The sequence below is a fragment of the Zea mays genome, chromosome 5, assembly GCF_902167145.1.
Source record: "Zea mays cultivar B73 chromosome 5, Zm-B73-REFERENCE-NAM-5.0, whole genome shotgun sequence".
Lineage (NCBI taxonomy): Eukaryota > Viridiplantae > Streptophyta > Magnoliopsida > Poales > Poaceae > Zea > Zea mays.
Window position 1 is genome coordinate 176,493,778 of NC_050100.1, and position 137,697 is coordinate 176,631,474.

Genomic DNA, 137,697 nt, shown 5'->3' on the forward strand with positions numbered 1-137,697 from the left:
GTGTTGGCCGGTGATGGCGCAGCGCGGGTTGGGCGTCGTCGCCGCGTTTGCGCTCAGGTTGGGGGCGATGTCGCTGGGTTGTTGGATGGCCAGCGGACGGCGGTGATCATAACATAGGATACCCCTTCACTTGATTAAATCATAGCCGTCGAAATCCGATCTGGTGGTCGCGAGGTGAGTTGCGCGCATTAAACCGAGGCCCTTGGATTCGGATCCGATGGCCTAGATCGGGTACCGGTTCGATGTATTATATGGATCTAATCTAGGTCGTAGAATTCCGATCAGACGGCCAGAGTCAGCCAATACCCTTTCACTGCATTGTTTTGCATATGAGTCCCTGAGCTTTAGGGAAAACAACCCGCCGTCCAGGGGGCATTGTTCACTGAGTCTAGGATAATTTACCCGCTAGTCCCAGCACTTCTCCGTATTTGATGCCCAATCCAGAGAATATTGAAAATCAGAAATTAATAGCGAAAATTAATTTTTAATGTATACATAAAATGTTAGAACTTGTTTAATTTGTAGAAAATTCATGCTAAGTCCAAATTAATCCATTCCACTTTATATAATTTTATAATATTATTGTTTATCACCTAGAGTCTCTGTTTTGACATGAAAACAGTAGTAAAATTTTGTTCTCCTTTAATCAAATATCAAGCACATTAAACCTTTGAAAATTCATAACTTAAAATCCACAATTCCAAAATTAATTATTCTTGTTCCTAGGATCTTATTTTAATGTGTACATTATTATCATGTATTTTGTTTACATGTTGGTGTGATGTTAATTTTCCCTTTATACTATGTATGTTTGTACTGATGTGAGTAGACGAGCAAGTCACTGAGGATCCTGGTGCCCAACAGATAGAAGTTGTTGAGCGGAGCTCGTTGAAGGCAAGTTATGTCCTTGATCACTTCCTTTTTACCCAGTCATGTTCTTATTAATCGTAATGATCTGCATAGGTTAATTTTGATGGGACCCAATAGGTTACCCTAGATTTTGACTATCTTTATACCTTGTTTCACCACTGGTTTTACTACTGAATTTTTGGGTAGTACATGCTATTGCTTTATGTGGTTTTGGGTATAGAGATATTTATTACTCATGATTACACTTTTATTATCTATTTATTATTTACTATTCATGATAAGATCATTATTGAAAGGAAAATAGGGTCAAACCTTTTCCTAAATGATTTTGGTGGTTGAATTGCCCAATATAAATAATTGGACTAACTAGTTTGCTCTAGATTATAAGTTCTATAGGTGCCAAAGGTTCAACACAAACCAATAAAAAGTCCAAGAAAGGGTTCAAATGAAAAGAGCAAAAGACAACCGAAGGCAGCCCTAGTCTGGCGCACCGGACTGTTTGGTGTGCCACTGGACAGTGTCCGGTGCACCACCGAACAGTGTCCGGTGCACCAGGGAGATCAACTCCGAACTTGCCACCTTCGGGAATTTGGGAAGCCACTTCGCTATAATTCACCGGACTGTCCGGTGTGCCAAGCAGAGTAACGGCTACAGCGCCAACGGTCGTCTGCAAAAGGTGAACAGTGAGCTACAGTGCGCGGACAGCGCGCGCAGAAGTCAGAGCAGGCGCAGATCGCGCACCGGACACTGAACAGTGACTGTCCGATGCACCACTGGACTGTCCGGTGGCCCAACTTGTCAGAGCTCCAACGGTCGAACCCTAACGGTTGGGTGACGTGGCTGGCGCACCGGACTCTCCGGTGCGCCCTTCGACAGCAGCCTTCCCAACGACCACTTTGGTGGTTGGGGCTATAAATACCCCCAACCACCAACACTTCAAGGCATCCAAGTTTTTCAGACATCCCACTCAATACAAGAGCTAGTGCATTCAATACAAGACACAAAAAAGTGAATCAAAATCTCTCCAAGTCCCAATTCCACTCAAAGCAATAGTGACTAGAAGAGAGAGTTTTGTCGTGTTCTTTTGAGCTCTTGCGCTTGGATCGCTTTTCTTCTTCCCCATCTCTTGTTCCTAAGATCCTTGTAATCAAAGCAAGAGACACCAATTGTGTGGTGGTCCTTGTGGGGACTAAGTGTCCCAATTGATTGAGAAGAGAAGCTCACTCGGTCTAAGTGACCGTTTGAGAGAGGGAAAGGGTTGAAAGAGACCCGATCTTTGTGACCACTTCAACGGGGAGTAGGTTTGCAAGCACCGAACCTCGGTAAAACAAATCACCATGTCATCCGCCTTAGTTGCTTGTGATTTGTTTTTTGCCCTCTCTTTCGGTCTCGATTATATTTCTAACGCTAACCCCGGCTTGTAGTTGTGCTTAAACTTTATAAATTTCAGATTTGCCTATTCACCCCCCTCTAGGCGACTTTCAATTATGTTAATGGGAACACGGAGAACCACCCGGGAAAACAGTGCTACCACAAGGGTTTAATGGGACGCCCTTGGCTGATTAACTAGAAAAGCTAGTGGATGACTATCTTACCTGAAAGGGGCAAGAGCAGTAGGGGAGTGGTCAGTGTAGGGAGGTCCTTGGGTTGATTTTGCTGCGATGGCGGTCAGGCGAGGGATTCCTGCACTGAAGCTTCCTATAAACTATAGCTGGTTTTCTGAAGCTAGTGGAACTTTATAAAGGCCTCGTAGTGGTACCCTGCCTCGCTTCCTAGGTAGAGGTGTATGGGGTCTGATCAACTCCGTGACAAATGGGTAACACGACTTGTGGGTAAAGATGTGCAACCTCTGCAGAGTGTAAAACTGGTATACTAGTTGTGCTCACGGTCATGAGCGGCTCGGACACTCACATGATTAATTTATGGAACTTAAACTCAATTTTGTCATTTCATTGCATTGGGATTATTTTATTATTACTTTTACTTACAATTACTACGGCTTGGTGTTTACTTACACTTAGTAACTGCTAATAAAATTTTGACCAACTTATAAAAGCAATGCTCAGCTTCAACCTTTATTTTATTGATCAGCCTTACACTTCATATGAACTCCCACCTTTGGTGAGTTCATGCACATTATTCCCCACAACTTGTTGAGCGATGAACATGTGTGAGCTCACCCTTGCTGTCTCACACCCCCACAGGAGAAGAACAGGTGGTAGAAGAGGAGTCGCACCACGTGGAGTTCGATTCGATCTAGGTGGCGTCTCCCAGTTGACTTTCTGGCGCCAAGGATAGATTTTAGATCCTTTTATATTTATCTTTTATTTTGTAAGACTTCCGCTATGTAACAAGTACTCTGATTTTATTGTGACATTTATCTCTATACACTCTGTTATTATATGTGTTATCTTCTTAGGTGCATGTATGAGATGCACTCGGCTTTGTTCCTTAAAGCCCGGGTGTACACCCCACCACTCGCGCTGCCACTGTTTCTGCCATCAACCGTGTTGTCACCGTCTCCATCGATCCCTCCCCTCCTAGGATCGTAGCGTTAGCACTACTTATCGACTTTTATGGAGGTTGTAATTTTTAAGCATCCAATGTTACTTGTAGATACTGTGACTGGCGATGAAGTGGTTTGTGACATTTTGAAACGTTGAGTTGGTAAGCACTTTCTGTGTATATGGAGTTGGCAGAAATCATTGAGGAGTAACCATATTGGTTGGAATGCTTCTACCTGATGTAGATGTGGATATACTCAGGATTAATATCATATCCACATTTGACTTATTGGCATTTGATCTATTCTCGGGGACGCCTATGAATATGATCCATTGGCCTAGTCAAAGCATATGTTCTAATTGCAGATTCATGTGTTCTGTAATAACTCTCCTCCGATGAACTCGCCCTGCTCGTGATTTGCCTCACGAAGAGGTTCATCTTAATGATGAAATTCCTAACAATGTGTGCAATATCATTGTGCTAGGAATACGGAACAATGAATCTTTCATTTCTGGGAAATGACGAAGATCATTATTAAATGTGGGAGACAAATATGTGGACACCTATCTTGCCTCTCTAGATCGCAAAGGGATCCAAAACAAAGTCCTAGGCATGAGTGCTTGAAGCTATCTTATCGGGTCATTGATAAATGCAATCGAGGCTGAACCAATAATCACAAAATGAAAGTCATGAGCTTGAAGTTCGAACAATTATAGGTACTATTGAAATAATGTGTGGTGACTACGATGGTTCAAGTGGTTTTGTGAGAGACTCATCCCACATATGTGTTGAATAACCATTGTCCTGCTATGTAATATATATGGAAAATGGCATGAATTAAAATATGCAGTTAATAGGATTATGCAGATCCATCAAGAGATCCTAGGAGGACTCATATCTTTGAATTATAAATACGCAACATATAAATCTCGTACTTGATAATAAATTTCTAATGAATGATCACTCTCCTGTGTAGAGAAAATATCTCCTAGTTGAGATTATAGTTCCTAAATGGAACCTTTCCAGAAGAAACAAAGTCTATGTTGAACACAAAAGTTTGATAACCCATATAAAGGGATAAAGACCCATACAAACCCGAAAAGGAATAAGATGAGGTACCAAAGCACTCGAAGTTCACCGAATAAGCACATGTGCATTCCATGAGTTTTACTCATGGTATTTTCCACTAGATGTGGAATTACGGTATCCTTTAAAGCCTTGATGGCAGAAACCTATAAGGTTTAGGTGTCACTGGCAAAATATCCCATTGTGCCAGAATGACAGACTATAACGATGTATCTGATCGATGAAAAATCCCTGATGGATTACGATCTTTGATGGACTTTTGTTACACCATCATAGATGTTGTAATGGATGAACGTCTGGAGCGATGTGTCATATTTAGAACATGTACTATTGCAACTATATTATCCCCTAAGTCCTATATAAGGACATGTTACTTGATTTGCACAACTGTTGGGGACTTGTTCTCAAATGCTATGAGTTAAGAACAAGGCAACACAAAATGTTAAATGTTAATGCCCTTCATCCTTCGAAGAGTTATTTCCCTTAGGATATAACGATCTTCGAATGAAGGTCATGAAGGACATACCTTCATCATCACAGTATACATTAATGAAAGACGAAGCATATGAAACATGAAAGATAACATGAATAATCATATAACATCATTAATATAACTTTATTATATTATCATGGAAAGATAGAAATAATATTGAATTACAAATGTACCTTTGGCTTGGCAGAAGGTAAAAGTACAAGCGTGACGCACGAGCAAGTACAAGTCAGCGTGAACAGTACGTGGTACTGTTCATCTATTTATAGGCACAGGACAGCCTGTGAGAAATTACATTCATGCCCTTTACATTTATTATTAACTTATATACAATTCTATGAGGACTAGATAACCTTTTCCCCTTTAAGTCGGTTCCTTTTTCCGCTATCTAGCCGAAGCTTTCTTGCGCATAGCTTCGGGATTGACTCGACCTTCGTCAGGACTGACCTTCGTCCCGATCATGCTTTCCATATTATATATGCTTTTGACCCGAGTCCGAAGGTACCTGTTTACATATCACACTTGGAAAATATTGTTAAATCACATCTTTGAGGACCTTCGGAGGACGAAGGCCCCCAACAGTAGCCCCTCGCAATATTAATTTGTTAGAATAACGAATTTAGATTGCGACATGGACGAAGGCCCTAAGACGAAGGTCCGAAAAAACACCTTCCCGTTGCTAGAATAGCAACAGTCAATGACAGATGGGGCCCTCCAACTTGGAGTGCGTTGGGCGTATAAATAGGATCTCACACCGACTGCATTTGATACACTGCTTGTGCCATTTGCCTTATTTTCTCAATTTGTTAACTTGCTGCTTACTAGCGCTTGATAGCTCTCAAGCTTTTTAACTTCGGTTTGAAGGACATGTTTTCATCATTTCCGAAGAGAAGATGTCTCAAGACAAGAAGACAGTTGTTGAGACGAAGCTAACCGAAGAGGAGAAGCTTCTTGAGGAGAAGACCGCTGGATTTGTTGAGTCAATAGCGAAAACAAATACAGAGAAGATTACTAAAGAAATTTTGGAGGGCTTGTCTGAAGATACTGATGATAGTGACAACTATGATGTGGAGAGGAGGCAAAGACTCGGAAGATCGACCCTGGCGACCAAGTCATGCAGTCTTCGGGAAATCAACTATCAAACAGAGTCATCTTGATAATATGAGAGGAAGGTATTTTCGAGATATGTCTATTGTGAGGGCTGACGTAGACAGGGTTGTTCCTGCTCCTGAAGAAAACAAAGTTGTGATCTTCCGAAGCTTCTTCAAAGCTGGGCTTCGGTTCCCGTTGAGCAGGTTTGTAGTTGAAGTTTTGAAGACATACCAGATTTTCCTTCACCAGATCACTCCTGAAGCAGTTATTAGAATGGGGATTTTTGTTTGGGCTGTGAGAAGTCAAGGTCTAGAGCCAAGTGCCAGATGCTTTTGCAGTATGCATGAACTTTCGTATGAGACGAAGCCCTGGGGTAAAGAACAATATCATAACAATTTTGGTTGCTACAGCTTCGTTGCTCGCTCTGGCGCAAGCTATCCAGTGCCAACGTTTCGGAAGAGATGGCCCGGGGCCTGGATGGAGGAGTGGTTTTATGTAAAAAATGATTTGAAGGCGAGAGAAGACATTAAAGAGGTCATCATGAGCCCCATCTGGTCCCGCTTCGGCCTCCGAAAATTGAAGGTAGAAATTGATGAGGCAGCCGAAGCATGTCGAAGAGCCTTCAGCACAGTTTGCTCTTTTATTGGAACAAGAGACTTAGTTCAGGAACATGTAGCCTACAGGATATGGCCACTGATAGACAGCTGAGAAATGCCAAAAGAAAACATCACTAACCCTAGCGAAGGCGGCCTGGTTCGATTGAAATACACCTTCAGGTTCGGAGACCAGTTTGTCGAACCAGATGATGACTGGCTGAAGTGTGTTGAAAATACTAGCGATGAGTAACTTGGAGCATATTCCAAGTCCGAAGATAATGCACTATCTGCGGCCTTTGGGAGCCGAAAGAAGAAAAGATTAAACAGGGTTTTTGATGCTATTGGATCTGTGTACCCTGACTACCGCTACCTGCCACGGGGGCAGAAGAGAAAAGGCGCGACCTCTGGAAAGGTTGCCGCTTCGGCTGCTTCGAGCGAGCCTGCGCCGAAGAGTAAAAAGTTGAAAGTCCTCACCCACCGGCCCCGCTATATTGAACCGGCCACAGTGCCCGAGTTTAGCGGGGAAACTTCTTCAGCTATTGAAGCAAAAGGACCTGCTCCTCCTACGCAGAAGATTGAAGAGCCAGCTGCAATACCGAAGGCACCTTCGGCCAAGTTAGCTGAGTCGAAGACTGATAAAATTGAGGAGCCAAGAATCGAAGGGACAGAAACATTAGAATTTTTAAGCCCTTCGGCAAAAGTGGCGGTGCCGAAGGCACAATAAGGTCTTACGGCGACTCCCAAAAGAAAAAGAATGGCAAGTGTACTAGATGTAATAGAGTCAGTAAAAGCTTCAAGTTCTATTCCTTCAGGGAAATTTTCCGAGGTTGAAACAAAACCGGCCGAAGTTGAGGCTGCAGTGAACCAGGGTAGCGCCGAAGCTAGGCCTTCAGAGCCTGTTGATAAACAACCTTCGGAAATTGAGAAAAAGGCAGCAAAGGAAAAGGCTACAGAGCAGAGTTTGCCTGAGAAATCTGTCACTCCTACTCCCGAAGTTTTAAAGGAAAATATTGAATATATCATCCGTCATGCTTCGGGAAAGAAACTCTCTAAAGAAGAAGAACGAGAAGCTCAACACTATGCCCAGAAACTAAAATATCCAAAAGGGGCATTAGTGTTCAACGGCAGCAGAGAAGAGGATTTCTTGTACTGTCTCCCAGACAGCAAGGAGATATCTGTCTGCTGAGAGATGAGCAGAAGCTTCGGATTCCCAACATTAGAAGATGGGCTTTGAGTACTGTCTAAGGATGAATTGGCCGACAGTTTAGCATATAATAGTATAAAGGTGTGAAAATCAATTTTTATACTTAAAAACAAATTTTTTTTCATTTGTTTTTGCTTAATATTATGCTCCTTCTGCAGGGCTTGATCCTTAGCAATGCCCTCAGGGCACAGAAAAATATCGAAGACGAAGGATGCACTATAGCTCTGAACAACCTTCGTTCAGAAGTAATTGAACTAAGGAACGAAGGTCTTAAAAAAGATAAAATATTAATTTCATTGGTGAGCAAAATAAAAGAAGACGAGACTATTTCCAAAGCCCAAGCTGAAGCCCAGAAAAGTGAAATTGAAGACCTTCGGAAACAGCTGGCTGAAGCCAAATTAAAATGCGCAGTTGCCGAAGCTGATCGAGATGCCAATGAGTACTGGAAAAATTATTTTAAAAAGACAGTTGCAGAACTCCGCGCATCAAAAGAAAAATGTTTTGAGAAATCTGTGGAATGCGTTAAAAAGATAAAAACTAGTTTCGCCAACGTGGGCGCGTACTCGAGTGAAGACAATTTCATAAGGGGCGATCCTGAGGGCGTAATCGAGTGGATCAGTGGTGAGGCCGAAGCCTTTGAAGAGATTTTGAGTGATCGCGGGGACGTCTGTGCCTTCTCTGGCGCGAAAGGAGTTGCAGCTATTTTGGAGAAGGCAGAGTGCGAACATGTTAAAACTTTGGCCCAGGCCGAAGCTGCCTTCTCTATTGATGATACGAAGGACCCCTCGACCGAAGCAAGCTCAATAGGCGGAATTTTTTTTACTGATATCTGGGAAAATGGTGGCCGAGGGATGGCCCATGAAATAATGAAAAAGAGCGAAAAAGACATTCATGACACTCGAGAAGCAGCGAAAGCAGCTGAAAAAACTGCAGAACTTGAAAGACGAATAGGTATTACTCAATGTCTTTTAACTTTATTGCTGTTTATTTTTGCGACTTCGAACTAATTCATGTCTTCTACCGCAGCTGAACTATCTCCTCCCCAGAGCCATTCGACCCAATGGCTGACCCAGAGACAAAGAAAACAATAGAGAATATTAATATGGCCAAAGCTATTGTAGACGAAGTCATTACCAAACTGCTGACCGAAGCTGCAGATAAAGTTTTGAAGGAGGAAGAGTAGTTATTGTAAAAACATTTCTAGAATATTAATGTAACATTTGCTGAACTATGCTTGTAATATTTGGTGCTTGAATGTAATATATAAATTGTTTGTAATTCAGTTCTTTGCGATGCATGAAACTTTATGTACATACCATTTTTTAGCCTTCGGCGAAAAAACACCTTCCCTTCTTTTCATGCTTCGTAAAGAAGAGCTTTTATGCTTCGTAAAAATCATCCATACTTTGTAAAACATCAATGCTTCGTAAACAATAAATCCTTGTCTCCACATCAGAACTGATGAAGTTGTGATTGTCAGCTTACTTTGTGCCTTGGCATTTTTGTAAAGCATTGCCCGAAGGTCGGCCTCGTTTTCAATTGACGTCATTGATGTGATATGATGTATGATGTGATGCTATGCGATATGATGCGATGATATGATGCGAAGAATGATGCTAATGTATCGTGCAAATGAACGCCCAAACACACACATCCGAACCTTCATCCACAACCTTCATTCCCTAAAGAATGACTAAAATCTCTTTGCCATTTATTTTTCGGCTGCACCGTTTATTTTTCAGTGTAAGTTCTGTATTCCCTAAGGAACGTCTTTTGAACTTCTTCGCCTTCTATTTCGGCGGTATTCGCGTTTCGCCTTATATTTCGACGGTATTTGGCTCTGCATTCCCTTAGGAACGACTTTTGAGCAGAAAACTTACACTGCGCTCCCTTAGGAACGACTTTTTGTAGCTTCGGCAAACTTACGCTGCATTCCTTAGGAACGACTTTTTGTAGCTTCGGTGATCCTTGCAATGTGATTTTTAGCCCCGCATTCCCTTAGGAACGATTTTTGAGCTTCAACAGTTTTTGGACTTCGTGAGTCTGTGGAGAAGATATATTTTACTATGGCAAGAACGAAGCTATTACAAGAAATTGAAAATGGCAAGAAAACTAGGTTTACAGTAATTGTTCCTTATTAAAAAAGAAAATGACAATGAATGTAAAAACTGTTTCAGGGGTAGGATATCTCTCAATAGATATGTTTCGATTCTGGCACAATACTGTTGACTGTGCGAGCTTCAGACTCCTCCATGAAATCTCGCTGCTGATGGGTCTGTTGGCTCACTTCTGGCTGCTGGCCTCGTGAATATGCAGGTTGTAGTGGTGGCGGAGGTGGAGGCTGTGGCCAAGATGCATGTGGCTGGCTAGCCGAAGCAACAGAAGCTGCAGGATGGTTACCCACATACTCTGGTATGTAGGGTGAGTGATACGAAGCAGTGTGCATGACCTGCTTCGGCTGGTTCTGCTGAGCTGCGGTTTCTGCTATTTCCTTTTGTTTCTGAATAGTGACATGACACATCCTTGTAGTATGACCCTTGTCCTCACCACAGAATAAGCAATAAAATTTTATAGGCTGATCCCCAAACCTTCCTCCGAAGCCCCTGGCGCCTCTGCCTCTTGGAGCTGACGGCCGAAAAGAGCTTTGTTGTTGCCCGAAGCTTGCGTGGAATACTGTGGCCTCTGTTGTTGGCTTCCTCTGTCATCACTCTGAGTAGAGTTGTGAATTGACCTGACGTGCCTCGGGTGGATTCTTCCTCCGAAGCCCCTGGTCATTTCAGAGAACCTGTATGCTTCCTCCCTTCTTTAGAGGAAGTCATTGTCAGCTCGGATGTACTCATCTATCTTCTGGAGCAGCTTCTCCATAGTCTATGGGGGCTTTCTAGCAAAATACTGGGCAGTTGGTCCTGGACAAAGCCCCATGATCATGGCCTCAATGACAATTTCATTGGGCATTGTAGGCGCTTGTGCTCTAAGACACAAGAACCTTCGGACATATGCCTGGAGGTACTCCTCATGATCTTCCGTACATTGAAACAAGGCCTGAGCTATGACTGGCTTCGTCTGTAAGCCTTGAAAACTTGTTACAAGCATATCCTTAAGCTTCTGCCACGAAGTAATAGTCCCTGGCCGAAGAGATGAATACCATGTTTGGGCCACATTCCGAACTGCCATAACGAAGGACTTGGCCATGACAGCTGTTGGGACTATGCTTCGTCGCCGAAGGTCTTGTAGGAAGAAGCAGTTTTCGGCTGAAGCTGTTCGTATGAGATGACCGAAGGTTCCTCTTAGTGAAGCTTCGAAATTTACAAACCGACATAAAAGTATAATGACCTTTTAGTCCATATATGTTTGAGTCACCGTTGTAATCCCTTATGAGGGGCATAATTGTAATTCCTCACAGGCCACCCCCTATGCCTATAAATAGGTGAACAGTACCTCTGTACTGTTCACGCAATCTTGTAATCATTGGCACATTACGCTGGAATTATTGCTTTCTGCCAAGACGAAGGTATAAATGTACCTAAATGTTATGTTTCAATATTTAAGTTCACATAATAAAATATATACAAATATCGTTATTCATTTTCGGTATGTCTTTCTATAATGTCTTATGTTGCACATTTTACTTCATATTGTTTTTCAAGTTTGATCACGAAAGTATAACTTTCGTGATATTTTGTCTGTGACCTTCGTCCGAAGCTCATTAAATCCTTGGGGAGATAATGCTTCCGCGGACGAAGGACATTAATATTTAACATTTTATGTTGCCTTGTTCTTAATTCATAGCATTTGAGAACAAGTCCCCAACATTGGCGCCCACCTCCGGTGAACTCACTTCCACTTTTTTCGAGCTGATGGCTTCGTTCAACGATCGAGCTGGAGCTGCTTCGGCTCCGAAGCTGGTGCTCCCGATAACAGGTGGTTCGTGCTCAGAACCAGCTAACAAAAAGCAAAAGAAAGAGGCGCAGAGAAGGGTACAACATGTTGGAGTGCAGGGACCCTTCATCAAGTCAAGGTGGTCCCAATTCCAATCACCTTTTCCCAGGAGGACCTTCAGCTCAAGGATTTTCCTCATAACGATGCTATGGTTATTTCTTGCATTATCAAAGGGTTTCTGGTCCACAATGTCTTGGTTGATACAGGCAGTGCAGCTGATATCATATTTGCTAAGGCCTTCAGGCAAATGCAAGAGCCAGAAGATAAGATTCATGATGCTACACACCCTCTCTGTGGCTTCGGAGGAAGACAGATTGTAGCACTAGGCAAGATCACCATGCCAGTGACCTTCGGATTCATCAACAACACCAGAACTGAGCAAGTTGTGTTTGACATTGTTGACATGGAATACCCTTACAATGCAATTATTGGTCGTGGTACCCTCAATGCTTTCGAAGCAATTCTTCATCCTGCTTACCTCTGCATGAAGATACCTTCGGATCAAGGACCCATTGCTATTCATGGGAGTCAGGAAGCTGCCAGAAGGGTTGAGGGAAACTGGACTGACTCAAAAGCAATCCATAACATAGATGGAGCTGAAGCTTGTGAACAGTATAAATTTAGGAGGGAGAAAGCAGCTTCAGCAGATCAGCCGAAGCCCATGCTCTTATGTGAGGACATAGCAGAGCAGAGGGTGCTGTTGGGCTCTCAATTATCCGAAGAACAGGAGAAAACCTTGATAAGGTTTTTGTTCAACAATAAAGATGTTTTTGCATGGTCAGCCAATGATCTTTGCGGGGTTAACAGGGATGTTATTGAACACTCGCTCAATGTTGACCCATCCTTCAGACCCAGAAAGCAGAGGCTTCGGAAAATGTCTGATGACAAGGCCGAAGGTGCTCGTAATGAAGTCAAAAGACTCCTCAGTGCAGGAGTTATCAGAGAAGTAAAGTACCCAGAATGGCTAGCTAATACTGTTATGGTAAAAAAGGCCAATGGCAAATGGCGAATGTGTATCGATTTTACAGATCTCAACAAGGCCTGTCCGAAGGACGAATTCCCTTTACCAAGAATAGACTCTTTAGTTGATGCAGCAGCTTCTTCAGAGCTCATGAGTCTACTAGACTGTTACTCAGGCTACCACCAAATATGGATGAAGAAGGAAGATGAGCCGAAGACTAGCTTCATAACCCCAAGTGGCACATATTGCTATCTTCGGATGCCTGAGGGGCTCAAAAACGCTGGAGGAAGTTTCAGCAGAATGACTGCGAAGGTTCTCCAGTCTCAGATAGGCAGAAATGTGCTAACTTATGTTGATGACATCATTGTAAAAAGCACGAAACAGGAAAATCACATTGCTGATTTGCAGGAGACCTTCGCCAGTTTCAGACAAGCTGGCCTAAAATTGAATCCAGAAAAATGTGTCTTCGGAGTAAAGAAGGGGAAATTTCTTGGATGCTTGGTTTCAACAAAGGGAATTGAAGCTAATCCAAGTAAAATTGAAGCTATACTTCGGATGGAGCCACCAACTACAAAAAAAGGGGGCCCAAAGATTGACAGGGAGGTTGGCATCTCTTAATAGATTTATATCCAGATCAGCAGAAAGAAATTTACCATTCTTCGAAGTGCTGAAATCAGCCGAAGTCTTTCAATGGGGACCAAGCCAACAAAAGGCCTTTGAGGAACTGAAGCAATATCTGATAGATTTAACAACATTAACTCCACCAACGTCAGGGGCTCCTTTGTTATTATATGTGGCAGCTTCGCACTCAGCGGTAAGTGCAGCGCTTGTTCAGGAGAAGCTTGATGGCCAAGTCAAGAAGCAGGTCCCAGTGTATTTTGTATCTGAAGTTCTTAGTATATCAAAGAAAAACTATACAGAATTGGAGAAGGTGTTATATGCTGTTTTGATGGCATCCAGGAAGCTTCGGCATTACTTTCAAGCATACAATATTGTTGTTCCTTCTTCGCAGCCGTTGAAGGATATTATGAGAAATAGAGAAGCTACTGGGCGGATTGGAAAATGGGCTGCAGAGCTCAATGAATTTTGCATTGATTATGTGCATAGATCTTCGATCCAGTCTCAAGCGTTGGCAGATTTTATCGCCGATTGGACGCCAGGGGCTCAGGATGAAGAAACAAATAAAGATGCCGAAGTATGGACAGTGTTTTGCGATGGGTCTTGGGGAACCTTCGGAGCAGGAGCAGCCGCTGTGTTGGTCTCACCATCCAAAGTTAAAACTTGTTATGCGGCAAGACTCGATTTTAGTTGTACAAACAATATTACTGAGTACGAAGCCCTGCTTTTGGGTCTTCGGAAGTTAAAAGCAATGGGAGTCAGAAGGGCCATTCTTAAAACTGATTCCCAGATTGTTTCGGGTCATATCGACAAGAGTTGCAAGGCTAAAGATCCGAAACTTGAAAAATATCTAGACACGGTCCGAAGAGTCGAAGCTTCCTTCGAAGGATTTTCTGTCAAAAATATTCCTCGAGGACAAAATGAGCATGCTGATTTGCTAGCTAAGTCAGCAGCACAGGGGCTGCCCTTACCTTCGGATGTGTTCTTCGAAACAATAAAAGCACCTTCAGTGGAACTTCTTGAAAGAGCAGTCCTCAATATATCTCCTGTTTATAGCAAAGATTGGAGAACTGAGATCATCTCTTACCTTCAGGGTAAATTCCTTTCAGATGATGAAACTTATAACAGGAGGATAGAGGCAAGAGCTCGTCCATATGTCATGATAGAAGGGGAGTTGTACAAGCATGGAGTTTGTGCTCCACTACTCAAGTGTTTATCTAGAACCGAAGGCATAGAATTGATGAAAGAAATACATGCAGGCCTGTGCGGATCTCACATTGGATCTAGGCCGTTACTTGGAAAAGTTTTCCGTCAAGGGTTTTATTGGCCGAAGGTAGCTTCGGATGCAGCGGAATTAGTTCAAAAGTGCGAAGGTTGTCAGAAATGTGCAAGAGATCAAAAACAACCTTCGTCCTTAACCCAGCTCATACAACCCATCTGGCCATTGCAAAGGTGGGGCCTTGACTTGTTAGGTCCGTTACCACCGGCCCAAGGAAACTTAAGATATGTTGTAGTGGCTGTGGAATATTTTTCTAAATGGATTGAGGCAAAGCCTTTAGCCACAATAACTTCGGCCACCATACAAAAGTTTTTCTGGCAGAATATTGTTTGTCGTTTCGGGGTACCAAAGGCCATCACTGTAGATAATGGAACACGGTTCGACTCCGAAGCTTTCAAAGATTTCTGTGATCAAATTGGTACGAAGATCCATTTTGCATCAGTCAGGCATCCGGAGTCAAACGGACTCGTTGAAAGAGCCAATGGCATTATAATGACAGGAATAATGAAGTTAATCTTCAATCAACCTAGGGGAAAGTGGCCAGATCAATTAATCAAAGTGGTATGGAGCCACAACACAACAATATCAAGGTCAACAGGCTTTACTCCATTCAAATTATTGTTTGGCGACGAAGCAATAACTCCGGAGGAAGCCAAAACTGGATCAATAAGAGTAGTAGCTTCGGCAGAGTCAGATTCTGAAGCTGTTTATTCTGTGGAAAAAGATGCTATAGAAGGGATCAGGCTTCAAGCTGTGGAGAACATCAATAAGTATCAAGCCGAAACAATCAAATGGCGTGATAGAAAGGTTCGGCTAAAGAATATTGAGCCAGGACATTTGGTGCTTCGGCGAGTGGCTAACCCAGATACAGTGGGCAAGTTGCAGTTGAAATGGGAGGGACCTTTTTTGGTAGCATCTTCGTCAAGACCCGGTTCATACAGATTGAAGGATATGGACGACAACGACATTCCTAGATCTTGGAATGCGGATGAGCTTCGGCGATATTATGTGTAACTTGATGTAATTTTTTATGTTTTTTTTTCTTTTTCATGGCACCCTTTTCCTTTCTGAAGGGGGAGAAAGGTTTTTAATGGGGCCATCATATGTAATTTCCTCTCTTAGATCTAATAAGAGCAAAATCCCCCAAGGAATGTAAATGTAAAAGCTGAGAACGCACCATCGAGTGCCGAAAAGTAAAAAGCGAAGAAGCTCCAAAGTCGTTCCTAAGGGAATGCAGAGCTTACAGCGAAAAGTCAACGCTGATTCCGCCAAAAGTAAAAGGCGAAGAAGCTCCAAAGTCGTTCCTAAGGGAATGCAGAGCTTACAGCGAAAAGTCAACGCTGATTCCGCCGAAAGTAAAAGGCGAAGAAGCTCCAAAGTCGTTCCTAAGGGAATGCAGAGCTTGATTATTTCTAAGGAAATAACGGCTGTGATTATGGCTTCGGATATGTGTTCGGACATTCATTTGCACATCACATTACATCATAACATTTGCATTCATAAACATTCATCCAGGCATATGTAGGATAACCATCATCATAGCATAAGTGATTGCTTCGGCAAAAAGAAAAAAATTGTCTTTTGTACTTCTTCGTGTACGAAAAGAAGAGCTTCGGAAGAAAGGGAAATGTTGTTTTTTATGCTTCGCTGTGTACGAAAAGAAGGGAAGGTGTTTTTTCGCTTTTGGCTCAAAAAGATAATTTCGTCCACATCAAAGCACTTCTCATGCATTAATGAAAGGGTAAGAACATATTACAAGGTATGAACAGAATTCATTAAGAACAAGTTTAGTCACATTTACAAAAGTTATCTCAAAAGTTTCTTGAGTCTGTCTACAGTCTACTCCTACTTAATCTTCAAGGGACCCCAGCTTCGGCGTCATTCTCTTTACGCATCGGCCTCGGCTTCGTCATCCTGCATGAATTAAGTTGTTGTAAGTCAAAATCGAGCTTGAAGGAAGAGGTAAGCACAAGGTATGATTTCTTACTGGTTCAAGATGACTCCGAGCTTCGTCTCCAGCCTTTTCTCGCCCGCCTTTTGTCCATATCATCTTTACAAATCTATTAGAAATGCTTCGGGCGAGATCAGGAATGTCATCTAGAATTGATGGTGATAAAGTGAAATTGGGTCTATTGACAATTTTTCCATGATCGCAGCCAGCTTTTAGGAAAGCTGCAGCAGTGCCCCGAGAAGCTACCTAGGCGCAGAAGTCACCATGCCCGGCTATAACTTCGTCAAGCTCATCAATTTCACCCTCAATATGTTCGAAGGTCTTTGGTAAATCTTCAGCTGACGGGGTGAATTTCTCACTGCTAGCTCCGACTGAATGGAAAATTTTTCTCAGTCGTTGAATACATTTCTTGCCAAATTCTAAACATTTGTCTTGAAGGCCCGCCAATAGTTCTTTCAAAACTGAATTTTGTTGGACTTCGGCTTCAAGTTTTGCATTAAGTTCTTGCTTTTCTTGTTCAAACTGTTCAGATTGGCAGAGAAGCTTCGTGTTCAGTTCTGTTATTTTAGCTTCGGCTTCCGCCAATAAGCCTTCAGTCGCTCGAAGCTCGAAGTTCTTCTTTTCAATAGCAGCTGATTGCTCTTTTATTTTGCCTTCTAAATTTTCAATTATAACTTCGTGTTTCTTGTCTTCCAGATCTTGCTGCATTTTCAAAGCTTTGCTCAACAGCATACTCTGCACGAAAACAACCTTCGTCAGACATGTCTTCATTATCCAAAACAATAAAAGTCAGGGGAAAAGTGGTTCACCTTGAAATTGGAATAAAATAAACTACCAACGATATGTTGTCGTCGGTAGCGGCTAATGTCCGTTTCTAGCTTCGGAAAACCGATACTCTTTGACAGAGTACCGATAACCTTAGCTCCAGTTTGATTCCGGATACAGTCCAATTTTTCATCATCAATACCTCCGAAGAGGAGTGCTCCTGGTTTATATCCGCAAGATTTGGCATACTCTTTAAGTTCTTCTATTTCGGTTTTTGACAATTTTTCTCCAACTAAATTTTGAAATATGAAGGCCTCGTCCTCTGAAGCTTCGTCAGCAATTTCCTTTTCTTTCCCCGATGCTGCGGCCACGGCCTCTTCGGCGGCAGTAGTAGCTTCTTCTGCGGCCATGTCTAGCAGCATTTTGTCGATGTGTTCAATTGTGCTTTCCAAGTTCAAATCTTCAATTGAGGTAGCTTCGGCAGCCGCGACCTCCGAAGGTGTGATTTCAATATTTGTCATTTCCTCAGCCGCTGGTATCTTCTGAGCTGAAGCTCTTGGTGGTGTCTTGTCAATGACCTCTGTCACACCGATGATTCTTTGTCTCTTTGCTTTAGTCGTCTTCTTCATTTTTTCGGGCTCCTTTTCCTTCTGAAAAAACTTTGTCAGTTGAGGCCCCAATGGACTTAGCTTCGCAGGCAGGGATTCAGTCATTACCTTCAAAATTTCCTCCACGTCAGTGGCAGAGTGTGATGCGGGGGTTTCTTCTTCGTCGGATACTTTTTGCTTCGGAGAAGACGCTTTCCTCTCCTTCGGAATTTTCTTCTTTGATGGTTCTTTCTCATCTTCATTTAAAGCTTTGGTTATCCTTTTCCTTTTCCGGCCTCCGACACCTTTATTCAGATTTTCGTAGTCAGGGTATTCAAAACCCAACGCGTCCAGCACTCGATTTAGTCTTTGTTGGGGGCCTTCGGCTTACGAAGGTCCTCAAAAACAGGATTTAACAGTATTTCTGGAGCATAATGTGTGAACAGGTATCTTCGGACTCGAGTCGGAATCACATTAGGAGAAGCCTAAAATAATACGAAGGTTGATACAGCGCCGAAGATGTGAGCGGGAAAGCTTCGGCGTGCTAGCTGAAAATGAAACCGACTTAAAGATGAAAAGGCTATTCAGACCTCGGTGGATTACTATAGAATTATTACCAAATGTAGAGGGCATGAATGTAATTTTGTATGGGCTGTGTCCCGTGTCTATAAATAGGTGAACAGTACCCCCGTACTGTTCACGCTGATTTGGCATTTGCTTTTGCGTCACACCTGTACTTTCATCTCCTTCCAAGCTGAAGGTACATTTGTAATTCGATGTTATTTCTGTTTCTTCACAATAATAATAAGGTGATAATAATATATAATTGTCTATGTTATCCTTCATATTCCTTATGATTCATTCTTCGTCATCGTATGATGTGTTTATGAAGGTACGTCCTTCATAACCTTCGTCCGAAAATCATTATATCCTAAGGGAAATAATGCTTCGAAGGACGAAGGACTTTATAGATTAACATTTTCTGTGTTGCCTTGTTCTTAACTCATAGCATTTGAGAACAAGTCTCCAACATTGGCGCCCACCTCCGGTGAACTCACTTCCACTCTTTGAGTTTTTGAACACCTTCGGCGATCATAAACCTTCGCTATGGCGCTGAAGAAGGCTTCAGCAACTGGGGCTGCAGCTCTGCAACCACTGGACCACAATCAGGAGACTGTCTCCCTTCGGGAGGCCCGAAGCCAGAAAAGGAAGGCCGTTAGCCCGACACCGCCAGAGGATGAGATAGACCAAGAAATCAGAGACATGGAGATGCTTCATCAACAGGTGCAGAGGAAGAAGGAAAAGATGGCCAGGCTAGCTGAATTGCAAAGGCAGATAGACGAAGCCTCTGAAGAAGTTCGTCATCTTACTCAGGATGAGCAACACCGAAGGCCTCAGCACCAAGACCTTCATCAGGAGGGTTTCCTCAACGAAGATGACTGGTATGACAATTTCCATCATGGGAATTTTGTTTTTGATGATGCTTCTCCTCTGTCCGCTGAGCTACAGGCTACACCTTGGCCTCCGTCTTACAAGCCGCCTCAGCTTCCCATATTCGATGGCCACTCAGACCCGAAGCAGTTTTTGATGAGCTACGAAGCAACAGTATCTTCGTATGGTGGCAATGCTGCAGTCATGGCCAAATCTTTTGTTATGGCTGTCAGGAGTGTTGCTCAAACCTGGTACTCCTCCCTTCGACCAGGAACGATCACTTCATGGCAAAAGCTGAAGGACTTGTTGTTAACCAGCTTCCAAGGGTTTCAGACGAAGCCGGTCACTGCTCAAGCTCTATTCCAGTGCACCCAGGATCACGAAGAGTACCTTCAGGCATACGTCCGGAGGTTCTTGCGTTTGAGGGCACAGGCACCAACAGTGCCCAACGAAATTGTCATTGAGGCCATGATCAAGGGGCTTCGGCCAGGACCTTCAGCTCAGTACTTCGCTAGGAAGCCTCCTCAAACTTTGGAGAAGCTGCTCCAGAAGATGGACGAGTACATTCGGGCCGATAATGATTTTCGCCAAAGAAGGGAGGAGGCTTTCAGGTTTTCTGAAATGACCAGGGGCTTCGGAGGAAGATTCTATCCGAGGCACGTTAGGTCAATCCATAACTCTACTCAACATGATGATAGGGGAAGCCAGCAGCAAAGGCCACAGTGCTCCTCACAAGCTTCGGGGCAACAACAAGGCTCCTTCCGACCACCAGCTCCAAGAGGCAGAGGCGCCAGGGGCTTCAGCGGAAGATTTGGAGATCAACCAAGAAGAATTTTTTGCTTATTCTGTGGTGAGAACAAGGGCCATACCACCAGGATGTGCCATGTTACCATCCAAAAGCAAAAGGAAATAGCCGAAGCTGCAGCACAACAGGCTCAGCTGAAGCAGGTCATGCACACTGCTTCGTATCATTCGCCTTACATCCCAGAATATGTAGGCAACCACCCTGCAGTTTCTGTTGCTTCGGCGAGTCAACCTCAAGCTTCTTGGCAACAGCCTCCGCCTCCACCACCGCTGCAACAAGGCCAACAGCCAGAAGGGAGCCAATATGGCCCACACCAAAGGGACTTCAGAGAACAGTCCGAAGCTCGCACAGTCAACAGCACTGTGCCAGAGTCCAAGCACATCTATTGACAAATATCCTACCTTGATAGCAGTCTTTTTCATTCAGTTTTATTTTCCGTGTAATAAAGGACATTTTTCAAATTTCATGTAATAGTTTCGTTCTTTGCCATAAGGAAAATACATTTTCTTCACAGGCTTAAGTCGTTGAAGCTTAAAGATTTGCGATAACAAGGAGGACCTTCGAATTATCAAAAAATTCTTCGAAGCAACAAAAAGTCGTTCTAAGGAACGCAGAGTAAGTTTGCCGAAGTCACAAAAAGCCGTTCCAAAGGGAGCGCAGTGTAAGTTTTTTGCTCCAAAGTCGTTCCCAAGGGAATGCAGAGCTTACAGCGAAAAGTCAACGCTGATACCGCCTAAGTAAAAGGCGAAGCGCGAAAAGTCAACGCGAATACCGCTGAAAGTAAAAGGCGAAGAAGCTCCTAAGGGAGGCTTACAGCGAAAAATAAACGCTGATTCCGCTGAAGTAAAAGGCGAAGAAGCTCCTAAGGGAGGCTTATAGCAAAAAGTCAACGCTGATTCAAAAAGATTATGTGTTTTATCGCAGGGATGTGTGTGTATCTTCGGAATAAACACCACCTTACATAACATAACATCATCGCATCATTTCGCATAGCATAAGCATCATACATCATGCTGCATATGGCACAAGAGGCGGACACAATATCGATCTTCAGAAGAATGTTTTGAAAAAGGGGAAAAATCATGCTAAGTCACAAGGAGATACACTATTGATCTTCGGAAGTGTAGCTTCGGAAAATATCTTCACGAAGCTTGGATATTATTCATCAGAACACTACGGATACTGTTGTGACAAATAAAAATTCTTCTTCACGAAGCATGAAAAGAAGGGAAGGTGTTTTTTCGTCAAGGACTCAAAAACGGTACGTGTGTAAAATTTCATGCATCGTAAAGAATTGAACAATAAAAACAGGTATATTACATTCGGGGTTACAAAATGTTACACATATTACATTTCAGAAGTTTTTACAATAGTACTTAATCTTCTCTCAAAACAACTTCTGCAGCCTCGTTCAGGAGCCGATTAACAACTTCATCCATGATAGCTTCAGCCATCTTTTTAATTTCGTCGTCTCCTTTCGGGTGAGGGCCCGGAGACGCTTTAGTAGGATCTGAAGGAGGACAGGACACGGCTACATTGCTATTACAAATTGCGAACGAAGTTTAAAATCGAAAATTACAACACAATAAAAACCATTAGTTAATACCTATTTGCCCTTCGGGCTCTGTGCTTTTTTCAGCAGCCTCAGCTACTTCTCTAGCATCGTGAATGCCCTTTTCACTTTTTCGAATAATTTCTCGGGCCATTTCTCGGCCACCATTATCCCAGACATCGGTGAAAAATTTTCCACCAACCATGCTAGCTTCGGCCGAAGGATCTCTTGCATCTTCGAAGGACAAGGCAGCTTCGGATTGCGCTAAAATTTTTACATGCTCGCAGCCCTTTTTCTCCAAAATGGTGGCCATTCCCCTGGCACCCGAGAAGGCACATATGTCTCCGCGGCTATTTAAAATTTCCTCGAAGGCCTCAGCTTCGTGATCGATCCATTCAATGGGACCTTCGGGGTTGCCTCTTGTAAAGTTTTCTTCGCTCGAGAATGCGCCGACGCTGGCGAAGCTAGCTTTCAACTTCTTGACACACTCCATAGATTTGTTGTAGCATCTTTTCTTGGACGAACGAAGCTCTTCAACAGTTCCCTCTAAATGATTTGCCCATTGGTCACTAAGTTCTCGCTTCGTTTCTTCAAGTATGCGTTCCTCTTTGGTTCTGGCCAGTTGTTTTCGAAGATCTTCAATTTCGCGCTTCTGGGCCTCAGCTTGACCTTTAAAAGTAGCCTCATCTTCTTTTATTCTATTTATCAATGAATGTAATATTTTATCTTTTTCGAGACCTTCGTTCCTTAGTTCGATTACTTCGGAACGAAGGTTGCTCAGGGCAATAGCGCACCCTTCGTCTTCGGCATCTTTTTGGGCTCTGAGGGCATTGCTAAGTATAAGGCCCTGCAAGGAAGAATGTGTGTGCGTCAATAGATTTAAGCAAACGAAAAATTTTGGTCTCAAGAAAAAGTACAAAAATCTCGTTTTTTGTACCTTTAAGCTATTGTATGCCAGGCTGTCGGCCAGATCGTTTTTCGACAGCACCGAGAGCCCGTCTTCTAGTGTTGGGAATCCGAAGCTCTTGCTCATCTCCCGACAGACAGAAATCTCCTTGCTGTCAGGGAGACAATACAAAAAGTCCTCTTCTCCACTGCCGTTGAATATTAACGCCCCCTTTGGATACTTCAGTTTTTGGGCGTAAAGCTGGGCCTCTTGCTTTTCTTTTTCCGATAATTTTTTCCCCGAAGCATGACGAACAATATAATCAAGGATTTTGGGGGATGCTTCGGGGGCAACAGCACTGATTTCTTCAGCAAGAATTGGCTCCGTTATTCTTTCTTCCTCGGTTTCCAAGGATTTTACTTTCGTGGGCTCTGAGGGCCCACCTTCAGCTTCAGCTTCAGTTTCTTGCTCTAGAGCCTTAGTATCAGAAATTTCAGATTTCGCTTCGGAAGTTGCAACAGTCTTCTTCGGAGTTGTGCTTGAAGATTTAATTGTTTCCAGAACATCTAACACATTAACCATTCTCTTCCTTTTCGGAGTCACCGCTGGCCCCTTTTGGATTTTTGTTGTCTCAACATTTGCTGAAGGACTTAAAACTTCTGATATTTTTGATCCTTCAGCTGATCCTTTTGCTTCTTCCATTTTTTCTGACGATGGCGCTTCGGCCATCTCTTTGGTTTCTGATAACAAAATCTTTGGTTTTTCCAATTCTGTTTTTGTTGGCGCTTCGGCCATTTCTGCGACTTCTGGCAGCAAGGTTGGCTTGATTGGCTTTTCAGCTTCGGTGGCCGAAGAGGTCTCTCCGACGAACTCAGGCACCGAGGCTGGTTCAATATAGCGTGGCCGATGTGTGAGGACCTTTATCCTTTTCCTTTTCGGTGCTGGCTCACTAGAAGCAGTTGCAGATTCTTCTTTCGCAGAGGTTGTGCTTTTTCTTTTCTGCCCTCGAATGGGATAACGATAATCAGGGTAGACAAACCCGATTGCGTCAAACACCCGGTTCAGTCTTTTCTTTTTTCGGCCTCCGAAGGCTGCTGACAATGCAGTATCTTCGGCCTTCGAGTAAGCCCCAAGCAGTTCATCACTTAAATTTTCAATGCTTTTTAGCCAGTCATCATCTGGCTCAATGAATTTATCTCCGAACTTGAAAGTATATTTCAGCCTGATAAGTCCACCTTCGTCAGCCTCCTTTATGGTTTCTTGCGGCATTTCCCATTTCTCCGCGAGCGGCCATACTCTGAAGGCAATATGCTCTTGTACCAAATCTCTTGTTCCAATAAAAGAACAAATAACACCGAAGGCTCTCTGGCATTCTTCGGCAGCTTCATTCATTTCAACCTTCAGCCTCCGTAGGCCGAAGCTTTGCCAAATAAGGCGCATAATTATACCTTTGATAACTTCTCGTACTGTCAGGTCATTCTTCACATAAAACCATTCTGTCATCCAGTCGCCGGGCCATCTTTTCCGAAAGGTTGGCACGGGACAGCTTGACCCAGACCGAGAAACGAAACTGTAGCAGCCAAAATTATTGTGATACTGTTCCTTACCCCAAGGTTTTGTCTCGTATGATAACTCGTGTATATTGCAGAAACTTTTTGCATCAGGCTCCAGACCTTGGCTTCTCACGGCCCACACGAAGATATTAGCCATATGATTGCTTCGGGGGTAAGTTGGTGAAGATAGACTTCGAATATTTTCAGCACCTCTACGACAAAGTTGCTCAGGGGAAATCTAAGTCCAGCCTTCAAAAAGCTTCGGTACACTACGACTTCATTTTCTTCAGGGTTCGGACAAGTCTTTTCTCCTTCGTCGGCCCTAACAACGGACAAGTCCCGGAAATACCTTCCTCTCATGTTGACAAGATGATTTTCCTTGATACTTGATTTGCCGAAAACCGCATGGCTTGGTCGCCAAGGGCGATCTTCGGAGTCTTCACCACCACTATCCACATCATAACTGTCGCTGTCATCAGTATCTTCAGACAAACCTTCTAAAATCTCTTTGGTGATTTTTTCTGTATTGGTCTTCGACATTGCTATAAGAAACCCCAGATTCTTCTCTTCATCGAGACTCAGCTTCATCTCGGCAGCAGCCTTCTTATCTTCAGACATCTTCGGAAACACTAAAAAACTGTTTTCAATGCCGAAGCTTCAAAACTTAAAAAGCTAAGCAAATCTTGGTGCGCAAGAGCTAAAAATTGAGTGAGCGGGAGCAGATGGCAAGAGAGCGTGCCAAATGAGCTTGTGGTATGATCTTATTTATACGCCCAGTGCGTTGAAAATTGAAAGACCCCGCCTGTCAGTGAATGTTGCTATTCTAGCAAAGGGAAGGTGTTTTTTCGGACCTTCGGCTTAAAGCCTTCGTCCATGTCGCAATCTAAATTTATTATTTTAAAACAAATTAATATTGCGAGGGGCTACTGTTGGGGGCCTTCGGCTTACGAAGGTCCTCAAAAACAGGATTTAACAGTATTTCTGGAGCATAATGTGTGAACAGGTATCTTCGGACTCGAGTCAGAATCACAGTAGGAGAAGCCTAAAATAATACGAAGGTTGATACAGCGCCGAAGATGTGAGCGGAAAAGCTTCGGCGTGCTAGCTGAAAATGAAACCGACTTAAAGATGAAAAGGCTATTCAGACCTCGGTGGATTACTATAGAATTATTACCAAATGTAGTGTGGCGGAATTGCCCGAATTATTCCAACTTAAGTGCCCAAGTCCCGCCTTAGAGGCTAGACCACACTTAAATGGGAATAACCCGTCAATCCCTCGGATCTAGTCCGACACGGCCACTGACAGGATCAAGTACCACAATCTCACTCGAAGGTGAGTCACAGAGCAAATACAATAAAGCATAAAACCATACATGTCACAATGTTAAATTATTACATCACCAGCATCGTCGTCGGAGTTTTTGCAAAAGTAACCATCATTGTTCGAAGTGCAGCGGAATAAAACTAGCGGTAATTAAACAGAGAGATGGGGAAGCCTGTCCCATCACTCCTCATGCTCCTCCTCGGCCGAGGCAGGGTCCCACTCAACAGTCCAACCCGGTGGCAAGGTGGACGGCCAAGTTATCCCAGCAACCATCTCCTCCAGAGAACCTGTAAAAATTTATGCCACAAGCAAGGCTGAGTATACTAATACTCAGCTAGACTTACCCGGTGTGAGGAGTCTACTCCTCTACCTCTAGACATGCAGCTGTTTGGCTGTGGGGTTTGGTTGCCAAAAGCACTAGCTGAGTTTCTAAATCAAGATTTTAACTTAGTCAAGGTTAAGTGTGACTCTCTTAAGGCTAAAAGTGAACTATCTACTCATACATGGTAGCAAGCATTATTAACAATCAACATCTTATCTCAACTCATCATACTTCCACTTATTACTCAATGTAGCAGCATGGATCAAGCAGTCTCATTAACTGCGAGAAGCAGACGATTCGAATCGAGTTTTTATCCTTGCAAGGTAAACCTAAACACACGACATGCAGGGGCACTCTGTCCCCACACATATCAACCGTCCCCATCGATTCCCCGTCAGCAGAACAGGGCTCACCGCCTTGGCGTACAATGCCTCACTGACCCCGACTGGCCGTCGTGCAGTGACCGCACTTGTACCCACCATAACCGGAATGGGAGACCTCGTCTCAGGACGCGTGAGGGGCAAAGTCTACTGCCAGGTTCAATCAGGTACTAGGCTTACCGATTTACCATATTTCTCGGTATGTGTTTAGTACGTTCAAACGCTTGACACACGGTACCACACCTTAATCCTTATTCAAATTTCATCTCGTAGACAACCAATCCCCATGGATTGTTGTCCATCCACTAGTATCATGATAATGTGAAAGGGGGTACAATCAATTTCCTGATCTCGCGCGAGTGCTAGAAAAATCACTCGTCTTCTACCGAGATCCTAATTAAATAAAGCAACTACTCGACCTATCATACTAGTATTCATCTCAATGGGATTCCTGAGATCATGCAACTAGGGTTTCAAACAATTCCTACACCTGAGTGCACAATCAATCCTACAATCATTAAGTGAAGTAAAGTAGCATAAATAACAGGTTATGCATAAAACCGGGGCTTGCCTTCCAAAGCAGTGGCAGGCAGGTCCTCTGGTGCAGGCTCGGGTGCTGGATCTGGGGCTACCTCCTGAGCAGCTCCTTGCTCCGGCACGAGGATGTACTCTCCGTCAGCAAGATTACAGTCTATCGAAATGCAATGAACATGTATGTCATGATTATGCAGGATTTAAGAATAACAAGCTAAAGAAACTAAGTTAAGAAGTAACTTAGGGTTTTCTTAGTCATGCTGGGCTGCTAGTGGTATATAGATATAGAGACATAGACTTATGACCTTTTAAGTTTAGGTTTTCTTTTAGGATAACATAGTGGGTTGGTATTGTCTTTATAGATTTCAGTGGACAAATTAACAAAGGTCTTAGGATGACATTAATTTCCATTATTCATTTTCCTTTCCTTAATTTTCATTTAGGGTTTCTAGGGTAGGTTTGAACTACAACAGGGTTTTAATAATTTCCAAAAATTCTGCAAAAATTCCAGTGGGTCATCACTGGCTATTCTAGCTTGTTTTAAGAATTTGAGGCTTAAAGTATAAAAGTTAGGCTTTAAACAAAAATAACAAAAGTTAGGCAAAATGGGCCACTTCTCACTACACCTCTTAGTTAGGGGTGGGTTCTGTCCTAATGGTTATTTTTGTTGGCATCCTATGGTAATAATAGGTTTCTGTGCTAAAAACCACAGAAAACTAAGGGGTGGTTATTTAGTTATGCTTTTCTTAAGTTTAATGCCAAAAAGGCACTTTCTACTACATTATTATTTGAAAAATGTCAAACAGCAGATTTCATATTTTTCCTAAGTTCTCTCTAATAAAACAATAGTCATCCCAATGGTGGGGGTGTTTTTACCTTGGGGTCATTTTTGTAGGGTTTTTCTAAGTTATCCTTGTTTTAATAAAATAAAAGATATCCTACTTAATTTGTACTAAACCAAGGTATGATATATTTTTCCAGTGAACTATATTGAATAAGTAACCTAACAAAAATAGAAGTACTCTCTGGTTCATTAATTAAGTTGCATTTTCTATTTTCCTTATCCTTAAGCATATTATAGAATAAAGGGTAAAACTAACTTAAATGGAGTGGGCAGAGGGGTTTAACATTTTTACTTGGTCTAGTAGGTAGATATAAGCTTCTCAAAATTTTTCTAACCCTGGTCAAACAATATTCCTATTTTTCCTCCTAATATTGGGTTTTGAGTGGTTTTCTTATTTAATTCTAAACTTCAGAAAGAAATACAGAAGCTAGGGATTCTATTATTTTTCTCTGATAGCTCATAAATTTCTGAATCTAGCAAAATTGGTTTGAACATTTTTGGATGATTATTCTGCAAGTTATGCATTTACTTAGCTATCTGTTATAATAAAAGAAAAGAAATTCGAAAATAGAAAAAGAAAAACGTGTTTACGCCGAGGCCCCTGGGGTTTTTCCCTTTTCTTTTCTCACAGAACAGCCCTTGGTCCACTATTGGCTTGAGTCACTGACATTGCGCAAAGCCCCCTGGACTTAACTAAAATCTAACCCGCGCTCCCTGACCGGCTTAAACAGTGTCCGCGGTACAGTTTACGGCGGTGGGGCTTACCGGCGGCAGTAGAGCTCCGGCGGGGTGGTCAGTGACGTCCGGGAGGTCGCAACGGTCACGCCGATGTGCGGGTCGGTGTCGGAGGTGGTCGGAGCTACCCTGGCCACGAGCACAGGCGGCGGGGGTCGTCGGCGGCTCCTGCTCCGGCCAAACCACGGCGGCATAGATCAATTAGGGTGCACGAGGAGCTTCACGGGGTGACACAGAGGCCATACGCGCAAGAAATTGGAAAACGGTGCAGGGGCTTACCCGGTCCACGTGCGCCGACGGGTTCTTGAACTCCGGTGAGCACGATTGGGCTATTCCGGTGACGCGGGTCCCTGGGTCAAGCTTGAGCAAGACTCACGGCTTCACCAGGAAGCTCTCTGAGGGCTTGGATCGAACGGAGGAGGACGGGAGAGGGGCTAGCCACGGTGGTTGCTCTCGGGCGGCACTGGCGGGTCGCGGGGAGGTCGCCGGAGTTAATGGCTGGCTCGGGCGAGTCCGGCGAGGTACGGAGGAGGTAACGGGGAAGGCAGCCAAGTCACTGGGGCGGGCTTTATAGCCGTGGCGCGGGCGTGGTCACGGGCGGCCGCGGGTGCGCGGGGGTTCGCGCACGGGCGTGCTCTGAGCGCGCCCCCGGATGCCAGCTCGCGTCGAACACATGGAAGCTTGCTTCTGCCATGGTTCAACGGCCGATTAGAGCGCCATAGCGTGCGTATCTTGGCAAAGTCACTGTGTACGGTCGCTTCTCTGCTCCAAATCCTATCTTTTCGCTGTGAGTTCCAAGTCGAGATATGGTCGGGGTAGGGAGATAGAGAGGGGAGAAGTTTGCTGTGTCAGCCAAGCCCGAACCGAGACAAAAGGGGTGTCAAGTCGTGTCTAGCGCCCTAGGGTAGGTGTCATCTCTTTCCAGGGTGTTCTAGGGTTAATTTGGCGCCATTTTGTCAATTGGGTCGAAGGGTTTTGAAAAGGGGATTAAGGTGAACATGTGGAGTCTTTGTGCAAGGGTTAGTTTTTGTACTTAGGCAAAAACTGAATTTTCCCTTGTGCTAAATCTTAGGTGAACTGTTTAAGGCTTTTCTGAAAACTTTTTGGGGGTACTTCCTTACTATTAATTGTAGGTTATTAAGTGTACTATAACTTTTATATTTGGCCCAAACCATGATCATAAGGTTTACATGATCTTTTGATCATGGCTTCAATTAGGGTTCCCATTGCCTATGGGGGTTTTGCTTTAGGGTTTTGGGAGATCCCCACTTAGATGTGCATGATAAGCTAGGGCATGACATCCAAGGTGGATTATACTTGCTTAGGACCTAGAATTCCAAGTTTGGTATACTTTGCCCAAATCAGTCTTCATGTGATAATGGGTAAAAGGGAGTAACCCTAGGATGGACACCCTGAGTAACACCTGGGGTGTCACAGCCCTCCCCCCTTAAAGGAATCTCGTCCCGAGATTTAGGTAGAGTCCCTTGGAGGGGTGCTTGAAGGTGTGATGGTGGTGTTTTTCCTTCACACTTAAGTTTCTCTTGTTAACTGCTCTTCGAATGTCATCCTCTTTGCAACTTCAGAAGGAAGCCCTTCTTAAGTTAAATCCACAACTTAGACTATCCTTGTTATCTAAGTTTTTCTTATAATTGGATTCAAAGGGCAGGTGGGGGGTTCTGGGGTTACGTACTGACTCCTTTGGGCAGAAAGTCGGGGAAGCGAGAGCACAGAAAATCCTCAGTCTCCCATGTAGCTTCTTCTGCTGAATGGTGACTCCACTGAACCTTGTACATTCTGACCGACCTTGCCCGAGTTGATCTTTCCTTTTGATCTAATACCTTGACGGGGTACTCTTGGTAGGACAAGTCTGGTTCTATCTCAATGTCTGGTTCTGGCAGTACTTCAGTGGGTAGGCGAACACATTTCCGCAATTGAGATACATGGAACACATTGTGGACTGCTGACATGTGAGGTGGCAATTCCACTTGATAGGCTACGGTTCCGCAAGCCTCCTTGATCTTGTAGGGTCCAATATAGCGAGGAGCTAACTTGCCCTTGATCCCGAATCTCTGAACACCTTTGGTGGGTGACACCTTAAGATAGACATGATCTCCCACTTCAAACTGTAGAGGCTTCCGCCTCTTATCATGATAGCTCCTTTGTCTAGCCTGAGCAGCTTCCAAGTTTTTGGTAATCACCCTGACCTTTGCCTCTGCCTCGAGTACCAAGTCTGGCCCAAATATTTCCCTTTCTCCTGCTTGAGACCAATTCAGTGGGGTCCTACACCTTCTCCCATATAACGCCTCAAAAGGTGCCATCTTCAGACTGGATTGATAACTGTTATTGTAAGAAAACTCCGCCAAAGACAGACACTTATCCCAATCCTTCCCATAATGTAGTGCACATGCTCGCAACATGTCTTCCAAAATCTGATTCACCCTTTCTGTTTGGCCATCTGTTTGAGGATGATATGCTGAGCTTCGGATGACATGGGTCCCAAGTGACTCTTGCAATTGCTCCCAAAATCGTGCCACAAATGGTGCTCCTCTGTCAGATACAATGGTCTTGGGAATACCATGCAACCTTACTATCTGATCAACATAAATTTCAGCGTACTTCTCTGCCCTGTGGGTGGTATGCACTGGCAAGAAATGAGCAGTCTTGGTCAACCTGTCCACGATAACCCAAATTGAATCATGATGCCTGGAGGTATTGGGTAATCCCACTATGAAGTCCATGCAAATGTCCTCCCATTTCCAAGATGGTATGGAAAGGGGCTGCAAAGGGCCTGCTGCCTTCAAGTGACTGGCCTTTATCCTCTGGCAAGTATCACACTCGGATATGTACTTGGCAATTTCCCTTTTCATTCTAGTCCACCAATATAGAGATCTGAGATCATGGTACATCTTGTTGCTACCAGGGTGCATGGAGAATTTGGAAAGGTGAGCTTCATCCAGTATCTTCTTTCTGAGCTCAGGGTCCTTAGGAACAACCAATCGATCTCCAAACCATAGAATTCCCTTGTTGTCCTGTCGGAAACACTTGTATTTCTCTGCCTTTTGCTTGATCATATCTTTGATGACCTGAACACCCTTATCCTCAACCTGTGCCCTTATGATCTGCTCTTGCAACGTGGGCTCCACCGAGATATAGCTTAGGTCACCCGAAGAAACAACCTCCAGGTTCAATCTGCACAACTCATCACACAGGGTGGTAACTCCCACATCCATGCTCATGCAATTGCATTGGGCCTTTCTGCTTAAGGCATCTGCCACAACATTGGCCTTCCCTGGGTGGTAATGCACCTCCAAATCATAGTCCTTGATTAACTCCAACCATCTCCTTTGCCTCATGTTCAAATCTGCCTGAGTGAAGATGTATTTGAGACTCTTGTGATCAGTGTAGATGTTACAGTGAGCTCCCATCAGGTAGTGTCTCCATATCTTTAGAGCATGAACCACAGCTGCCAATTCCAGATCATGAGTGGGGTAGTTCTGCTCATGGGGCCTGAGTGCCCGAGAAGCATAAGCAATCACTCTGCTCTCTTGCATCAAGACACATCCCAAACCGGTACCAGAAGCATCACAATAAACTTCAAATGGCTTGGTGTTGTCAGGTTGGGCCAGCACTGGGGCTGTTGTCAAATGCTGCCTCAAGGTGTGGAAGGCATCTTCACACTTTTGGCTCCACTCAAATTTGACTCCCTTCTTCAACAGCTCAGTCATTGGCTTGGCAATTCTGGAGAAATCCGGAATAAATCGTCGATAATACCCTGCCAATCCCAGAAAACTCCGAATCTGCTTCACTGTAGTCGGGGGTTTCCAATCCATTACCTCTTGCACCTTCTCAGGATCAACTGATATCCCATCCTGAGAAATTGTGTGACCCAAGAATTTAATCTCCTTCAGCCAGAACTCACACTTAGACAACTTAGCATAAAGATGATGATCGCGCAGTCGTTGAAGCACAATGTGCAGGTGCTCAGCATGTTCGTCTTCATTTTTGGAATAAACCAGAATATCATCAATGAAGACAACCACGAACTTATCCAATTCTGGCATAAACACTGAATTCATCAGGTACATGAAATAAGTCGGGGCATTGGTCAGCCCAAAAGACATCACCAGAAACTCATACAGTCCATATCTGGTAGAGAAAGCCGTCTTGGGAATATCGCTAGCGCGGATCTTGATCTGATGGTATCCTGAGCGAAGGTCTATCTTGGAGAATACCTTGGCTCCAACCAACTGATCAAACAGAACATCAATGCGAGGCAACGGGTATTTGTTCTTTATGGTCACCGCATTGAGAGGGCGGTAGTCAACACACATCCTCAAACTCTCATCCTTTTTCTTCACAAATAAAGCTGGACATCCCCATGGTGAAGTGCTTGGACGAATAAACCCCTTGTCCAACAACTCTTGCAATTGTTTCTTCAATTCTGCCAATTCCGCGGGAGGCATCCTATAGGGTCTCTTGGAGATAGGAGCGGTCCCGGGTTGCAATTCGATGGCAAACTCAATATCTCGGTCAGGTGGCATTCCTGGCAATTCATCCGGAAAAACATCCGGATAGTCACAGACCACTGGGATCTTTTCCACTGGGGATTCTATCATAACAAAGGCACAAGAACGGGTGCATCCCTGGTCGGGTAGATATAAGGTAATCTCACCATCCAAAGGGGAGCGGAGTTCTATGGCTCTAGCTGCAACATCAATCACTGCGTGGTGTCGTGACAACCAATCAGTCCCTAAGATGATATCCACACTATCCAAACCCATTATCATTAGGGTAGTTTTGAAAATGAGACTACCTAGCTTAATTGGTACGTGCCTACAGATCTGATAGGAGGCAACCCTGCCTCCTGGTGTTGAGATTGTGATACCCCCATTGGTGTGGTGAAAAGGCAATTGGCACTTGGCACTAAATTTGGTACTGATAAAACTGTGTGATGCACCGGAATCAAAAAGAACAATAGCAGGACAATTCAAAACTGTAAAAATACCAGTCAAGACGGGTGCTCCCTCTGGGATATCAGCCATGGTGGTGAAGTTCAGCCTGCCCTGCCTCACTTGCACCTTCTGTCTCTTGCCTTGGTTCTGATTGACATTCTGCCCCTGCCTCTGCTGGTTCCTGGGGCAATTCTTGGCATAATGCCCAGTGTTGCCACAAGTGAAGCACCTGTTGTCATTGGCTTGGCGGTACTGCTGCTACTGTTGATTGCCCCTCTGAGCTGGAAATTGGGTGCGGTTGGGTGCCTGCTGCTGCTGCTGCTGAGGTCGGATTACCCATCGCCCTTGCTGCTGCTGGGGCCCCCTGCCCTGGGTGTCGGACACAATCCTGAAGCGCTGTGGCTGAGCTGAGGGTCCTGCCACAGGGGTCTTCCTCTTCTTCTCTGCTTGTCTAGCTGTAATACAGTCCTCCTGGGAGATAGCCATGTTTACCAACTCATTGTAGCTGTTGGCCCTGACGGTGTTGAGACGATCCCGGAGCTTAGTGCTGAGCCCCCTTCTGAATCTGTCCCTCTTCTTCTCATCTGTATCTGCATGATATCCCGCGTACTGGCACAAGTCATTAAAGGCCTGGGCATACTGCAACACTGTCCTGTTGCCCTGAGTGAGTGCCAAGAACTCATTGAGTTTCCTGTCCATGATCCCGGCGGGTATATGGTGTCCTCTAAAAGCTGCCTTAAACTCCCTCCACTCCACCTCTCGGTCCTCTGGCTGCATAGCAAGAAAATGATCCCACCAAGTCCTTGCAGGTCCGCGAAGCTGCTGGGTGGCGAACCTGACTTTGGTGACCTCTGAGCAAACTCCATGGAGTAGTGGGAATTTGGATTCCACCACTCGCAGCCATACATCTGCGTCAAGTGGGTCCTCCGCCCTTGTGAACAGTGGAGGCTGGGTGCTGAGGAATTCCTGATAGGTGGCCGCCGCGGGGTGACGTTGGTGGTCCCCACCACCATAATGCTGAGGTGGTGGCTGACGTTGAGCCAGCTGCCTCAGGATCTCATTCTGCTGAGCCATGAGCTCCTGCAGAGTGGGAGGTGGTGGTGGCGGTGGAGGAACGCGCTCGTTCTGGCCACGACGCTGCCTTCCGGCCATCTGAAAAACCACATACTTACTTAACACCACAGTTCCAATTTCAAGATTTCATCACGGGGAAAAAGTTAAAACAGCATGATAGGCTCTAACTTCAACAAAAGGGAGTTTAAAGAGGCATAAATTTTTTTTCCTTCCAAATTTAACTGATAATAGCATCCATCAAACAAGCTCCCAAGAGAGTTTAACACGGTTACATCAAATTGTTCCAAAATGACTCAACTCTACCTAGCCTAGTACCCCAAGGGTGCAAAAGCTAAGCTAGTTGCGAGGAGTCCGTCTGTCCAACTTCTAAGCCTACCCTGGACACCTAGTGAGCGAACGAAGCAACACTTGACTCGGGGGAAGGTGGTCTTCCCGAGCCAGCGGTGTCCACACTGGAGGCAGGCTCATCTCCTCCCTCAATGTCGACGTCCTCGTTGGCCTCCTGGTCCTGGATCTCCTGGTGATGCATGTCCAGGTGCTCGTTAGCCTCAGCAAGCTGCTGCTGAGTGTTAATGAGCTGATCCTCGAGAACCTCGATGGTGTTCTCCCTGGTGCCTACCAGCTCCTCCAACTCCTGAATATCAGTGGATAGCTGCTCCACCTGCAAGTCCTTTTCCACCATTTCTTGAGATAGATCAACCACGAGCTCCTCTCTGTTATCCAACGTGATCTTTGTTGCCTCCAGTAGTGCCATCAGGTGGGACATGGCCTCACCGCGCATCGCCTGCAGACGGTACAGAGCATTCATGCACCGTACTGTCAAATGCGTAGTCTGACCTGGGTAGATGGCCCAGATGTCCTTGGCATGCTCCACCCGATCCTTCCACATTGGGTCGTCCTCCTTCTCAGCAGGGAACAAGCCAATGGGGTGGGTAGCCAGCTCCAAGGGATGGAATCCGCAGAAGGTAGTCAATCCATGCAGAGCGATCGCCTCGATCGTGTCCTCTGCCCGGTACCCGAAAGACTCGGAGTCCAAGGAGCGCCAGCCTGGCTGCAGGGGATGAGGCTCCAAAGTCATCCTCACCCTACAGCGAGGCACTCGGTGCTTCTCGAACTGCTGCACCGCGTACTGAGGGGGTGTCATGTATCCAGCCCCCTGAAGTACCTCCCACAAAATGCGGGGAAACCCCTCTCGTGCAAGCCCGTCAGTGTGGGTCAGTGCATTTCCGTCATCGGAGGATCCATGGGAAGTCATCTGTGTACGGTTAAGCGTAAGTAAAAGAAAAAGAATTATAAAAGAACAAGGAAAAAAAATAAAACTCAGCCCTTCTTTAGTTAATGAAAAGGCACTGGAGACCTAGTTGGTTGTTATCTTGTTTTTAAGTCCTTTACTCAGTTATTCATTTGCTTAATCATGAATGCATGCATGCTCGTCCTGAATGACCTCACCACAAGATAAAAGGAATAGGGAGGAACTCCCATCCTGCAAAAGTGGCCTGTAGGGCCTAGTTTCTTAGCCACCTAGCTACCCTTCTATTATCCTAAGGCTTCACGTCCTAGGTCTATCCTACTCGTCCTACTATCTATCCAACCTTGTTTCTATCAAGTTTTATTTAGAAAATTTATGGTATTTACATTTTATTGATTCCTCTGTGGTGGTACAAGCTCCGATACCAGCTGTGGCGGAACTGCCCGAATTATTCCAACTTAAGTGCCCAAGTCCCGCCTTAGAGGCTAAACCACACTTAAATGGGAATAACCCGTCAATCCCTCGGATCTAGTCCGACACGGCCACTGACAGGATCAAGTACCACAATCTCACTCGAAGGTGAGTCACAGAGCAAATACAATAAAGCATAAAACCATACATGTCATAATGTTAAATTATTACATCACCAGCATCGTCGTCGGAGTTTTTGCAAAAGTAACCATCATTGTTCGAAGTGCAGCGGAATAAAACTAGCGGTAATTAAACAGAGAGATGGGGAAGCCTGTCCCATCACTCCTCATGCTCCTCCTTGGCCGAGGCAGGGTCCCACTCAACAGTCCAACCCGGTGGCAAGGTGGACGGCCAAGTTATCCCAGCAACCATCTCCTCCAGAGAACCTGTAAAAATTTATGCCACAAGCAAGGCTGAGTATACTAATACTCAGCTAGACTTACCCGGTGTGAGGAGTCTACTCCTCTACCTCTAGACATGCAGCTGTTTGGCTGTGGGGTTTGGTTGCCAAAAGCACTAGCTGAGTTTCTAAATCAAGATTTTAACTTAGTCAAGGTTAAGTGTGACTCTCTTAAGGCTAAAAGTGAACTATCTACTCATACATGGTAGCAAGCATTATTAACAATCAACATCTTATCTCAACTCATCATACTTCCACTTATTACTCAATGTAGCAGCATGGATCAAGCAGTCTCATTAACTGCGAGAAGCAGACGATTCGAATCGAGTTTTTATCCTTGCAAGGTAAACCTAAACACACGACATGCAGGGGCACTCTGTCCCCACACATATCAACCGTCCCCATCGATTCCCCGTCAGCAGAACAGGGCTCACCGCCTTGGCGTACAATGCCTCACTGACCCCGACTGGCCGTCGTGCAGTGACCGCACTTGTACCCACCATAACCGGAATGGGAGACCTCGTCTCAGGACGTGTGAGGGGCAAAGTCTACTGCCAGGTTCAATCAGGTACTAGGCTTACCGATTTACCATATTTCTCGGTATGTGTTTAGTACGTTCAAACGCTTGACACACGGTACCACACCTTAATCCTTATTCAAATTTCATCTCGTAGACAACCAATCCCCATGGATTGTTGTCCATCCACTAGTATCATGATAATGTGAAAGGGGGTACAATCAATTTCCTGATCTCGCGCGAGTGCTAGAAAAATCACTCGTCTTCTACCGAGATCCTAATTAAATAAAGCAACTACTCGACCTATCATACTAGTATTCATCTCAATGGGATTCCTGAGATCATGCAACTAGGGTTTCAAACAATTCCTACACCTGAGTGCACAATCAATCCTACAATCATTAAGTGAAGTAAAGTAGCATAAATAACAGGTTATGCATAAAACCGGGGCTTGCCTTCCAAAGCAGTGGCAGGCAGGTCCTCTGGTGCAGGCTCGGGTGCTGGATCTGGGGCTACCTCCTGAGCAGCTCCTTGCTCCGGCACGAGGATGTACTCTCCGTCAGCAAGATTACAGTCTATCGAAATGCAATGAACATGTATGTCATGATTATGCAGGATTTAAGAATAACAAGCTAAAGAAACTAAGTTAAGAAGTAACTTAGGGTTTTCTTAGTCATGCTGGGCTGCTAGTGGTATATAGATATAGAGACATAGACTTATGACCTTTTAAGTTTAGGTTTTCTTTTAGGATAACATAGTGGGTTGGTATTGTCTTTATAGATTTCAGTGGACAAATTAACAAAGGTCTTAGGATGACATTAATTTCCATTATTCATTTTCCTTTCCTTAATTTTCATTTAGGGTTTCTAGGGTAGGTTTGAACTACAACAGGGTTTTAATAATTTCCAAAAATTCTGCAAAAATTCCAGTGGGTCATCACTGGCTATTCTAGCTTGTTTTAAGAATTTGAGGCTTAAAGTATAAAAGTTAGGCTTTAAACAAAAATAACAAAAGTTAGGCAAAATGGGCCACTTCTCACTACACCTCTTAGTTAGGGGTGGGTTCTGTCCTAATGGTTATTTTTGTTGGCATCCTATGGTAATAATAGGTTTCTGTGCTAAAAACCACAGAAAACTAAGGGGTGGTTATTTAGTTATGCTTTTCTTAAGTTTAATGCCAAAAAGGCACTTTCTACTACATTATTATTTGAAAAATGTCAAACAGCAGATTTCATATTTTTCCTAAGTTCTCTCTAATAAAACAATAGTCATCCCAATGGTGGGGGTGTTTTTACCTTGGGGTCATTTTTGTAGGGTTTTTCTAAGTTATCCTTGTTTTAATAAAATAAAAGATATCCTACTTAATTTGTACTAAACCAAGGTATGATATATTTTTCCAGTGAACTATATTGAATAAGTAACCTAACAAAAATAGAAGTACTCTCTGGTTCATTAATTAAGTTGCATTTTCTATTTTCCTTATCCTTAAGCATATTATAGAATAAAGGGTAAAACTAACTTAAATGGAGTGGGCAGAGGGGTTTAACATTTTTACTTGGTCTAGTAGGTAGATATAAGCTTCTCAAAATTTTTCTAACCCTGGTCAAACAATATTCCTATTTTTCCTCCTAATATTGGGTTTTGAGTGGTTTTCTTATTTAATTCTAAACTTCAGAAAGAAATACAGAAGCTAGGGGTTCTATTATTTTTCTCTGATAGCTCATAAATTTCTGAATCTAGCAAAATTGGTTTGAACATTTTTGGATGATTATTCTGCAAGTTATGCATTTACTTAGCTATCTGTTATAATAAAAGAAAAGAAATTCGAAAATAGAAAAAGAAAACGTGTTTACGCCGAGGCCCCTGGGGTTTTTCCCTTTTCTTTTCTCACAGAACAGCCCTTGGTCCACTATTGGCTTGAGTCACTGACATTGCGCAAAGCCCCCTGGACTTAACTAAAATCTAACTCGCGCTCCCTGACCGGCTTAAACAGTGTCCGCGGTACAGTTTACGGCGGTGGGGCTTACCGGCGGCAGTAGAGCTCCGGCGGGGTGGTCAGTGACGTCCGGGAGGTCGCAACGGTCACGCCGATGTGCGGGTCGGTGTCGGAGGTGGTCGGAGCTACCCTGGCCACGAGCACAGGCGGCGGGGGTCGTCGGCGGCTCCTGCTCCGGCCAAACCACGGCGGCATAGATCAATTAGGGTGCACGAGGAGCTTCACGGGGTGACACAGAGGCCATACGCGCAAGAAATTGGAAAACGGTGCAGGGGCTTACCCGGTCCACGTGCGCCGGCGGGTTCTTGAACTCCGGTGAGCACGATTGGGCTATTCCGGTGACGCGGGTCCCTGGGTCAAGCTTGAGCAAGACTCACAGCTTCACCAGGAAGCTCTCTGAGGGCTTGGATCGAACGGAGGAGGACGGGAGAGGGGCTGGCCACGGTGGTTGCTCTCGGGCGGCACTGGCGGGTCGCGGGGAGGTCGCCGGAGTTAATGGCTGGCTCGGGCGAGTCCGGCGAGGTACGGAGGAGGTAACGGGGAAGGCAGCCAAGTCACTGGGGCGGGCTTTATAGCCGTGGCGCGGGCGTGGTCACGGGCGGCCGCGGGTGCGCGGGGGTTCGCGCACGGGCGTGCTCTGAGCGCGCCCCCGGATGCCAGCTCGCGTCGAACACGTGGAAGCTTGCTTCTGCCATGGTTCAACGGCCGATTAGAGCGCCATAGCGTGCGTATCTTGGCAAAGTCACTGTGTACGGTCGCTTCTCTGCTCCAAATCCTATCTTTTCACTCTGAGTTCCAAGTCGAGATATGGTCGGGGTAGGGAGATAGAGAGGGGAGAAGTTTGCTGTGTCAGCCAAGCCCGAACCGAGACAAAAGGGGTGTCAAGTCGTGTCTAGCGCCCTAGGGTAGGTGTCATCTCTTTCCAGGGTGTTCTAGGGTTAATTTGGCGCCATTTTGTCAATTGGGTCGAAGGGTTTTGAAAAGGGGATTAAGGTGAACATGTGGAGTCTTTGTGCAAGGGTTAGTTTTTGTACTTAGGCAAAAACTGAATTTTCCCTTGTGCTAAATCTTAGGTGAACTGTTTAAGGCTTTTCTGAAAACTTTTTGGGGGTACTTCCTTACTATTAATTGTAGGTTATTAAGTGTACTATAACTTTTATATTTGGCCCAAACCATGATCATAAGGTTTACATGATCTTTTGATCATGGCTTCAATTAGGGTTCCCATTGCCTATGGGGGTTTTGCTTTAGGGTTTTGGGAGATCCCCACTTAGATGTGCATGATAAGCTAGGGCATGACATCCAAGGTGGATTATACTTGCTTAGGACCTAGAATTCCAAGTTTGGTATACTTTGCCCAAATCAGTCTTCATGTGATAATGGGTAAAAGGGAGTAACCCTAGGATGGACACCCTGAGTAACACCTGGGGTGTCACATATAGAGGGCATGAATGTAATTTTGTATGGGCTGTGTCCCGTGTCTATAAATAGGTGAACAGTACCCCCGTACTGTTCACGCTGATTTGGCATTTGCTTTTGCGTCACACCTGTACTTTCATCTCCTTCCAAGCTGAAGGTACATTTGTAATTCGATGTTATTTCTGTTTCTTCACAATAATAATAAGGTGATAATAATATATAATTGTCTATGTTATCCTTCATATTCCTTATGATTCATTCTTCGTCATCGTATGCTGTGTTTATGAAGGTACGTCCTTCATAACCTTCGTCCGAAAATCATTATATCCTAAGGGAAATAATGCTTCGAAGGACGAAGGACTTTATAGATTAACATTTTCTGTGTTGCCTTGTTCTTAACTCATAGCATTTGAGAACAAGTCTCCAACAGTCTTCGCTTCGGACGGGTGCCGAAGGCCGCGGTCATCAACTGATCTTCTTTTTTGGAATAATTGCCGAGTATTTCATTGCACATTACTTCAATTGTATCCAGCCACTCTTGGCAAGGTGTTTTAAAGTATTTCTTAAACTTGAAATAGTAAGGTAACCGCACAAGTTCTCCTTCTTTTTTCTCCCCCTCTAGCTTCGGCATTTCCCATTCTTTTAAGCTAGGAAAAACCCTGAAAGCCAAAAACTCCTGAACCAGGTCTCTTGTACTGATATGCTCTGAAATAATTCTGAATTCATCCAACGCTTGTTGGGTTGGACCTTCTGGTGTCATGTTGCAACGAGGTCGGGTTTCTCCGAAGATTAGTTCAAGTGGACTTTGCACAAGCTTCTCCTTGTCATCATCAACCTTGACATAGTACCACTCTGACTTCCAGCCTGCTGCCCATTTGCTTCGGTAGCTGATTACAGGAAACTTTGTGGTTTTCCGATAAGCAAAATTATAGCAACCAAAATTGTCATGCAATCCATCTTTTCTAGCCTTCGTCTGATAGTGCAGCTCGTGAACTCGACAAAAGCTGTCCGCAAACGGCTCCACCGCTTGGCTTCGGAGGGCCCAGATATAAACACTAAGCCTAACGATAGCGTTAGGAGTCAACTGATGAAAGTAGATACCAAACCTCTTCAGTACCTCTGCAATAATCCCATGTAGGGGGAATCTTAATCCAGCCTTTAGAAAGCTCTTGAAAATGACTATTTCATCCTTCTCCGGTTTTGGGGTAGTTTCTTCCCCCCCGAAGCATAATAGCTTCTTCTGATTTTCACTGAAAAAACCCGACTTTACCATCTTGGAGAGATCAGCCTTCGAAACAGTAGACTTTCCGAAGTCCAAGTGGCTGGGTTTACTTGGCATAGCAATACGATAATCATCTTCAGGATCAGTTTCCTCAATGTTCTCTTCTTCTACTTCGGCAGTTGCTTGTTCTGCATCGGCACTGGGGATTTTTTCCGAAGCTACCAGCCCGGATCGTTGCATTGCTTCGGAGATGGGAATAGTCTCCGAACCTTCAGCTTCGCCTCCCTCACGCTCAACCCTAGCGGTAGAACGCACTCTGGCCATTTAATTCTGAATTTTTGGGAATTAAATACTTTTTCTCCCGAAGTTTTTTCTTCTGACGAAGCAGGCTTCAAGCTGGAGCTTCGTTCGATTCCGAGAGTCAAGCTTCGGCTATGGTTAAAAATTTTGGCAGCAAAATAGTGCAAATAGCAATGAATGCTGTGGTAACTTCACACCTACTCGTCTGTTTATATAGTACTGCAGGTAAGAAGGCGAAGCGCCAGGATTTTTACACCAGGCGGACAGCCGCTTGCACTCGCTGCGCGGTGGACCGCAGAGACCAAACAGTAACTCTGCAAGGTGGGACCGCTATGCGCTGGGAAACTGAATCGTTTCTCGATAACGAGCTCAGGGAAGGTGTTTTTTGGACCTTCGGCTTCCTGAAGCTTAGGAGACTTTTTTCACGGATCAAGCTCGTTACGAAAAACGATCTAGCGCCGCGAAAGGGGCTACTGTTGGGACTATGCTTCGTCGCCGAAGGTCTTGTAGGAAGAAGCAGTTTTCGGCTGAAGCTGTTCGTATGAGATGACCGAAGGTTCCTCTTAGTGAAGCTTCGGAATTTACAAACCGACATAAAAGTATAATGACCTTTTAGTCCATATATGTTTGAGTCACCGTTGTAATCCCTTATGAGGGGCATAATTGTAATTCCTCACAGGCCACCCCCTGTGCCTATAAATAGGTGAACAGTACCTCTGTACTGTTCACGCAATCTTGTAATCATTGGCACATTACGCTGGAATTATTGCTTTCTGCCAAGACGAAGGTATAAATGTACCTAAATGTTATGTTTCAATATTTAAGTTCACATAATAAAATATATACAAATATCGTTATTCATTTTCGGTATGTCTTTCTATAATGTCTTATGTTGCACATTTTACTTCATATTGTTTTTCAAGTTTGATCACGAAAGTATAACTTTCGTGATATTTTGTCTGTGACCTTCGTCCGAAGCTCATTAAATCCTTGGGGAGATAATGCTTCCGCGGACGAAGGACATTAATATTTAACATTTTATGTTGCCTTGTTCTTAATTCATAGCATTTGAGAACAAGTCCCCAACAACAGCTGCATTGCCTCCATATGAAGATATAGTTGCTTCATAACTCATCAAAAACTGCTTCGGGTCTGAATGCCCATCATATAGGAAGCTAAGGTGGTTTGTATGATGGGGGCCATGGGATAGCCTGCAGTTCTGCTGCCAAGGGAGAAGCATCATCAAAAGTAAAGGTACCATGATTAAAATCATCATACCATCCATCGTCGTTGAACAAGCCTTCTTGATGAAGCACCCTGTGCTGGGCCTTCGTTCTTGTTCATCTTGAGCAAGATGGCGTACTTCTTCAGTGGCTTCGTCGATCTGCCTTTGAAGATCAGCTAGCCAGGCCATCTTCTCCTTCTTCCTTTGTACTTGCTGATGGATTATCTCCATGTTTCTGATTTCTTGGTCCAACTCCTCCTCCTGGAGTGTTGGACTAGTGGCCTTCCTCTTCAGGCTTCGGGCCTCTCGAAGAGAAAGGGTTTCCTGAATTGGGTCTAGTGGCTGTAGTGCAGCAGCCCCTGGCGCTGAAGCTTTCTTCGGTGGCATGACGAAGGTCAGTGCTTGCCGAAGGTGGTCGAAAAAGGGTTCACCGGAGGTGGGCGCCAATGTTGGGGACTTGTTCTCAAATGCTATGAGTTAAGAACAAGGCAACACAAAATGTTAAATGTTAATGCCCTTCGTCCTTCAAAGTGTTATTTCCCTTAGGATATAACGATCTTCGAACGAAGGTCATGAAGGACATACCTTCATCATCACAGTATACATTAATGAAAGACGAAGCATATGAAACATGAAAGATAACATGAATAATCATATAACATCATTAATACAACTTTATTATATTATCATGGAAAGATAGAAATAATATTGAATTACAAATGTACCTTTGGCTTGACAGAAGGTAAAAGTACAAGCGTGATGCACGGGCAAGTACAAGTCAGCGTGAACAGTACAGGGTACTGTTCATCTATTTATAGGCACTGAACACAGCCTGTGAAAAATTATATTCATGCCCTTTACATTTATTATTAACTTATATACAATTATATGAGGACTAGATAGCCTTTTCCACTTTAAGTCGGTTCCTTTTTCCGCCATCTAGTCGAAGCTTTCTTGCGCATAGCTTCGGGATTGACTCGACCTTCGTCAGGACTGACCTTCGTCCCGATCATGCTTTCCATATTATATATGCTTTTGACCCGAGTCCGAAGGTACCTGTTTACATATCACATTTGGAAAATATTGTTAAATCACATTTTTGAGGACCTTCGGAGGACGAAGGCCCCCAACAACAACTATGTTAAATTGCGGTGTAAGATAAAAAATGGTAGCACCCCAGCCTCATCCATTCTCGTTATTCCAGATGTACAATGAGACATATATTTTGAAGAATATGCTTGAGTTATGAGGGATAACGACTTTGACATATGTCATCATCAGGGGGAGCGAATGCTTATATTGATCACAATCGTGAGACAATAAATGCCATATTCTATGCCCTAAAGGCGTTAGCTTGATGGTTAATATGTGAACCTTTATGGAAGTTTCTATCAAATATATAGATCCAGTCGATCGAACACCATCAATCAAAGTTGCTTATTTATGTTGATACATGTACTTACCTCATTTATCCTAGAAGTGAGTAGAGCTAAAGTTTCTGAAATAGTTCTTGCAAGGATATGCAATCCGTTTGCTAAATCTTTATGTGCATATACTTCCAGAAGAAGGTGTTTTGCCTTATTGATACCGTTTTGTAAGGATCATGGGGAGCACATTTCTAAATTTAGCCCTTGTAGAATATTCGATAGAATCCAGATCTAGAAGATCGAAATTTGTCCTAATGTCAGCTGTTGTACTCTTTTTCCTTGATGAGTTTTTTTTGAAGTTTACCACATAAGGTTTTTAATGAGGCAACAAAGTGCAAATGCAATTTGTGTCACCATGTACTCTTTCTCCATATTTTTTGCCACTGCGTTTTTGGGAGTTTTAAAGAGACATGTGTTGGTCGCGGTATTCGACTAAGGGGGAGTGTTAAGTAACCCTAGTTAGGGTTATGTGGGCAAATATCGACGTTGCCCCTAAGGGGTCTCACCTCTCTATATAAGAAATCTGTACACCCCCTCATAACAGAGATAGAAGAGAAAGAGGCTAAAGACTCAACCCTACATCATGTGTCTCGTGTGCTCTTTGTCGTGCTTCTGGGAAATGGAACATGTTTTTACGACTTCTCGCGTCTCTACTGCCGACAGGGGAAGGGAGCGGATCTGGTGAACCGCGACAACGTAGTTCTCATTAAAATTAAATTGATGGATTATACGGTGGTATATATAATATAGATAAGTCAATAGAAAAAGTCAACAGCCAGAAAATTCCAGTTTTATGTAAAAACCCAAAACAATAGTACAGTAGTAGGTCAAATAAATAGGCCCAGCAAAAACCACAACGGGTTGTGTATCAGCCCGCTCCACCTGTCAGCGAGCAAGGCAGGATGGGGCAAGGCGGCCAACCGTCGCGGCCAGGGCTGTAGAGCCCACAACGACATCGTCGGGTTGGGCCATCGCCGCAGCCGAGCGCGACCGCGTTGAGTGAGATATTTACACTGGGCCTGGTCCGCCTGGACTAGAAGAATGCCCTACCCCTACAGGCTACAACCCTACTAATTCTGCCAGCCTCTTTTCTAGCAACCTTTCCTCCTGCAAAACAATCGGATTTCGGCTCTCATGTATACCTATACATATGGCATATGGGCCGGTCTGGCCCGGCACGGCACAGGCCCACAAAAGCACGGCCCACAAAGGCACGACACACAAAAGCACATATCGAATTATGGACCGTGTCGTGCCAGCACGTGTGCCCTGTCATCGGCCCACGGCATGGCCCATAATTAGTTATGTGTGCCAGGCCGGCCTAAATAGCCCAAAATGCCTTATCGTGCCACACCGGCCCATATACATACAACAGTAATACAAAAACAAAAAGTATAGAATATATATGACCAAAATAAAACTAAGATGTTTTGTGAATGCACATTAAAACCCTTTGGTCGAAAAGAAAAAAATATTACAATTAGCTTAGAAATAATATTCAGTTCTCTGTTCAATGTTTAATTGAGTACTATACATTCATACAAAATACATATACAATGACCATCATCACTATTTACTATCCCCATCTAGGTATTGGTTCTCGAAGACCTATTGAAGCTCTAGATTCTCTAAATTGTGCTGGTCACAAGGTTTTAAAGTCGTCCGACTGATCGCGATTAGTCACGATTAGTCGGCCTTATCGCTAGTCCGAGCTCGATTAGGGTCTCCGACTCGACTAGAGCGACTAGATAGCGATTAGTCGTCCTAGTCGCCGACTAATCGCGATTAGTCGTCCGACTAGGGGTTATGGTCGACTAGTTATGCCTGTTTGGGCCACTAATCCGACCTCTATTATGTGGGTCGGCCCACCATCTGTACACAACACAAACGTTGTTTTGCCCTATGCCCCTGCTTGTACCAATACGGTACGCACTATTGCGCGTGCGCTCTTCCCCAGCTCAGCCACCCCTTCTCTAGCGTCGTCGTCCCTTACCCATCGTCGCCGCTCTCCTCTCCTGCCGCCCTGTTGTGCTTTGGCGGCTCTCTGCTCGAGCAGCAGCTGCACTCCCTCCATCGTGCGGTGGTTGTAGTCTGCAGACCCCCCTCCAACGCGTTCTCGTCCTCCTCTGTTGTCTTTTCAGCGGCTGAACAGGCGAGTAGGCAACCACTCCTCTGTTTATAATTCAGAGATTGAGATGAGGACCTCTTCAGACGGTAATTGCTATGATATTTTGGTTGTTCAGTGTTCTCTGTTCACTAACTGAGTAGTATTGTGCCCGCATTGGCCTCCTCTTGAGTTGTGCTTCACTTGATTGTTGTGCCACTACATATGAGAATAGGAGGCGACGTAATAATGTTGAAGTCATATTTCCAGAATCTGTGTTGCCCCAGCCCTAGAACGATGGCAGTGGCACTGGTACAGTTTATGCAGTCTTGCAGTCTAGCTAGGCAGCTACAACTATATATATTCATATATATTGATATACACACATATGGTCCTGTTATAGGTGGATGACTATAGGACGACTAGGAGTCGACTAGGCTCGACTAATCGAGCAAATCTACGACTAATCAAGATTAGTCACCTTATCGTGCTCAGGCGACTAGAGTCGACTAGCCGACTTTAAAACCTTGGCTGGTCATGTGAGCTTTGACAGACCTTAGTCTCTACTAATAATTAAGATCCGTCTGTAGACCGCCCCCGCCCCCTACAACCCCGCGCCCACCTCCGCACGCCTGCGCGCGCCGGAAACGTCGCCCCCAAATCCGCTCACCACCGCCCACCTCCGCACGACTGCGCGCGCCGGAAAACTCGCCGCCTCAGTCGCCTACCTCCGCCCACCTCCGCACGCCTCGATCCCAAGCCGCAGTCCCGCCTCAGTCCGCCGCGAAATCTGCGATGCCGCCCTACCACCATCCCCACGCCGCGCCGGAAAACTCGCCGCCTCAGTCGCCTACCTCCGCCCACCTCCGCACGCCGCGAACCGCTCGCGCCGACCATACCGCAGTCCCGCCTCAGTCCGCCGCGAAATCTGCGATGCCGCCCTACCACCATCCCCACGCCGCGCCGCAAGCCCGCCGAGACCGCCGCGAAAGCCGCTCGCACGCCGCGAACCGCTCGCGCCGACCATTGCCACACGCCTCAAACCAAGCCGCGGCCCTTGGCGAACCACCCTAACACCCGCCCTAACGCCAGCACGCGCGCAATCCCGCAAATCCCGTCGTGCGCCACTGCAGCCACCTCAAATCCGTTGCGGCGTCCATTGAGGCGGGACAAACTCCCTAATCCTACTCACTACGCCTTACATTGATCATATCCCCGCATGCCAACATCCTCTTTCCCCTAACTTCCCAAACCCCCGTCCCTGGAGGATCCAAAGGAAAAGGAGCTTGGCCCTCTGCCGTAGAGGGAGGAATACTAATATTGCTTCGGTCGCGGGTGCCTCATTCAAGGTATGCCATGCGTTCTCCTTCCAGATTTGTTAATCCGCGTCCCTAGCGCAGATAAATTCATGTCACACTTAGAATGAGTACGGGACCTTCTTTTCTAGGGGACATTCCTTTAGAATTTAAATACCCAAGGTTGTAAGGTATGTGCAAGGACATGTATGTTCTTGTACAATAGCAGGTCATGCGGCTTGAGAGGGATGCAGTGCTATGTATTTTGGACAACTATAGAAACTTTACTGTTAATTCGTTAATAGATGATGCCAAAAGCTGCATTACATGCTTCCCTAGATTTTCAGAAAGAACTCCAAGATACACAATGATTAGTTCTATGTTACCTGTACCAGCTGCTACTTGGGACTTGATAGAATGCCCTTTGTCCCTAAACCATTCGGCAACAAATGGAACACCCAAAAACTTTAGTTAACAGAGGAGAATGGCATATCTGCCAGCTGCAATTTTATGTTTTGCGATCAGATAAGATGTCGGTTTCAAACTTTGTTTTCAGTTCTTAGTTAAGAGGGCATTAACAAACTCGAATGTGCTTCTTGTGCTTGTATTTTCTGGCATTTAGGCGCAGCAACTCAATAAGTTGTTGTAAAAAAACAGATATCCAGTTATGTAGCTTATTCAATACCATATGCCAACTAAGAACACGGACAACATAGAATCAAAAGCAAACAAAATATATTTAGCATCGAGAGACAGAAGGGCTGATTAGTAATGGCTAAAACCTGTGGCAGCTGTTACTTGGGATTTGATAAAATGCCCTTTGTCCCTAAACCATTCGGCAATAAATGGAACAGCCAAAAACTTCAGATTAGTAATGGCTAAAACCTGTGGCAGCTGTTACTTGGGATTTGATAAAATGCCCTTTGTCCCTAAACCATTCGACAATAAATGGAACAGCCAAAAACTTCAGTTAACAGAGCACAGCTTCTTACCTGGAAAAGAACAGATGATAAGAATAGCCTGAAGTGCACCTCTGCTTCGCTTCAGCATGCTGGATGAATTCTGCCTTATTTCCTTGCACAGTGATGTGTAGCCGGTTTTTTCGTGTCTCTGCAAGTTTTTCTTCCCGATCCTTTTGGGCAGCCTCTTCAGCATGGGATTTAATTTTCTCTAAAGTTCCAAATACAATATACATGATGGTTAGTCATGAATCCTGACTCTCTGAGCTTGACACCCTCCCTTTTGGTACAGCCTCTGTTTCCTACTAATAGGACGCAGCAGAATCCCTTTGTCCCTAAACCAGTCCACTTGGTAGCAAAAAAAACAGATATCCAGTTATGTAGCTTATTCCATACCATATGCCAACTAAGAACACGGACAGCATAGAATCAAAAGCAAACAAAATATATTTAGCATCGAGAGACAGAAGGGCTGATTAGTAATGGCTAAAACCTGTGGCAGCTGTTACTTGGGATTTGATAAAATGCCCTTTGTCCCTAAACCATTCGGCAATAAATGGAACAGCCAAAAACTTCAGTTAACAGAGCACAGCTTCTTACCTGGAAAAGAACAGATGATAAGAATAGCCTGAAGTGCACCTCTGCTTCGCTTCAGCATGCTGGATGAATTCTGCCTTATTTCCTTGCACAGTGATGTGTAGCCGGTTTTTCCGTGTCTCTGCAAGTTTTTCTTCCCGATCCTTTTGGGCAGCCTCTTCAGCATGGGATTTAATTTTCTCTAAAGTTCCAAATACAATATACATGATGGTTAGTCATGAATCCTGACTCTCTGAGCTTGACACCCTCCCTTTTGGTACAGCCTCTGTTTCCTACTAATATGATGCAGCAGAATCCCTTTGTCCCTAAACCAGTCCACTTGGTAGCACTTCAAGTTTTATTTTCCTGCTGAGAGCAGCAGCAGTGCCAAAAAACTTTATCTTCAGGAAGCAAAAATTTTAGAACTAAAAATTTCCATATCCAAATTCAGTAGCTGAAAACCTTTAACGTTAGCTATGATACATTCAAATGAATATATGTGCAGGACCTGTTATTTGATATCGAATTTATATGGTAATCATGTGCATGAGCATATACTCTTCGGCAACTTGTGGCAAGACTTGTTTCTTGGCTTGTAACCTGTTTACAGTTTATACTGAGTCAATGTAACAAATTGTGAAAAGAAAAAATGGTTACATAGACGGGAAATATTTTAGAATCAACTAAAATACAATTTTCAGCTACACAATATCCAGGAATCAGCTCAATAGTTCTAAATAACTACAATATGGTTTTGCAAGGTGCATAAATGAAACTGAGTTAAGTACAACTACCACAGGCAGGCGAAGCAAAGGAAGCCTGCCAGGTTTTAGAGCATTGCCATTTGAGAGAGATGGGCTCAGATATCCCACGCCACCAGGACTACCATTTGCAGGAGCAGCTGAACGGTCCAAATTCATCTCAGATAGCTTTTTTACCTTCTTTTCTTGGACCTACATATCAAAAAGTAATATTAAACTAACAAAAGATTAATTACATACAACAATATTTCAATGTCTGGTGCATCTTGCATTCTTATGTGCACACAAGGAACTAAAAACAAATAGGGTATGTGAAGCACAGTTCATCATTCCTTGGGAAGAGATGGACAACATCAGATACTTCAAGAAATATCAAGTAGCACATGAACTGAACATGCATTGTGTAGTTTCTAAAGTTTACAAAACATTCAAAGATGATCAGTGTTTCTAAGTTTACCACATGAATACAATTGAAAAATCTAAGGCATGATTTCGAGAGGAAAAGAAAGGTCATAAGGTACTTCCATAATTATCTACTGCTGATGCTTACCTTCCAAAACTTTATCGTTTTGTCATTTGTGGATAGAAGATACAATGCACCATTTTCCTGCTGAGAGCAGCAGCAGTGCCAAAAAACTTTATCTTCAGGAAGCAAAAATTTTAGAACTAAAAATTTCCATATCCAAATTCAGTAGCTGAAAACCTTTAACGTTAGCTATGATACATTCAAATGAATATATGTGCAGGACCTGTTATTTGATATCGAATTTATATGGTAATCATGTGCATGAGCATATACTCTTCGGCAACTTGTGGCAAGACTTGTTTCTTGGCTTGTAACCTGTTTACAGTTTATACTGAGTCAATGTAACAAATTGTGAAAAGAAAAAATGGTTACATAGACGGGAAATATTTTAGAATCAACTAAAATACAATTTTCAGCTACACAATATCCAGGAATCAGCTCAATAGTTCTAAATAACTACAATATGGTTTTGCAAGGTGCATAAATGAAACTGAGTTAAGTACAACTACCACAGGCAGGCGAAGCAAAGGAAGCCTGCCAGGTTTTAGAGCATTGCCATTTGAGAGAGATGGGCTCAGATATCCCACGCCACCAGGACTACCATTTGCAGGAGCAGCTGAACGGTCCAAATTCATCTCAGATAGCTTTTTTACCTTCTTTTCTTGGACCTACATATCAAAAAGTAATATTAAACTAACAAAAGATTAATTACATACAACAATATTTCAATGTCTGGTGCATCTTGCATTCTTATGTGCACACAAGGAACTAAAAACAAATAGGGTATGTGAAGCACAGTTCATCATTCCTTGGGAAGAGATGGACAACATCAGATACTTCAAGAAATATCAAGTAGCACATGAACTGAACATGCATTGTGTAGTTTCTAAAGTTTACAAAACATTCAAAGATGATCAGTGTTTCTAAGTTTACCACATGAATACAATTGAAAAATCTAAGGCATGATTTCGAGAGGAAAAGAAAGGTCATAAGGTACTTCCATAATTATCTACTGCTGATGCTTACCTTCCAAAACTTTATCGTTTTGTCATTTGTGGATAGAAGATACAATGCACCATTTGCTGCTTGACACCATTTTATTTGGTTAATCTTCTCTTCAATTTCCAAGCTCTTAAGATAATCAAACTGATTCCATAACAACATCACTTTATCAAATTTCAAGTAATTCAGAAGACAAATAATACCGCTTAACAATGTTTGTGAGAATATACCTCTGGTTCGTGGCTTTGAAACTCAGTTTTGTAGCGAAATTCAGGATGCCTGCTGATAGAATGATCAGCTTTCTCAGCATCTTTTCTACAAGCATGCTAAAGGAAGAAAAAAACAAACAAAATATGTTTAGCCATCTGAATACAGAGGGAAAAAGTCTGCAGAAAAGATTCGACAATAAATGGAACAGCCAAAAACTTCAGCAACCTGACTCACTTCAGCAACCTGATAGAATGAATCCTGACTCTCTGAGCTTGACACCCTCCCTTTTGGTACAGCCTCTGTTTCCTACTAATATGATGCAGCAGAATCCCTTTGTCCCTAAACCAGTCCACTTGGTAGCACTTCAAGTTTTATTTTCCTGCTGAGAGCAGCAGCAGTGCCAAAAAAAAGGCACTGGACTGGTTTGAAACAGTTTGATTCACATAGAAATAAAAAACTTTCCCATGATCCAGGCAAGCCCTGGTTCCATTGAAAAGCTTCAGCAAGTAATTTATTTGTAACTGAACGTACATTGAGGTGCCGTCTTTCCCATGCGAGTCATACAGCAACCTGATTCTCATAAACAGATGCCAGTGCATAGTGCATCAAATATAATTTGATAACCTACACAAATGATAAGCAAGTGAGCATAAACCCAACTCACTTCAACAATCTGTGACCAGCCAGTCAACATGTGAAGTTGGGCAGCCTACTCTTCAATATTTGTGTTATATCGCCACGCCCATTTGAGGAAACGATTAACTTATTCTTTTAGTCCAGCTTTCTCAGTCTCGGTTAATTGTGAGTTCAATTCTTGTGAAATCTAAGTAACAAAAAGAATTCATTAAACATGACATCAATGTTGGAAACAATGAACAGAACAAGGACACATAAGATTGAACACATAACCTGGAGAAGTTTTTCATGTAAAGCATCAACATCAATCAGTCGGCCACCTCTCTCTGAATAATAATATACACCACCATTTTCAAAATTGGCAGAGTTCCTTAGGATCATTTCAATCAGTGTACCAAAATGTAGTTAGCACTAAAACATCTATGCAACTGGACGTTTAAAGGACATACCTTTGATTCGATTCCCAAGCTGGAAAGCAACTGTGGATACTTCGTTGAAGTATCCGGACATCTAAACTGTAGAACCTCAAGCAATTCCAAAACCTAAGTGCAACGTTTCAAGTGATATAAGGATCTTGAAAATGGCTATGTAGATCAAATAACATACTTGGCTAACAAATAAATAAGAACCAAAGTAGCCTAAACAATATTTGGAACCTTTGTTTCAAAAGGAAAAAAAGTAATCTGCATGAAGAGTAACACTGCTCTTGTCATGATGGATTTACAGTGAAGTTTTTTAAGTTGTTGTGGTATATGATAGGTGGTGACATAAAGGAAACGTTAGATGAGTTTTTTAACCTGACTGCAGTCCAACACTGATTTAGAGCATCTAGCCAAATGAAAATGCGGCTTTGGAGGTGCAGCCCAAAACTTCGAGATTTCTTTCCATATTTCTGTCTAGATTTCAGAGAACATGTACAATCTTTCTCTGAGACAGTTAATCGTGGATTACAATATCTGGGTGTGGGAACCCATTTTCGATTTGCTATTTGCTTATGCACAAGGGGTGGTGCAATGACTAAGTGCTTTGTTTGCTCTGTTGGATGGTATTGAAAGAAGGAATTGAGAATCGAAGATTTACACTCATCTCCTTTTGTATATACTTACTACCTTCTATCATTAGTCTGATTAATCTGCATTTGTTCATTGGCTATGATGCAAGCTACACCACAATATTGGACTGTCGTTGTCGAGTTATTTTCAATGAATTATTGAAGTGATAAATTAGTGCGGTTTCTGGTACATTTCAGATTGTGTGAATTTGGTAAAGGGAGCCAAGGACAATCATTTGAGGGTTAAGGGACCTGTCAGGATCCCTCCGAAGGTTCTCCACATCACCACTCCGAAGGTTCTCCACATCACCACTCCGAAGTCCCCTGGCGGTAAAGGTATCAAGCTATTTCCTATCCTCTGCTGTTGAAGCTGTTCTCCACATAACTTGCATTGGAGCTATAATCTGAAGCAGAGGTGAAGGCTTTACCAATGTACCTTTTTTTATGTTACCCTGTTTTCTGTTAAGTATGTTTGGGTCCTTCCATGGTCCCTTTTCAGCCTTAAGGCAGCCTCCTTATTCAATTCCCTGAGCAGTTTTTAACAAATTAAATATAATAATCATAAGAGATCAATTAAGAAAATATTATGCTATTGTTAATTTTATTTTGGATTCCATTTTTTTCCTTAAACAGATTTTTCTTACTACTATAACATGTAAAACTATTGTATCTATCCTGCACCATGGGAGGTGATTTTTGTTATTTTTACGTTATTATCTACTCCCTGTGTTCCTAATTATTGGTCACTTTGGCTTTTCTATAGTATGTTATTCCAAACTTGTGTGTATTTCGGGTATTTATTGGGGTAGTCTAAAGTTTATATGCATACTTCCTGTATATAGAGGTTGATGCTATTTATCTAATGATATTAGTAAGGCTTAGCTAATAGTATGATTTGTGTACGGTGAGTTGTATCCGTTCACAATTCTCTTTCTCATATGATCCTCGAACCTTCTATTTTGTATCTGCCATTAAGTACAAGAACAAACACTTTATTATTTATCCCAATACAAACGATTTGAAGGATAAACAATTTATTATTTATCCCTGTACAAACGATAATATCTGTTTCATGAAAGGAATAGAACAAACAGCTCCAAGTAGAAATCATCAACACGCACGCCACGCTGGGGCACTGGCCACGAAATGCGAAACCTGTTCCACGTACTGGAGTGCAGAAATGGACCCAGATCTCACAAAGACGCAAACTGCACGGGCGACAACCGACACCCTTGCATTGTGTAAAAACCCAGACCAACTGCACACATCAGGAACATCCTAATATGGCACTGTTGTTGGGAAAAGCAAACTAAACTGCCCTGAGGATCTATACCACTGAAGTACTGCACACGTTTCTTCATGCAGTACATCAATCGACTTTACCACCTTGCACAATGCTCCATGGCCAACTGCTCTTCAATATCCAGAAAGAATGAAGAATGCTAGAGAGACCACGGGAGAAACTTGCATCCCAACTAACTGAAAATGCAAGCAACATATATACTGCTCCTGAAATTCAGAAGCACTTCATGTGGACGATGCCCGGACCAGATTCGTCATGCTCTTCCTTGGAGATCCACATCTACAACACAATAAAAAGACTAAGTCAAATTTCAAATACAATAGATTGCAGAGCAAGCAGAAACGTCTCATTTAGATTTTGAGAGGGTAACAACCTGCTGAAAGGTACTGAGGGAGGCCAGAATGGAACCACCAATCCAACACACTGTACTTCCTCTCTGGCGGAGCAACCACCTTCACCTTCATGCTGCTAGGGGCAAGTGCAGTAATCTCCTTGCTCATGCGGTCACCAATACCAGAGAACATATTGGAACCACCACTGAGGACAACATTACCGTACCGATCCTTTCTGATATCGACGTCACACTTCATGATGGAGTTGTGCGTGGCTTCATGGATGCTAGCAGATTCCATGCCAATTAAGGATGGCTGGAATAGAACCTCAGGGCACCTAAACCTTTCTGCACTGATTGTGATAACCTGGCCATCGGGCAGCTCGTAGCTCTTCTCAACACTGGAGCTGGTCCTGGCAGTCTCCAGCTCCTGTTCATAATCAAGGGCACTGCAGGCAAGTTTTTCCTTGCTGTCCCTGAGGTTCATGATTAAGAAACTGGACTTGACGTTGTGTTAAAAAAACTGATACTTGACTCATGCGTGTATAAGCTGTCAAGCAATTCGCAGAGACAACCAGACTTTGGTGCTAGCTGATAGTCGATCCTGGGACCTGTGGGTTATGGGCCCACCACGCTTCCATGAAGCCACTTTGCTGTTTACGTCCATTTTATCTAGCAGTGTTTATATCATAAACACAAACAAAAGATAAAACCGCGAACAAATAGATTACAACAAGCATGAGAGAGCGCAAGAAATTAATACTCAGTATACATAATGTTCGAACTAAGGGGGTCTAAATTTCCAGGCCCAAGTTTTTTTTTTTGATGGTAGTCTGCTGGCAGAGTAGCATCATTATGCTCCAGTTTAATTACCATGCATCCTAGAATAGTAAGAAGTAATAAACTTATCTGAAAGTAGCAGTGACACCTCCTCTAATATTTGGCTATTCCCTATTCTCTGAGAGTAGCAGAACTGTACAGATTATTTAACTTGATGCAGAGATATGAACGGCTCCTCTAATACTGCTGCATCATAGGAGTTTGTGTTTGCAAACCATTTTTTAAAAATAAAAACAGTAGTAATCTAGGAATAATTCATGATGCACACTAGGTCACCAGCAAAAAAAAAGGATTCTTCACTCTACCCATGTTTGGATCTTGAATCGAGAGTCAAGACACACACAACAAACCTCGATATAAAATAACACAAAACACACACACATATCTGGAATAGAACCTCAGGGCACCTAAACCTTTCTGCACTGATTGTGATAACCTGGCCATCGGGCAGCTCGTAGCTCTTCTCAACACTGGAGATGGTCCTGGCAGTCTCCAGCTCCTGTTCATAATCAAGGGCACTGCAGGCAAGTTTTTCCTTGCTGTCCCTGAGGTTCATGATTAAGAAACTGGACTTGACTTTGTGTTAAAAAAACTGATACTTGACTCATGCGTGTATAAGCTGTCAAGCAATTCGCAGAGACAGCCAGACTTTGGTGCTAGCTGATAGTCGATCCTGGGACCTGTGGGTTATGGGCCCACCACGCTTCCATGAAGCCACTTTGCTGTTTACGTCCATTTTATCTAGCAGTGTTTATATCATAAACACAAACAAAAGATAAAACCGCGAACAAATAGATTAGAACAAGCATGAGAGAGCGCAAGAAATTAATACTCAGTATACATAATGTTCGAACTAAGGGGGTCTAAATTTCCAGGCCCAAGTTTTTGTTTTTTGATGGTAGTCTGCTGGCAGAGTAGCATCATTATGCTCCAGTTTAATTACCATGCATCCTATAATAGTAAGAAGTAATAAACTTATCTGAAAGTAGCAGTGACACCTCCTCTAATATTTGGCTATTCCCTATTCTCTGAGAGTAGCAGAACTGTACAGATTATTTAACTTGATGCAGAGATATGAACGGCTCCTCTAATACTGCTGCATCATAGGAGTTTGTGTTTGCAAACCATTTTTTAAAAATAAAAACAGTAGTAATCTAGGAATAATTCATGATGCACACTAGGTCACCAGCAAAAAAAAAGGATTCTTCACTCTACCCATGTTTGGATCCTTAATCGAGAGTCAAGACACACACAACAAACCTCGATATAAAATAACACAAAACACACACATATCAAAGTGATATATAACCAACCTGACAAGATACAACCTCAGCTAGATTACCTCCGCTGCGGAAGCAACGATTCTGTTTGTCCGCTTTCACTGCTCAGACTGTGACGTTACCAAGCCCAAGTTTCTGATGGTAGTCTGCTGGCAGAGTATCATTATGCTTCAGTTTAAACTACCATGCACCCTGAAATAGTGAGAAGTAAACTAATGAGTCCTTGGACTGACAAGCCAATCAGAAAACTATATAAGGATACATTATATCCTCAGATTACTGTTATAAGTACTGCTGTTTGGTGATTTGACCAAACACATGACAGAACACTCCTCTGATAGTTGGCTGTTCTCTGAACGTAACCTCCTCTAATATTGCATTATAGGATGTTACGTGTTTTCTCGCCCAGCAGAAGAAGAAAATAATGCAAAAAAAAAATACTTGTCTGAGCAGAATACTTGATTGGCCGTAAATTCATTATGTTCATAAGACACGCAGTAGGATTACAGGACTACACGTACGCCGGTAGCTTTTGCTCGTTATGCTGGATAAATTTACAGCATACCAGACCACCTATCCGAATCCCAGAGCCGAGGCGAGCATGACAAAAACAGCCGCCCGATGTACCCAGTGCCGCCCACCACCAGCACCCGGCTCTTCTCCATGGCTCTGGCTCGCGAGAGGACGACTGATGGATTGGAACGATTGAGGGTGCGGCAGCAAATAAGAGCGCATCATCAGCGCGGCCCGAGGCGGATTGCGGAGGGCGGGCGGGGATTACGGCGTTCGCGGCGGGGGAAATTATCAATCTACCTTGTTTGGTTTATTTGGAATGGCTAAAAACTCACCACTATATTAGGTCTGTTCTTTTCAACTGCCAGTAAGGTTTTAGGCATTGTGTCATCAAATGTATTTAGTATGAGCTGCAGACGCCGTACTTGAGCACCTACTGGGCAATACAAATCCGTCATACGCTATCATGCATGCCATCCACCTCTGCATGAGCTGCATACTGGTGAACTACAAGCCTTAATCACAGTCACACCTACAGTCCAAAATAAGTGCTCAACCAAACAACCCACACTGCTCCTATGCCGTGCTATATCAATGCATTGGACTATTTTACAATTTAGTTTAAAATATTTTCAACTGGTAATAGGTTTTGATGGAGCCAACCGTATTGAACCGTGAAAGAGTTGCATTGGACAAGAAAAACAGGATGCCTGAGTAAGTTATATTATAAACAATATTTAACACAAGATTTCGCTATCAAATCTATGAACGTTATTTAATTGCATGTGTAATATAGCTTCAGGTTGTTCGATGACTATAGCGATGAAGATTTTTATGGGGTACAACGGAAGTATAGTATTGTCGCTCGAGTTGAAGTTAAATTCCCGATTGAACCACGTTATCGTGACAGGCAACATTACATTTTATCTGACATCAATGTAAGACAACCCCTCTCTAGGTATCATTTACATAACTATATATAATGTTCGTACCACAATCTATTTTGTGCTGAAATCAAATTAGGGAGCCAAGATCGAGGCCATTGCAAATCGGTATGAGATAGTCAAATACTTCAACAGTTTGCTCCATGAAAAGCATGTCTACAAGATGCACAACGTATGGTTTGGTCTTAATCCGGGTGCATTTAATTTTCGACATCTAAATGGTACCATGGAGTTGTATTTCACCCACCAAACTGTCGTAGAGCCATACGCTGTCCCAGTTCAAATGCCGCCATTTCCAAAACATATATTCTTGAACCTTGATGATATTGCCGAGCTGCCAAACAGGACTTTAGTTGGTAAGAATATATCGATCTAATAAGCCTATTAAAAATTCCTTTACACAAAATTGAGTATTAATCCATATTAAATTGTGCTTTTTGTAGACATTATGGCTATTGTAGTCCACTTGGATACAATCCATCGCACAATGTGGGGTACATTCAGGAAGATTGTTATAATGGATGCTAGGTATATTACATTAATATATTACCAATATGATGTTAAATCTATTAGTACTAATCTATTCTTCACAAAATCAATGTCACAAGGTGGTCTTTACATACCATTAAAGTTTGGGGCGATTTACTAAACAAAAATGCACTACGCTGGGCGTTGGCTAATGAGAATTATAGCATCATAATTGGGACCATGTTTCGGCGGTTCAGAAAACAAGGTACAACATATGTTTACGCCTTGCAAACACATTATTCACTAATTTTTCTTTTATAATGATTAATATTGAATATTTAAATTTGCTATTCTAGAGTGTCTCGAATCAACTGACCATACAACAATACACTTCAAACCGTTCCATCACAACACCCATTATTTTGAACGTAAGTATTTTATAAGATTACATACATCAAAATTATGTACTTGTTTTCATTATATTGTGAACTGAGTATACATGTGATTAAATGTTGCACTCATTGCAGCAATTCAAAAGGCTTTGGTGGCGCGAAACGATCGTCAGTTTGCTGTTAGATATCTTGACGAACAAAGGCGTAGATAGAGTCTGTAACTTTTGCAGATCTGAATTTTATGATGGAATACATGTACTTTTATTGATGCACCTTACATGTGTCAAGTTTTGTAAAACATTTTGTTCTACTGTGACATATCAATGAATAAGTGGAACATCAAATCGTTTAGCCCGTACGTTTTCCATTTAGAACACTAATATTGGTTTAATGTTGTGTCATTTTGACATTAAATTAGTAACTTCGCTCGTGAAATTATGTCAAATATACAGATCAAATCCAGAACAACTTTAATGTACATTCGGTATACCGAAGCCCATCTATAGGAGCTAGGCGTGCACCAGGAAGATATTCCACATCATCAGAGTTATGAAAACAATTACTTAGCGCGGCACCCATATCTATCTATGCAGTTCAAACTTGAAATATAATACAATATCTTATACAGACACCAAAATCGTTCTCCTATCAACTCTCTCTAGATCTTATCTCTTTATTCTTGGTTATGATGCTTGTTTCTATAACCTCTATTACCAAGGGCATCTTTTTTGATCTTCTATTCGCTTCGTTTATTGCAGTCATATCATTTCACCCTTGGTTCTTGCAGTATTATTTTTATGCTCATGTTTTCTCGGGTACTGTTCTTGTTATAGATCAGATGGGACATAATGCCGGTCGCAAACCATTCACAGACATCTCTAGCAATATCATTAGAGGTAAAGGTCAATACACAAACTAACCATACATCGTCGAAACGTAGTAAGTAGGGAACACTAATACACTAACTTACATTATAGGTGATCAAAATGAATTGCTCGGACCAATGGTCGATGCTAAGGAGCGTAAGAGGAAACGGGATAGGGAAAGATATGCAGCGATGTCCGTTGAACAAAAAAACGAGAAGAATAGGAAGCGTCGTGAAGCACGTCAACAAAACAAGGGACACAATGTGATGCCCAATGTGTCAGGAGGTGATGAACAACATCCACTTTTGATTAATAAATCTGCGCATAAACCTACAAATGGAAAGTAATTGTGTTCATATTTTATAGGTGACCAAAATGAACAGCTTAGGTTGTATAATCAGACACCAAGGCGGAAAGAGGGAAAGTTAGAGTACATAAGAAAACGTAGAGCACTGCAAGCAAGCACTTTGAATCAGGGGTCCATCGCCATGGAGGTCCCAACATATACCTCTGAGGTTGTACACCCTACAGCAGATGTATCAGAACCTGATTCATCCTCTGATAACGCATGCGACTGGGTTATCCCTGAATACACCAGTACACCTTTCATGCCAGCTTCAACAAAAACTGAGGATGTCGATTCATCCGATATGTCTACTGGGCCACTAAGACGTAAACATCATGTTCTGCCTGGTGAAAGACAAGCTATCTTAGCCCGTCAAAACAAGAAATTTGAAGCAAACATTGCACGTAACATGACTACTTTGACTGAGGATACTATCAGTGACGTCGGACAAATGGATGATTCGACACAACCCGGTTCAACTATAGAGATCAACAACACTGGTAATTATACTAACCAGTTTTAAATGGATCTTGCACGACGACGATAAAATGTAGTCCGACTAAACGTGTGTTTCCATCAGTACAATATAGGAATACACGCCAAAGTGCGATCGTGGCAACACATGGGAGTGCAAACATGGTCCAACCAAGCAGTGGGTTGGAGCAAAGCCCGTCAATCCCAAGGATCATTTCCAATGGTAATTGTTAAAAATCTTTATTGAGGTTATATATTTTCTCAACCCTGAATGCCCTGTCTTTTACTTGGATTGTATTTTCACGATCCAGCTGATGACGATGATGAGGGTGTCATATTCGGAGAGGATAATGATGAGAACGAGGGATATCTATTCGCTGGTAAATGTACTTATGTCAATTTCTATTACAATACCAATGCGTATATAAATTCAAATGTCTTAATCGTTCTTTTCCAAAAAAATATCAGATGAGGACACTAACGAGGACTTCGAGATAGATGGTACTCAAGATCAATCTGTTGTCACTGATATGCCTGACCCGTACGACAAGGTCTACAGTAACATCCCTGAAGAAACACATATGCTGAAGCCCGTTCCCGACTGTGGTTATTGCACTGCGAAGAAGTTTGAGTATGAGCCGCCTGGGTTTTGCTGTCGAGGTGGGAAGGTTGAGCTAGCCCCACTAGAGACCCCTCCCCAGCTCAGGCGGTTGTGGGATAGTGCAGACTCTGATGCTAAGCACTTTCGTGATAACATCAGGTTTTTTAATGGCCATTTTTCTTTCACTTCCCTGTACTGTTGCCTCGACAGTATGACAACTAATATGAGGGATTCTGGTATTTACACATTCCGTGCACAAGGCATGATGTACCATAATATCAAGTCATTTGGTAGTGAATGTGGGGCAGAGCATAAGCACCTAGAGCTTTACTTTTACGATGATGATCCCAGTCTCGAGCATCGATACCGTAAGTGTCGTGAAGATCAGATTCAGAAAGACCAAGAGGTTATTAAACAGATAGTTGGCATACTTCGTGGAAATCCGTACTCTGAGCACCTTAGGAGCATGGGTCATGTTGAGAACCTTGCTGACTATCACATCGCATTGAACCTTGACCAGACGTTGAACCAGAAGACATATAACACACCTCTCACTTCGGAGGTGGCCGCTGTCTGGATCGAGGGGAGCGAACGGCGAGGCCAGTTCAGCAAGAGTGTTATGCTACATGGGAAGGATAGGTCAAGCCACGGCATCCGCTCATACCATGGATGCTACGATGCGCTATCATATCCACTGTTCTTCCCTAGAGGTGAACTTGGATGGCATGCAAATATCCCAAAGGTTGGTGTATCCATGGACGAAGTGGATGCATACCGGGCGACGCATAGGGCAAGTAATGCAAATGATGAAGATGCGGGTTAGTTGTTTCTTTGTAATTTCTAAGTTGTTCACATTATTAAATATGTTTTCGGCATCACTAAATAATCAATTCTTGCGTATGCAGAACCTCCTACCCATCTATGTGTGTCCGTGCGTGATTACTACTGCTACAAATTTCAGATACGTCCAGGGGTATTCAATCCAATACTTCATGGTAAACGGCTTTTCCAGCAGTTCGCGGTCGACACATACATTAAGATTGAGAGCTCCCGTTTAGATTTCATACGTAAGAACCAGGATCGGTTAAGGGCAGATCTATACCAGGGCTTGGTGGATAGCATGTTAGATGGAGATGTTAGAGGAGAGAAGGTTGGAAAGCGAACTGTGTTGTCACCGTCGTTTATTGGCGGTCCTCGTGACATGAGACGTCGATATATGGATGCTATGGCTCTGGTGCGGAAGTTTGGTAAACCAGACATCTTTCTTACCATGACATGTAACCCTAACTGGGATGAGATAAGGAGAGAGCTTCTACCTGGACAGACACCGCAAGATCGTCCGGATCTTGTAGTGCGTGTCTTTCATGCGAAACTACAGGAGCTAAAGCATAGGTTGACTAAACAGGATATTCTCGGTAAAGTCCGAGCCTACGTCTACGTCGTGGAATTTCAGAAACGAGGTTTGCCACATGCCCATTTTCTACTCATCATGCAAAGGAAGTACAAGCTCACGTGCCCTGAACAGTATGACCTTTTGATCTCAGCTGAGATCCCATCCAACAAGTACCCTGAACTGCGAAAGATGGTTATCAAGCATATGATGCATGGCCCGTGCGGGTCTCTAAACCCTAACTGCCCATGCACTAAGGGTCGTGCATCGTGCAAGAATCAATACCCACGGCATTTCTGTGAGGCAACCATGCAAGGGAAGGATTCATATCCTAATTACAGACGTCGTGACGATGGGCGTAAGGCAAATGTTCGAGGATGTGAATTGGACAATAGATGGGTTGTCCCTTACAACCCTTACCTCCTTCGGCTCTTCAACTGTCACATCAATGTTGAGGCGTGTGGGAGCATCAAGGCTGTTAAGTACCTGTTCAAGTACATATACAAAGGCCATGATCGTGCGTCGGTTGTTATGAGAGATGCGAGTAAGGAAAATGATGATGTAGATGAGATCCAGCAGTATAGAGATGCAAGGTGGGTGACTCCTCCGGAAGCCTTATGGAGGATATATGGATTTGAGCTTAGTCAGAACTCTCCATCTGTGATGCAGCTGCAACTCCATCTTCCAAACATGCACATGGTGACGTTTCACGAGCGACAAATGGTCGAGCGAGTCATCAACCGTCCAGGTGCTGATAGGTCAATGATTACAGCATATTTTGAAGCGAATAAGCTATACGAGGAGGCTCGGGGCATCCTGTATCGTGACTTCCCTGAGTGGTACACTTGGAAGCAGGGCAAAGTGTGGCAAAGGAGGAAACGAAATACGGGTGGACAAGTCGGTAGAATCGTCTCTGCTCTACCATCTGAAGGGGAGCGCTTCTATCTTCGGCTCCTCCTAAACCATGTGACTGGTGCTACCTCCTATGTGGATCTAAGGACAGTAGACGGTGACACACTACCATCGTTTCGTGAGGCAGCACAAAGAAGGGGATTACTTGAAGCAGACAACACAATAGATGAGTGTCTCAATGAAGCTGCTCTTTACCAAATGCCATCAGCGCTACGAAGGTTGTTTGCAACGATACTGGTTTACTGCGAGCCAAATGATGTGGCCGAATTGTGGCAGAGACACCTTGACACAATGTCCGAGGATTATCATCGTATTACTCAGAGCAAAACTCATTTGCAGCAGATGGTCTTGATTGACATTAGAAACATGTTGCAGTCAATGGGTAAAGACATAAAGACATTCCCTCTCCCTGCTATCATCGATAGATATGACGATTCACAAGGTATTGATAGAGAGATTTACGAGGAGGAAAGTATCGAGGCGACGACAGAAGATGTTGCTTTGCACGAAACCCTAAATGAGGAGCAGAAGTCTGCCTATGAAAAGATCTTATCTGTTGTTGACACCAGTAATGGCGGTATGTTCTTTGTGGATGGGCCTGGTGGGACTGGAAAGACTTATCTGTATAAGGCATTGCTTGCGGTGCTACGTAGTCAGGGCAAGATTGCAGTTGCAACAGCTACATCTGGGGTTGCGGCTTCCATAATGTCTGGTGGGAGAACTGCCCATTCACGCTTCAAGATACCACTTACTATTGATGATGGTGCTATATGTACCTTCACGAAACAAAGTGGGACATCAAAGTTGCTACAGAAAGCGTCGCTCATTATTTGGGACGAGGCATCAATGGCTAAGCGACAATCAATTGAAGCGTTGGACAACAGCATGCGTGATATCATGGGACGCCCTGGTCTGCCCTTTGGTGGGAAGACTATTGTGTTTGGGGGAGATTTCAGACAAGTACTCCCTGTTGTACGTAAGGGGTCAAGGGCTCAGATAGTTGCTGCCTCTCTACGGAGTTCTTACCTATGGGAATCAATGTGCCACCTAAAGCTTGTTCGCAACATGAGAGCAAAGAGCGACCCATGGTTTGCAGAATATTTGTTGCGTGTCGGTGGTGGAACTGAGGAAGTGAACAACGATGGTGATGTTCGTCTTCCAGATGAGGTATGTGTGTCATATACCGGTGATGACCACGACCTTGACAGATTGATAGATGACATTTACCCCAGTCTAAACGAAAACATGTCTAATACAAGCTACATCACTTCAAGAGCAATATTGACTACTCGGAACGACTGGGTGGATATGATAAATATGAGGATGATCGATCGTTTCCAACGGGAGCAGATGATGTACCATAGCTTTGACACCGCGATGGACGATCCTAATAACTATTATCCATCAGAATTCCTAAACACGCTGAGTCCTAATGGACTACCCCCGCACGTTCTGAAGCTCAAAATTGGGTGCCCAATCATGTTACTTAGGAATATAGACCCTGCTAACGGACTTTGCAACGGTACACGGCTGGTGGTACGTGGTTTCCAAAAAAATAGTATCGATGCTGAAATTGTCCTTGGTCAGCATGCTGGAATGCGGGTTTTCTTGCCTCGTATACCCCTGTGCCCTTCTGATGACGAGATGTTCCCTTTCCATTTTAAAAGGAAGCAGTTTCCAGTAAGACTAAGTTTTGCCATGACTGTTAACAAGTCTCAGGGACAGACGATTCCTAATGTTGCTGTGTACTTGCCCGAACCAGTGTTCTCTCATGGCCAGCTATATGTTGCTCTCTCAAGGGCCACAACTCGATTGAATGTGAAGGTACTTGTAATTCCAGTCACTGATGATAAAATGAAGAAGGGGGTGCAAAAGAAGTCAACAATAAATGGCGTAACATACACAAAGAATATTGTCTATAAGGAGGTCCTTACGACGTAGCTGGACTGTGAATTTATTTCTTTTGGTATAATGTATGTGAACTCGGCCAACACTGTATGTGAACACTATATTTCTAAAGATGTGTGTGCTGGTATCGGATATCGTGAGCATCTTGCAGAACATGTGCGCGTTCGTGCGAGCGGCCTCATGGCGACGCCGTCCTATTTTATATCATATTTTATATCATTTGATTTGCAATATTAATTTTTCATTATTATGTTATCACTAATGCATGTAAAATTGTTTAGCTGGTTATAGTAGAAACATTTGAATCGTGTTTCAAATAATACATAGTAACAATGATTATAGGTTTTTGTCTCCTGTGGATGGATTCTAAAGAGGAAAATGTTGCACTTACAATCATCCAAAGAGATAATACATTATCTATAGATGAATCTCTACTAATGTCCTTGTCTCATAACAAGCCAAAAAAATCGGTGACTACTACAATAGTTCCGAAAGGTATGATAACTTCCATACTATCGTCTGCATCAATTTGTATTGTTTTTATTGCAAGTGATTCATGTTTGATCTCATGACTGTTTCGTTCGTAGATTATATTTGCACGCAGGGTGATCTTGCACTCATCGATTGGATTAAAGAAATCCCTTGTGAACCAAGGGTAGAAGTCGTGCTTATTGATGATGCTTTTGTGGAAAGGAAGTGGATGGAATGCCTATTTCAACCGGACGCATATCTAGGTGATGAGGTAATTCATGATAATTCAACTAGCTAGGAGCACCACACTTCCAAGATACTCACCCTGGTATTTTAAACCATAACTTACATACTTGCAGGTGATAGACTGTTACATAAATTTAATAAAAGCTCAAGAGCATCTAAAATGCCGATCTGGAGGTCGTGTACACATAGAAAATGCTTTTCAGTTCAACTTTCTAAAGCGAGATGGTGATGTTGAAACTAAAACAGATGAGTTATATCCAAGTAAAGACATGGCACAAATATCTAGCGCTGAAAGAAGAGTTTTACTTTATCTAGACCATGACATGGTAAATACGAGATTGCAATCTACACGGTTAGTGTTTACATGTATTATTATGCAATATTTATAATTGACTTGTAGGTGTTTATTCCAATAAATATTCGAGAAATGCACTGGTATCTTGCTGTGATCAATGCAAGAAATATGGAGATACAAGTGCTCGACTCACTTGGTACATCATCCGGTCGCAATGACCTCATTGCCACTGTGAGTTTATACAAACTCAACAATTACGAATCCCTTATTAACTTAAACTCTCAACTTCTAATTCTATGTTTTTATAATAATAATAAAGATAAAAGGACTCCAAAGACAAATTGATATGGTATCTCAGCGTAAGGAGTTAACAGATCATAGGTGGCCAGACCTCCGAGTTGCTTCTTGGCCACTTAAAGAAATAGAAATGGAATATGCAAAGCAAACAGATAGGTACACCATATATTCTTATGTGTTGCTATTAATATTCATTGCTGTTAATCTTGACATTTTATCATCTGGTTGATGTAGCTCCTCGTGTGGCCTCTTTCTACTAAACTATATCGAGTACTGGACAGGGGATGAACTATCTGATAATTTTACCCAGGTATATTATTACTACTATGACATTACATGTGGCTATAACATGAATATCTGTTTGCTGTCTTCTGTTATTATTATGTCAATCCAATTGATACATATAATTGCTAAATAAATTGTTTCTTATTTGCAGGACGACATGTCACACTTTAGGAAAAAATTGGCTGCTATATTACTATCCTCAGATATAAACAAGAGAAAGGGGTGTCCGTTATACAAGTATGACAAAGAAGTCGATGCTGGATGCTCCTCTGATGTTCAGATATTAGATAGTCCCACAAATCCTAAGAAGAGGAAACTACCTTGTGTATCTGAAGAAAACAAAGTATTGATGGAAGATGGTGATGGCCCCATCACTCAAGCAGACTTAGAAAGGTGGTTTGTTCATGATTGGGATAAAAGAACTCCTATAAAAATCCCGACCGATGAGTGCACTAATGAGTTTTTACTGAGTGGCCTTTCCACAAAGGACATGCCAGTGACCAAAGCCGATTTAATAGATGTTCTATGTGATTACATCATGACAATCCAAGATGATACGACATTAGAGTAAGTGCTCATTGTTTTATCTATTTTATATGTACCAACTACGTAAAGTTTTGATATATACTTTTGTCATGTTGCATTACAGGATGACATGGGTGCGAAGTTTCAACCCTTTTAAGATAGAAATATCTGTCAAAGACCTGCAAAACGTATTAAGGGTAAATCTAGATATGACTCTAAAATGCTTTGACATGGCTGTTCGATTGTTGGCCATTAAAGAGTCACATATGTCGAAAGATGAAATGATAAAGGATAAAAAACATTATATGGACATGCGCTTCTGGGTAAGTTTGTTTCCAATCAATAATGTAGTAATATATTGTATCTATACATATAATCCTAATGTGGACATGTATATATATTTATCTAGAGAATGGTTGGTTTTGGTAAACTTGCAAAGTACCATCAGGATCCTACAACAGAAGAGTTAGCCAAAACACTCGACTGTTGGCCTTCATTGAACTATTATATCACTGGTTGTAAATATGTAAGTATGTGTTCATTTCGAATGTATTTATAAAAGGCACTTCGTTGCAATCCTAATGACTGGTATTTTGTAGGTTCTTATGCCATGGAAATTCAACGGATGCTACGCACTTTTCATAATCGATCATGGTAAAAAGCACGTAACTTTTATGGACTTTACACCCACTGAAGATTGGTGTAAACACATGCCATACAAGAGGTTTGCAGAAGCAATTATCATGGCCTCTAAGAAATATAAGATTGCCTACAATAAGAAACGTTCTGGATGGGCACATGATATTTTTAAGTGGGAACATACAATTCGGTCTGGTCTTCCATTGGACTTAAAAGGGTATTTTCTTAATACCATATTCTCAACAGTTTAAATTTTTTCTATAATAACCATTGTATATAATATAGTTGGCCAAACATTATTCTGTAGGGTTAATACAAGCTACTTCGTTCTACAAGCTATGGTCATGTGGGGGAGTGGTAGACGAATGGAATTTAATAGGGTGAGTGGAGTACGTTTGGTTCATGTTTAAACATACATTTCAGTTACATAATATAAATTTGACGTATTGTTCTCTTATGTCTTTGTGTGTAGGATACAAAGATTCTTCGAAGGAACTTTGTAATTGATCTATTAAGTTACGAGGAGAATTCATGCCGCTATGCTATCCCTCCAAACATACAACAACGACTTATTAGTATCGCTAAAAAAGATTAGATTAATGTACGGTTGTCGACATATTTGACTATTATTAGAAATTGTAAGACAAGTTGATTCCTGCAATACCGATGGTGCATCAACAATATGCGTGTAGAACTACATATTTTCCATGTCTTCTTTTTCTCGTGTATTATTTTTTAAGTCCGAAGAACATCTGCCATGATATACACTTTCTTGTGCAGACCACTTTTTTGTGTGCTTGCAATTGCAACTATATTGCCTTTTCGTCCTGTGGAGAGGTTAGTCCACCTAATGTTTTCAGGTCCCAGTGAATGCACAGGCAGTGGCTTTGTTTTCTTTCCTAAACATTATAACACATTTGTAACCTTTTTCTATAATATTATAACACATTTGTACATGAGTTATTGTGATATTTTATCTTCCCGTTGCAACGCACGGGCATCCACCTAGTTAAATATTAAGTCTATATTTAGTGGGTCTCGATGGGTCTTAGTTAAATGGACCGTGCCAGGTCGGCCCATGGGCTTGACTTGAGGCCCAGACACGACTCATATATTAGGCCGTACCGGCCCAGACACACAATTACATTGGGTCGTACCAGATATATGTCGTGCCAGAAATTGTGTGCTTTAGGCCAGCCTATTAGGCACAGCACAAATGTACACCTATACTCTCTCATGCAGAAAGACAAGGCCGCCGGATCATGGCACAGCTTTTTTGACCTTGTCTGTGGCCCCCCTCAACCTCTGCATCGACGGCCTCGAGAGAAGAGTCGCCGGCTCGCCGCCCTGCTCCGGCACCAGCAAAACCGCCAGGTGATCCCCGACAACCAGCTAGAGCAGCTAGCCGCTGCAGCAGAAGGGACCTTCTTATCGCCGTGGTACGCCTCATTTCTCCGTTGGACACTTGGACTTGACTAGAATTATCGCTTAACATCGAGGGGCTGGGGTGCAGATTCGATTGGGCGGTGCGGACTCCATGCCGCTTAATCCTACAGAAATTGTGGAGTGCGAGCGTTCCGTCGATCTCCACGATCGACTGGACACCATGGATATAGCCTCAGATTTCATGCCTGTGATGCCAGCTCGGGATTTCTGATTCTTGAATAAGGCGTATCGTTGAGTTAATCACTTGATTCTCACCTTAGCCAGCCCTGATCTTTCATCTCCAACAGCATATAGGATCACAAAGACATTCTGATTCCTCATCACCCAAGATCCCGGGTGCTAGCTATCACACTATGTGCCAATGGCCAGCTGTGCTGCTCTAGTTACAGGATGCATTCTTGTGGCCTGCCCACCTTGTGTGAATCGTGTTAGGAGAAAGATCCAGGGCAGTATGTTTCTCCAATCTCAGCACAACCGTGTTAGACCACATTTTCTGGGCTCACATATAAGCCAATGGTTCGGCTGTGCTCCTGTCGGTGGCCATCTCACAGTTGCCCACGCTCAAGGTCGGAGCTGTCTATTTCGTTTTGCACCAAAGATGACTATTCAAGGCCTACTACTTGTGTTGCAAGGTTCCAGAAAGGCTTGCTTTGATGGTTTCCATGACAGCACTGTCATTTCTTCTTCTATTGTACAATCTAGAGAAATTTTAGTTTCAAAAAATACCAGGCAACTTCTTATATGCTAAACACCACTTCACAAGTATATAGTGGCTCTTAAGTCTTAACGCACTACTTTTATCCATTTCCATCAAACAGAACCTAAACATGCTGTACAATGTGATAAAATATGTGGAGGAAGATGAAGATGGTATAAAAAATAGATACTAGGAAGGGACTATATAGAGATATATCAATAATTATGGAAATGAGAGCAATATTTGAAGCAAGGGAGAGAAGGAAGAAGACAAAAGGCTGACAATTGGGCAGCCGTCATTCACTAAATGTTCATGTCTTTGTATGATGTTGATAACTTCTTTATCAACATCATATATTTTTCTTATTTTAGATTCTATGTAATGAAATATGGAGGTGTCATGTGCCAAAAAGGTTACAAAAAGCGTTAAGCATTAAGCGAGCAGTGATCCACCGCCTAAATCTTAAGCATGATCAAGCATTCCTAAGCGTGCTTAAGAATTTTGTAATGTAGTACAAATTTTGAGTTTTGGTATTAAATCTAACAAATGGGAGATGAGAGTGGAGAGCAACCGAGAGAGTGCAAATGAATCAAGGGTCGGGTCCCTCTCCACCTTCCTCTCCTTGGAGGTGCGAGGGGTGGTTTTCACTATTTCCCTTTACATGGTTTGTATTTATAAAAGAGCATCTAGGGGCTACAGATATGTCGTAATCATTATCTCATAAGTCTCTTGGCTATATAATTAGACCTTGGACACACTAATAGGGGTCCCTAGCGTATAATATACCCTCAACAATAGCCCCTTGCCCTCTTGGTTATTTGGATTTGATTGGAGGTACAGGACCCAATAGCTGAATACAACAAAGTGTGGTCCATTACAAATTATATCTTGGGGTTGCGAGGGTTATGGTTCATTACAACTAGATAGCTGGGCTATGAGGATCGTCTTTCACAGCCCATACTTGTGTGTCTCACTAAAAACTCCATCCCAAAAATCTAGTGAGAAAAAGGATATGGAGAAAAGAGCATGCACACAACACTTGTCCATATAGAGATGCTTTTATCCTTATCAAAACTTTGCTCGAACCTCCAAGACTTCACCTTTGGTAATGGTCCTTTACCTAGCTCTAAATCCTTGATAACTTTTCTTTATAGCTGAGCTTTGACGATAACAATAGATGTAGGTGACGTAGGCAACATAGTTGTAGACGATCATGACACATCTTCAAGTTTTCACTCACGAGCGTCAGTCAGATCTTGTGTATTCAGATGGATTGCTTGTGCAATGCGTTCCTTGCCACCCCCTCTTGACCGACGCTTGTGAGAAATTCTTTCGCGTGGTTGAAGTAGATGATGCAAGCGTGGTTGTTGTCACAGATGTTGTAGATGGTGATCTCCCTGCTCCAAATTTATGGTAAAGGTGAAGTCAAAGATGCTGCTGATGGTGATCCCACTACTCTAATTTGACGGTGAAGGTGAAGCCAAAGTGTTGATGTTGGTGGTGAAACCACTTATCGAGGCATTGTGAAGGCATAGTCGATGATGATGAAGTCAAAGACGAAGCCCCTTTGTGAAACATTAGCGGAAGTATAGTCGATCTTAGAGCCCTCTAGGCGAGCACAATTAAGAACATATATGTTGAGAGTTGACATGAACTACTCATATGTCCACGCCTAATGTAGGTACATGAGGACCAAATTCGATCTATAATCCTCCATGTGCATCATGAGGCGTGGCATAATATCGAAGTAAGATGGTGCGAAGCACATCTCGAGCCAACAAAGAGTCTCCACGGTGAAGGCTTTCAGGGCAGGTAATTTAGCTTCACCAATGAACTTCTCGATGATGTAGTTAAAGAAGTAGGATGTCTATGTGATGACCATCTTCACACACACTAGACTGATCTCGCCACCCTCAAAAAAGCATGTCAGATCCATAAGTCATACGAGGCAACCACCTCAAGTGTGATGGTCGGGGATCCAATGTTCCCCCTTCTGAATTGTCCTCTCCATCCAATGAGACAACTCCTCCACTTCCAATGCATGTAATCTATACTCCCTATCATACCAAAAAAATCCCTTTAACTAACAGACACCTAAGGTCATCGACAATGGGACAACGACTATACTCCATCCCGAAACATGCAATAGCACCTCTACAGAATAGTTTGAGACACTCTAAGGCATAACTTTTCCCCATTTTGATGTACTCGTCGATGGGGCAACACTATGGTACACAATCATGCGTAGGGCAGTTGTGCACTTCTGGTGGGGGGATAAACCGCTGCGGTTGAGTGCATCAGTTAGAAGAGTGAAGTAGGGAGAGGTGCTCACCCAATCTCTCAAATATATGAAGGGAGAGGCTCCTTCGCATGTGGTACTTTCGACGAAAGTAGAGTGGTAGGTAGATGCATGAGTCATTGAAGTAGTCTTGAATCAACCGGTCCTGAGCGGCTACACGGTCGCGGTCGACATGGAAGACTTGGAGGCAAGCTCTGCTGCCTACTACATTGTATTTTGTTGTAGCAACTCGAACAACTCTTCTTCGTTTATATCCATGTTCGAGCTTGACGAAGACATCACAACAACACTTGATTTTAATGAAATGAGTGTGAGATGAGGAGGTGGTAGAGAAAATTGAAGTGCGGGTTGTGTGAATGAGCTCAGACTCCTTTATTTATAAACCATGTTCTATTTTTTAGTTTTTTTTTAAATAGAGCGAACCAATAAGAATGCGTCAAGTGGCAAGAGGCAACCGTTACCAGGTCACAGAAAGCAACAAATGGGTCAGTACCATCCCTGGTGGCCGGTCGATAGCCTTGACGACCACGTGCGTGAGCCAACCAGCGATGGCACCGTGGCAGGCAATATCGACCGACCGGTTGTGCCAAGTGGGCAGGCGATAGCGCCCAGCGCTGGCACTAGCCTAAGGGAGGTGGAAGGGTAAGTTTTCATTATTTCTCTTCGTGGAGTTTGTATTTACAAATAGGATTCTAGAGCTATAAATGGCATTTAATCATTATTTTACTACCTCTTGACTTTGTAATAGATTATAAACTTACTAATGAAAGTTCAATACATACTGAACATAGAACTCAAAGCAATCTAGCACACATCAAATTATGTGATGGTATATTAAAAGATGTTAGAAATAAAAAATGAAAAAAAGAAAAGAAAAAATATAGTATGGACGTTTATTTAGGCCCTGTTCTGAGAGGTTTAAAACATGTCAACTAATAGACCAACAAATTATTAGCTATACCTCTCAAATAGCTATTAGTTTTTAGTTGTTTCAATCAACTAGCATATAGCCCGTGCTAACGCTACGATCTCGGGGAGGGGAGGGGTCGACGACGGCGGCGACGCGAATGAGGGGGAGAGGGCGGCTGGGTCGCGGGGGGAGCGGAGAGGGATAAGGGATGTGGGATGATCCAGATAATATTATTCGTTGGATTTGAGTAAGGGAGAAGGGGTCATCTAGCGATCTGAACCGTTAGTTTTGATGGTGTGTTGAGTCTGGGTGCAATTTGTTTGATGGATTTAGTGGAGGCTATGAGCGTGGGGCTGATTTGGTTGGGTGGGGTATAGATGGTATAGATATAATAACTTATTAGCTGGGAGGGTGTCAGTGGCCCAAGTCCACGCATTTCTTTACCGTAACCTTTTCACTGCTCCAGCGAAGATCTTCATCTTCCTCGTAGCACCGGCGCTCGACATGCAAGCAACAACGGCGCCGTTCAGGTTCAGGCTCTCAACTACGGTATCAGTGGCTTCTCCTCCCGCCTCTCGCCCTCGCCTCCGGTCCTTCGCACACCGGCCGATGACCTTGCGTGCGTGCCTCTCTCTCCTCCCGGCTCCAGTGGATCGTCAATGAAGCCTAGCCCTGGCGGCTACGTAGTCCGCTAGAATCCCTCTTTGTTAGGGGGATGGGGATTGGACCAATTTAATCCCCACGGGGATTAAAATGTGAAACATTTATTTCTGTTGGGTTTGTGGGGACAGTGATGGTGCACCATCCTTATTCCCCACATACCCGTCTCGCGTTCAGTTTATATTGGTTTAATATAATTAATTTGCATTTGTCTCTAAATATTGCATTTTGTAATGGGGACGGTTTCCCAAGAAAATAAATTCCCTGTGTGGGGATGGGGACATGATGGTGGGTTTTTTTTGCCTGCGGAGACACAAAGATTGAGAGCCAATTCTCATTGACATCCCTGATACTGCTGTTTTTTGGAACCCAAGAATTTACCTCCTAGTTCCAAGTAGGGATGAAAACGGTTTTGATTTTTTTTGGAATTCCGGAAACCGATTTCGGAATTTTTCGATCGGATTCACCGGTAGCGGTATTTTTCGAAAACGGAATCGTTTTTCGGAATTTTCTATCGGAATCGGTATCGGAATCGGCGTGGTGTTTTACCGACCGTTTCCTTCGGTTACCGGTTTTTGTCGGAAATTACCGGATTTCTGTCTCGAAATTTTCCGGAATTGTGTCTCGGAATTTTTTTCGGAATTTTCCAGCATGTGATTTTTTCGCATCGCCTGTACGTCTCTGGATAAGGATTACTTATTTTTGTATTTTTTTTGATGCTTTAAGATTATTTTTTTGGATAGATGGTGTTGGAAGGCAGTTGAGATTAATGATTTGGTCTCTCGAACGAATCCACCCTTTTCTATGCACATGTTATGTATTAGTAATATATAATGATAGAGAGCCGACATTGTGTCTTTTCCACACGCTAGATTTTAGGGTTTTTCTGTGAGGCTGTGAAAAAACTCTTTATGTGAGGAAAAATATTTCATGAGTAAGCATGCCATGTCAGCTAAATCGAGTGGATATTGTGAATCGTGAACTTTGAATCTGTGAACTTGTGATCTTTATGAACTTGTTATACTGTAAACTTGTTATATTGTGAACTTGTGATCTTTGTAAACTTTTTATATTATAAATTTGTGATCCTTGTGAACTTGTTATATTGTGAACTTGTTATATCATTAATTGTGAACTTGTGGTCTTTGTGATATTTTGTCAACTTTATTGTATTGTGAAGTTTGATATGTTTACCGATCGTATTTGGATTTCGACCGTTACCAGTGTATTTTCCGCACCGAACTTTCGTTTCCGATGTTTCCGAAATACCGATATCGTTTCCGTTTTCGGAGTTACCGTTTTCGATTTTGTTTCCGATAAAAAATATGAAAACGATAATGGTTTTAGTGTTTACCGACCGTTTCCGACCGTTTTCATCCCTAGTTCCAAGTATCTTGACATGAATGATATTTTCTGATATCAAATTGATCAGTACTCTAAATGAGATCTAGCCACGTCATTGTGCCGCTAATTATCATCAGTTTCACCAATTATTTCAGGTTATCCCATCATGGCTGAGACAAATGATGCCAGCCCTTCGTCGAAACTCCATACAAGATTGAGACTCTGGGAGTTTCCTGACTGTTATGTATTTGAACCAATTGATGGCCTTGCTGACTTGTACCTATCAGTTAGCCGGACCAGCGGAACAATGAATCTAGTTCAAGACTTGCCATCACGTGGATCCACTACAAAACATAAAGTTCAAACAGTATATGGTGTGATAGGAGTACTCAAACTTGCAGTTGGATCATATTTTGTGGTGATCACGGATCGTGATTGTGTGGGATCCTACTTTGGACACGCAATTTTTAAAGTGACAGGACTAAAAATTCTTCCCTGCAATAATGCACATAACACCACCTCTACTGATCAGGTCTAACATATGCTTCTTTTGTTCTCAGCTAAGTTGTTTGAAGCGCTTTGCTTGCTTTTATGAATTGACTTCCAAAGTCCATCAATATTTCATTTGAACATTCAAATATGCTTTTGGCAGAAAAAAATGGAAACAAAATTCTCGGAGCTCCTGGATTCTGCAGAGAGGACTATTGGCCTTCACTTTTCCTATGATATCAACCTAACACTTTCGTAAGTATCTTATTAGTATTTTCAGTTACATTCGTGAGCTCTATACTTGAAACATTTAGCACCTTTAGCTGTTCTAGGCAGAGAGAAGCTATAATAGAATATGCACGTCTCAATCAACCAAGTATTTAGAATATTTCCCTGTATTGATTGCTTACCGCATGCTTGTCTTTGTCTGTTCTAATCCAGTGCACAGAGGCTACATGATCTCGGCGATGAATATAGAGCTCTTCCTCTTTGGAGACAGGTTTTTTTTCATTTCTAATTCCAGAGTTTTCTTACAGATGGAGGCCTTATCTTTCTCCATTGCAAGCCTCTGCTGCAGTGCTGCCTGTGCTTTATTGGAACTTGTAGTATCAGGTTACTTTTGCTAGTTGCTACTTTTATTGGTACACTAAAAGGGTGGCATAGAGTCCGTTTGGTTGAGCTGTGGCTATGAAAAAAGCTGCGGTGGATTGTGAGTTGTGGAAAAAGCTGTTGTGGGCTGTGAGCTATTAAAAAGATAAAAACCGTTTGGTCGAAACCACTAAAAATCATTAAAAGTTATTCGATATATGTTTTCACAGTTCCATCCGAAAGCCATTAAAAGCAGGTCCAGGGGTGCTTTCATTTTTGCACTATGAGAAAGTCGGCTTTTAGAAAAAGCTGCTTCCTGGATCTAGCTCTTTGGTTTGACTTTTGGCTTTTAGGGGCAAAAGTCAAAGCCAAACCAAACACACCCATAATCTGACTATTCCTTTTGGCGACGAAGTTCACACTCTCCTTGAACACCTAATCTCAACGTGTGTCATTATGTCGTTGGTAATGGCTAGTAATCATAGTAGCATGCTGTAAATTCACGAGATGACAGCCCCTAGAGATGTGGGGCCAGGGTTCGAGGATTTTCTCGGCCGGGACCATGTTTCGGTCTTTTCTTAATATAATACCGGGAGGGCGATCTTTCTCTCCTCGGCTGAGTTTTTTTTAATTCACGAGATGACAATAACTTTTATATGATTAATAAACACACTTCAACATGAATAATTTCTAGGACCCTTTTATTTTGGTAGAACTTTTATGGTGTGAGAATTTATTGCAACCTCATAAAGTTGATTATGAACTTTTTTCACACTAGCTTCTTGTAATCACCTCAATTAAAAGTACAGAAATATGCAATCTAGCTCTACCAAGTTAAGCATCAGTGCTTAGCAATTTCGTGTATTAAATCCATGATACCTTGTAGTTCTCTAGCTACTATCACTGATCAATTAACATACTTATTTTCAGGCAGAACCAAGATTTCTATGGAATGGCTACTTGTTAGAACCTCTAATTGAGAACAAGGTAAAATTAAGACTATCTGTAGGTAATACCTACTAAGTATCCTGTTTTTAGGGGTTGGTAACCAGTAAACCAGGTCACTTTAGTATTCAGCTGACGTTTGAATGAAACCCAAAATTTTTGTATAGTAATCTCCCCTTCCTTTATTCTTAATATAATGATATGCAGCTCTCATGCATGTTCGATAAAAAAAATCCCTTTCCAGACAGGCCCTTATTTTATTTCACTATTGATTTAAGAACCGATATCTACAAAGTATTCTGATTTTTCTTTCTCCCTTGACAGCTGAACCAGTACTTATTGCCAGTAATTCAAGGCAGTATCCTTGGTATATCGTGACATTTTCAACAATTTCACTACTAGGGAAATGGGCCTTGCTATGGTACTCTGAGTCTCTGACAACCCCTTAGGAAATCACCTTACACCTACTTGTGTTGAAAAAAATGCTAACTATATATAATTGATCTAACATGCAACTATCATATACCTTTTCATGACATGTCACACCTGTGACATAGTAATTCATGTTCGCGTACTCGCCTATACACATTTCTCTTTTGTTTATGTCACATTTAAGAACTAAAAACTTTACTCATGTCACATTCAAACAAAAACATTGCAAGGAAGAATTATGCAAGTGTCATGTTGCAAAAAAAGGTTATAAGGAAGTGACATATTCTGACAAGAAGTAATAGGAAATCACGTTAGAATACTATATCACTTACATGCTAGATCTCATAACAAGATGTTTTGTCTGGCTTTTCTAACCATTTCTTCTATTTTTCAAAACAAAAGAAACATATAAATATATATTTCTCCCATAATAGTTGATCATACCCATCTAGATCTATCTTAATGAATGGTCCACACTCCACAGTAATTTTGGAGTACCATAGCAAATCTGTGGGAAACAAGATGTGTTCTAGTAAAGTAGTGAGTCAAGTTTTCTGCGAGTTTCTGCAACTTAACTAAACATCAGGTTTTCAAAATATCCAAGCAGAAGTTGGATCAGAGATGGTAAATGTGACCCTGATTGCACGTAGGTGCACACGAAGGATAGGTGAGGGTTTGTTGCCATCAAAATATGTTTTCAGATTTTTCAAATTTATTAATTTTGGTTCAATATGTTATTACTGTGCATGATCAGTTTTAACTACATCTGTCTCATTTCCAGTAGACTCAATTTCTTAGAGTTGAATAATAGTTCTCTGGTTTTTTAAGGTACTCGAATGTGGAGACGAGGAGCTGATGCAGAGGGTTATGCTGCAAACTTCGTTGAATCGGAGCAGATAATGCAGTCAAAAGGGTTTACAGCATCCTATGTACAAGTAGGTTTCTTCACACAATTTATAATCAACCATTCAACCCTTAACATTGCTTTTTGGTTCCACACTTTTAGGTTGTGCTTCATTTTGAATTGTTCTGTTATATAAATCTTCTAAACATTTTAACAAATTATATGTTTTGTAGGTCCGAGGTTCTATGCCATTCTTGTGGGAGCAGATTGTTGATTTGACATACAAACCTAGTTTTGACATTGTTAGACAAGAGGAAGCGGTGAGCTCACTTATCTCAGTCCTTGTTTTGTTCTTTACCTTGTTGCTTTAATGGCACTGTGCCTTTCAGTGAAATTATATGTTATCTATTTCTGCTGTTCAGCCTCGTGTACTTGAGAGGCACTTCCATGATTTGCAAAAGAAATATGGAGCTGTCTTAGCCGTTGATCTTGTCAATACAGTAAGTGCACTGCACTTGGACTTTGAAGTTTGAACTAACTTTAGTGCTATGATTTTAAAAATTAAGTCAGAAGTATATGCTCCAAGACCATCGTGTTAGGATCTGCTCCTCTTAAGATGTCTGTTCTCCAACATCGAATTCATTGCCTTCATATTAGGATCGGCCTCTGATATGCATTCTGCATACTTGCATTTTTTTTCCAAGTGAGCATGTTTGTTCTGTTGAAATGTAATACTGTGGTTTCTTGCTTATTGGCTTTATTCTATCTTTCAGGGTGGCGGTGAGGGCCGCCTCCGTGAAAGATATGCAAAATCTATTGAACCTATTCTTAGTGAAGATCTAAGGTAACACTTTCTTCCTCCACCATTGAGTGCTCACTGCTCCTATCATGTTGTATTAAAGCTAAGCATGAATGAATGTCATGTCTTGCAGATATGTGCACTTCGACTTCCACCGAATTTGTGGCCATATTCACTTTGAGCGTCTGTCTCAGCTGTATGATCAGATCAAGGACTACCTTCAGAAACATAAGTATGCTGCTAGCTGTTACAGTATATTCAATGACATGCCCTTTATCATTTGTGTACATTCTTAGTGTTTGTCAAAGAATCCTTGTTATATTGAGGCCAAGTCAATCATCACCGTGCTGTTTATTCAGAAAAAAAATCCACCGGTGAGTGGTCAACACAAGACCATCAATTGCATCGAATCTGCATGCACAAACAACTGCACAGGACTCACACTTGAGTGAATCATTTAGTTCTTTATTTAATCAGTTGGTGTATAGAATTTACGCTGATTCAACCTGATGCAGAACGAACTTTTCTGCTTGAAGTTAAACCTATTAATCTTGCACGCTGCCACCTGAAATACTGGTTGGAGCTTTTAGGGTTTATAGTACAGATGCATTAAGGACCTACCGTGCAGATTTTTTCCGTATTCGGAGTTTCTGGCTAAGTAGGAAAAGTGCAGTGCATTCAGTCACTAGTCATACTGTTATCGGTTTGTTTTCTTCTTGTCTAGTGAGTTCTTCTGTATATCTAGCGATATGTTCCTTTATACCATGTTGCAACTTCTTACATCTCTGGCTGTTATATTGTTATCATTTCCTTCACATGGTCTTGCTAATGTGGTTATGTGATAGGTACTTCCTTATAAATGATAAAGGAGAGAAAATTGAGGAGCAGACTGGCACTACAAGAACAAATTGTATAGATTGTTTGGATCGCACCAATGTAACTCAGGTACTTACTACACTTTGTCACACACCACATTCAATCATACTTCAACGTTTGTTGTTTATCAAATAATCTGTCTATGCAATGCCGTTTCTCATCCAGTTACCTAGTTTTTCAAATCAATGTACGACATGATTGATTGTTTATCTAAGGGCTCTTCATGGTTTAAATAACATTAGTGTATTACCAGACATGTGTAGAAATTGCAAAACCATCTTTTGATTTGTGAATCATATCGAAACTGTTGTACTCTGTATGGAATATGGATTGATGTACTTTTTGGACTGCATACTCGATATTGATCATATGGTTTAAGTTGCACAGTTGTTTGGTTTTCAGATTGTTTATTCTAAAACAGTACACAATAGTAATACATTTCTTTTTTTACTGGAACATACACATACTAGCAATACTGATGCAATAAGAATCATGGCTGGACTTGCAAAGTAGATAATCATTGTGTTCTTGTTGATACTTTTATGACATAACATCACTATTGCTATTTTTTGTGTTATAAGTTATCTCCCTGTTCAACTTTCACTTGTATATCTAAACTCTGACATTCCTAAACAGAGCATGATTGGTCGAAAAATTCTGGAAAGCCAACTTCAACGTATAGGAGTTCTTGGTGCTGGTGATACAATAAGCAAACATCCAACCTTTGATACAAACTACAAAATTTGTGAGTATTGTGTTTGCCATTTAGTTAATCCAGGTTCTTGGTTCTATTTAAACATGTTGCTGTAGTAAACTAAGCCTTTTGCAGTGTGGGCCAATCATGGAGATGCAATAAGCATTCAGTACTCTGGAACTCCTGCTCTGAAGGGAGATTTTGTTCGGTAAATTTTGAAAAAAAAGTCATGTTTCTTATTTTGAGTTCTTTTATTCTATTTCTTTCCTTTTCTTGTTAGCAAGAACAGGAACTACTTCTAATTGTGCATTAGCTAAGAACAGTTGTAGCTTGTAGCCACTTTTGCAGTGATCTCTATACCTGTATCAAAAAGATAATGGGCTACTGTGAAATTTTATTAATCATCTGGCAAAAAATCTGTCTAACCAGTGAATTTCACTGCAACAGGGCACAAGATGGTTCCACATCTCCACTGTAATAATTTGGCTGACCAAACACATTATAAATAGTATACTTTTGTTTGTCAATCTCTAGATTACTGCTAGTTAATTTATATTCATTTTGTTCATAGTTGGGTGCTTTAAAATGAAGACAAATGTGGAATATGATTTATTCTATTTCTAGGATACTCTATTTCTAGGATACTTTACCCCGTCTCATGCGGCTTGATGGCTCCTCGGCTCTCCGCCTCCCCCTCCCTCCTCCTCTGCCCCGGCGCCCACCCCCTCCCCTCCCTTCCCACCAGCCTCTCGCCGGCGCCCACTCCGGGTCCGGCGACCACCTCCCCTTCCCCCGTGGCGCCGGGTTCCCCCTCTTCCTTGTCTTCTCTGGCTCGTCCCTTCGTACCGGCTGGCCGGTCCAAGGTGCAGCGGTGGGCGGAGGCGAGTCCGGTCTCTCTGGAGACAGTTCCAACGGACGTCTCTGGTGAGGTCGCCGGTCCTCCCGTGCGACGATCGTTCAAGGAGGTAGCCCTACTCCCGCCTCCGCGTGTTGTTAGGCCGGTGCCTCGGCGGGAACCTCACTGCCCGGTGATCAAGGTGGTTGCTCGCCCTCTCTCTCCCAGGAGAGCGCCGAGGCCCTCCCCTGACGCTGAGGGATGGGTCGAGGTTCGTCCTCGGCGACATCTTCGCGGGCCTCCGCCTCCCCGTCGATCGATCCCTCAGGATCTCTAGGGAAGGTGTTTCAACTGCATGGCTATCTCTCACAAGGCGGCTGAGTGTAGGTGCCCGGTGCGCTGCTTCGCCTGCAGGTCCTTGGGACACCGCGCTGCCTCGTGCCCTGCTCGCCTCGACCGGGCGCCTCTCTGCAGGAATTCTACGTCGGTCTGGGATCGTCTCGGGCAGTTGCTGGTCGATGCCAAGCCTCGTTCTGTTAAGGTTTGGAGGGAGGTCCCCTCGCGTGGCGAGATGGTCGAGGGTGCCGGGGCGCCGGTTCAGGCGCAGGGAGGCGCGAAGAGGCGACGCCACCGCACGAGGGGAAGAAGGTCTAACCCATCCCCGTTGGTTCCTGAGCCATCTGTTTAGGATCTTCAAGCTCCGATGCCCGCCGAGGATCAAGCCCCCCTTCTGTCCCAGGTTGAAGATGATGCGTCCACCCCTCGTGGTTGCGTGCTGGAGCGATCGGTTGCGCTTGACAGAGAGGAGTTCAGACTGCAGCGCTGTGCCTTGTTTGTCGTGGTCACCGGTTCGCGGCCTCAGGTGACTTTGGAAGTTTTCGCAGCAGAGGTTGCGGCTGGGTTTGGTTTGAATGAAGGCTCCTTCTCAGTGCACCGTTCTTCCCCAGAAGATTTTGTCTTGGTTCTGGACTCTGAGCACGCAGCAAATGAGGTGTACAACAATGGTTCGGTGTTCAATTCTCCCTTTGGTTCGTTCAAGTTTATTCGATGGTCTAGGCTGGCTCACGCCGAGGTGGTTTCGTTCCCCTCTTTGGTCATGGTTGAGTTCGGAGGAATTCCTGTGCACGCATGGGAGCTGGCTACGGCGCAAAATCTGCTGTGAGATTTCTGCTCTGAGGTGGAACTTCATCCCGACTCAGTCAATCGGCTCGACTTTTCTTCGTTCAAGGTTTTCGGATGGTGCCGCCGGCCGCAGCTCATTCCGGTCTCGTTTGAGCTCCTCATCCCGAAGCGGGTGATGAGTTCGGGAGGCCCTCCGGCGGTGAGACGCCTGCTGTCCTATCCGGTGACGGCCTCTGTATCTCGTGTTCCCCAGGCGGATGCTACTGTTTCGCCTTCATTGCCTTCGTCCCCAACGTCTGATGGTGGTGGCCGGGAGGCAGGTTCTCGCCGGCGCAGGCTGCATCGGGGTGTGCTGGAGAGGCTTGGCGCTTCAGCTTCAGTGGGGCCTCAGTCCGGCCGGAGGCCTGTGCATGAGCAGCTTGGCCACATTCCTACGCTTGGACGACACGTGGACTCCGGCCAGGGGCCTTTGCATGGCGGTGTGCATGGTGGTGGCGGCTCGTTTCCTGCGACCGCTCGTGTTGGACAGGAGGAGCGTGGGCTGGACAACATTGATGGTGTTGGTTTCTTTCGAGGAGACGTTCTGTTGCCTGAGGTGGTGGCTGCAGTCGGGGTTCGGCCTTTGGATGTTGGTGGGCCGGACGCTGTTTCACCTTCGGGGGGGGCCGTCTTGGGCTCTGGCGACCTGCTCACTGCTTTTGAGGGTGTCGTTGTCCCTCCGCCGTCTGTCGGTGTTCCTTCTTCTGTTGCGGCGGACGCCGGCCGGATCCCTGATTTGGATGGTCCCCTCTCGCCCTCCCATGCTGGTGGTGGTGGGGACTTCGTATCTTCGCCGGCCGTGGGGGAGTCGCCGGGGCTCGGCTCCAGTGTCCCCTTGCCCGATGACGGGTCTGGGGATCCTCATTTGTCGCCAGCTGCGCCTCCGGCGGAATTGGGCGGGATGAGGTCGCCCATGGATGTGTTGCCTCCAGGCATGAGGGTTTGGACCCGTCCGCCAATTACCTACATCCGTAGAAGGCGAGGGACGGATGCTTCCCGTGTGCTCTCGCCTGCGCAGGCGGGTTTCATTGAAAGAATGTCAAAGTCTGTTGAGTCCATTCTTGGTGTTCCTCAGAAGCGGCAGCATCGTTCCAGGCCCCGGGCTGGCTGCACCTTCCCTCGCCGCAGCAGGCGTCTTGCCGGGGCTGGAGTGGAGAAGCTGCCAGTCCCTCAGCGTGTTCAGAAGGGCAGGTTGCGGATTGTGAAGGAGCTGGGTCTTCTGCAGGCTGATCATGACGATGTGTTGTCTCCAAGTGTTCTCGATGATTATGCTAAGGTTTTTGTTAAGCGGCCCTCGGATCTGCAGCTCAACGCCTTGGCGCTGCTTCTCAACATGTCCATCCCTGAGAATTTGTTGGGGGAGCCTTCTTCGGCGGTGGTCTAAGCCTTGGTCCTTTTTGGTCATGGTTTTTTGTTTTCTCAATGGATCCTTCAAAAATTCTTTGCTGGAATGTGCGGGGCCTTAATAGTTCGGCCCGGCAAGATGTGGTTCGATGTTTAGTGGACAGCGTCAAAGCGGATGTGATCTGTATTCAAGAAACTAAAATGTCGGATGTTACCATATGGCTGGTTTGTCGTTGTTTGGGTTCAGACTTTGGCAATTTCGTTTTCTCTCCCTCGAATGGCGCAAGTGGAGGTATTCTGGTTGCTTGGAGGAGTCATGTAACTTCTCTTGGGTCAAGGATTGATGGTCACTGTGTTTCGGTGAATTTTCGGCTGGCTGATGGCGCGTCCTGGTGGCTGTCTTGTGTGTATGCTCCCCAAGGTATTGCTGTGAAAATTGAATTCCTGCATGAGCTTACGACTGTTAGAACTCACTGCCTGGGTCCGTGGCTAGTGATCGGTGATTTCAACATGATCCTAAGTAACGAGGATAAAAACAATTCCAACCTTGATCGAAATATGATGGGGAGATTCAAAAGATGGAAGGATGATTTGGCTCTTCTTGAAATTCCCTTGACTGGTCGCAAATACACTTGGTCAAATGGACAGAGCAACCCCACCTTGGTTCGTCTGGATAGGATGTTCTGTTCTGCGGATTGGGAGGCTCTCTTTCCGGGTTGTTTGCTTCAGAGTACAACTTCTCAAGATTTAGACCATTGCCCTCTTCTGCTAGGTTTGCAGGATGTCAATAGAGCAAAAGGGCGTTTTTTCTTCCAGGCTTTCTGGGTTAAGTTGGAAGGTTTTCATGACACTGTTGATCAGGCTTGGTGCTCGGTGGCGCCAGGTCCCTGTCCTCTGGTCACTCTCTCCAGGAAGTTGCAGGCTACGTCTAGGGCTTTGCAGAGTTGGAGTGCAAAAAAAGTGGGTTGTTTGAAGCTTCAGCTTGAGATGGCTTGGGAACTCCTTCACATGTTTGAGATGGCTCAGGAGCTTCGAGTTCTGTCACCTGCTGAAGACTGGTTCCGGTGTGCTTTGAAGAAGCGCATTCTTGCGCTTTCCTCCTGGTCTAGATCAGTGGCGCGGCTTCGGTCTCGTGTTACTTGGTTGAAAGATGGATTCGCCAATACATCACTCTTTCATGCCCAGGCGAGATGCAGGAAGAAGAGGAATTTTATTGCTTCTCTAACTTCCACCGAGGGCGAGGTCTGGACTTCTCATGATGACAAGGCAGTAGCCCTTTTCGACTTCTATGATGGTTTGCTTGGTACTGCTATTCAGAGAGATGCCTCTATTGACCTTGATGAGCTAGGGTTGCAATCTTTTGATCTTGATGGCTTGAATGTGCATTTCTCGGAGGATGAAGTTTGGGACACAGTTAAATCAACCCCGTCTGATAAAGCCCCGGGGCCGGATGGTTTCACGGGTCGATTCTATAAATCTTGTTGGTCTGTTGTCAGGCTTGATGTGATGGCGGCGATCTCATGTGTCTGGGATTGCAATTTTAGAAATCTTGGCTGCTTAATTCTGCGTTCATTACCCTATTGCCGAAGATTGATGGTGCAACCCTTGTGAAGGATTTTCGTCCGATCAGCCTCATACATAGCTTCGCCAAGCTGGTAACAAAGTTGATGGCAAATAGGTTGGCTGTGCATTTGAATGCAATGGTTTCACCCAATCAGACAGCTTTTATCAAAAAAAGATTCATTCTTGACAATTTCATGTTGGTCCAACGCACTGCTAGGTTTCTCCACCAACAAAGGCAGGCTCGTATCCTCTTCAAGCTGGACATTTCCAAGGCTTTTGACTCGGTTTCATGGCCGTTTCTCATTGAGGTTTTGAGGAAGATGGGGTTCGGACAGATTTGGTGTGATGTTGTTAGTGGGCTGCTGGCTACCTCCTCCACTAGAATCTTGCTGAATGGTGTTCCTGGGGAGATCATTGCGCACCAAAGGGGTCTAAGGCAAGGCGATCCACTCTCCTATGTTGTTTATTTTGGTCATGGATGCTCTAAATCTGCTCATTCAAAAGGCTTCCGATGAAGGGTTACTCCAGCGTCTATCGTCTGGAGCTTTGCATCACAGGCTTTCTCTTTATGCGGATGACGCTGTGGTTTTCCTTAGGCCTGTGGCTTCAGACATAAATATAATCCTAGAGATCCTTCGACTTTTTGGGGAAGCTTCGGGGCTCAAGACTAATGTCCAGAAAAGTAGTGTGTTCCCCATTCGTTGTACCGAGGATGATTTGGTGTGGGTCCGAGATTGTCTCCCATGTCCCTTGTCGGATTTCCCTTGTCAGTATCTTGGTTTACCTCTGTCTTTGGGAAAGCTTTCAAAGGTTCAGTTGCAGGCATTGGTGGACAAAGTAGCTAATGTGCTTCCGGGTTGGAAGGCCGACCTTATGACAAAGGCGGGTCGTGCTGTGTATGTTCAGTCGGTTCTCACAGCGAAAATGATCTATGCTGCCATGGCTTTGGACCTCCCTAGCTGGACTGTTAAAGCTATTGACAAGATAAGAAGGGCTTCCTTTGGAAAGGAAGAAGACAAGCCAATGGGGGTCACTGTTTGGTGGCGTGGGGCAAGGTTACTAGGCCTAAGGACTTGGGTGGGCTTGGGATCACTGATCTGCGGCTGTTGAGCGTGGCTCTTCGGGCTAGGTGGCCCTGGCTCCAGAGAACCGACCACTCTAAACCTTGGTCGGTCCTCCCTGTTCAGGCTTGTGGAACGGTGCAGGCTTTGATTAATATTGCAGTTGTGTCTGAGTTGGGTGATGGAAATGATATCCTTTTTTGGAAGGATCGGTGGCTGAATGGTAGATGCATCGGAGAGGTGGCACCTGAGGTTCTTGAGCATGTTCCTAGGCGTATTGCTTCCAAAAGGCTGGTTAAAGATGCTCTGACTGATCTAAATTGGGTGGCTGACATAAGGGGTGCGCTTTCAGTTAGGGCGCTTGCGCAAGTTCTAGGCCTTTGTGACCTGCTGGAGGGTCTTGTTCTTCAGCCTGGTATTCCAGATAGGCATATTTGGAAATTCAATGCTTCTGGGGACTACTCTTCTAGTTCTGCCTACAAAGTTCTTCTCCTTGGAGCGGTTGATTTTGGCCCGGCTGAGCGGATTTGGAAGTCTTGGGCTCCGGGTAAATGCAAATTTTTTCTGTGGCTCGTGGAACATAATAGATGCTGGACAGCTGACAGGTTGGCTTTGAGGGGGCTGGACCACCCCGTCTGCTGTCCGCTCTGTGACCAGGCCGATGAGACAATTAATCATTTGCTGGTCGAGTGTAGTTTTGCAAAGCAGTTTTGGTTTCTTCTCCTTCGGTCGGGGGACTTCCAGGTGCTCTGTCCTTCTACAGGGGATAGCTGTTTTGACTCTTGGTGGGAGAAGAGTGCTGAGATGGTGGGCAAGCCTTTGTCGAAGGGTTTCAACTCGCTGGTCATTTTGGGTGCGTGGTCCATTTGGAAGCATAGAAATAGGTGTGTGTTTGATGGCTGTAGCCCGAGTGTTGTGATCGCCCTCTCGGCTGCGAGGGAAGAGATGTTGTGCTGGCGTTTGGCTGGCGCTAAAGCTCTCTCTTCTTTCCATCTAGAGGAGTTGTTTTAAGAGTGGTGTATTTGGTGGTGTGTGTCTGTAAGTCTGCTGTTCGTGTTTTGGGGTTTCACCCCTTTTCTCTTCTTAATACAAAAATACGCAGATCTCCTGCGTATTCAAGAAAAAAAGGATACTTTACCCATAGTTTGAATTTGTTTTTGTCTATTAGGTATGGGAAGCGAACTACTCAAGGAATTCTGAATGATTTGAGGAATGCACTTGGTAGATACTACCTGAATAACTTCGTTGATGGGACTAAGCAGGTAAACAGTATAATTTTGTTGAGTGTACCACAAATGTCGCATTTTCATAACTTAGCCTAGTACTATACACCCTCTGTTGCTATGGGGTGCGTGAATAACTTCGTTGATGGGACTAAGCAGGTAAACAATATAATTTTGTTGACTGTACCTCGAATGTCGCATTTCCATAACTTAGCCTAGTACTATACTCCCTCTGTCGCTATGGGGTACGCGTTGATCAAACTTTCTTAAGTTTGACTAGGTCTACAGAAAATATTAACAACATTTGTATCTCTAAATAAGTTCATTTATAAAAAATAGATTCAACTATCTATCTAATGATACTAATTATGTACATAAACATTAATATTTTCTTGTATATATTTGGTCAAAGTTGAATACATTTGAGTTCCCGGGAAGTGAGAATGACACTTAAAAAGAATAGAGGGAGTATTATGTTAATCATATATTAGTACCAGACTACCAGTGCGATTCTTGAATTGGGATAAGCCTAAAAATATGATGAAAATGGCAGCGTAGATGACATAATTTAATTTAGTGGTAAAGATCTTCACTAGTGCAAGAGGATTATATGCCAATTATGATTAATGCATCCTCTATAAAACTTGTCGCTATGTCTCCACTCTCCAGTCTAACTGACTTCATGCGAGGCTCAACTCTCTTTTTTTCTAAGTTCCAGTTTACCTTTCGTTGAAATATCTGACTTGTGTGCTTTATAGGCAGTGCCTCAGTGTTTATTTATTACTTACACAGGATGCCATGGATCTTCTTCAAGGACATTACATGACATCTGTTAGTAGAGATATGGCAGTGCCAAGCAAAGCAGGACTTCTGCAGAGTTATGCGGTGGGTACAATTATATAGCTTGAAGTTGCATTTTACGCATGGAGCTATCAACATTGTAGGCTGAATTGTGCAATTTTTCTTCCGCAGTCCTTCCGCCTTGCTTTTGCATTGGTTATGGGAGCTCTAATGTTCATGTTGATGTCACTGAGACAGGGTAAGAATTCTGAATATTTCTGAAACAGATATTTGAGGGTTTACAAGCTATAAATTTATGCTGATTAATTTTCCCCTGCAATTTGGCAGGCAGCAAACATTTGCTCTCTGTTTTTCTATCCAACATAATTTACGGTTTAAATAAAGTAACTATTTCTTAAAAGTCTTCCATTTAGTTTCATCCTTTGAAAACAACTTCGCTACTAATATGCGGCCTTTGTTATTTTGTTGGGGCAAATAAAGAAGATTGTGCATTGAGTAAATAAAAGAACAACGGATTCCACTTGCACAAATGTTTATTCCTTCTCTTATCTTTTCTTGGGTCAATGAAGAGTTGTGTCTGGTTCAACTTGTGTACGTGCTTTTAATGTTTGTCGTCAGCTCTTTGTCTACTCTATCAACTTTTTTCTCTCAAACGCGCAGGAGAGCTACGCACAGGGGCGAAGCTACGTATAGAGGAGAGGGTGCACATGAACCAACGAAAATTCGAAAAAGCAGTGGTTTAGACCAAATTTTCACCATATATGCACCACCTATAAATTATTATTATGCATTCTCAAATATGTGCACCCTCCCCTACTTCACTCTAGCTTCGCTGTTAGACTGTGTGTGTGAGAGAGTGGGCTGACACCACTGTTGGGCTATCGGCTCATTAGGGTTAGGGTTGTGAGTCTATATATCGTCCCATCTATTTTCAATACATCAAGCACTTCATACTTCTACATGGTATCAGAGGATTAGGTTTTCCTTCCTCCCACCCTAGACGCCGACCACCTCTGCTCCTAGGCCAGCAGCAGCCACAGGCTTCCGCGCCGCCGCCCCGGGAGGCTCATCCTTCCCTCCTGGGGGCGGCTCCCCCATGCCCGTCCCCCCTTCCCTCAACAGCTGGCAGCCCCGGCGGTGGGTGCGGCCCTCAGCCTAAGTGGCGCGGACCCCAGGCAGCGCGGCGTCCCGGCATGTGGGCCCCCGGCGGCACAGCGGCGCGGTCATCCCGACCCGACGCGTGGCGCGGCGGCCTGGCCACGATGTAGGGGGCTGCCCGGCCCCGGCGACGCTGAAAGTGCAATCAACCCTAACTGAGGGTTTTGGTGATTTAATGACAAAACAAATAAGGGTACTAACAAGTTTGTTCCTAGTGTATGCTCAGAATCTACAGAAATTAAAGGAGTCACAACTTTTGTTAAGAATTCAAATAAAAAGTTTCAAGGACAAAGCGAACACATCAGTGGTGCCTTGAAAAGACTATGCGACAAATGTATAAAGCAATTTTGAAAACCAAAATCCCTTGGACGCTCTATGTACGACTGTTGTTAGGATTGAGAAACGGAGAGTGTTCCTGTTGAAAAGCAGTTGAGCTTCTTCAGCTGCAGTTAAGCTTTTTCAGCTGAGTTGAACTTCTTCAACTGCAGTTGAGCTTCTTCAGCTGCAGTTAAACTTTCTCAGCTGAGTTGAACTTCAACTTCAAATGTGAACCTCTCTGACCATACACCAGTTGAACTTGCCTCCGGGCCAGTTGAACTAGGGTTTTCTCTACTAAACTTTCTGGTCCCAGGGGCAGTTCAACTGGTCTCTAGGACATCTGCTCAGACTGTCCAACAGTCTGCCAATCAGACTGGCAGACAGGCTGACAGGTCAGTCAGACCAGGTGCGGTTGAACCGCCCCCTAGGGTGGTTCAATCGGTCTCAGTTTGTTTGACCAGACTGTCTAGCAGTCAGACTGACAGACAGGCTGACAGTCAGAACAGTGGTGGTTCAACCGGTCTCCCCTCGAAAAATCCAGTCAAACGGCTACTTTTGAAGAGAGCCTATATATAGACCCCACTCCTCTCTTCATAACTGTTGGTCACCCACACATTCATTGCATACTTAACTTGAGACAAAGGCACACTTCTTCTCCATCTCTCACCCAAACTTGCTCTCGATTCAACTCGATTGAAGGAGCCCTTTGGTGTGAGGTTTGTGCTTGTGCTCACGGATTTGGTTTTTCTCCCGTCTCACTCTAGTCTAATCTCTTGAGCTTGTTGCAAACACCTTTTGTGCGATTTTGTGTTCTTGAAACCCTAGGGTTTCAAGACATATTGAGGTTGCTTGGGAGTCTCCAAATTTGTGGACGACCCCAAGAAGTTTGTATTCCCCGCTCTTGTGAGCAAGTGTGAACCTCTCTGACCATACACCAGTTGAACTTGCCTCCGGGCCAGTTGAACTAGGGTTTTCTCTACTAAACTTTCTGGTCCCAGGGGCAGTTCAACTGGTCTCTAGGACATCTGCTCAGACTGTCCAACAGTCTGCCAATCAGACTGGCAGACAGGCTGACAGGTCAGTCAGACCAGGTGCGGTTGAACCGCCCCCTAGGGTGGTTCAATCGGTCTCAGTTTGTTTGACCAGACTGTCTAGCAGTCAGACTGACAGACAGGCTGACAGTCAGAACAGTGGTGGTTCAACCGGTCTCCCCTCGAAAAATCCAGTCAAACGGCTACTTTTGAAGAGAGCCTATATATAGACCCCACTCCTCTCTTCATAACTGTTGGTCACCCACACATTCATTGCATACTTAACTTGAGACAAAGGCACACTTCTTCTCCATCTCTCACCCAAACTTGCTCTCGATTCAACTCGATTGAAGGAGCCCTTTGGTGTGAGGTTTGTGCTTGTGCTCACGGATTTGGTTTTTCTCCCGTCTCACTCTAGTCTAATCTCTTGAGCTTGTTGCAAACACCTTTTGTGCGATTTTGTGTTCTTGAAACCCTAGGGTTTCAAGACATATTGAGGTTGCTTGGGAGTCTCCAAATTTGTGGACGACCCCAAGAAGTTTGTATTCCCCGCTCTTGTGAGCAAGTTTGAGAAAAAGAATCCCTTGACCTTGGTGGTCGGGTTGTGGAGGATTAGGGTTGAAAAAGACCCGACCCTTTGTGGGCTCCTCAACGGGGAGTAGGACACCATTGTGGTGTGACCGAACCTCGGGATAAATCTTGTGTCTTGTGTTCTTGCTCGATCTATGATTGTGATTTTATTTGGTAAGATAGACATATAGGTTTACTCGCCGTGTGGATCTTGTGGTGAATTAACTCTCGTATTTTCACCATCCAAACTTAGCTTATCTCTCGCGTTTTCCACTATAAGAGATCCATCTTCTATTTTCCGCATAGTTTATAGTCTAGATTTATTCTAGCAGTTGGATTGGTTCAGAGTAATTCAACTTGCTTTTATAGCAGTTGAACTGGCCTGCACCAGTTGAACTGTAGATTTAACATTATCTCGAAGTTTGTGGTGATAATTTTTAGGTTTAGCCTATTCACCCCCTCTAGGCTACCTTCAAGCGCGCAGCCCCGAGGAGGGCGCAGCCCCAGCACGCGCGGGCACGGCCACGACGTGCGTCTCCGGCTAGGCGCGACCGCCTCCTTCGGGCACAACGCAGCCCTGACGAGCCCCGGCACGCACGGGCGCGGGGGCCACAGGCGATGAGCGCTTCGGAGCGGGCGGCCATGCGCCGGCCACACGCAGCCAAAGCACGGGCGCGGCGGCCCTGGCCCCGGCGTGCGCGCACGTCCCTGGCCAGCGGCGGTGGCAGCCAGGCTCGACTGCATCCTCCGCCGGCCTCCTCGTCGACCATGGAGGTCGTCGCCCCAGCCCCCCTCCCTCCCCTCGGCCACAGAAGCGCCACCCCGATCGCAGGTCACGCCGCCGCCGAGCGCCTCTACCTCATCTAGCCCGCGCCGCCACCTTCTTGGCCGCGACTCTCTTTTATCTCCGCCTTGGTTGGCCAGTTCTAGGATCAACGGCGCCATCAACACGCCCCCTGCCCTCGTCTGAGCCGCCTAGCAGCGCCTCTCTTGTCGCCGTGTCAACCTTTCCTGCCAGGACCGGCGCAGGCCCCTGCCCGACTGGAACCGCCCCGTCGCCCTCCCCTTCATCGTCTTCGTTGGATCCGTCGCTGCCGCGGCCTTCCCAGCCTGATTCACCGTTGTTGCGACCTTCTCGGCTCGATCTGTCGTCCCTTTGGCCGGATCGCGTCTTCGCGGCCGGATCCGTCGCTGTCGTGGCCTTCCTGGCCGGATCCGTCATTACCCCTTATATTCTGCCACGGGCACGGGCACCATGACCGGCGCAGACGCGTGTGCTACCGTCGGCCTCCCTGGCGGGGCTCCTCGACATCCGGACGATCAAAGAAGCAAGAAGGTCGGCCTGCTAGTGCTCTTTTGTTGTGTCGCCCTCGCCGATCGTTGACGCTCGAACGTCGACCCCTCCTGAAGAACAGGCTTCTGCTACGTGTCTCCCGACCGCGACCACCTCGACTTTGGCTACCTCGGCATCTAGGGGCTATCGCCTCCTTTGCTCATACACCGGTCTCTGCTCCAGCTGCAACATTCGTACCCTCACGACGTTGCGGCTGTGAGGGGATTCAACCCGTCGGCTTCTACCTGCGTCTTCTACTCCGGTCTCATCGTATGTGATGTCCCCGTTGCGACTGCGGGGATGTTAGACTGTGTGAGAGAGTGGGCTGACACCACTGTTGGGCTGCCAACCCATTAGGGTTAGGGTTGTGAGTCTATATATTGTACCCCATCTCTTATCAATACATCAAACACTTCATACTTCTACATTCGCCACTGGCTACACATATTATTATAAGAAGATAGGAGGGTCCAAAATAGACCGATACAAGATAAAGAAACCACCTTACGGTGGCCAGAAAATAAAATACAAAAATACATCCATAGTGTGCTCCATCAACTTCTCCAGCCTGCTCTTATAAGTGCTCCTTGTGCCTTTGGTGGCAACTCCTCTTTTCCCCTCTACCGGTTGTTTTTTACTTGATCTCGACACATGGCCTGCTACTGTGTTCTGCTGCTGCAACTCCTCTGGTGGATGTTTGAAGTATAAGCCAAGACAGACTAGGAACTATGTTTACTTCACCGCCCTTCACCATTGTCACCATGCTGCATTGCATTTGCATCGCGTTCCTGGCACTCGATCTTTTGCATTTGCAGTGCTACTACACTACACTATGCCCATGGGGTGTGTATGATCAAGTTGATGTGCCGGGCAGCATGGCAAAATCAATGACGTGTTTGGTAGGGACCAGACTACGATGGCCATGGAGTCTTCCTTGAGACTGATTTGGAGGATGTTAAGAAATCGATTTGGGAGTTGAGAGTGAATTTAGATCGCATCACCATTCCAAGGACAAATATGACATTTTCCTTGGCTTTGTTATACGCATCCTTCATTTTTTGAGTATTTTAAGTGTGTGAACTAAGTCAATTACACAAGCCGATGGAATTTGTTAGTTGAAGCTTTGATGTTCACAGCTCACTGCTACATTATTTTTGCAGCCCGGAATGATGTTCGTCATTTGTTGCTGTCACTTATGTGGGCTGGTCTTTGTATTGGCATCACACATTTTGTTAGAGCCAATGGTCGCACGTTCACTAACCAACCTAGGTTTCACAAGTCACGCCATTGATGGTTGCAAGATGACCAATTTGCTCGTCAAGCGGCCTCATAGATTATCATCATCCATCAAACTTGTTGACACAGATTGGTTCACATGAAGTGTTGCGTTTTTTTGGCACGGTATTTACCCTTTTGTAATAAGGTTTCTTCCATTTTGTAACAAGTTTTTGTTTCCTCGTCGCCTACTTTTGCTTCATAGTGTTCTGGACATCATGGTCTTTGTTAGAATTTACTTGTAAAAATCAAGTGAATATGCCTTCAGCACATATTATTGTATTATGATTTGTTCATGCTACAAACGAAGTGAATACACCTTTTGTGATTTGTTCATTTGTAATAAAAAGTTTGAATACTCCTTTTGTGCACTCATTCTGATGGACTATCAGATGTTCCTGCAAACGATCATAAACTAGCATGGCTACTTTAGCCTGTCCTTGACCTTTCTTGATGTTTTGTTGAAGTCCTACAGAAGCAGCACCAAGAGCTGTCGTTGCTGTCTATAAAAGAAAAAAGAGAGACAGATCTTCCATGTGTACGTCCTTTCTACTGTTCCTTGTCAGCTGTGTCTGCTCCATCAACTTGTCCAGCCTGCACTGATAAAAGCTCCTTGCGCCTTCGGTGGCAAGTCCTCTTCTTCCCCTCTACCGGCTGTTTTTTTTTACTTGACCTCGACACAAGGCCTGCTGCTGTGTTCTGCCGCTGCAACTTGTTTGAAGTAGAAGCCAAGACAGACAAAGGAACGATGTCTACTTCACCGCCCTTCGCCATCGTCACCATGCGTCGCGTTCCGTTGCTCGCACTCGATCTTTTTCAGTTGCAGTGATACTCTGTGTAGTCTACACACATGGTGATGGAGGAGGTAGTAACTGACGCGAGCCGAGCCGAGGTGGACACCTCCCGGCCGTTCCAGTCGGTCCGGGAGGCAGTGGAGGCGTTTAGCGAGCGGCGGCAGGCCGGTGGCAACGGGAGCAGCGCGTCGTCGTCCAGCGTCGAGCTCGGCGCGCCTGATCCGGCGGCAGACTCACCATCGTCCGTGATGCTGGAGTGCCTGAAGAAGCTGGAGGAAGAGCTGGCGGAGGCCAAGGACGAGATGGTGGAGCTGAGGCAGAGGCAGGCCCAGATGGAGGTGGCCGTGTCTAGCCTCAGCGTGCAGTTCAGCAAGGGTCTGGCCGTCTACTCCAGGCTCAGCAAGGGCAAGGAGGTGGCCGTCGTCGTCGGAGAAGAGGACAGTGCCCGCGTCCGCAGCGACCGGTGGGACGAGAGCCGGGCCGAGGAGTGGGTGGCGAGCCTCGAGTACCTGCCGAGCCTGTCGGAGGCGCTGGCAATCAAGATGGTCGAGGATGACCTGGGCCACGACAGCAAGGCGAAGAAGAAGAAGAAGAGCAAGAACAAGGCGGCCGGTGCCAGCAGGACCAAGAAACACAAGAGCGGGATCTCACTGCAATTGGTCGGGGGCATGTTGTGCACCAAGAAAGCCAAGTCCAGGTGATGGTCTCAGAGATGCAGCCTTTTCAGTTTCCCTACCTTTTTTTCTGTTGAAAAATCTGCCTCGTGTATAAGCTGGCATCTAGTCTGGAACATATAGGTATTCCGCTAGGATTTCATGGAACAATTTGGTTTGATCCCCGTGTAAATCCAGCGAAATCCCTATTTATTGTTGCAGATGGGGGCTGAGATGCTGCTCCGTATGTTCTTTTCCCTACCTAAAATGAAATACATGAATCTATCACCTTGTTTCCGTATACATTACTACTATATCAAGCTATGTATGTAACGAGCGTTAAAAGGTAAATTTTGCACTAGGTCAAGTACAGGTGCAGTTTTTTCAATCCTTTTAAAATCATTTTAAAATAATATTAGAGTAATTTATTTCCAAAACTAATTCATTGGTCACGCTAATTCATGTGGGGTGGCTAAGGTAGTGTTTGGTTGAAGAGCCAAGTAAAACGGAGCCGCTCAGATCCGGAATATTCTCCTCAGATCCGGAACCATCCCGCTCCAAAAAATCAACCGGACGGAGCCGCTTCGTTCCCAGCCCGCTCGCACAGTCACGCTCTGTTCCGTTCACTTTACAACCAAACAAAAAACAGAGCCGCTCCGTTCTAGATTACCAAACATAGAACAGAGCGGCTCCGTTCCTAGAATCAGGGATGAAACGGCTCCGTTCTACTTGGCTCCTCAACCAAACACTTTATCAACACTTACTTATCAGAGAAAAGCGGAATACTTACTAATTTTCTCTTCAGGCTCCATCTTCACATGGACGCTTGGCTAGATGTATATACACCTAGCACTTGTAGTTGTAGAACTCTTTATAGAACTTACTGGTTCTACTATCTAGTATCCATCTCCAAAGTAATTGAAAGGGAATTAGGCTCACACCTAGTCCCTAATTGATTTTGGTGATTGAATTGCCCAACACAAATAATTGGACTAACTAGTTTGCTCTAGTGTATAAGTTGTACAGGTGTAAAAGGTTCACACACAGCCAATAAAAAGATCAAGTTCTGTATTCAACAAAGGAGCAAAAAAGGCAACCGAAGGCACCTCTGGTCTGGGGGCACCGGACAGTGTCCGGTGCACCAGAGGACTCCAACTCAAACTTGCCACCTTCGGGAATTTCGCAGGCCGCCACGCTATAATTCACCGGACTGTCAGGTGCTCCAAGGAAGCGCGGCCTCCGGAAGTCGCCAGCCTCGGGAACGCGCAGCAGCCGCTCCGCTATAATTCACCGGACATGTCCGGTGTGCACCGGACTGTCCGGTGAACCAGCAGAGCAACGGCTAGTCGGCGCCAACGGCTACCTGCGTCGCATTAATTGCGCGCTCTGCGCGCGCAGAAGTCAGGCGCGCCCATACTGGCGCACTGGACAAGGAACAGTAGATGTCCGGTGTGCACCGGACATCCAGGCGGGCCCAGAAGTCAGAAGCTCCAACGGTCAGAATCCAACGGCAGTGATGACGTGGCGGGGGCACCGGACATGTCCGGTGTGCACCGGACTGTCCGGTGCGCCATCGAACAGACAGCCTCCCAACGGCCACTTTTGGTGGTTGGGGCTATAAATACCCCAACCACCCCACCATTCATAGCATCCAAGTTTTCCACTTCCCAACTACTACAAGAGCTCTAGCATTCAATTCTAGACACACCAAAGAGATCAAATCCTCTCCAAATTCCACACAACGCCATAGTGACTAGAGAGAGTGATTTGCTTGTGTTCTTTCGAGCTCTTGCGCTTGGATTGCTTTCTTCTTTCTTGATTCTTTCATTGCGATCAAACTCACGTGTAATTGAGGCAAGAGACACCAAACTTGTGGTGGTCCTTGTGGGAACTTTGTGTTCCAAGTGATTGAGAAGAGAAAGCTCACTCGGTCCGAGGGATCGTTTGAGAGAGGGAAGGGTTGAAAGAGACCCGGCCTTTGTGGCCTCCTCAACGGGGAGTAGGTTTGCGAGAATCGAACCTCGGTAAAACAAATCCGCGTGTCACACTCTTCATTTGCTTGCGATTTGTTTTGCGCCCTCTCTCGTGGACTCGTTTATATTTCTAACGGTAACCCGGCTTGTAGTTGTGTTTATATTTGTAAATTTCAGTTTCGCCCTATTCACCCCCCCTCTAGGCGACTATCAATTGGTATCAGAGCCTGGTGCTTCATTAGAGCCTAACCGCTCGAAGTGATGTCGGGAGATCACGCCAAGAAGGAGATGGAGACCGGCGAAAAGCCCACTACAAGCCACGGGAGCACTTCATCGGAAGAGTCCCGCATGAAAGCATCTAGGCCCCTGGTTGGTTTTAGTGATTAATGACAACGTAATATTATATGTGACTAACGTGTGTTTTGCAGAGACAAATGGTAAGTTAGGTCGCATGACAGGTAGAAGTACTACAACGGTGAAAACAATCCCGGAAATAAGAACTCGAAGCAACGGCTAAAACGACGGAACAAAAGGTGAAGGTCTTCGGAGTCCGAGTGTCAAGGAGATGTGGACACTCGCGATTTAGTTAAGTCTTTTATTCTCTTTTTAGCCGTACTATAAAGAGGGGTTGTCGATGAGTAGTTTGACCAAGAGAGTTCTAGTGTAGTGTTGGTGCACAATCACACTCATATACAGTGCTAGGTGTCACTCTAGAACTCACACACAAGTTAGAACGAAAACCGATTTGAAAATCAGCTGAAAAACAAGACCTAGTGTTTCTGGCTTAGGGGCACCGGACTGTCCGGTGTGCACCGGACTGTCCGGTGCACCCTCTGCCAGGTGGGGCCAGGCTGGTCCACGGCAGTGTTTTTACCTTCGCAGAAACCCGAGAGCGCAGAGTTTGAAGTTGAATTTTAGTGGCACACCGGACACCGCACCGGACTGTCCAGTGTGCACCGGACAGTGGACTGTTCACTGTCCGGTGCGCCATGAGTCCAACGGCTCTATGTCAGAACTAGCCGTTGGAAGTGACCGTTGGCGCACCGGTGGCGCACCGTTGGCGCACCGGTGGCGCACCGGACTGTCCGGTGCACCATCGCGCAGCACATTGCCTGTAACGGCTAGTTGGTGGGTGAGGGCTATTTATACCCCCTCCACCCACCATATTCAATGTCTTGCACTCCACATTTATTCCAGCACCTTGGTAGAGTATTGCAAGCACCAAAAGCCTAGTGAGGAGATTAGAGAATCATAATCCGCGCTTGTTCCTCATTAGCGCTAGTGAGAGCCACCTAGAGCACACACCACTTGCATTAGGCTTCTCTTGGTCAAGCGAAAGTCTATGGCTTGTTACTCTTGGTGATCGGCATCACCTAGACGGCTTGGTGGCGTTGGGAGCTCGGTGATCACCGTGAAGATCTTGTTGGTGACCCGACTCAAGTTTGTAAGCGGTCTCGAGGGATCCACCGCGCCGGAGTGGCAAAGGATCATCTCGTAGTGAGCACTTGGTTCTTGCGAGGACCAAGGGGGAGCGATACCCTTGCGCGGGTGCTCCAACGAGGACTAGTGGAGAGTGCCGACTCTTCGATACCTCGGGAAAAATTGGAGGAGTCTTCTAAACTTTGCTTTACATTCCGCACTCAATTCAAGCACTTTACATTGTGTATTTGTTTAGCAAGTATTTGAAGTATTATCTTAGCTTTGTTACATTTCTAGTATTATATTCTTAGTGCTAGTTGTTGGGGTGAAGTTGGGCTCTTGTTTAGCTCTTGCTTAGGTTTTAATTAGTGTTGATTTTTAGAAAAGCCCAATTCACCCCCCCTCTTGGGCATCGTGATCCTTTCAATTGGTATCAGAGCCTTGTTGCTCATAGATTAGCTTAACCGCTAGAGTTACGATGTCCGGTGGGGATGGACCTCCTCCCGTTTTTGATGGTGACGATTTTCCTTATTGGAAAATTCGTATGGAAGCATACTTAGAGGCTATAGACATCGGTGTCTATAAAGCCGCCACACAAGGGTTCCCCGAACCTAGAGACGCCACAAATCTTGTAGGTGATGAGTTCAATTATGAGAAATGGAATGCTAAGGCCAAAAACACCCTTTTTAGAGGCCTTTGCAAAGATGTGTTCAATAGAGTAAGAAATCATAAAAATGCTCATGATTTGTGGATGGACATTTGTGCTCTACACGAAGGAACTAGAAGTGAACGTGAGGAAAGATATCACATAGCCATGCGAAAGTTAAATACTTTTGAAATGCTTACTAATGAAAATGCAAATGCTATGTACTCACGACTTAATATTCTTGTAGAGGAAGTCAATGGATTGGGGCTTACTCAAATCTCACAACCGGATGTTGTGAGGAAGATTCTCAGTGTCCTCCCAATAGACAAATATGGACACATTGTCACTGTGCTACATCAAATGGATCTTTCGGTTACCACACCTACACAAATTTTGGGAAAGATCAATGCCCATGAAATGTACATGCACATCAACGACAAAGAAGAATCATCTTCCAAAAGAAAGGATTTGGCTCTCAAAGCAAATCATGAAAGAAAAGGAAAAGCAAAGATACAAGTTGAGGAAGAATCCTCAAGTGATGATGACCTTGATGCAAACATTGCCTTGATGGTAAGGAAGACCACCAAGATGTTGAAGAAGCTAAATAGAGAAGGCATCAAATTTGATTCAAGGAAGAAGAAGTTCTTTTCCAACAAAAGAAAGCCCATTTCTGAGATGGACTGCTACAACTGTGGTGAGCTTGGTCATCTTGCTCATCAATGCAACAAGCCCAAGAAGAACAAGTTCAAGGGCAAGAAAGAAGATGACAGCGATGATGAAAAGAAGGAAAAGAAATTCTTCAAGAGAAAGGATGGGAAGCAAAAGAGGTTCCACAAGAAGAAGAATGGAAAGGCATATATTGTTGGCGACTGGCTCACCGACATCGAATCATCAAGTGGGTCTTCTTCAAGTGAAGAAGAGAATGATGAAAAAGTTGCCGCCATCGCCGGGGACTTCTCTTCACCACCACCATCGCCATCATCCACTTCTCACCTATGCCTCATGGCTAGGGGTGAACGGAAGGTACAAAATGATATTAATATTGATGATGATAGTGATAGTGATAGTGATGAAGAATTTGTTTCACCTTCATATGATGAGTTAGCTGACTTACTTAAAGAATATACTCAAATCATTAGAAAGTCAAAAGCTAAATGTGATAGGTTGAAAAATGAAAATGAATCTTTAAATGCCAAGTATGACATAGTTATAAAGGCTAGTGATGAAATAAAAGAAGAAAATAAAACTATGTCATCAACTATAAATGAGCTCACAAACTCCCTAAAAGATGCTAAGGAAAAATATGACAAACTAAATGAAGCTAATAGGGAGTTGCAAAATAGACTAGTAAAGATCAAGGAAGACTATACTCAAATTAAGTTTGATCATGACAATCTTCTTGTTGAAAATGAACTTCTATCTTGCAAAACACATGAGGCTATTAACCCTGTTGTTAAGCTTGATGTAGCAACCTCATGTGATGATTTGATTCAAGAAGAGCAAACTAGTCTACATGCTGAATTGACTGAAAAAGTTGAAGTCCTGACTTTAGACAACCAAAAATTGAAGAATTACTTGACTGATGCAACTACTAGAGGAAAAGTTGCTATTGAGAACAATGATTTCAACAATGAGTTGGCAGTGGATAATCAAAGGCTTAAGAATGAGGTCAAGAAACTAAAAAGTGAAAATGAACATCTTGCAACAAGTGTGCAAAAGTTCAACAAGGGTCAATACCTCCAAAATGAGCTGCTTATGAACACTGTTATGAAAAATAACAAGAGTGGTATTGGATACAATGCTTTTGTGCAAAAGAAAGCTATCACTCAATACAAGCCAAAGCAGACTCACAAGCCTATCAAATGCTTTGAGTGTGGAAATGAAGGTCATTTTGCCCACAACTGCAAAGCTAAACCACCAACTCCCTTGCCTAAGCACTCGAGACCATTTGCTTTCAATGCTCACTATGTTCTAAGAAAGGTTGCAAATGGAAAGATTAAGGTTACATTCCTAGGTCCACCAAATAAGAGTAGACCTAGACAAATCTGGGTGGCAAAGTCCTTAATTGAGAGAGTCACTGGTCCTATGCAATATAGGGCCCTCAAAACTCAAGCTTGAATTGTCTGTGAATGTAGGTGAACTACAAGACCGGTGGGAGCCATTGGGTTATTGACAGTGGATGCACACAACATATGACAGGCAACCCACGGATGTTCACCTCACTAGATGAGAATGTTGATGGTCAAGATAAAATCACATTTGGAGACAACTCAAAAGGAAAAGTGCAAGGACTTGGCAAGGTGGCAATCTCAAATGATTTATCAATATCAAATGTTCTCCTAGTTGCACCGTTGAGCTTCAATTTATTATCAGTGGGACAACTCTGTGATCTTGGACTTCAATGCTTATTCACTCCATCAGAGGTTATTGTAACAAAAATGGATGGTGAATCAATGGTATTCAAGGGATTTAGATACAACAACCTCTACTTAGTAGATTTCACTTCAGAAGATGCAGACTTAAGAACTTGCCTCTTCACCAAAGCTTCTCTTGGATGGCTTTGGCATAGGAGGCTTGCACATGTTGGGATGAGCACACTCAAGAAGGTATTAAAGAAAGATATGGTTAGAGGATTAAAAGATGTGGTATTTGAAAAGGACAAGCCATGCAGTGCATGTCAAGCTGGAAAGCAGGTTGCTAATACACATCCCACTAAAGCTTTTATGTCAACATCAAGGCCACTGGAACTACTTCATATGGATTTATTTGGACCTACAAATTATGTCAGTGCCGGTGGCAACCTCTACTGTCTAGTGATTGTTGATGACTTCTCAAGATACACTTGGATGTTCTTTCTCCATGACAAATCTGAAGTTGCATCTATATTCAAGAAGTTTGCCAAGAAAGCACAAAATGAATTTGATTGCAAGATTAAGAAGATTAGAAGTGACAATGGCAAAGAATTTGACAACACCAACATTCATGAGTACTGTGATGAAATTGGGATCAAGCATGAAGTATCTGCCACATATACACCTCAACAAAATGGAGTTGTTGAAAGGAAAAACAGGACCTTGATCACCCTTGCAAGAACAATGATTGATGAGTATAACACACCGGAGAGGTTTTGGGCCGAAGCTGTCAACACTGCTTGTTATGCATCAAACAGGCTATTTCCTCACCGGCTACTTGCGAAGACTCCTTATGAACTGCTAAATGGGAAAAAGCCAGACGTCTCCTTCTTCCGGGTATTTGGGTGCAAATGCTACATCTACAAGAAACGCCATCACCTAGGGAAGTTTCAAAGACGTTGTGATATTGGTTTTCTTTTGGGTTATTCATTAAAGTCCAAAGCATATCGAGTATTCAACCATGCCACTGGCGTGGTAGAAAAAACATATGATGTGGAATTTGATGAGACTAATGGCTCCCAAGGAGCACTTGAGAATCTTGATGATGTAGGTGATGAGCCACTTAGGGAAGCAATGAAGAACATGCCTATTGGAGCTATCAAACCAAAAGAAGATGAAGAAGAGGTGCAAATCATTGACAGGCCTTCTTCATCAAATGTACCACAAGATGATGAAAAAGATGAGAGGCATGCAAATGAAGATACATTTGTCTCTCATGAACAAGCAAGGGTACAAGCCGAAGATGTTGATGCTCCAGGATCTTCTTCCCAAGTGGTTGACAGGAGAAACTCATCACTACTTCAAGCTCATCCTCAAAACCAAATCATCGGGAGTCCTTCACAAGGGGTTATTACTCGATCACACAGACATGCTAATTTTATTGAACATCACTCTTTTGTTTCTTGTGTTGAGCCTACTTGTATAGATGAGGCGCTACAGGATCCGGACTGGGTGAATGCCATGCATGAAGAACTTAACAACTTCACCCGTAACGAAGTTTGGACCCTGGAAAAGCCCCCACAAGATGCAAGAATCATTGGAACAAAGTGGGTGTTCAGAAACAAACAAGATGATCAAGGTGTGATTGTAAGAAACAAGGCAAGACTTGTTGCAAAGGGATTCTCTCAAGTTGAAGGCTTAGATTTTGGAGAGACCTTTGCACCGGTTGCTCGACTGGAAGCCATCCGTATCCTACTTGCATATGCATCATGCTATGATATAAAACTTTATCAAATGGATGTAAAAAGTGCATTTTTAAATGGCTTCATAAATGAACTTGTATATGTTGAGCAACCGCCTGGATTTGAAGACCCTAGATATCCTAACCATGCTTACAGGTTGTCCAAGGCGCTTTATGGGCTAAAGCAAGCTCCAAGGGCTTGGTATGAGCGTCTTCGCGACTTCCTCATCGAAAAGGGTTTCAAAATCGGGACCGTCGACACAACTCTCTTCACAAAGAAACATAACGGTGATATTTTCATTTGCCAAGTATATGTTGATGATATAATCTTTGGCTCGACAAATGACTATCATTGCAAGGAATTTGGTGAGTTGATGTCGAAGGAGTTCGAGATGTCAATGATTGGTGAGCTAACATACTTCCTCGGCTTTCAAGTCAAGCAAATGAAAGATGGTAACTTTCTCTCACAAGAGAAGTATACCAAAGACTTGTTGAAAAGATTCAACATGGAGAAGTGCAAACCAATCAAGACCCCCATGCCTACAAATGGACATCTCGACTTAGATGAGGGAGGTAATCCGGTTAATCAAACTCTCTACCGTTCTATGATTGGTAGTTTATTATACCTTACCGCATCTAGGCCCGATATTATGTTTAGTGTCTGCATGTGTGCTAGATTTCAATCTAATCCTAAGAAAGCTCATCTTCGCGCTGTTAAGAGAATTCTTAGGTATCTCAAGCACACCACAAGCGTTGGTCTGTGGTATCCCAAAGGAGCTACTTTTGATTTAATTGGCTATTCCGATTCGGATTATGCCGGTTGCAAAATTGATAGGAAAAGTACTTCTGGGGGATGCCATCTGCTTGGTAGATCACTAGTTTCATGGACATCCAAAAAGCAAAATAGTGTTGCCTTGTCAACTGCCGAAGCGGAATACATTGCCGCAGGTGCTTGTTGCACACAGATTTTATATATGAAACAAACTCTTCTAGACTATGGCGTAGTTCTAGAAAAAGTATCTTTGTTGTGTGATAATGAGAGTGCTGTTAAAATTGCTAATAATCCTGTACAACACTCTCGCACCAAGCACATTGATATCCGTCATCACTTGCTTAGAGATCATGTTGCTAAAGGAGATATCATTTTAGAAGGAGTGAGGTCGGAAGATCAATTAGCGGATATTTTCACTAAGCCACTTGATAAGACCCGCTTTTGCATGTTGAGGAATGAACTAAATATTCTTGATCTCAGAAATTTTATGTGAAATGTCAAATGGTGTTGTCAAGCTTGCATTGCATATTTAAATTCCTTGTATTGCATCTAGGGCTTGTCTAACCTAGTTGAGATAACCGCCAATAAAGCGAGTGAAAAAGCTTAACTCGGGTCAAACCTGACAAGTCTTAGTCTTTAAGCTTTTAGCACTTAAATTCTTTCTTTTCATGCAATTATTGGTTCTTGAAATATGCATGAGGTACTGCACTTAGGGGGAGTATTCAAAACTCAAATCACTCTTGAAAACCCCTAGTGCAAGCCCAAATGCAAATTTCACCATTTGCCTATTTTCTCTAAAAATTATCTAGCCTATGGCAAAATATTTTGAAAAGTATATGAGGGTGCCAATACCTGTCCCAACAAGTGTTTTTGTGTGATTATAAGTTGGGATTTGGTTTGGTTAGGAGTTAGATAGAAAAATTCAAAATTTTCCAAACTCCCCTCTGTCTGGGCTCACCGGACAGTCCGGTGTGCACCGGACACTGCACTGTGCAATGTCCGGTGCACCGGCAGCCGCGCGCTAAAATCCCATTTGCCTGTGCGCTGTCCGGTGGTTCACCGGACAGCTACTGTGCGCTGTCCGGTGTGCACCAGACAGGCACTGTAGGCTGTCCGGTGCGCCCATATCGCGTTTTTAAAAAATGCCTCCAGCCCGCAGAGCCGAGCCAGAGGGCTCTTCTTCCCAGCCAGCCGCCAGTTCTTCTCTGTTCTTGGCGATTCCCCTCACCCCTCACCGGCGTCCACCGTCTCCGGCCGTGCTCCGGCGATCCCCTGCTGTTGCGCCCGTCCCCCCTCTCTTGGTACGTGCTGCTCTTCTCTCCCTCTGACATCTCTATCCCTGTTTCTCTGTCAGTGAGACTGTGCACCACCCCTTTGCACCCATTCCAATTCCTTTGAATTCTTGTCAAATCTTGTGAATCCAATTGGTGGAATGAGTTCAAGTATCTCTTTTGTGTATCCCTGCATGCTTTTAGCTCCTTCGGGAGGGTATTCCTACCTCAAATGGCCATATTCCTAAAACCCTAACTCCCCGCACACCATGTGCTCGGTGAAATGCCCAAACCAGCCAAACTTGCTCCAATTGAACCCAAATTTTTCAGGCACCTTCACCACACTTCCAGTAACCTACTTGCCAAATTTCACGCCAATCCGAGATCCCAGGCTTAAATTTCACCAAAACTTCCGTTTTGAGCGATCGTTTCCGAGCCGAGTGCCCTAATTCCTTTTTCTTCGCCTAAATTCAAACCAAGCACACACTTCACTAATATTCACCTATATAAACCTATTCGTGAAGTCTCGGCTCACTCCCATATCGTTTCGTGCCTCATTTCGAATTCCAAACCTCCTATGTCACTATTTGTCTGTCACACGTCGTTTTCACGTCGTTTGACTTCTTGATCGTCCCGTCTCGTGCCATATCTCTCTGTGTATGTATTTATTCACATTTCATATGCTTATGACTATGTGACTAATACGTGCTCACCTCTTCTGTCATTTCAGTGACCTTGTGTGACCGTGTGCCGTCTCCCGTCCTGCCTGGATCGTCACCTCCCGTGTGAGCTTTCCAGGTAGACATCTCTCTCTTTGCTAAATCTATCGGTCACTTTTGCTCTGTGCTTAGTCTCTCTATCTCATTTGCAGACATTAGTTCAGGATGCCGCGCACGAAGAATCCGTCGGCGTCAGGGGGTGGCGATGACGAGGACCCTCGTCGCCCCTTCAGGCAGGTGAAGGGCAAGACTGTCTTTTTGGAGCAGCAGGAAGGCCGCAAGAAGCGGCGTTCGGACAGAGAGGCTCGTGCAGCAGCAGCAGCTGCAGCAGCCGCTGCGCAGGCAGCACTTGGAGATCAGCCAGATGTTCCATCCGATCAGATTGCATTCCGTGCTCGTCGTCTCGCCTCCCGGTCTCGCTCCTCCACTCACACCTCCGCTTCCACTCCGCCACCCACCCTGCCTGCTCCCGTCACTCCTATTGCTCCATCCACCTCCACAGCCATACCCACTACCAGCACTACGCCAGCTTCCACTGCTACCCCTGCTCCCGCCCCCGCTTCAGCTCCTCCTGTTCCTCCACCTCGATTCCGGGAGCGTGATGAGACTGAGGTTCGTCCTCTGGTTTCGGATCCTCGTCTGTTTGATCTTCAGCGTGCTACTGCAGCACGGGTACGTCGGTTCAGGTACGTACCCGTGGAGTCTTGGCTACCAGCTCAGAGAGACCCAGCAGCAGGAGTTCTATTCAGCACACGGATTCAGGAGTCATTCTTCCGGGCTCAGATGTCTGCTCAGATTGCGCTGCGAGTGCACCGCCTATTGGATCTTCCAGCTTTTTTGCTAGCAGCCGGTGCTGAGTCTGAGGCGCATCTCACCTATCTGCCTGGCCTCCTGACCCTTCTGACTATCAGCGGCAGATATGTTGAGGAGTGGGTCCGCGTCTTCTACGCCTCTGTTTGGATTGACCCGGATCATCATTGGATGAGGTTCCGCTTTGAGCGCGAGGATGTCACGATCACTGCCAGTCAGATCCGACAGCTATTTGGATTCCCTGAGTCGACGACTCGCCTTCACAGCCTCTGCTACGGCACTTCTGATCCTCCTCGTCGCCCTCACGGCGGTGTGGCTCCAGGGACAGCTCACGTCGCGGCTCTGTTCCGCCCGCCTTTCACAGATGGGTCGCGACGTTCTCCAGCAGACTTCACTACAGCAGCGAAGTACCTGTATGAGCTCATCAGACGGACACTCCTGCCGAGGATGGGATACAGGGAGGCTACCACTCATATTCAGCTTTGGCTCCTTGGTGCCCTGGTATCCCACTCACAGTTTGATGTTGTGGACTTCCTGATCTGTGAGATCGAGGACACTGTTCTGGATGGGATTCGTGCTCGTCGGCAGCTACCTTATGCTCACTACTTATGCCACATCTTTGCGCAGCTGATTCAGCCACCTCGATTTCAGAGCACCCTTGAGGCCTCACGCCTTGTGTTTGGATCTTACCGCCCTGCTCCTGAGATTCCTGTGCCAGCTTCTGCTTCTGTGTTTGACACTCCGGCCGAGGATGCAGCACTTCGACAGTTTGACACCCAGGGTACAACAGATGATGATGATGATGATTTTGGGGTTCCTCCTCCGCCTCCGCCTCCTATGCCTCCACGCTCACATGATCATGAGGCTGGGAGTTCTCGTGCTGCCCCTGCTCCTCCTCCAGCTTTGGACCCTGCTCTTGCGGCGATTCTGGCCAACCTGGCAGCCGAGCAGGCCCGGTTATCCGAGACGATGCTCTCGATGTTTCAGAGCATGCAGGACAGGCAGGATGCACTTCAGCAGCAGCTTCTTCAGGATAGGGCAGAGAATAGGGCATTCATGGCCCTCATGCTTCAGCATTCTGGTATCTCAGCTCCTCCGGTTCAGTCTGCTCCGCCTCCTCCGCTTCACGCTCCAGTGGTGCCTTCGATCTTGTCTGGACCCCCTGCTGGTACCTCTCCGCTCCGGCCGGTCACTTTGGCGTTCACCTCTCCGGCTCTCAGCTCTATCTGTCCGCAGCCGCCAGTGCCACCAGCATCTGCTGTTACCACTACCGCTGTGGCAGTATCTGTGACCGCTTCTGTTCCGGTAGCTCCTGCAGCGCGGCCTCCGTCCGAGTCAGTACCAGCTCCAGCTTCTACCGCAGATCCTGGATCCGAGACTGACTCTGACCCTCCGTCGGCGTTCGCTCTGCTACCTCGACCTCGACCGGATGCGCCCCCGCCGCCTCCTCCTGCTTCAGATGTTTAGGTTCAGGTCCCTTTTGGTGTTTGACGCCAAAGGGGGAGAGATATGAGTTGTGAGAGCTAGGGAGAGTTAGAGAGTTAGTAGAGAGTCGGAGTCATTTTGATGTAATATATGTGCCTGCTACTCTCTGTACTAGCTTGATGTTTTTTGGCTCACAAACTCGTCATATACTCTCGTTGCGTATGATTGACTGGTTGTATTCTGTTTTCGCCTTATATCATATCACCAGTCTTCTAGCTCTTGTTTCATTAATTTACTCTCTCTTTTATATGAACAAGAATCTTATGATGTGTATGCGCTCACTCTTATTATTATGGTACACATTCCTTCTGTCAAAGATTACTGAGTATAACTAACCATTCTTTTTATTGACAGAATCTTCAAAACAAACTACTCTCACAAAACTTGTAGGGTTGTCATCAATCACCAAAAAGGGGGAGATTGAAAGCATCTAGGCCCCTGGTTGGTTTTAGTGATTAAGGACAACGTAATATTATATGTGACTAACGTGTGTTTTGCAGAGACAAATGGTAAGTTAGGTCGCATGACAGGTAGAAGTACTACAACGGTGAAAACAATCCCGGAAATAAGAACTCGAAGCAACGGCTAAAACGACGGAACAAAAGGTGAAGGTCTTCGGAGTCCGAGTGTCAAGGAGATGTGGACACTCGCGATTTAGTTAAGTCTTTTATTCTCTTTTTAGCCGTACTATAAAGAGGGGTTGTCGATGAGTAGTTTGACCAAGAGAGTTCTAGTGTAGTGTTGGTGCACAATCACACTCATATACAGTGCTAGGTGTCACTCTAGAACTCACACACAAGTTAGAACGAAAACCGATTTGAAAATCAGCTGAAAAACAAGACCTAGTGTTTCTGGCTTAGGGGCACCGGACTGTCCGGTGTGCACCGGACTGTCCGGTGCACCCTCTGCCAGGTGGGGCCAGGCTGGTCCACGGCAGTGTTTTTACCTTCGCAGAAACCCGAGAGCGCAGAGTTTGAAGTTGAATTTTAGTGGCACACCGGACACCGCACCGGACTGTCCGGTGTGCACCGGACAGTGGACTGTTCACTGTCCGGTGCGCCATGAGTCCAACGGCTCTATGTCAGAACTAGCCGTTGGAAGTGACCGTTGGCGCACCGGTGGCGCACCGTTGGCGCACTGGTGGCGCACCGGACTGTCCGGTGCGCCATCGCGCAGCACATTGCCTGTAACGGCTAGTTGGTGGGTGAGGGCTATTTATACCCCCTCCACCCACCATATTCAATGTCTTGCACTCCACATTTATTCCAGCACCTTGATAGAGTATTGCAAGCACCAAAAGCCTAGTGAGGAGATTAGAGAATCATAATCCGCGCTTGTTCCTCATTAGCGCTAGTGAGAGCCACCTAGAGCACACACCACTTGCATTAGGCTTCTCTTGGTCAAGCGAAAGTCTATGGCTTGTTACTCTTGGTGATCGGCATCACCTAGACGGCTTGGTGGCGTTGGGAGCTCGGTGATCACCGTGAAGATCTTGTTGGTGACCCGACTCAAGTTTGTAAGCGGTCTCGAGGGATCCACCGCGCCGGAGTGGCAAAGGATCATCTCGTAGTGAGCACTTGGTTCTTGCGAGGACCAAGGGGGAGCGATACCCTTGCGCGGGTGCTCCAACGAGGACTAGTGGAGAGTGCCGACTCTTCGATACCTCGGGAAAAATTGGAGGAGTCTTCTAAACTTTGCTTTACATTCCGCACTCAATTCAAGCACTTTACATTGTGTATTTGTTTAGCAAGTATTTGAAGTATTATCTTAGCTTTGTTACATTTCTAGTATTATATTCTTAGTGCTAGTTGTTGGGGTGAAGTTGGGCTCTTGTTTAGCTCTTGCTTAGGTTTTAATTAGTGTTGATTTTTAGAAAAGCCCAATTCACCCCCCCTCTTGGGCATCGTGATCCTTTCACCGCACCAAGAGGAGGGAGAAGAAGAAGAGCTCCTCCAACAAAGGGAAGGAGAAGAAATTTTCTTCTCATCACAAAGAGAAGAAGGAAAAATCTTCTTCCCACAAGCCGCATCGGAGTGAGGACAAGCCAAAGAGGATGAGGAAAGTGGTCTACTACGAGACCGACACTTCATCAACATCGACCTCCGGCTCCGATGCGCCCTCCGTAACTTCTAAACGCCAAGAGCGTAAGAAGTTTAGTAAGATCCCCTTACACTACCCTCGTACATCTAGACATACTCCATTACTTTCCGTTCCATTAGGCAAACCGCCAACTTTTGACGGTGAAGATTATGCTAGGTGGAGTGATTTAATGAAATTTCATCTAACCTCACTCCACAAAAGTATATGGAATGTTGTTGAGTTTGGAGCACAGGTACCATCCATAGGGGATAAGGATTATGATGAGGATGAGGTGGCCCAAATCGAGCACTTCAACTCTCAAGCAACAACAATACTCCTCGCCTCTTTAAGTAGAGAGGAGTATAACAAAGTTCAAGGGTTGAAGAGCGCCAAGGAGGTTTGGGATGTGCTCAAAACCGCACACGAGGGAGATGAGCTCACAAAGATCACCAAGCGGGAAACGATCGAGGGGGAGCTCGGTCGGTTTCGGCTTCGCAAAGGGGAAGAGCCACAACACATGTACAACCGGCTCAAGACCTTGGTGAACCAAGTGTGCAACCTCGGGAGCAAGAAATGGGACGACCACGAAATGGTTAAGGTTATTCTAAAATCTCTCATTTTCCTTAATCCCACTCAAGTTCAATTAATTCGTGGTAATCCTAGATATACTAAAATGACCCCCGAGGAAGTTATCGGGAATTTTGTAAGTTTTGAGTGCATGATCGAAGGCTCGAGGAAGATCAACGAGCTTGATGATCCCTCCACATCCGAAGCTCAACCCGTCGCATTCAAGGCAACGGAGGAAAAGAAGGAGGAATCTACACCAAGTCGACAACCAATAGACGCCTCCAAGCTCGACAATGAGGAAATGGCGCTCGTCATCAAGAGCTTCCGCCAAATCATCAAGCAAAGGAGAGGGAAAGACTAAAGTCCCGCTCCAAAAAGGTTTGCTACAAGTGTGGTAAGCCCGGTCACTTTATAGCTAAATGTCCATTATCAAGTGATAGTGACAGGGGCGACGACAAGAAGGGGAGAAGAAAGGAGAAGAAGAGGTACTACAAGAAGAAGGGCGGTGATGCTCATGTTTGTCGGGAGTGGGACTCCGACGAAAGCTCAAGGGACTCCTCCGACGACGAGGACGCCGCCAACATCGCCGTCACCAAGGGACTTCTCTTCCCCAACATCGGCCACAAGTGCCTCATGGCAAAGGACGGCAAAAAGAAGGTTAAATCTAAATCCTCCACTAAATATGAATCCTCTAGTGATGATAATGCTAGTGATGAGGAAGATAATTTGCGTACCCTTTTTGCCAACCTCAACATGCAACAAAAAGAAAAACTTAATGAATTGATTAGTGTCATCCATGAAAAGGATGATCTCTTGGACACCCAAGAGGACTTCCTTATTAAAGAAAATAAGAAGCATGTTAAGGTTAAAAATGCTTATGCTCTAGAAATTGAGAAATGTCAAAAATTATCTAGTGAGTTAAGCACTTGCCATGAAACAATAGACAACCTTAGAAATGAAAATGCTAATTTGTTAGCTAAGGTTGATTCTTGTGTTTGCAATGTTTCAATTCCCAACCCTAGAGATAATAATGATGATTTGCTTGCTAGGATTGAAGAATTGAACATTTCTCTTGCTAGTCTTAGATTAGAAAATGAAAATTTGTTTGCTAAGGCTAAAGATTTTGATGTTTGCAAAGTTACGATTTCCGATCTTAGAGATAAAAATGATATTCTACATGCTAAGATTGTTGAACTTAATTCTTGCAAACCATCTACATCTACCATTGAGCATGTCACTATTTGTACTAGATGTAGAGATGTTGATATCAATGCTATTCATGATCATATGGCTTTAATTAAACAACAAAATGATCATATAGCAATATTAGATGCTAAAATTGCCGAGCATAACTTAGAAAATGAAAAGTTTAAATTTGCTAGAAGTATGCTCTATAATGGGAGACGCCCGGGCATTAAGGATGGCATTGGCTTCCAAAGGGGAGACAATGTCAAACTTAGTGCCCCTCCTAAAAGATTGTCCAATTTTGTTAAGGGCAAGGCTCCCATGCCTCAGGATAACGAGGGTTACATTTTATACCCTGTCGGTTATCCCGAGGACAAAATTAGGAGAATACATTCTAGGAAGTCTCACTCTGGCCCTAACCATGCTTTTATGTATAAGGGTGAGGCATCTAGCTCTAGGCAACCAACCCGTGCTAAGTTGCCTAAAAGGAAAACTCCTAATGCATCAAATGAACATAGCATTTCATTTAAGACTTTTGATGCATCTTATGTTTTGACTAACAAATCCGGCAAAGTAGTTGCCAAGTATGTTGGGGGCAAGCACAAGGGGTCAAAGACTTGTGTTTGGGTACCCAAAGTTCTTGTGTCTAATGCCAAATGACCCAAAACCATTTGGGTACCTAAAGTCAAGAACTAAACTTGTTTTGTAGGTTTATGCATCCGGGGGCTCAAGTTGGATACTCGACAGCGGGTGCACAAACCATATGATAGGGGAGAAAAGGATGTTCTCCTCCTATGAGAAAAACCAAGATCCCCAAAGAGCGATCACATTCGGGGATGGAAATCAAGGTTTGGTCAAAGGTTTGGGTAAAATAGCTATATCTCCTGACCATTCTATTTCCAATGTTTTTCTTGTAGATTCTTTAGATTACAATTTGCTTTCTGTATCTCAATTATGCAAAATGGGCTACAACTGTCTCTTTACTGATGTAGGTGTCACTGTCTTTAGAAGAAGTGATGATTCAATAGCATTTAAGGGTGTGTTAGAGGGTCAGCTATACTTAGTAGATTTTGATAGAGCTGAACTCGACACATGCTTAATTGCTAAGACTAACATGGGCTGGCTCTGGCATCGCCGACTAGCACATGTTGGGATGAAGAATCTTCACAAGCTTCTAAAGGGAGAACACATTTTAGGACTAACAAATGTTCATTTTGAGAAAGACAGGGTTTGTAGCGCATGCCAAGCAGGAAAGCAAGTTGGTGCTCATCATCCACACAAGAACATCATGACGACCGACAGGCCACTGGAGCTTCTACACATGGATCTATTCGGCCCGATTGCTTACATAAGCATCGGCGGGAGTAAGTACTGTCTAGTTATTGTGGATGATTATACTCGCTTCACTTGGGTGTTCTTTTTGCAGGAAAAATCTCAAACCCAAGAGACCTTAAAGGGATTCTTGAGACGGGCTCAAAATGAGTTCGGATTAAGGATCAAGAAAATTAGAAGCGACAACGGGACGGAGTTCAAGAACTCTCAAATTGAAGGCTTCCTTGAGGAGGAGGGCATCAAGCATGAGTTCTCTTCTCCCTACACGCCACAACAAAATGGTGTAGTGGAGAGGAAGAATCGAACTCTATTGGACATGGCAAGGACCATGCTTGATGAATACAAGACTTCGGATCGGTTTTGGGCCGAAGCGGTCAACACCGCTTGCTACGCCATCAACCGATTATATCTTCACCGAGTCCTCAAGAAGACATCATATGAACTCCTAACCGGTAAAAAGCCCAATATTTCATATTTTAGAGTCTTTGGTAGCAAATGCTTTATTCTTGTTAAAAGAGGTAGAAAATCTAAATTTGCTCCTAAGACCGTAGAAGGCTTTTTACTAGGATATGATTCAAACACAAGGGCATATAGAGTCTTTAACAAGTCCACTGGACAAGTTGAAGTTTCTTGTGACGTTGTGTTTGATGAGACTAACGGCTCTCAAGTAGAGCAAGTTGATCTTGATGAGATAGGTATTGAAGAGGCCCCATGCGTCGCGCTAAGGAACATGTCCATTGGGGATGTGTGTCCTAAGGAATCCGAAGAGCCTCCAAATGCACAAGATCAACCATCCTCCTCCATGCAAGCATCTCCACCAACTCAAAATGAAGATGAGGCTCAAGTTGATGAAGTAGAAGATCAAGCAAATGAGCCACCTCAAGATGACGGTAATGATCAAGGGGGAGATGTGAAAGTCGCCTAGAGGGGGGGGTGAATAGGGCGAAACTGAAATTTACAAATATAAACACAACTACAAGCCGGGGTTAGCGTTAGTAATAAAGAAACGAGTCCGCGAGAGATGGTGGAAAACAAATCGCAAGCAAATGAAGAGTGTGACACGCGGATTTGTTTTACCGAGGTTCGGTTCTCGCAAACCTACTCCCCGTTGAGGAGGCCACAAAGGCCGGGTCTCTTTCAACCCTTCCCTCTCTCAAACGATCCACGGATCGAGTGAGCTTTCTTTTCTCAATCACTTGGAACACAAAGTTCCCACAAGGACCACCACAAGTTTGGTGTCTCTTGCCTCAATTACAAGTGAGTTTGATCGCAATGAAAGAATCAAGCAGGAAGAAAGCAATCCAAGCGCAAGAGCTCAAAAGAACACAAGCAAATCACTCTCTCTAGTCACTATGGCGTTGTGTGGAATTTGGAGAGGATTTGATCTCTTTGGTGTGTCTAGAATTGAATGCTAGAGCTCTTGTAGTAGTTGGGAAGTGGAAAACTTGGATGCAATGAATGGTGGGGTGGTTGGGGTATTTATAGCCCCAACCACCAAAAGTGGCCGTTGGGAGGCTGTCTGCTCGATGGCGCACCGGACAGTCCGGTGCACACCGGACATGTCCGGTGCCCCCGCCACGTCATCACTGCCGTTGGATTCTGACCGTTGGAGCTTCTGACTTGTGGGCCCGCCTGGGTGTCCGGTGCACACCGGACAGGTACTGTTTGCTGTCCGGTGTGCCAGTATGGGCGCGCCTGACTTCTGCGCGCGCTGCGCGCGCATTTAATGCTCTGCAGGTAGCCGTTGGCGCGGAGATAGCCGTTGCTCCGGAGTCACACCGGACAGTCCGGTGAATTATAGCGGTCTATCCGTTGGAGTTTCCCGAAGCTGGTGAGTTTCTGAGGCCGCTCCTCTTTGGCGCACCGGACACTGTCCGGTGTACACCGGACAGTCCGGTGAATTATAGCGCGAGCACCTCTGGAAATTCCCGAAGGTGGCAAGTTTGCGTTGGAGTCCTCTGGTGCACCGGACATGTCCGGTGGTGCACCGGACACTGTCCGGTGGCACACCGGACAGTCCGGTGCGCCAGACCAGAGGTGCCTTCGGTTGGCCCTTTGTTCCTTTGTTGAATCCAAAACTTGATCTTTTTATTGGCTGAGTGTGAACCTTTTACACCTGTATAATCTATATACTTGGGCAAACTAGTTAGTCCAATAAATTTGTGTTGGGCAATTCAACCACCAAAATTAATTAGGGACTAGGTGTAAGCCTAATTCCCTTTCAATCTCCCCCTTTTTGGTGATTGATGCCAACACAAACCAAAGCAAACATAGAAGTGCATAATTGAACTAGTTTGCATAATGTAAGTGTAAAGGTTGCTTGGAATTGAGTCAATATAAATACTTACAAGATATGCATGGATTGTTTCTTTCTTATATAACATTTTGGACCACGTTTGCACCACATGTTTTGTTTTTGCAAACTCTTTTGTAAATCCTTTTCAAAGTTCTTTTGCAAATAGTCAAAGGTAGTGAATAAGAATTTTGCAAAGCATTTTCAAGATTCGAAATTTTCTCCCCCTGTTTCAAATGCTTTTCCTTTGACTAAACAAAATTCCCCCTAAATGAGATCCTCCTCTTAGTGTTCAAGAGGGTTTTGATATATCATTTTGAAATACTACTTTCTCCCCCTTTTGAACACAATAGGATACCGATTGAAAATATTCAACACTTAAGTTTTTGAAATTGGTGGTGGTGCGGTCCTTTTGCTTTGGGCTCTTACTTTCTCCTCCTTTGGCATGAATCGCCAAAAACGGAATCATTAGAGCCCTCGAAGTGCTTTTCTTCCCCTTTGGTCATAAATAAATGAGTTAAGATTATACCAAAGACGAAGTCCGGTCCTTTTGCTTTGGGCTCTTACTTTCTCCCCCAAAGACAAATTCCTTTTCTTTGATGCTCATGCTTTTCTCCCCCAAGAATGAAGAGTTGCTTGGAGTGACGGCGAAGGATGAGTTACGGAGTGGAAGCCTTTGTCTTCGCCGAAGACTCCAATTCCCTTTCAATATACCTATGACTTGGTTTGAAATAGACTTGGAAAACACATTAGTCATAGCATATGAAAGAGATAGGTATACAAATGAGCTATGTGTGCAATCTAACAAAAGAAATTGCGCGAATCAAGAATATTGAGCTCATGCCTAAGTTTGTTAAAGGATTGTTCATCAAGAGGCTTGGTAAAGATATCGGCTAATTGATCTTTAGTGTTAATGTAAGAAATCTCGATATCTCCCTTTTGTTGGTGATCCCTAAGAAAATGATACCGAATGGCTATGTGCTTAGTGCGGCTATGCTCGACGGGATTATCCGCCATCTTGATTGCACTCTCATTATCACATAGCAAAGGGACTTTGGTTAATTTGTAACCGTAGTCCCGCAGGGTTTGCCTCATCCAAAGCAATTGCGCGCAACAATGGCCTGCGGCAATGTACTCGGCTTCGGCGGTGGAAAGAGCGACCGAATTTTGCTTCTTTGAAGCCCAAGACACCAAGGATCTTCCCAAGAACTGGCAAGTCCCCGATGTGCTCTTCCTATTGATTTTACACCCCTCCCAATCGGCATCCGAATATCCAATCAAATCAAATGTGGATCCCCTAGGATACCAAAGCCCAAACTTAGGAGTATAAGCCAAATATCTCAAGATTCGTTTTACGGCCGTAAGGTGAGCTTCTTAGGGTCGGCTTGGAATCTTGCACACATGCATACGGAAAGCATAATATCCGGTCGAGATGCACATAAATAGAGTAAAGAACCTATCATCGACCGGTATACCTTTTGATCCACGGACTTACCTCCCGTGTCGAGGTCGAGATGCACATTAGTTCCCATGGGTGTCTTGATGGGCTTGGCATCCTTCATCCCAAACTTGTTGAGAATGTCTTGTGTATACTTCGTTTGGCTGATGAAGGTGCTCTCTTGGAGTTGTTTGACTTGGAATCCTAGAAAATACTTCAACTCCCCCATCATTGACATCTCGAATTTCTGTGTCATGATCCTACTAAATTCCTCACAAGTAGATTCGTTAGTAGACCCAAATATGATATCATCAACATAAATTTGGCATACAAACAAATCATTTTCAAGAGTTTTAGTGAATAGAGTAGGATCGGCTTTACCGACTTTGAAGCCATTAGCAATAAGGAAATCTCTAAGGCATTCATACCATGCTCTTGGGGCTTGCTTGAGCCCATAAAGCGCCTTAGAGAGCTTATAGACATGGTTAGGATACTCACTATCTTCAAAGCCGGGAGGTTGCTCAACATAGACTTCTTCCTTGATTGGTCCATTGAGGAAGGCACTTTTCACGTCCATTTGATAAAGCTTAAAGCCGTGGTAAGTAGCATAGGCTAATAATATACGAATTGACTCAAGCCTAGCTACGGGTGCATAGGTTTCACCGAAATCCAAACCTTCGACCTGGGAGTATCCTTTGGCCACAAGTCGAGCTTTGTTCCTTGTCACCACACCATGCTCATCTTGCTTGTTGCGAAAGACCCATTTGGTTCCTACAACATTTTGATTAGGACGTGGAACTAAATGCCATACCTCATTCCTAGTGAAGTTGTTGAGCTCCTCTTGCATCGCCACCACCCAATCCGAATCTTGAAGCGCTTCCTCTACCTTGTGTGGCTCAATAGAGGAAACAAAAGAGTAATGTTCACAAAAATGAGCAACACGAGATCTAGTGGTTACCCCCTTATGAATATCGCCGAGGATGGTGTCGACGGGGTGATCTCGTTGGATTGCTTGGTGGACTCTTGGGTGTGGCGGTCTTTGTTCCTCTTCCTCCTTGTCTTCCTCATTTGCATCTCCCCCTTGATCATTGCCATCATCTTGAGGTGGCTCATTTGATTGTTCTTCTTTTTCATCAACTTGAGCCTCTTCCTCATTTTGAGTTGGTGGAGATGCTTGCATTGAGGAGGATGGTCGATCTTGTGCATTTGGAGGCTCTTCGGATTCCTTAGGACACACATCCCCAATGGACATGTTTCTTAGCGCGATGCATGGAGCCTCTTCTTCACCTATCTCATCAAGATCAACTTGCTCTACTTGAGAGCCGTTAGTCTCATCAAACACAACGTCACATGAGACTTCAACTAGAACAGTGGACTTGTTAAAGACCATATATGCCCTTGTGTTTGAGTCATAACCAAGTAAAAAGCCTTCTACAATTTTAGGAGCAAATTTTGATTTTCTACCTCTTTTAACAAGAATAAAGCATTTGCTACCAAAAACTCTAAAATATGAAATGTTGGGCTTTTTACCGGTTAGGAGTTCATATGATGTCTTCTTGAGGATTCGGTGTAGATACAACCGGTTGATGGCGTAGCAGGCGGTGTTGACCGCCTCGGCCCAAAACCGATCCGAAGTTTTGTATTCATCAAGCATGGTCCTTGCCATGTCCAATAGAGTTCGATTCTTCCTCTCCACTACACCATTTTGTTGTGGCGTTGAGAGCACCTAGAGGGGGGGGTGAATAGGTGATCCTGTAAAAAACTTATACTTATAGCCACAAAAACGTTGATGAAGCGTTAGCACAAATATTGCCGAGTGGCTAGAGAGGAGCCAGAACACAATAACCACAAGAATTCAAGCACAGAGATGACACGGTGGTTATCCCGTGGTTCGGCCAAGTACAAAACTTGCCTACTCCACGTTGTGGCGTCCCAACGGACGAGAGTTGCACTCAACTCCTCTCAAGTGATCCAATGATCAACTTGAATACCACGGTGTTCTTCTTTCCTTTGATCTTTTCCCGTTTGCGAGGAATCTCCACAACTTGGAGTCTCTCGCCCTTACAATTTAGTTTCACAAAGAAGCACGGAGTAAGGGAGGGAAGCAACACACACAAAACCACAGCAAAGTGCGCACACACACGACCAAGAATCGAGCTCAAAAGACTATCTCGAAGTTCTCACTAGAACAGAGCTCGAATCACTTAGAATGACAAACAAACGCGCAAAGACTGAGTGTGGATGATCAATATTGCTCTAAGGTTGCTTGGTGTACTCCTCCATGCACCAAGGGGTCCCTTTTATAGCCCCAAGGCAGCTAGGAGCCGTTGGGAACAAATCTGGAAGGCCATCTTTGCCTTCTGTCTCGTGGCGCACCGGACAGTCCGGTGCACACCGGACACTGTCCGGTGCCCGATTTGTTTCCATAAAAAGCTCATCCGACCGTTGCTTTCTGATGCAGATCTGCGCACAGTTGGCGCACCGGACATGTCCGGTGCACACCGGTCAGTCCGGTGTACCTTTCTGACCGTTGGCTCGGCCACGTGTCGCGCGCCGATCGCGCGGCCGACCGTTGGCCCGGCCGACCGTTGGCTCACCGGACAGTCCGGTGCACACCGGACAGTCCGGTGCACACCGGACAGTCCGGTGAATTTTAGCCGAAGTCGCCGGAGAAAGACCCGAGAGCGGCTGGTTTGCTCCGCGCTGGTCTGGCGCACCGGACACTGTCCGGTGCACACCGGACAGTCCGGTGCCCCAGCCCGAAACAGCCTTTGGCTATACACAGCCACTCTCCACTTCTTTTCTTTTCTTCTTCTTCCTGTTTCTAACACTTAGACAAGATATTAGTATACAAAACCAATGTACTAAGGCTTAGAAACATACCTTTACTTGTGATTTGCACTTTGTTCAACCATGGGCACATTTTCACATTTAAGCACTTGTGTTTGCACTCAATCACCAAAATACTTAGAAATGGCCCAAAGGCACATTTCCCTTTCAATCTCCCCCTTTTTGGTGATTTATGCCAACACAACATAAAGCAACTAGAACAAGTGCAAAATCACTTCAAATAAAAACTAACTTTGAGTTTTATCCAATTTTGGCATATTTGAATCATCTTTTGCCACCACTTGGTTTGTTTTTGCAAATCAAACTCAAATATCTATCTCTAAGTCAAACACACATGTTGAAGCATAAAGAGAGTCATTTCAAAAGAGATTGATCAAAGATTTCAAAAACTCCCCCTAAATCCCATAATCAATACTTCTCCCCACAAGAAGCCAACATTTGATAAGAAGTGCAATAAAAAAGTTTTTGATAGACCCAAGTGGTAGCTGATCCATTAGCTGATCCATTTATTACTTTGGCCTTTATTTTCTCCCCCTTTGGCATCAAGCACCAAAAGGGATCAATCTTGGCCCTTTAACCCCATTGCCTCACCAAAAATTTCCAATTAAATGGCAATAAGAGTTCATGAGATGAACTTGGAATAAGTTACCCTCTCATCGGAGTGCAGTGGAAGTCTTTCATGGTCCAAGTCCACCTTTTCCCTTTCAATTCTCCTTTGAGACTGAATCAAGCAAACTCCAGCATATGGTTAGTCTCAAAGGGTCAAGTTGTAACACATCTCCCCCTAAACATGTGCATCACTTTGCAACGGACTTGTGAGGTCCAGGGAGTGTTTGTACAACTTGAGCACCACAATAAGCAACAAAATGCAGAATGGACATGATCAAGGGCATAAACACATGTATGCTACAATTCAATCCAGGTTCCGCGAATCTAAGACATTTAGCTCACTACGCAGCCTGCAAAAGGTCTTCTCATCTAGAGGCTTGGTAAAGATATCGGCTAGCTGGTTCTCGGTGCTAACATGAAACACTTCGATATCTCCCTTTTGCTGGTGGTCTCTCAGAAAGTGATGCCGGATGTCTATGTGCTTTGTGCGGCTGTGCTCAACAGGATTTTCCGCCATGCGGATAGCACTCTCATTATCACATAGGAGTGGGACTTTGCTCAGATTGTAGCCAAAGTCCCTGAGGGTTTGCCTCATCCAAAGTAGTTGCGCGCAACACTGTCATGCGGCAACATACTCGGCCTCAGCGGTGGATAGGGCAACGGAGGTTTGTTTCTTAGAATGCCATGACACCAGGGACCTTCCTAAGAATTGGCACGTCCCCGATGTACTCTTCCTATCGACCTTACATCCAGCATAATCGGAGTCTGAATATCCAATCAAGTCAAAGGTAGACCCCTTTGGATACCAGAGCCCGAGGCAAGGCGTAGCAACTAAATATCTAAGGATTCGTTTCACCGCCACTAAGTGACATTCCTTAGGATCGGATTGAAATCTAGCACACATGCATACGCTAAGCATAATATCCGGTCTACTAGCACATAAGTAAAGTAATGACCCTATCATTGACCGGTATGCTTTTTGATCAACGGACTTACCACCTTTGTTGAGGTCGGTGTGCCCGTCGGTTCCCATCGGCGTCTTTGCGGGCTTGGCGTCCTTCATCCCAAACCGCTTTAGCAGGTCCTGCGTGTACTTCGTTTGGGAGATGAAGGTGCCGTCCTTGAGTTGCTTCACTTGGAACCCAAGGAAGTAGTTCAACTCGCCCATCATCGACATCTCGAATTTCTGCGTCATCACCCTGCTAAACTCTTCACAAGACTTTTTATTAGTAGAACCAAATATTATGTCATCGACATAAATTTGGCACACAAATAAATCACCATCACATGTCTTAGTGAAAAGAGTTGGATCAGCTTTCCCAACCTTGAAAGCATTAGCAATTAAGAAATCTCTAAGGCATTCATACCATGCTCTTGGAGCTTGCTTAAGTCCATAGAGCGCCTTAGAGAGCTTACACACGTGGTTGGGGTACCGTTCGTCCTCGAAGCCAGGGGGTTGCTCTACGTACACCTCCTCCTTTATTGGCCCGTTGAGGAAAGCGCTCTTCACATCCATTTGGAACAACCTGAAAGAATGGTGAGCAGCATATGCTAGCAAGATACGAATTGATTCTAGCCTAGCCACAGGAGCAAAAGTCTCCTCAAAGTCCAAACCTGCGACTTGGGCATAACCTTTTGCCACAAGTCGAGCCTTGTTTCTCGTCACCACTCCGTGCTCGTCTTGTTTGTTGCGGAACACCCACTTGGTTCCCACAACATTCTGCTTGGGACGAGGTACCAGCGTCCAAACTTCATTCCTCTTGAAGTTGTTGAGCTCCTCTTGCATGGCCAATACCCAGTCCGGATCTAGCAAGGCCTCCTCTACCCTGAAAGGCTCAATAGAAGAGACAAAGGAGTAATGCTCACAAAAATTAACTAATCGAGATCGAGTAGTTACTCCCTTGCTAATGTCACCCAGAATTTGGTCGACGGGATGATCCCTTTGAATCATCGCTCGAACTTGGGTTGGAGGTGCCGGTTGTGCTTCTTCCTCCATCACATGATCAACTTGTGCTCCCCCTTGATCACACGCCTCCTGTTGATGAACCTGCTCATCGTCTTGAGTTGGGGGATGCACCATAGTTGAGGAAGAAGGTTGATCTCGCTCCAAGTGTTCCTGTGGTCGCACATCACCAATCGCCATGGTGCGCATAGCGGCCGTTGGAACATCTTCTTCATCTACATCATCAAGATCAACAACTTGCTCTCTTGGAGAGCCATTAGTCTCATCAAATACAACGTCGCTAGAGACTTCAACCAAACCCGATGATTTGTTGAAGACTCTATACGCCTTTGTATTTGAGTCATAACCTAATAAAAACCCTTCTACGGCTTTGGAAGCAAACTTAGAATTTCTACCCTTCTTCACTAGAATGTAGCACTTGCTCCCAAATACACGAAAGTAAGATACATTGGGTTTGTTACCGGTTAGTAGCTCATACGACGTCTTCTTGAGGAGACGATGAAGGTAGACCCTGTTGATGGCGTGGCAAGCCGTGTTCACGGCTTCCGTCCAAAAGCACTCGGGGGTCTTGTACTCTCCTAGCATCGTCCTCGCCATATCGATGAGCGTCCTGTTCTTCCTCTCTACCACACCATTTTGCTGTGGTGTGTAGGGAGCGGAGAACTCGTGCTTGATCCCTTCCTCTTCAAGAAACTCCTCCACTTGAAGGTTCTTGAACTCGGACCCGTTGTCGCTCCTTATCTTCTTCACTTTGAGCTCAAACTCATTTTGAGCTCTCCTGAGGAAGCGTTTGAGGGTCCCTTGGGTTTCAGACTTATCCTGCAAAAAGAACACCCAAGTGAAGCGGGAAAAATCATCTACAATAACTAGACCATACTTACTCCCTCCTATGCTCAGATAGGCGACGGGTCCGAAGAGGTCCATATGCAGCAGCTCCAGGGGTCTTGAGGTGGTCATCACATTCTTGCTGTGATGCGCTCCTCCCACTTGTTTACCTGCTTGACAAGCTGCACAAGGTCTATCCTTTTCGAATTGAACGTTAGTCAAACCTATCACGTGTTCTCCCTTTAGAAGCTTGTGGAGGTTCTTCATCCCCACATGTGCTAAGCGGCGATGCCACAGCCAGCCCATGCTAGTCTTAGCTATTAAGCATGCATCTAGACCGGCCTCTTCTTTTGCAAAATCAACTAAGTAGAGTTTGCCGTCTAATACACCCTTAAAAGCTAGTGAACCATCACTTCTTCTAAAGACAGACACATCTATATTTGTAAATAGACAGTTATACCCCATGTTGCATAATTGACTAACAGATAGCAAATTATAACCAAGAGATTCTACTAAAAACACATTAGAGATAGAGTGCTCATTGGAAATTGCAATTTTACCTAACCCTTTTACCTTGCCTTGATTCCCATCACCGAATATGATTGAATCTTGGGAATCTTTATTCTTGACGTAGGATGTGAACATCTTCTTCTCCCCCGTCATATGGTTTGTGCATCCGCTGTCAATAATCCAGCTAGAACCCCCGGATGCATAAACCTGCAAGGCAAATTTAGGCTTGGGTCTTAGGTACCCAACTCTTGTTGGGTCCTACAAGGTTAGCACATATTTCCTTAGGGACCCAAATGCAAGTTTTATCTCCCTTGCATCTTGCCCCTAACTTCCTAGCAATTACCTTCTTACCCTTTCTACAAATAGCAAAGGGAGCATTGCAAGCATAATAAATGGTAGAAGGTTTGTTCACAGCTTTTCTAGAAACATGAGGAAAATTTCTCTTAGGCATATGCACAACATTTCCCCTACACATATCTCTATCATGCTTATAGGAAGAACTAGAAGCAAACATGGCATGAGAATCATAAACATGTGAATCAAAATCATTACAAGCATTTCTAGCATGTCTCCTATCATGGTACATAAAGGCATGGTTCCTTTTTGCACTACTAGCCATAGGGGCCTTCCCTTTCTCCTTGGCGGGAATGGGAGCCTTATGGCTTGTTAAGTTCTTGGCTTCTCTCTTGAAGCCAAGCCCATCCTTAATTGAGGGATGTCTTCCTATTGTGTAAGCATCCCTTGCAAATTTTAATTTATCAAATTCACTTTTGCTAGTCTTAAGTTGGGCATTAAGACTAGCCACTTCATTATTTAACTTTGCAATAGAAGCTATGTGTTCACTACAAGCATCAATATCAAAGTCTTTACATCTATTGCAAATAACAACATTTTCTACACAAGTTGTTGATTTACTAGCTATTTCTATCTTAGCATTCAACTCATCATTAATGCTCTTTAATTTTGAAATTGTCTCATGGCATGAAGATAATTCACAAGTAAGCATTTCATTTCATTTCTTTTAACTTCTAGAGCATGAGATTTTTGAGCTTCTAAAAATTTATCATGCTCTTCATACAATAAATCCTCTTGTTTCTCTAAGAGTTTATCCTTCTCATTCAATGCATCAATTAATTCATTAATTTTGCCAATCGTAATTCTATCTAGACCTTTAAATAAACTAGAATAGTCTATTTCATCATCGTCACTAGAATCATCATCACTAGAAGAAGCATAAGTAGAGTTTCGAGTACTTACTTTCTTCTCCTTAGCCATGAGACACGTGTGACGCTCGTTGGGGAAGAGGGCCGATTTGTTGAAGGCGGTGGCGGCGAGTCCCTCATTGTCCGAGTCGGAGGAGGAGCAATCAGAATCCCACTCCTTGCCTATATGCGCCTCGCCCTTGGCTTTCTTGTAGTGCTTCTTCTTCTCCCTTTTGTTCCCCTTTTCCTGGTCACTTTCATTATCAGGACAGTTAGCAATAAAATGACCAAGCTTACCGCATTTGAAGCATAATCGCTTCCCCTTGGTCTTAGTCTTGCTCGGCTGTCCATTGCGACCCTTTAGCACCGTCTTGAATCTCTTGATAATGAGGGCCATTTCTTCATCATTAAGACCGGCTGCCTCAATTTGCGCCACCTTGCTGGGTAGCGCCTCCTTGTTCCTTGTGGCTTTGAGAGCAAAAGGTTGCGGCTCGTTGATCGGTCCATTCAAGGCGTCGTCCACATACCTTGCCTCCTTGATCATCATTCGCCCGCTGACGAATTTTCCTAGGACTTCTTCGGGCGACATTTTGGTGTACCTGGGATTCTCACGAATATTATTCACCAAATGAGGATCAAGAACGGTAAAGGACCTGAGCATTAGTCGGACGACGTCGTGGTCCGTCCATCGCGTGCTTCCGTAGCTCCTTATTTTGTTGATAAGGGTCTTGAGCCGGTTGTATGTCTGAGTTGGCTCCTCGCCCCTTATCATCGCGAACCGTCCAAGCTCGCCTTCCACCAACTCCGTTTTGGTGAGCAAGGTAACGTCATTCCCTTCATGAGAGATCTTGAGGGTGTCCCAGATCTGCTTGGCGTTATCCAAGCCGCTCACTTTGTTATATTCATCCCTGCACAATGAAGCTAGAAGAACAGTGGTAGCTTGTGCATTCTTATGGATTTGCTCATTAATGAATGAAGGGCTATCCGAGCTATCAAATTTCATTCCACTTTCCACAATCTCCCAAATGCTTGGATGGAGAGAAAATAGGTGAGTACGCATTTTGTGACTCCAAAATCCGTAGTCCTCTCCATCAAAGTGAGGAGGCTTGCCAAGTGGAATGGGGAGCAAATGAGCATTTGAGCTATATGGAATGCGCGAATAATCAAAAGAAAAGTTTGAGTTAACCGTCTTTTGTTTGTCGTGGTCGTCGTCCTTTTGGGAAGAAGAGGACTCATCGCTGTCGTAGTAGACGATCTCCTTGATGCGTCTTGTCTTCTTCTTCTTCCCATCTTTTCGCTTGTGGCCCGAGCCCGAGTCATTGGACTTGTCATCCCTTGGCTCGTTGACGAAGGACTCCTTCTCCTTGTCGTTGATCACAATTCCCTTCCCCTTAGGATCCATCTCTTCGGGCGGTTAGTCCCTTTCTTGAAGAGAACGGCTCTGATACCAATTGAGAGCACCTAGAGGGGGGGTGAATAGGTGATCCTGTAAAAAACTTATACTTATAGCCACAAAAACGTTGATGAAGCGTTAGCACAAATATTGCCGAGTGGCTAGAGAGGAGCCAGAACACAATAACCACAAGAATTCAAGCACAGAGATGACACGGTGGTTATCCCGTGGTTCGGCCAAGTACAAAACTTGCCTACTCCACGTTGTGGCGTCCCAACGGACGAGAGTTGCACTCAACTCCTCTCAAGTGATCCAATGATCAACTTGAATACCACGGTGTTCTTCTTTCCTTTGATCTTTTCCCGTTTGCGAGGAATCTCCACAACTTGGAGTCTCTCGCCCTTACAATTTAGTTTCACAAAGAAGCACGGAGTAAGGGAGGGAAGCAACACACACAAAACCACAGCAAAGTGCGCACACACACGACCAAGAATCGAGCTCAAAAGACTATCTCGAAGTTCTCACTAGAACAGAGCTCGAATCACTTAGAATGACAAACAAACGCGCAAAGACTGAGTGTGGATGATCAATATTGCTCTAAGGTTGCTTGGTGTACTCCTCCATGCACCAAGGGGTCCCTTTTATAGCCCCAAGGCAGCTAGGAGCCGTTGGGAACAAATCTGGAAGGCCATCTTTGCCTTCTGTCTCGTGGCGCACCGGACAGTCCGGTGCACACCGGACACTGTCCGGTGCCCGATTTGTTTCCATAAAAAGCTCATCCGACCGTTGCTTTCTGATGCAGATCTGCGCACAGTTGGCGCACCGGACATGTCCGGTGCACACCGGTCAGTCCGGTGTACCTTTCTGACCGTTGGCTCGGCCACGTGTCGCGCGCCGATCGCGCGGCCGACCGTTGGCCCGGCCGACCGTTGGCTCACCGGACAGTCCGGTGCACACCGGACAGTCCGGTGAATTTTAGCCGAAGTCGCCGGAGAAAAACCCGAGAGCGGCTGGTTTGCTCCGCGCTGGTCTGGCGCACCGGACACTGTCCGGTGCACACCGGACAGTCCGGTGCCCCAGCCCGAAACAGCCTTTGGCTGTACACAACCACTCTCCACTTCTTTTCTTTTCTTCTTCTTCCTGTTTCTAACACTTAGACAAGATATTAGTATACAAAACCAATGTACTAAGGCTTAGAAACATACCTTTACTTGTGATTTGCACTTTGTTCAACCATGGGCACATTTTCACATTTAAGCACTTGTGTTTGCACTCAATCACCAAAATACTTAGAAATGGCCCAAAGGCACATTTCCCTTTCAGGCGTGTAGGGAGAAGAGAACTCATGCTTGATGCCCTCCTCCTCAAGAAAGCCTTCAATTTGAGAGTTCTTGAACTCCGTCCCGTTGTCGCTTCTAATTTTCTTGATCCTTAAGCCGAACTCATTTTGAGCCCGTCTCAAGAATCCCTTTAAGGTTTCTTGGGTTTGAGATTTTTCCTGTAAAAAGAATACCCAAGTGAAGCGAGAATAATCATCCACAATAACTAGACAGTACTTACTCCCGCCGATGCTTATGTAAGCGATCAGGCCGAATAGATCCATGTGTAGGAGCTCCAGTGGCCTGTCGGTCGTCATTATGTTCTTATGCGGATGATGAGTGCCAACTTGCTTTCCTGCTTGGCATGCGCTACAAATCCTGTCTTTCTGAAAATGAACATTTGTTAGTCCTAAAATGTGTTCTCCCTTTAGAAGCTTATGAAGATTCTTCATCCCAACATGGGCGAGTCTGAAAGGGAAATGTGCCTTTGGGCCATTTCTAAGTATTTTGGTGATTGAGTGCAAACACAAGTGCTTAAATGAAAAAATGTGCCCATGGTTGAACAAAGTGAAAATCACAAGTAAAGGTATGTTTCTAAGCCTTAGTACATTGGTTTTGTGTACTAATATCTTGTCTAAGTGTTAGAAACAGGAAGAAGAAGAAAAGAAGTGAAAGAGTGGCTGTGTACAACCAAAGGCTGTTTCGGGCTGGGGCACCGGACTGTCCGGTGTGCACCGGACAGTGTCCGGTGCGCCAGACCAGCGCGGGGCAAACCAGCCGCTCTCGGGTTTTTCTCCGGCGACTTCGGCTAAAATTCACCGGACTGTCCGGTGTGCACCGGACTGTCCGGTGAGCCAACGGTCGGCCGGGCCAACGGTCGGCCTCGCGATCGGCGCGCGACACGTGGCCGAGCCAACGGTCGGAAAGGTACACCGGACTGTCCGGTGTGCACCGGACATGTCCGGTGCGCCAACTGTGCGCAGATCTGCATCAGATATCAACGGTCGGATGTGCTGTTTAAGGAAACAAATCGGGCACCGGACAGTGTCCGGTGTGCACCGGACTGTCCGGTGCGCCACGAGACAGAAGGCAAAGATGGCCTTCCAGATTTGTTCCCAACGGCTCCTAGCTGCCTTGGGGCTATAAAAGGGACCCCTTGGCGCATGGAGGAGACAACCAAGCAACCTTAGAGCAATCTTGATCATCCACACTCAGTCTTTGCGCATTTGTTTGTCATTCTAAGTGATTCGAGCTCCGTTCTAGTGAGAATTTGGAGATAGTCTTTTGAGCTCGATTCTTGGCCGTGTGTGTGCGCAATTTGCTGTGGATTTGTGTGTGTTGCTAATCCCTCCCTTGCTCCGTGTTTCTCTGTGAACATCTTTTGTAAGGGCGAGAGGCTCCAAGTTGTGGAGATTCCTCGCAAGCGGGATATTGAGAAGAAAAGCATAACACTGTGGTATTCAAGTTGATCATTGGATCACTTGAGAGGAGTTGAGTGCAACTCTCGTCCGTTGGGACGCCACAACGTGGAGTAGGCAAGTTTTGTACTTGGCCGAACCACGGGATAAATCACCGTGTCCTCTCTGTGTTGATCTTCTTGTGATTATCATATTGTGCAAGATCTTCGCTCTAGCCACTTGGCATTAACTGTGCTAACACTTAATCAAAGTTTTGTGGCTTAAGTTTTTAAGATTAACAGGATCACCTATTCACCCCCCCCCTCTAGGTGCTCTCAATTGGTATCGGAGCCGTTCTCTTCAAGAAAGGGACTAACCGCCCGAAGAGATGGATCCTAAGGGGAAGGGAATCGTGATCAACGACAAGGAGAAGGAGTCTTTCGTCAACGAGCCAAAGGATGACAAGTCCAACGACTCAGGTTCGGGTCATAAACGAAAAGATGGGAAGAAGAAGAAGACAAGACGCATCAAGGAAATCGTCTACTACGACAGTGACGAATCTTCCTCTTCCCAAAAGGACGACGACAATGACAAACAAAAGACGGTTAACTCAAACTTTTCTTTTGATTATTCACGCATACCGCATAGTTCAAATACTCATTTGCTCCCCATTCCACTTGGCAAGCCTCCTCACTTTGATGGAGAGGACTACGGATTTTGGAGTCACAAAATGCGTACTCACCTATTTTCTCTCCATCCAAGCATTTGGGAGATTGTGGAAAGTGGAATGAAGTTTGATAGCTCGGATAGTCCTTCGTTTATTAATGAACAGATTCATAAAAATGCACAAGCTACTACTGTATTGCTAGCCTCTTTGTGCAGGGACGAGTATCACAAGGTGAGCGGCTTGGACAATGCCAAGCAGATTTGGGACACCCTCAAGATCTCTCATGAGGGGAATGATGTCACCTTACTCACCAAGATGGAGTTGGTGGAGGGCGAGCTCGGACGATTCGCGATGATAAGGGGCGAGGAGCCGACACAAACATACAACCGGCTCAAGATCCTTATCAACAAAATAAGGAGCTACGGAAGCACGCGATGGACGGATCACGACGTCGTCCGCCTAATGCTAAGGTCATTTACCGTTCTTGATCCTCACTTGGTGAACAATATTCGTGAAAATCCTAGGTACATCAAGATGTCGCCCGAGGAAATTCTTGGAAAATTCGTCAGCGGGCGAATGATGATCAAGGAGGCAAGGTATGTGGACGACGCCTTGAATGGACCGATCAACGAGCCGCAACCTCTTGCTCTCAAAGCAACAAGGAGCAAGGAAGCGCTACCCAGCAAGGTGGCGCAAATTGAGGCGGCCGGTCTTAATGATGAAGAAATGGCCCTCATTATCAAGAGATTCAAGATGGTGCTAAAGGGTCGAAATGGACAGCCAAGCAAGACTAAGACCAAGGGAAAGCGATCATGCTTCAAATGCGGTAAGCTTGGTCATTTTATTGCTAACTGTCCGGATAATGAAAGTGATCAGGAAAAGGGGAACAAAAGAGAGAAGAAGAAGCACTACAAGAAGGCCAAGGGCGAAGCACATATCGGAAAGGAGTGGGATTCGGACTGCTCCTCCTCCGACTCCGACAATGAAGGACTCGCCGCCACCGCCTTCAACAAGTCATCTCTCTTCCCCAACGAGCATCATACTTGCCTTATGGCAAGAGAGAAGAAGGTAAGTACTCGAGACACCACTTATGCTTCTTCTAGTGATGATGAATCTAGTGATGAAGATGAAATTGATTATTCATGCTTATTTAAAGGTCTAGATAGAACCAAGGTAGACAAAATTAATGAATTGATTGATGCCTTGAATGATAAGAATATACTTGTAGAAAAGCAAGAGGACCTCTTGTATGAAGAGCATGACAAATATGTAGAGGCACAAAAATCTCTTGCCTTAGAAATTAAGAGAAATGAAATGCTTTCTTATGAGTTGTCTACATGTCATGAAACCATTTCTTCGTTAAAAAGTGTTAATGATGATTTAAATGCTAAATTAGAAGTAGCAAATAAATCCAACTCTTGTGTAGAATGTAACACCCGGTTTTAAAGGACAAAGCCGGGTGCATCTCATACATGCGCCAAGAAGACAACATATATAATAACAGAGTGTATAGAGATAAATGTCATAAATCATCAGAGTATTTATTACATAGCGGAAGACTTATTACAAAATAAGAGATAAATATAAAACGAACTAAGGATCGTCGGCGCCAATGTCGACTGGGAAACGCCACCTAGATCAGATCGAACTCCTCAGTGTTAGGCGGCTCCTCCTGAACCACCTGATCATCTCCTGTGGGGGGGGGGGTGTGAGACAGCAAGGGTGAGCTCACACATGATCATCGCTCAACAAGTTGTGGGGAATAATGTGACACGAACTCACCAAAGGTGGGAGCTCATGTGAAGTGTAAGGCTGATCAATGATAGGGGTTAAAGCTGAGCATTGCTTTTAAGTAGTTGGTCAAAATTTTATTAGCAGTTACTAAGTGTAAGTAAATATCAAACCATAAGTAAAGTAATAGAACAAAATTAATAACAAACCCATGCAATGCAAATGACAAAATTGAATTTAAGTTCCATAATTTAAACATCAGAGAGTCCTGAGCTGCTCATGACCGTGAGCTCGGCTAGTATACCAGTTTTACACTCTGCAGAGGTTGTACCCTTTACCCACAAGTCATGTTACCCTTCTGCCAAGGGGTCATGAATCCCATACACCTCTACCTAGGAAGCGCGGCAGGGCAACACTACGAGGCCTTTACAAAGTTCCACTAGCTTCCGAAAACCCGCTACAGTTTATAGGAAGATCCAGTACAGGGTTCCTGGCTGACCGCCATCGCAGCAAAATCAACCAGGGACCTCCCCGCACTGACCTCTCCCCTACTGCCCTTGCCCCTTTCGGGTAAGGTAGTCTTCCACTAGATTTCCTAATTAGTCAGCCAAGGGCGTCCCATTAAACCCTTGTGGTGGCACGTGGTTCTCAAGTTAAGCTCTATGTTCCAATTAACATTAATGATCTCAACATGGAACATAAATAGAATAACAAAAATAACTGGAACATAGAGGTAATAAATGATTATCCCAAAACCATGTAAAGCAATAGCAAACTACCCAAGTGATTCAGGGGTGAACAAGGTAATGAGATAAACAATCTAGGGTAACCTATTGGGTCCCATCAAAATTAACCTATGCATGGATAAGTGATATTAAAGAACATTATTGGGTAAAAAGTGGTCAAGGGCACAACTTGCCTTCAATGAGCTCCTGCTCAGCTACTTCAACCTGCTGCTCACCAGGATCCTCAACAACGGGCTCTTCTACTCGCCACAATACAAACAAGCACAGGATATAGGGAAAATTAACATTACACCAAGTATGTAAACAAAATACACAGAGATATTCTACATATTAAAATAAAAACCTAGGAACTGGAATCATAATTTTCTGAGTTATAGATTTCGAGTTATGCATTTTCAAAAGTTTTATGTGCTTTAAATAGGATTAAGTGATAAATAAATTTCTTGCTGTTTTCATGACATAACAGAGGCTCTAGGTGATAGAGAATTAAATTACAAAATTTTAGGAACTGGAATGGACTAATTTGGAGTTAGTATGAATTTTCTATGAATTTACAAAGTTCTAGCAATTATTTTGTATTAAAAAGTAATTTCTATAATTAAATAACTGAATTTAAAGAACTATGGACTAGGCCTCAATTTCTGTAAATGCCAGGGGCCTCGGGGTAAGAATCCGCAGACACAGGGCACAGTTACAATGGACCGTGGGTTGATTTTCCGAAAACAGAGGGTCTCTTTAATAAATGTACACGGCGAATGGGTATCTTCTATTCTGGGCTGTTGGATCAACACTGGACGGCCCGGATTAGATCTGACGCCCCCGAACCCCGCAATCAATTCTGGCCATCCGATCAAAATCTGAAGATCCAGATTAGATCGCCATCACACCCAACCGGTATGCATCCACAACCCTAGGATCACGATCCGACGGCAGCGGTTTTAAAGAGATAAGGAGGGTTCTGGTCCGTCCGATCGCATCCTACGGCTAGGATCACCCACGCGAAGGGGATAACTCCAATCTAATCTCGGCCGCCCCCAGGGAGATCAACGGCCCACGGCTCCCCTACCCAAGATGCCACCGGCGACGACCGTCAGTCACCAGTCGCGGCGGCGCCATTGCCGTGCGCGGCCCGCCGGAGTCACAGCGCCCCATCCATTGATTCGATGAAGCCATACACGAGGGCGATTAGTACGAAGATAAGAGAAGTGTTTTTACCTTGATTAACGCGGTGCAGACCACAGTCCACCGAGCGCGGCGGAGAACGAACGCCGGTGAGCGATTCCCAGCAGGTTCGGTCGACGATTCACCCAGGAGAGGCCGGGAAGCTTTACGGCAAGCTACGGCGGAGCTCCGGCAACACTTTTCCGACGCCAACCCACGTCGAAGCGCGGCCCTTCGTTCCCCTCCTATCGGCGGCTATGGCGGCTGGGTTCGATCGGCTGTGATGGGACTCAGGCGCGTTAGCAGAGGAGTGAGGGATTGGTATGGGGGCGAGGAGGTCGCGAGGCCCGTCAAATAGACCCCATGGAGTCCGCGGTCAGCTCAACGGGGCTCACCCAGAGATCCAGCGCACGCGGATTCTGTTGACATCGCGCCCGCGAAGGTCGGCTTGGTGGTTGAGGATGACTCCGACCAGCGGGGCCCACATGTCGGTCAGCCACCGACGGAGTGCGGGCGAGCGCGGTGTGTCTGGTTGCTGGGCTCGGATGGCAGCGAGGCAGTGCGCGAGTGCGAGCATGAGACCGCCAGGTGGGTCCCACGCGACAGTGGCCATCGAACGCGCGGGAGTCAGCGACTGACGGCCGGGCCCCAGGTGTCGGCGCTGCGGCAGAGTGGTGGGCTACGCGGGTGGGTTGCTCTGCTGGGCCAAAATGAGTAAAGGTCGGCCCATAAGGCATTTTATCCTTTTTCTTTTCCATTTCCTTTTCTTTTTCTCCATTTTCAAACCCAATTTGAATTCAAGTTTAATTCAAACTTTTGTGGATCTTCATTTATAAACTCTATTTTTGCAATTAAAAAAAAATACTAAGCTTGGAGATATTTATTTATACATTTTATTTATATTTTCATATCTCTTCTCTTTTCCTTATTTTCAAACCCTAATTTCCACTTAGGGTTTAATTCAACATTTAGATTTATTATCTCATTACTATTGTACTTATTATTTTATTTAATGCACAAACATATAAAACTCCAACAAAATGCACTTTCTTTTATTTTAGTATTTATTTTAATTAATCACTCTTAATTAGATGTGTGCTCTTTTTATGATGCAAATAAGGCACATAAAATGAGAAGATCTCTCTATATTCTTTATTTAGAATTCTGAGTATTACAAATCCTACCCCCCTTAAAAATAATCTCGTCCTCGAGATTTAGGAAGATCTAGGGAAAAGGTGGGGAAAATCTATGCGAAGCTCTTCTTCTCTTTCCCAAGTTGCTTCATCTTCACCGTGGTGACTCCATTGCACTTTGCACATCTTTATCACCTTATTTCTTGTAACTCGAGTCAATGTATCCAAAATTCTGATCGGGTACTCCGTGTAAGTCAAATCACCTTGAACACTGAGCTCTTCCAAGGGTAACTGTTCCTCGGGAACACGGAGACACTTCTTAAGTTGAGACACATGGAACACATTATGCACATCCGATAGACTATCCGGTAACTCGAGTTGGTATGCCATCTCCCCAACTCTTCTAAAGATCAAGAATGGTCCAATATAGCGAGGGGACAATTTGCCCTTAACTTTAAATCTCCTCATTCCACGCAGTGGTGACACCTTGAGATACACATAATCTCCTTCTTCAAATTCCAGTGGTCTCCTTCTATTATCAGCATAGCTCTTTTGCCTGGTTTGAGCCACTCTCAAATTCTCTCGAATTATACGAACTTGTTCTTCTGCTTCTTGAATCAGTTCAGGCCCAAAGAACTGTCTTTCTCCAGTCTGATCCCAATATAGAGGAGTCCTGCACTTCCTCCCATATAAAGCTTCAAAAGGTGACATCTTCAGACTAGCCTGATAACTATTGTTATATGAGAACTCAGCATAAGGTAGACTTTTATCCCAACTCCCTCCATGCTGAAGGGCACATGCTCTCAACATATCTTCCAATACTTGATTAGTCCTTTCGGTCTGTCCATCAGTCTGAGGGTGATAAGCTGTACTGAAATTCAACTTCGTGCTCATGTTCTCATGAAAGCTTCTCCAAAATCTTGAGGTAAACTGCGAACCTCGATCAGACACGATCTTCTTT

At 44.4% G+C, this 137,697-nt stretch overlaps 3 protein-coding genes, 2 long non-coding RNA genes and 1 pseudogene across 13 annotated transcripts; 3 read left to right on the forward strand and 3 right to left on the reverse strand.

The window, feature by feature from the left end:
- Positions 1–50,078: 50,078 nt before the first annotated feature.
- On the reverse strand, positions 50,079–50,868 carry LOC103627288 (uncharacterized). Its single transcript, XR_553530.2, has 3 exons — positions 50,806–50,868; positions 50,286–50,447; positions 50,079–50,094 (listed from the first exon to the last, which is right to left on the reverse strand). It is a non-coding gene; the product is annotated as an uncharacterized lncRNA (long non-coding RNA).
- An 87-nt stretch (positions 50,869–50,955) lies between these two features.
- Positions 50,956–53,139, reverse strand: LOC109939829 (serine/threonine protein phosphatase 2A 55 kDa regulatory subunit B beta isoform). The gene is made up of 7 exons (XM_020538178.1): positions 53,079–53,139; positions 52,903–52,955; positions 52,558–52,617; positions 52,014–52,109; positions 51,808–51,927; positions 51,291–51,449; positions 50,956–51,096 (listed from the first exon to the last, which is right to left on the reverse strand). The coding sequence occupies exons 1-7, from the start codon at positions 53,137–53,139 to the stop codon at positions 50,971–50,973; spliced, it is 675 nt and encodes a 224-aa protein (XP_020393767.1). The 3' UTR covers positions 50,956–50,970.
- A 1,552-nt stretch (positions 53,140–54,691) lies between these two features.
- On the reverse strand, positions 54,692–55,834 carry LOC103627290 (actin-like; annotated as a pseudogene).
- A 2,751-nt stretch (positions 55,835–58,585) lies between these two features.
- LOC103634559 (uncharacterized) lies at positions 58,586–60,095 on the forward strand. The gene is made up of 6 exons (XM_023300091.2): positions 58,586–58,661; positions 58,744–59,247; positions 59,335–59,419; positions 59,500–59,624; positions 59,716–59,787; positions 59,887–60,095. Exons 2-6 carry the CDS (start codon positions 59,055–59,057, stop codon positions 59,961–59,963), a joined length of 552 nt encoding a protein of 183 aa, XP_023155859.1. The 5' UTR covers positions 58,586–58,661; positions 58,744–59,054; the 3' UTR covers positions 59,964–60,095.
- Positions 60,096–66,620: 6,525 nt separating this feature from the next.
- Positions 66,621–67,029, forward strand: LOC109939970 (uncharacterized). Its single transcript, XR_002262443.1, has 2 exons — positions 66,621–66,743; positions 66,836–67,029. It is a non-coding gene; the product is annotated as an uncharacterized lncRNA (long non-coding RNA).
- A 3,172-nt stretch (positions 67,030–70,201) lies between these two features.
- Positions 70,202–97,432, forward strand: LOC100501806 (Phosphoinositide phosphatase SAC6). 9 transcript variants are annotated; one of them, XM_020537514.3, is made up of 20 exons: positions 70,202–70,445; positions 70,520–72,961; positions 76,518–76,894; positions 77,015–77,106; positions 77,293–77,350; positions 78,370–78,426; positions 78,709–78,742; positions 79,403–79,483; positions 79,645–79,751; positions 79,894–79,980; positions 80,083–80,160; positions 80,434–80,504; positions 80,593–80,691; positions 81,305–81,404; positions 81,972–82,080; positions 82,165–82,237; positions 89,162–89,255; positions 90,009–90,101; positions 90,189–90,255; positions 95,588–97,432. In XM_020537514.3, exons 3-20 carry the CDS (start codon positions 76,529–76,531, stop codon positions 95,716–95,718), a joined length of 1,797 nt encoding a protein of 598 aa, XP_020393103.1. In that variant the 5' UTR covers positions 70,202–70,445; positions 70,520–72,961; positions 76,518–76,528; the 3' UTR covers positions 95,719–97,432. The 9 variants fall into 9 exon arrangements, with proteins under 9 accessions (XP_020393103.1, XP_020393100.1, XP_020393101.1 ...); XM_020537511.2 differs by having other exon boundaries at positions 70,520–71,084; XM_020537512.2 differs by having other exon boundaries at positions 70,520–71,018.
- The last annotated feature ends 40,265 nt before the right edge of the window (positions 97,433–137,697 follow it).

What these genes read in the sequence shown, in the direction of transcription:
- LOC109939829 (XM_020538178.1), bottom strand. Translation starts at nt 53,139, where the DNA reads ATGTCCGGATACTTCAACGAAGTATCCACAGTTGCTTTCCAGCTTGGG. An exon ending in GCTTGGGAATCGAATCAAAG is followed by an intron (nt 52,956 to 53,078) that starts GTATGTCCTTTA and finishes ATTATTATTCAG; the next exon opens with AGAGAGGTGGCCGACTGATT. An exon ending in TACATGAAAAACTTCTCCAG is followed by an intron (nt 52,618 to 52,902) that starts GTTATGTGTTCA and finishes TCATTTGTGTAG; the next exon opens with GTTATCAAATTATATTTGAT.
- LOC103634559 (XM_023300091.2), top strand. Translation starts at nt 59,055, where the DNA reads ATGCACAACGTATGGTTTGGTCTTAATCCGGGTGCATTTAATTTTCGA. An exon ending in GCCAAACAGGACTTTAGTTG is followed by an intron (nt 59,248 to 59,334) that starts GTAAGAATATAT and finishes TGCTTTTTGTAG; the next exon opens with ACATTATGGCTATTGTAGTC. An exon ending in TCGGCGGTTCAGAAAACAAG is followed by an intron (nt 59,625 to 59,715) that starts GTACAACATATG and finishes TTGCTATTCTAG; the next exon opens with AGTGTCTCGAATCAACTGAC.
- LOC100501806 (XM_020537511.2), top strand. Translation starts at nt 70,814, where the DNA reads ATGGCCAGCTGTGCTGCTCTAGTTACAGGATGCATTCTTGTGGCCTGC. An exon ending in CTCTTCCTCTTTGGAGACAG is followed by an intron (nt 77,351 to 78,369) that starts GTTTTTTTTCAT and finishes ACTTATTTTCAG; the next exon opens with GCAGAACCAAGATTTCTATG. An exon ending in TAGGTGCACACGAAGGATAG is followed by an intron (nt 79,484 to 79,644) that starts GTGAGGGTTTGT and finishes TGGTTTTTTAAG; the next exon opens with GTACTCGAATGTGGAGACGA.